Source organism: Sphaerodactylus townsendi, linkage group LG11 (genome assembly GCF_021028975.2).
Source record: "Sphaerodactylus townsendi isolate TG3544 linkage group LG11, MPM_Stown_v2.3, whole genome shotgun sequence".
Lineage (NCBI taxonomy): Eukaryota > Metazoa > Chordata > Lepidosauria > Squamata > Sphaerodactylidae > Sphaerodactylus > Sphaerodactylus townsendi.
In genome coordinates, this window is record NC_059435.1 from 581,747 (window position 1) to 707,500 (window position 125,754).

Below are 125,754 nucleotides of genomic sequence, written 5' to 3' on the forward strand. Positions count from 1 at the left end.
GTCTCTCTGTGCACATGGGACTAATCCACTCTTTACCAGCTTCATCCATGGTCAATTACACACAGCATAATTATACTGGGTTACATTTGGTATTTTAAAATCCGGGTCTATTTTATCCTGGTTTCTCCCTTTGCATGTGCACCCATTTCCATGAGGGAATCACGTTAAGACTGGGAGGAAATACTCCGATTTGTTTTGTATGAACCTGGGTTTTTTGTATTTACACAGCAAAGAGTGCGAGCCTTACCACAGTGGCAAGGACAAGGACAAGGACAAGGAGCAGCAGTGGCGTAGTGGTTAAGAGCAGGTGCACTCTGATCTGGAGGAACCGGGTTTGATTCCCCGCTCTGCCACTTGAGCTGTAGAGGCTTATCTGGGGAATTCAGATTAGCCTGTGCACTCCCACACACTCCAGCTGGGTGACCTTGGGCTAGTCACAGTTCCTCTGAGCACTCTCAGCCCCACCTACCTCACAGGGTGTTTGTTGTGAGCAGGGAAGGGCAAGGAGTTTGTAAGCCCCGTTGAGTCTCCTACAGGAGAGAAATGTAAATTCAACTCTTCTTCTACAAGCCGGCGGTAGGACTATCCTGATACCGAACAGAAAGAATCTTGACACAACTGTGCATACAATCACTTTTTTTTGCAGTGTTTATGTTCACATCTATAAAATACCATATAATATTTTATTCCGTACATATATCCCATTTGTTCTGACCTGGCAGCTCTCAGAAGTGAAGGAGCATCACCCCTGGTTAGTATTTAGATGGGAGATCAAAAAGGAAGTTCACGGTCACTACACAGAGGCAGGCAATGGCAAACCACCTCAGTTCATCTCTTACCTTGTAAACCCTACGGGGTCACCGTAAGCTGGCTGTGACTTGACCACACTTTCCACCATCCCTTCCACCCCATTTTGCGTATCCCCCCACCCCAGGCCGCAGCCCCACTCGAGAAATGCCAAAATCTGGGGAGAAATTCAGATAAGGAGAGTTTGGGAAGGAGCAGCATAATAATCAATAAAGTCAATCAATCAATGAATTTTATTGCACGTACCCTTAGGCCCTTGCAATTGACAACATTTAAAAACACATAATGATCTAAAACATGTACACAACATTCAAAAAAAATCTGATAAAATCCAAGTAATACTTAGTTTCTCAGTTTCAACCCTCTTGTAGATTCTCCATTTCCCCAGATCAGGGCATCTCGTGCTAGATGGAGTGGTGTTGCACCTGAAGGACCAAGGGCGAAATCTGGGGGTGCTCTTGGATTCTTCCCTGTCCCTGGAATGACAGGTGGCAGCAGTGGCCAGGAGTGCCTATCAGCAGCTCTGGCTCGTTCACCAGCATTGCTGGTGAAGGGACCTGGCCAAAGTACTGAATGCCCTGGTAACCTCCCATTTGGATGACTGCAATGTGCTTTCCTGGGGCTTCCCTTGAAGATGGTCTGAGAGCTGGTGCAAAATTTAGCAGCTAGGCTGTTGATGGGCCAACCTGGCCAGTTGCGTATAACGCCAGCCTTGAAAGAACTGCACTGGCTCCCTATTTGCTATCGGGCTCAATTCAAGTATTGACAATCATATTTAAAGCCCTCAGTGGCTTGGGTCCCACCTACCTAAAGAAGAGCCTTCACCCATATGAGCCAGCCCATGCACTGAGGCCAAGGGGGGAGGCCCTCCTAGTGATCCTGCTGAGGTAGGGTGGGAGGGGGCATGCAGGAGGGCTTTTCTGTGGCAGGCACCAAGCTGAGGAACAGCCTCCCAGCAGAAATTTGCCAGGCGCCGGTGCTTTAAGGATTTCAGCACCTGATGAAAACCTTCCTCTTTACCCCGGCCTTTAATGTGTGACCCCCCCCCCCCCGGTTGATGCCCCACTCCTCCATGTGAGTGGAATCCAATCTGAACTCAATTCTCCACTCCTCTAGGTGAAGCCTGGTGGGTGACCTTGGGCCAGCCACAGTTCTCTCAGAACTCTCTTAACCCCACCTGGTACATAAAGTGTCTGTTGTGGGAAGGAGAGGGGAGGGCATTTGTAAACACTTTTGAGACTGTATTGTCGAAGGCTTTCACAGCCGGAATCACTGGGGTGCTGTGTGGTTTCCGGGCTGTCTGGCCGTGTTCTAGCAGCATTCTCTCCTGACGTTTCACCTGCATCTGCGGCTGGCATCTTCAAAGGATCTTTTGAGACTCCTTGCAAGGAGGGACAGGTGGAGTATGAATCCAAACTCTTCTCTGTTCCGCAGAAAGGTGTCCTCCTGGGCTGTTCAATTCTACTGATTTTTTGGGATGATTTGAACATTCCCCCCCCCCCCGCACACACACACGCCTGGGTTGCACCTGCCTTGTCAGTGTCTGGGCTCTCCCCCACCCGGGGAGCCCGGTATTACTCCCAGCCCCACCCTCAGGGATGAGGGACCGCAGGGCTCTTCTTCCCCCCGGCTGCTGCTGGCCACTCGAGCTCTGGCTGCACTTTGGCTGTGCGCAGGACCAGCCATCCCCACCCATTCCCCAGTGTCAGCCATGCCATGATGGGCCTGCCAGAGCGCACGTCTCCAGACCAGCAACATCTGGGCATACCATCTCCCATCTCCCTCTTTCCTTTGTTTGCATGTAAATAGTTCAATAGAGCTTACCGAGTACTTCTTATCTTTCTTTCACAGGGAGTGACTCGCCTTTCCCAAAACAATGAATTTGTAGTACTGTCTTTCTCTGTCTTTCTCATGCTGATATGGGGGGGAATGCAAAGGTGGGGGCTTTATGGATTGAACCAAACTGTAACCTTAAGGCAGTGATGGTGAACCTTTTTGAGACCGAGTTCCCAAATTGCAACCCAAAACCCACTTATTTATCTCAAAGTGCCAACCCAGCAATTTAACCTGAATGCTGAGGTTTTAGTTTAGAAAAGACCGGTTGACTCCCTCTTCCTCTGCCCCACCCGCTCGAGCAGAGGCCAGCCTGCTCTAGCCTCCAGCAAGTTCTGCGCAGACCGCTCAATGCCCCTCTAGCATCTCTGCCTCCTCTGCGCCCCCCTCCCTCGGGCAGCAGCCACCTGGAGCACAGGCACCAGGCCCATCATCCTCAGTGGCCCAGGCCAGCCTAGATGTGTGTGTGTGTGTGTGGGTGATTTTCCGCCCCCCACATGACGAACTCTGTGTGCGCGTGCCCACAGAGAGGGCTCCGAGTGCCACCTCTGGCACCCGTGCCATAGGTTTGCTATCACTGCCTTAAGGTATATACTGTGGCCAGGGAGTTTGAATCTCAGATTCAGCTACCTGGCTGTTGGGCTGACACAGTTCTGATTAAAGCTCTTGAACCTTTCCTGAGTCTTGTCATTGACTGGAGTACCAGACCCTTAAACCCGGCCACCCAGGCCAAGGGGAGTGGCTCTGATGGTCCCACAGCCAGAGGTGCCGTTGCTGTAAGTCCTGTTGCCGGCAGAGGCTTCAAGGCCTGCTTTGGGCTGCTGGGGAGGGGCCAGGTAAGTTTCCCTGGCTCGGTGCTGGCTTGCCCGGGTGGTGCGGCCATGCCCACCCCTAGACACCCCACGGGCCTTCATGGGGGGCAAGGCAGAAAACCCAGATTTTACCCCGGGCTCCATTTTTCCTAGCTATGTCTCTGCTCCATGCCATTTGCAGGAGGTTTCCCAGGGCATTTGCTCTGCAGGCTCCACTGCTAGGCACCTTTCCAGCCCAAAAGTACTCAGCTTGTCTTGCCAATTCCAGTAATATATAGTCCCCCCCCTCTTTTAAATTATCAATGAGCTGTCTTCAAAGATATGCAGACACAATTTCAGAGCCCCAGCTGATTTCCATATCAAGTCTGCATGTCTTTTTTAAAAAGACGTTTCCCAGGACATCTTATTTGTGCTGTGCAGAAAGGGCCCTTAAGAGATCAGATGTAGGTCTATAATTAATGTTGATAAATCAACCAAATAATGTAATCCCCATAAAAATATATCTTTGAGTGAGTCCATCGCAGTGGTCTTCAGGCAATGGACTGGGTTGCAGAAATGAGACACTGACCTTTAAAGAGCCATCATCATAATTCTCCTGCAGTTCTCTGGAAGGACAGGCTGCCAGCACACGTGCAGAGCTAGAGCAGGCATGCATCCCAGTTTAGCTCTTTTATTAATTTCACTTGTACCCTGCCTTTCTCCCCAGAACTTCACACATTGTTCCCCTCTCCTGTGTTTTATCCCCACAACAACCCTTTGAGGTAGGTTAGGCTAAAACTGTATAACTGACCCAAAGTCAACTAGTGAGCTTCCATGGCAAAACAGGGTTTTGAACCAGGGCTTTCCAGGTTCTAGTCCAGTGTTCTACCCACTATACCACACTGGCTGCCTCCCAGAGTAGCAGCAGGATCGTGAAAGTAGGTCCCATTAGTGGTTGAGTTCTCTGTGCCTACTGCTCACAACCCTGATCTTGACAGTTTTGAGATTGTAACTCTAGATTCACCTCTTCGTGTCACATGACTTCCTGTCTTATTCTTGCAGCCTCTTGGATTCCACGCTGCTTGGAGACAGAGGTTGAAGTCTTCTTATCTGTGACTTTCCTAGGGTTGTCGGATCCATTTTGGGGTGCAGCCTGAGGAGGCTTGGGTTTGAAGAGGGGCTTCCCTGGGGTATAATGCCACAGACGTCACCTTCCAAGCTGGCCACATTCTCCAGGTGAACTGATCTGGAGACCAAGCCCTACAAAGAAAGGCTGAGAGACTTGGGAATGTTTAGTCTGGAGAAGAGGAGATTGAGGGAAAACATGGTTGCTGACCTGAGGTATTTGAAGGGCTGTCACTTAGAGGAGGGCCGGGAGCTGTTCCTGTTGGCAGCAAAGGGTGGGACTCACAATCTTCTTCTTCTTCTTGGGCTATATTCCCCTTGAGGGTGGGACTCACAATGATGGTTGTTGTGGGTTTCCCAGGCTGTGTGGCCGTGGTCTGGTAAATCTTGTTCCTAAAGTTTCACCTGCACCTGTGGCTTGCATTTTCAGAGGTGTATCGCAGAGAGGAGTCTGTTATAATTTAAACCCATCAAAATGATGGCTTTAAATTATGGGCAGAAAGGTTCCAACTGGATATTAGGAAAATAATTTTACACAGAGTTCAGATTTCAGATACCTTTAATAGGCATTAGAAAAAAAATCTTGACACAGAGTTGTGCAACAGAGGAATCAGCTGCCTGAGGAGGAGGTGCGCTCTGCCTCACTGGCAGCCTTTAAGCAGCAGCTGGGGAAAAACAGATGTCAGGGATGCTCTAGGCTGATTCTGCAATGAACAGCAGGTTGGGCTAGATGGCCCTTCCAACTCTATGATTCTATCTCTGGTTGCCTGGAAAGTTCTAAAAGCAGGAGCTATCCAGTCACCACCTTGAGGTTGCTCACCCTTGATATGCTAAAAGTAGGGATTATTGGGAAATATGTTTGTGGGGTGAGGGGTGAGAGATTTGTCTATTCCATTCAAAAAGGGATTCCAATAACTCCCCCACCCCCTATCAGGCACTCTTTTGAAAATGGAACCCCCACCTCCATTTCTTATGCACATGCCCTATCGTACCTCCTCTCAAGCTGCCAGAAATAACAGAGGATTTAGGATACTCTGGCATAAACCCATCTGCTCTCGAACATTCGGAATAATTAAGAGAACCGCACTCGCTTCATCTTCTTCTGTGAAGGAGGTGCAGAAATTGATCCAGCTGAACTACCGCAGTGTTAACAGGGGGTGGTGGTGATGGTATTTATTTATATTTATTGGGGAAGAATGCAACTGCCAAAGGCTCCCACATTTATTGCTTTGATAGCAATGCAAATTCTGAAGCTCCTTTCTGCTTATATGGTCCTGACATTTACCCAACAGAATCCTGTTATTTGACCTCCCACTGTAAACATTGACTCTGCACTCCCAGTTATAATAGATTTCTGTCTGTTTCACTGCGGATAAATATTTCCACTGGGAATATTATTATGTATTATGGCTGGAAATTCACCCACACCAGCTGTGAGGCTGAACATTAAAAACCCACCAACAAAATTCTCCTGATCTCTTAGCAGAGTTTGGCTGCCTGATTGCTGTGAAGCCCCATTTGTATGGAGACAGCCAGAAAAGAACTTCCATCCAGACAGTTTCTGCTTACCAAGGAAAAGACCCAGAAATCTTCATTCTTTCCATGAAGTCATGAGCCCTCCAGAGGTTCAGATGGCTGATGAGATCAGGCATTCAGAACTCATTTCTTGAGGTCCCCCTGGTTTGAGGGGTGGGACTGCACCTTGATGGCACAGTGGCTGTTTGGCATGCAGATTGAAGGTCCCAAGATCAGCCTTCTGGCATCTCTACGTAAGAGGATCAAGTAGCAGGTGATGTGAAAAGACCTCTACCTGAATCCCAGGACAACCTTGGCTAGTCTGAGCAGAAAACGCTGACTTTGGTGGATTGGTACAAGCTGTAAAGGTTTCAATGGTGTTGATGGTAAGAGCAGCCGCCTAACCTTGAGTACATTCCACAGCCCGGGCGATGGGCCAGCTTCATCGGCAGAGACTTTATCTCTGCGCGGGAGATGAGGTCTCCGTTCCCATGGGAAGCCGGGAGGGGGATGGGATGAATAGAGTTATAACCTGTGCTTCTGGCGGGAAGTGTCATTCCTGCCACTGCGTGTACTTGAGCTTTCTAAGATGTCTGAATAAACGGTCTTTTTTTCACCAAAGAGCCTTTTATTTCTGCTTCTATGGAATTCCTTACACAAGCAGCCTTTGGTGGATTGGTACAAGCAGCTCCTTGGCGAGAAGATGAAGATGAAACAGCTTACCTGAAAGTCAGTTTGCAACATACTTCCCTCTGCAGAGAGAGTCACATGAGAGGGCTGGGCAGATTTTCTGCAGCCTGGGTCTCACCGAGACAGCAACCCCAATCATATTTATTTATTTATCAGATTTTATACCGCCCTATCCCGACAGGGCTCAGGGCGGTGCACAACAGAAACTTCCCCACAAACAACCGAACCCAACCCCAACCCCCAACAGGTAAGCAAATGGCTATACAAGTAAATAAATAACCCACAGATGATAAATGCACAGCTCCATTTGCTACAAGCTAAAATCCATTAAAACTACAATTAATACAGTAGAACATTAAAACAACAGAACAGCGTCCAGCAAATACCGAATTTAAACCCTCCCCAAGATGAAAGAGCGGCAGATCCCATTGATGGTAAGGGACCCCCTGATGGTAAAATGAGCACGGTAATGACCAAGCACTTCTCCAAACAAAACTCCCCACATAAAGAAAGCTAGAATGCCAGGGAGGGTAGGACAGGACACCATCCCCTGAGAAACTAGCTTTCTGTGTGAAGAGAGAGTTTTGTATGGATGAGATCACATCTGCAGCCTGAAGTGGCATACCCCAGACACAGATTTACCACCTGAGCAGGCACACAGACATTCATTTGCACACGGTTGTCCTGTCTGTCTATGAATTGTCTGAAAATGCTCCCTAAATTGCACTCAAGAATCATCGGCAACAACCAAGTATTCCTTGACAGTCCAACTTCCACTTGGTAATTTCTTTTGTATGCAGGATCTGAAACTCAGTCTCATACAATAGCATTGTTGTTAAAAAATTCCCAATGTTGTGCTCTAACTATATATTGCTATAGGCTCTATATTGATTTTGTCCCTTTCCCCCTCTTATCTTCTCTAGAGGAATGCTTGCTGTATCTCTACTGCATGCAGAATATGTAAAATCAATGCTCCATGCACCATGCACAGTGAGCAATCAGCCACCCATCACTCTCTCATCATTTTGGAGTCCCAAATCTGAGCAGAGGCACCATTTCTCTTTGAAATAGGGCACAGAGGAGCAGCCAAGAATCTTAGTGAATCTTGTGAGGGTTCCACTGAGGAAAACAGACATTCCAAATTAGTCTGTACACTCCCACACATGCCAGCTGGGTGACCTTGGGCTAGTCACAGTTCTTCTGAGCTCTCTCAGCCCCACCTACCTCACAGGGTGTTTGTTGTGAGGGGGGGAAGGGAAAGAAGTTTGTAAGCCCCTTTGAGTCTCCTATAGGAGAGAAAGGGGGAGATATAAATCCAACTGTTCTTCTTCTTGTGGTCCCTGCTTAATAACTTCATAATTTTCTAGAACAATGCACACATCAGTAATCCTATTCTCCCCCCCCCCTTTTTTATGCAAAGTGGTTTTGTAACATTGACATGGACAGCTTAACAAGGTGTTTATTAGCATGGAAGACCTGTTCCTTGGCCAGAAATAGAAGAGCTATCACAATTTATGGTCTGAAGTCTGAGAAACAATGAGCCACACCATTAACCTCTCCTTAATGGCACCCTTGATCTCTCCTTAATGGCACCCCAGAATCTAAGACCTTACTGCACACTATATAAGCAATGGGATTAATAGCATGCTGCTAATTAGCTGCTTTGCATCACCAACAATGAACACCTGTGAACATATGAAGCCGCCTCCTACCGAAACAGACCCTTGGTCCATCAAGGCCAGTATTCTCTACTCAGACTGGCAGCTGCTCTCCAGGGTATCCAGCAGGAGGTCTTTCACACAACCTACTACCTCATCCTTTCCATTGGAATCATAGAATCACAGAGTTGGAAGAGACCCCAAGGGCCATCAAGTCCAACCCCCTGCAATGCAGGAACTCCTAATCAAAGCACTCCTGTCAGATGGCCATCCAGCCTCTTTAAAAACCTCCAAAGAAGGAGACTCCACCACACTCCAAGGCAGTGAATTCCACTGTCGAATAGCCCTGACGGTCAGGAGGTTTTTCCTGATGTTTAGGTGGAATCTCTTTTCCTTCACCTTGAACCCATTATTCCTGGTGCTACTCCTCTCCACTGCTTCCACAGAGATTTAACATTCAAATTTAAAAAGCAGAAATTATGGGATGTTACTTCTTTGGTCCTGCTCCCACACTGTTTGCTCGCTGGCCTTTTTTTTTCATATAAACAATATGGCTCCTTTTTGCAGTGGAAAGTTTTTGAAGACCCTGACTGATTTTCACTATGAGTATCAGAGGTGCTTTGATGTCACTTTCCTCTGCAGAGCAGGAAACAAATCCAGTTCACCTGATCAGACTCCACCTCTCATATGGAGGAGTGGGGAATCAAACCCCGTTCTTCAGATCAGAATCCTCCTGCTCTTAACCGCTGCACCACTCTTGCAAGAATCAGTTCCCCCCAATAATTTAACTCAGTGGTGAAGGGAGGGGAAACTGCGCCTAGGACATGAACTGCCCGCATGCCCCCTCCCACCCCTCACCGCCTTACCCCACCCCACCCTCAAAATGCCCCAACATGCCCCACCCCACCCTGTCCTGCCCTGCCCTGCCCCATGACTGCAATGGCGGCGCCTGGGGCAAGCCGCCCCAAATGTCCCCATTGCAGCTCCGCCTCTGGCTTAACTCCTCATGGGACAGGCAGGAAGAGTTTTGCTGCTCTTAAACTATGGAGTTTTACCTCTTCAGTAAGTTCTGTTCATAAAATGGCAACCCTGTGGCTTATTGTAGCTGTTGCTGAGCATCCTTCAACCTCCAGGAGCACAAATTGGGGGAGGGGCTCATTAGGCTGGAATCAGATGGGCAGGGCCAGAGCAAGGGGGAATGGGGCCCGGGGTATGTATGCACCTTGCACCCCTGCCATGTCCAAGCCATACCACTGCCTCCCCGCCGCCATGCCCCGGAACATCTCTGCCATGCCCCTGCCATGCCCCCGCCATACCCCTGCACCCCCCCCATCCGCTTGGCACTATGCCACTACAGAGGGGAATGTGGCGAAGTCCTACTGCTGGCTTCAGTCTGTAAAATTTAAGATTGGACAAATATCAAACAATCCTGATATTTTGCATTTGTTCCTAACTTAGAACAATCCTCTCTCTGGTGTCTTCGCCTTTCTGCTTGAAGAAACACTGTGAAGGAGATATTACTGGTTTGTATCCAAAAAATTTAAGGGACCTTTTTGTCCACCCTGATATGTTATATATTGTCTGTTGAATGCTAATCTTCTGATGAAGATTCCAAATCGGGTCGTCATCTGGAAAACTCATCCTAGCTTATCAGAATCTGTGGGTGCGAGACCATGGCGAGACATCCAGTAACCTTGTACTTCAAACGTCAAAAGTTACACTGAGAAATTGAGAACTCGCATAATGTAGCGAACTAGTAAAGTCCAGGCAAAAGTAACTGTTCTCAGTTCTTTATTGTACTGGCAGTCATAGTCGAATATAGGCGATGCGAGTTCTGAGAGACTCAGAACTGCGATAATAGTTTTAACACAGTAGCAAGCCTCCTTCCCGCCACAAGAAATTAAACAAATTAAACAAATAGGCATAGGCTCATTCCGCACACGCAGAATAATGCACTTTCAAACTGCTTTCAGTGCTCTTTGAAGCTGTGCGGAATGGCAAAATCCACTTGCAAACAGTTGTGAAAGTGGTTTGAAAACGCATTATTTTGCGTGTGCGGAAGGGGCCATAGTTTCACACAGGCAAGCTGAGATAACGTGGAACTGAAATTCCCCAACTTAGGCAGACAGCCAGGGCTGACAGGCGGGAAAGACTCAAGGACGGCACACGGTAACAGCACCCAGTAACAGCAGCTCACAACAAAAATATAGTATAAGTAATTTACTCTCTCCCAACTCCATCCTCTGTCTCTGACCATGGAGAAGAAAGATCAGTTATTGTAAGACAGTCCCTTGAATTTCATTGCCAGAGTGGCAGTGGGACAATAGGCCATTGACCATGTTGGCTGCTGCTGAAAGATATAACAGTAGCAGCAGCACCACTCTGCCTCGATCCAGCTATTGATGGAGATCGACCATAAGGATGACCAGTACGGTCTCTGGAGCTGTTCAGCCATTGAACTGAATGGACCAAAGGCCTAATTCAATGCACGGCAGCTTGGTGTGACTCTCTATCACGGACAAGGGTTGAGAAGTTTGGGCTCTCTCTGGTCGAGAGGAACAGTCGGAACTTTGAGGTCTGACTCTGTGACCAAACGTGGGTGGAAAGTTTCTGGATCATCCAGGCCTTCTATAAATATTGGGAATTTGGCATTCTGCCCTTGCCCAGCCCAAACAGCAGCAACCGCTGTTTCTTTCAGCTGATCCCAGGGACCAATGTTCTGTGATGAACTTTTTTTTTCAAATAGAGGAGGGTTAGGCATCCAGACAACATCTCTAGCTTCTGCCAAACGTTAGGATATCCAGTCTTTTTGGAGGTTGCTCAGCAAGAAAGCAGTCAGAAGAATTTTGAAAGGTTTTGTGCAAAGGTTTTTATCATCCCAAATTTTTACTTTAATTAGTAAAAATTAGTAAAACTTGGGGAAATTCACTAAGTTGGGGAATTTCACTAGTAAAACTTGGGGAAAATGGAATTACAAAATGAACGTTTTAACATTGTCATCTTAGAAGAACTGAGTATTGCCCCTCCCCCCCACACACACCCTTGCCTGCCACCTCCCAGTATTGGCTGCAAGGGGAAGAACTCCTGGAACATAAGGATTACAGTGCGCTTTATCATTAATGCGGCTGAACACTCGTGCCCTGGGTGCATTTGTATTGATTTGATAAAGCATCTCTTTTCTGCTATCTACTTTTATGCCTTTCTCTCCTGCTCTAAAGACATTTTACTGGCACACCCTAAACCTCTGAATGCAAACAAACACACACTCAATGCTGTAAAATAATGTCTCAATATATAACATTAACTGCGTTGTTTTTAAATATCATGCATGTTGGGGTTGGGTTTGGAGTTGCCAGCTGAACTTTTCCCCTTGCCCCAAGATGTGCCTGGCTGTACCATTGGGCCAACTAATCTTCTCTGTGACACCTTGAGGTGATTCAATCAGTGCTCTGAGCAGATCATTACTTACCTTATCTCACCCATCCCTGCAATCAATCAGTATTCAAGAAAATAATCCAGGCGTTTTTGTGGGTTATCAAACCACTCCAATTTTTTTTGTGGTGGGGGGGGGACCCCAGAACGGCAATCAATTCTTTGTCTCTGGATTTCCTGCCATCTTACCTCATTCCAACTCAGGACCCATTCTGGGGTGTCAATATTGGTCCATTGGCTCTTCATTTTGCTCCTGGAAATGATGGTTATTTTCCTTTCAGGTGGCTTTCCCTGGGTCTGGTAGAAGAAGAAGAAGAAGAAGAAGAAGAAGAAGAAGAAGAAGAAGAAGAAGAAGAAGAAGAAGAAGAAGAAGAAGAAGAAGAAGAAGAAGAAGAGGAGGAGGAGGAGGAGGAGGAGGAGGAGGAGGAGTTTGGATTTAGGCGGCCCCTTTCCCTCCTGCAGGAGACTCAAAGGGGCTGACAATCTCCTTGCCCTTCCCCCCTCACAACAAACACCCTGTGAGGTAGGTGGGGCTGAGAGAGCTCCGAGAAGCTGTGACTAGCCCAAGGTCACCCAGCTGGCGTGTGTGGGAGTGTACAGGTAATCATCCATCCATGAAACCTCATCCAAGTTCCTTCTTTTCCTCTAAAGTCAGCTCTTTTCTGCTTCTTGTGTTCATTGCTTGAAACATAATTCGTGATCTACTATTTTTATTCTTAATAGCACCAATTTTAATTGTACAACTGCCTGCTCATTTGAGAGTTTTCACCCGTTCTGGCATACAGGGGCTATCCATTCCAGTCCCCCCCCCCCCACTCTTGCTCTCTCCAGCTAATTCCCCCAATTAAAGTGGAGACGGCCTACTTAGCGTAACAGTGTCCCTTAGTGTGATTTTATCTGATACTGAAAGTTAACCAGGTTTGCCCCATTTGTTTGTTTGGACATTTAGGGTTGCCAGCTCCAGGTTGGGAAATACCTGGAGATTTTTGGGGTGGGGCCCGAGGAGGATGGGGTTGGAAGGGGGAAGATTAACTTTAGCATGCCATAATGCCATGCAGTCCACTCTCCAGAGATGCCATTTTCTCCAGGTTAACTGATATCTGCGACCTAGAGATCCCAGAGCTGACCTAGCCACCACCTGGAGGTTGGCAACTCTATTTTATCTTGCTTTTCTCCTCTTTGAATGGACGCTAAGCAGCTGACAGTATCAAAAACAAACAAACAGGCCATTCATACATAAATATGTGCAGACAAAAATACAACAAATCTTTATGGCAACAACAAACTATTCTACAAGGGAGGGACAGGGGACAGGAGAGGGGGTGATGCTCTGCTCCTGATGGCGGCAATCTCTCCCGAAGTGCTACTAGCACAGGAGACTACCAAGGAAGTCTGGGGGTGCTACGAAGAGGTAGGCAATGGCCAACCACCTCTGAATGGCCCTTTCTGCATGGGCCATTTATGGCGTCCTGGGGACGGCAAAAACGCCATTCCTTAGGGAGCTGCTTATACAGTACATGGTATACAAAACGCAGCAAAGGCCACCTTGGCTCCCCTCCACCACCCCCAGGGGGGCGTCAAGCTGCCTCCAAAAACCTTCCTCCTGGAGGGAGGTTTTTGGAAAACAGCACATTCCCGGCGGTGTGGTGTCCCTCTCCTACTCACCTCGTTGCCTTTGTCGCTCTACAGGACTGCTGAGACCCTTCCTCGCTGTCCTCCGACACCTGGAGGTCGGAGGGCAGCGTGGGCGGGTCTTAGGAGTCCGGCAGGGCGACGAAGGCGATGAGGTGAGTGGGAGAGGGACGGGGAAGAGGCAGCTCCCCCTCACCAGGGGCCGCTCACACACTGCTGTGCGAACGGCCCCCACCCCTCCACTGGCAGAATTCCTGCCGGTGCAGGGGCGCCCTTTCCGCTGTGCGGAAAGGGCCAATGTCTCTTTCCTTGAAGACTCTTTCCTTGAAGACTCTTTTCCACTGCCAATATCATGACTTCAGGGCGGGGAGCACGGTTCAAGAGGACATCTATGGGCCCCTGGGGTTTTTACTGCATAAGGTGTGGGAAAACTCTGAATAATATACACCAAGAATCCCAATCATTTAAAATAATCAATATTTGTTTCAAAAACTGGAAAATCCAGACAAATCCGGAGCAGGTGTTGGGTTCTGACTATGTCCCCTTTTTTTGCCATTTTCTAAAACCCACCAAAGGAGGAAAGAACGATGTTGGTGCTTTAGCAGTTACTTCTCTGCAAATGACAGTCATTATTTTGCCAGCAGAGAAACTGTCAGTTTCCCTCCCAGCATCACTTATTTTTAAAACATTCCCCATTAATGCTGTTTTATCTCAGCTGTCACCACGAGTGGGCCTTTGAGTATTTATGGTGTTCTTCTGAAGTCATGCTTATTACAACAGTGGGGGCAAGATGTAATTAGAAGCTGGCAGAATCTACACTCTCCAAGCGGTGCATCTCCGCCAATCAAGAGCCATGACTCTGAATGATTGACATCAAACCAATAATTTGTGCAGTTATAATATAACAGGGAAAAATCATATGATTTTCTCCAAATAAGCATTTCTGTCAACTCCCTGGACCACTTCACTCTAATCATGAACAGCAAGGGTCTCTCCGTGTTCAAACAGGGCTTGAAGTGTTCACCCGTGATGGTTTTCACTCGTGCTGAAAATTGACTCCTGTTTGGGGGTTTGAGTTGGCAGTTGGCTGAATCATCCAGCCGCCTTCCTCTCCAGTCAGAGTTCCAGCACAGCCGACATTCTCCCCATGTATGTAATCTGGAGGAACCGGGTTTGATTCTCCGCTCTGCCGCCTGAGCTGTGGAGGCTTCTCTGGGGAATTCAGATTAGCCTGTACACTCCCACACCTGCTAGCTGGGTGACCTTGGGCTAGTCACAGCTTCTCGGAGCTCTCTCAGCCCCACCCACTTCACAGGGTGTGTGTTGTGAGGGGGGAAGGGCAAGGAGATTGTAAGCCCCTTTGAGTCTCCTGCAGGAGAGAAAGGGGAGATATAAATCCAAACTACTCTTCTTCTAGAATCCCGGAAAAGCAAGTTCAAATCCCCACTCTGCCAAGGAAGCTTGCTGGGTGACCTTGGGACAGCCAAATACTCTCAGTCCAGCTTACTTTCAGTCCAGGGCTGTTGTAAAATAAAGCCAAGGAGAAATATGAAAGTCCACATTGGGGAGAAAAGTGGGATATAGGTGATTGAAATAAATAAATAAAGTGGTAGAAGGATTAGTTCCATCCACTTCAGCATGTTCTGTGTGGGGGGGGGGGGAGGAATGTCAGTGGCACTGCTTACGTGGACCTATCTTTCTTTTCTTCTTTCTCTGCTGGGAATGAAAAAGAACATAATGAAACTATACTGAAGTGAGGATGGTAATGGCAACCTGACAGCCTGGCATGTCTGGAGAATCGCCTTGTCCATTTGCACCATTGCAACAGAAGGCTTCCCAGGTCTCAGGCCTCAATCCCCTGAAGCCTCCCAAGGATGAGGAGGGCACAGATGCATGGCCAAAGCTCAGCTTGCTGTCTGCCATCAAAGGGAAAGCAGGCATTCCCCCGCACTGCTTCATCTGAAGAAGAAGAAGAAGAAGAAGAAGAAGAAGAAGAAGAAGAAGAAGAAGAAGAAGAAGAAGAAGAAGAAGAAGAAGAAGAAGAAGAAGAAGAAGAAGAAGAAGAAGAAGAAGAAGAAGAAGAAGAAGAAGAAGAAGAAGAAGAAGAAGAAGAAGAAGAAGAAGAGTTGGTTTTTATACTACGCTTTCCCCTACCCTAAGGTGACCAGATGGTCACCTTTGTAATCCGGGATGGGGAGGCAACCGCGTGCATGTGTGCACAAGTGCGCGCGGCCGCAGAAGCGCACGGGCTTTTGGGGCTTACCGTCTGTGACAGGGCGGCAAATGGCGAGCCCCAGAAGCCTGTGCGCTCCTGCGGCCGGACGCACGGGAGGCTGCCGCACTGCCTCGCGCCCCCAAGGCAGTGCAGCAGCCTCCCCACAATCGGGACAATTTGTAGAACCCGCGGGACGCGGGACAAATTGTCCAAAGGCGGGCCGGTCCCGCCCAAAGCGGGACGGCTAGTCAGCCTACCCTACCCAAATGAGTCTCAAAGTGACTTACAAAGACGTGTTTGGATTTATACTCTGCCTTTCTCTCCTGTAAGGAGACAACCGCCTTCCCTTCCTCTCCCCAAACAGGCCCCTTGTGAGGAAGGTTGGGCTGAGAGAATTCTAACTGTGGCAGCCCAAGCAAACTTCAAAAGGAGCAGAGAAACAAATCCAGCTCATCACATAAGAATCCTCCACTCATGCGGAGGAATGGGGAATCAAACCTGGCTCTCCAGATCAGAGCTCACCTGCTACCCCATGCTGGCTCTCTGGGGCTTAGGCTAGCAAGAGGGTCCCCAGAGAGGGTGAGTGTTCCTTGTCTGGGGTGACCAAATACCTTCAATGGACCCTATTAAAGCCCTGTTCACATGTTCCATTAAATGCATGTACAGCCTGCCTGTATGTTGGGGTGAGTTAACCATAACACTGTTGGGGTAGGTGCATTATAATAGAACCAATGCCACTCTGTACCAAATGCATAAAGATCTATCAAACCTTTTAATGCTTTCATGCTGTGGCGTAGGAGGTTAAGAGCTCGTGTATCTAATCTGGAGGAACCGGGTTTGATTCCCAGCTCTGCCGCCTGAGCTGTGGAGGCTTATCTGGGGAATTCAGATTAGCCTGTACACTCCCACACACGCCAGCTGGGTGTGACCTTGACTAGTCACAATAGCTTCTCGGAGCTCTCTCTCTAGCCCCACCCCACCTCACATAGGGTGTTTGTTGTGAGGGGGGAAGGGCAAGGGAGAGATTGTCAGCCCCTTTGAGTCTCCCTGTAGGAGAGAAAGGGGGATATAAATCCAAATCCCTCCTCCTCCTCCCTCCTCCTCCTCCTCCTCCTCCTCCTCTTCTTCTTCTTCTTCTTCTTCTTCTTCTTCTTCTTCTTCTTCTTCTTCTTCTTCTTCTTCTTCTATAATAGCTTAAAACACTCTTTTGTTCTTTTTCAAGTACCAATAAACTATTTGGCAGCTCACGAGACTGTATCTCAATGTACTTAAATAATATTTACAGGAAAAAAACTCTTTGGTTGTGTATTTTTTTCAACAATACTATCAGAGACCAAATAGGAACCTCTTACAAACTCTGGGCATGAAATGAAATAATATGGGTCATAAAGAACAGGTTATTTTGCCCTATTCCTTATGACCCATATTATTTCACTTCATGCTTACTGAGATTTTCTGTGTGCATTGTTTGTAAGAAGCTTCGATTTGGTCCATGACCTGGATTGATGAGGGGTTTATATCACATATTCACTTATGCACGTATTGACTGTGACATGAAAATTACTCAGTGCCTATACAAAGAACAATCAAGTGTGCACTGTACACAAATTATACATGCATTCATTGTAACTTGTGAACAGGGCTTATAATTTGCTTCGTTGGCTGCTGTCACTGACTGATGTGGACAAAGCATTCTTTTAAAAAACAACAACTAGGGTTTATTCTATGAACAGTTCTCTTTTTCCAAAAGGGTGTTTTTCAGCACATAAGTAAAAAATCTGGCAAATCAGGATTTTCTCCTCCTCAGAGAGCTCCCAGTTTGCTTGTCATTCATCATTTTTCAATATACTTCGATGGTGCTTAAGCCTGCCAGGATCCAATCCTTGAAAGCAGGGACAGTTCAGGTTAGTGATAATTCCAAGTCAATTGTGCAGACAGTTCTCTCAGAGACAAACAACATTACATCTCAATGACCAAAACATGCTGTTTGTTAATGACACCGGAAGTTATTTCTGGATTTAATTGGACAGGCTTGATTTCTGAAAAGGCCATCAAAATGGAACCCTCTTGCATGGTCCATTATAGTTTTACTGATAATTTAACTATTAAAGGCTGTTCTGCCTGGAATTTGCACCTCAAAGCAAGCATTTACAGTTCTGCTCTGAACTTTGAAGATACTTTTTCCTTCCAATTAACAACCTCCAGGTACCTCCTGATGCTGCCCATGAGATTAGTGAGTGCGTGTGTTTGTTTTGCTGAGAACATCAGGGCCTCAGGGAGTCTGGCTGCAGTTTTCCAACAGGTTTGCAACAAAATCAACAGTCTCAATTGTCACTCATGAACCCTCCGTGGCTCTTAGAATCCTTTGACTGCTGGTTCAGCCACATGCTTGGAGTTGGCAGAGAACCTGGTGTTTAAAACACCCACTTCCCTGGGAATAAGGTATTGGAATCTCTTCTTGGTATGAGCTGTCACCAGCAAATATGAATTCTGTTGTTTGCATTTGCAAGCCAGCCAACCTGTGGGATTTTACAACTCAGAAGCACTGTGGGCTGATGTAGCCCAATTCCACGCTGTCAGCTGCAAGAACTAGACGCAGACGCTGGAGATAACATCTCCATGGAGATCGCTAGCAGCTGAGACCTGAGGTCCGTGGTTCTCCTAGCTAATCTCCGGCCCGCCGGGTTCCTGGCACCTTTTATTGTTATCCTATTGGGGGCGTGTAGGAGGGAGGACCGGGGGGAGTTCCGGGAGAGCGGGAGGTCGGGAGATCATCATGTGATGCATGATCTCATCTGGCTACGTATGGAGAGGGAGCGTACGCTGCCTGGAGTCTAATCCTCACCTGGGGGCAAGACCATTGTCCACCGGTGATTGAGTCAGACAGTCTGGCGACCCGCGACTCCGCGGGGGATGAGGAGTGGGGGTGCGGGCGCGACCGGGTAAGGTCACCGCAGGTCCGCATGCCCCAACGCTCTACTCACGGGCGCTAGGTTGGGTCGGCAGTGCACTACTACACTTCCCTCCTTTACATTTAGAAAACTAAATAAACGCTTAAGGGCGCATTTAAAGGACGCTTGTCTCCTCCGCCGCTTATCAAGTTGACCAAGCTGCTTGTGTAACATTAGAACTTGGTTGCGGGGTAAGGGAAATTGAGGTTTCTACACACGCTACAGGCTATATTAGAAACGCATTGAACGAAACAAGATCCCATAATAAGGCACACAATTAAACCAATGCAGAGCTGTACAATAGCACTCAACCATCTCCTCCGCAGCCAAAGCCCAGAGGGCTGACCACCAATGGGGCAAAACATCATACTCAGATTAGATACAACTTGGTAGCTCAATGACTTTCATGTGAATCAACTGGGAATTACTCTCAGAAAGATTAAAACAAACACATATTATGTACATTCCTTCACAACCTTGGTGGTGTAACAACAACAAGTAATCAATAGCTGCACGATTGTCTAGGGTCGCTGATTTGTTCCTGCTGCCTGAGGCCAGGGCATCCAGAGCGTGTGGAGGTAGAGTTGATGGATCCCCAGAAGGGCACAGGCCAGCCGCCAATAGTCTTAGTATTTCTCAGGAAGCGAGTCCGTGGGACTCCCACTAGGGAAGTTGGGCGTAGGGGAGATCTAACCGCTTCGAGAGGCGACTGCCAAGCCCCTATTGCGGAGGGGTCGAAAGGCAGAGCGGAGCGGCGGGCGGGCAAGGGCCCGGCTCCCGGGTGGAGCCTGGGGTAGGGACAATGGTGAGGCGACTGAGGCAGCAAAGAGTTCCGCAGGAGTCGGGCGGAATGTAGTTAACGCCCCTCCTCGCAGGTCCAGAACCAGCCCCTGGGGAGCAGGGATGTTCTCCAACACGGGGAATGTCCCATGTGTGTGCAGTTCCAACTGGCCGAAGCCGACGAATGGCCCGGTCGGTTCCTTCGTCATTGCGCCGTGATGCGGGCTAGGTGTTAGATTCTGGTTAGCCGGCTAGTCTTGCGACAAGGGAGAGCCAGCCGGAGGGTTTGGACGACGGGTCCCCATGGGCGCCATAGAGTATCTGATGGATGAGGCATTCATGAAGGCTGGGCTCAGCCCAGACTCCTGAAGTCTCCGGTGCTTTGCAGACGGGGAGCAGGCAGGAGCTTAGCAGGCTCCCCACTCCTAGGTACCGCCCAGGGCAGAAAGATGAGACGCTGGCAGCGGCAGCAAACTGCTCCCAGATGTTGGTCTGTGAAAGCTCGCTAGGTGGGCCGACGCCATCGGCCGGAGGCAGCAGAGCAGGCAAAGGCGATGGTGGTCGCTGAGTTGGTGGTGATGATCGCAGCAGAAATGCACAGAGGTTCGGGTGTCTCGGGTGGTTCCAGCAGCAGCGCTTAGGGCCTGGCTGGTGGTCACTTTGACGCCTCCCCCAGGTCATCTCGGGTCTTTGGGCATTGGCTACTTCCATGCTCCTGTTGAGATCGGCTAAGGATCCTCTAGAGAGATGCTCCATCTCTCCGGATGGGGTTGAGCCTCCTGGCTTATTCCATGGGCTGGGCTTGTCGTGGCTAATCGGAGTCCACGGGAACCTGTAGGAAGAGGGACTGAGAAACACACACCCCTTCCCAGGTTACCGGTCGGTCCCGCCCAGGCTCAGTTCCTAGAGCGGATGGCGGAGATTGGGATCGAAGTTAGTGTTTAGATTTAATATGGGAAGGAAGAAGGCTGTTTTGCAGCCTGTGAAGGTTGCTTTTAATGCAACTCCTCCTGGGGCCGCCACTCTCTCTTTAGTTGCCTGACAGGGGAGGGCAGGAGGTAGGCGCACCTGGTGGGAATTGGCTTCAGAGCCATCAGGGTGCTGCCAAGGTGAGGGTCCGGAAGCCCCGAGGGGGGGAGAGGGAACAGGCGGTCCTGGGGGGGATTGTGGGTATGCATGCTTAATCAGCAACACAAGGGGCTTTGAAGCACCTTTAGATGGGTGATCCGGGGAATGAAGCAATCCGCAATTAGAGGCAAATTCTCGCACACAATAAAGGAAAAAGGAAGGGGGGGGTTTCTTTGCAAGGGAGTTGCACTTACCGCGGACCTGGTGGCTAATGCAGGAAGCGGGATGGTGCTGAATTTTGTGATCGAGCCATTCCCTGTTACGCCGGCATCTTCCTTAAGGGGCTGGGCTAAGCTGCCGAAGGCAAACACCACCCACCCAAATCAAGAGAGGGATCTGTGTTTCTGCAGCAACCCCTTGTGGGTATTAGGGCATAATGGCTGCCAGCCCTTTAAACTGGGGCCTGTCCTGACAGTGCTAATGGTATCAGGACGGGTCTGATTTTAATCCAGGGAGGGCTAACAGCTACCCGTCTCTCCCCGGCCTTTACTGGTCGTAAAACAGAAGGAAAAGAGAGGGGAGAGGGAAACAGATTTCCGCGGAAATTAGAAGGCCACTTCGAGGGCAAGATTGGGATCAACGACCTGTGACGGCTCTACCCGGCCCCAAACCAGAGTCGCTTGGACCTGACCGCGAGGTCCCTTCCCCAGAGATTGACATGGATGTCCAAATGATGGGCGGACTGTGAGCTGTCAGCCGGTGTCCCGCGGGCTGTTGACCGTGAGCTGGCGGGATGCTCCGCCTCGCGGGTTTGTCTTCCCCACTCCCCCAGATGCTGGCAAGCCTCGGTCGGGCCACTGGTCGGGCCACTCGCTGCTCTGGATGACAGTAACATCAGCCGGTGTCTACAGGCTCCCCTTGAACTTACATCCTTCTATGCATGCAGCTCCAGATATGGACGGGAGTCTCCGATAGCGCCTCCACCGCGACGGTGGTGTAGGCTGCCATGTTGGCTGCTGGGGCTCAGAAATGGCTGGGTCGGGCAGCTGGCAGCACATGGGGCAAGAGAATCAGCCGAGCCAGCTGGCCCGGGCGGGCAGCTCCTGTGGGATGTTTGTCCAGACCTGGAGGTGGATGGGTCCTGCGCGCGGAGTCGATCACCTGGGACGGCGAACAGTCCCTGTTCAGCGGCAGAGGCCTTGGCAGCACTAGCCCAATTGTCCCGGTAGGGATGGGCCTGCCATACTGGGTTGGGGCGCACAAGAACCTCGGGGAACTTAAAGGAGATGGGCTGGGTGCATACGGTGATGCCACGAGTGGGGTGGCTTTGGCAGGGGCCTGGTGTTTGGGTCTCGCCTCTAGTACCTCCTCCTTGTCCTGGCTGCAGACGCCCGCTGAGCTCACCACGGGCAGTCGCTTCTCCAATGGAAGCCTCCCTTCTGGCAACGTGGCACCGGTTTTAGGTGGCCTTCCCTGGGAGGACCCTCCTCCATCGGGCTGCAGGCCCCCCACTGGCTGCCTACACCCCTCTCGGAAGTCCGGGTCTGCCGCAGTTAAAAGCAGCTGACCCAGACTGTCTCCCGCCGTGGAGAGTGCTGGCAAGCAGGAGGCTAGCTTGGTGGGCTGGAGGACCGATGTCCTGGCAAGCCTTGGGCATGTCGGCCAGTTCAGGATTTTGCCCAGGCCTGATTGCTCTGGGCGGCACTCCTGGAAGCCGCTCTCTCATGCAGGCATGAGGAGCTTGCTTTGGCCTCCTCGCCATCTACCTGCCTCTTGGAGCGCCTCCTGGAGCCTGTCTACAAATTCAGCATAGGCTCTTGGGTTTTGCCGGATGGAGGAGAAACTCTGGGCTGGCTTGGGTCGGGCATTGGGACTTTGACAAATGCCTTATAGCTAATTCTCAGAGCGTAACGTAAGGGTGGCCTCAGGCAGGACAATCTGATCGCTGGGATTGGCAAAGCATCGAAACCGTGAAAGCTGGGAGCGGCGGTAGTGGCCGCCAGAGGTGGCTGCTCTGTTGAAGCACTGCTGGCGAACTCACTTTCCCAGACCACAAATTGCAGGGCTCAGGAGCATGCTAAAGGTGGTCTTCCAGTCATCTGGGGAACTACTAGGTGGTTCCGCGCACGCCTCCAGCATGCCTCCAATGTAGGGGCTAGTGACTCCTACGCCCCGCATTGCTTTGCGGAGCTCGATAAGGATGTTATAGCTTAGGGGCTGTACTCGCCAACCTCAATGGATGACGCATCCTCCCTCAGTATCTGTGAAGTGGATCGGGCAATAAATGCAAGAATATCGGCATCGTTCTCTCCGCCAGGGTTTTCTTCTGGTGATCGCGGGCTAATAATGCTCTATGAAAGCTTGAAACCCGCTTAATACGGGCGCTGGACGGAGGTGCAGGTTTCCGGAAACGAAGGCGAGCGCCACGGTTCGGAAATGGGTGAAGGAGCCAGGGGGGCAGAAGGAGGACAGTAAGGCCCACCAGTGGATGAGAAAATCGGGCTGAAATTGAAGGTGAAAGATCGAAGGAGGGCGTCACAGCAAGGGTTTCATAGGGTCTGCAGGCTGATGGCACAAAACATTGCCCCACGCCAGCAGCTACATCGGGCGCACATGGCGGCTCTGTAAGAGTGCTACCATGTTTTCCCAGTCCCAGATCAGCGCCCCTCTGGGTACCATGGACACTGAGCTTCAATCTCCTCGAACCAATTTTGGCGCAGCTCCCTTCTTTACGGGACCCTGCCGCATTTCGTTAACGCCAGTTCGTCATCGTGTTTGGTAAGCCTGCTTTTGTGCAAGCTCCCATACTCACCCGCGTTCCGGCCGACGAGAGAGTGTCCTAGACGCTGGCAGTCTCTGGATGCGCCGACCAGAGGACAGGCGATACTGAACGGTGGTCCTGGATGCGCCGATCCATGACTGCATCGCCGCCCTTCCCCAGGCGACGTGAGCAGGGTGGAGGTTCGAGACTCGGGTTTCGCAATTCAGCTTGTAGTCGCACTCCACGCCGTCAGCTGTAAGAACGGTAGACGACGCCGAGATAACATCTGGTGGAGACGCTAGCAGCGGAGACCGAGGTCCGTGTTCCTAGCTTAATCTCCGCCTGTCAGTTCCTGGCACCTTTATTGTTATCCCATTAAAGGTAGGAGGGAGGACCGGGGAGTTCCGGGGAGAGCTGGAGGTCGGGAGATCATCACGTGATGCATGATCTCATCTGCCTACGCATGGAGAGGGAGCCAGACGCTGTTTGAGCTTCAATCCTCACCTGGGGGCAAGACCATTGTCCCACCGGTGATTGAGCCGCATGTCTCATGACCCGGGTGACTCATGGGGATGAGGAGGGTGCTGGCGACTGCAAGGTCAAGTAGGTCCGCTGGCGCCCTAACGCTCTACCACGGGCGCGCCTGCTGGGTCGGCAGTGCACTACTACAGGCTGACTTGCCCCCCTTTTCCCTCTCAGTCAGTTCTGCCTATTGCAGCACCGAGCTCTAGTCAATGTAATTGAGCTGCTGGACAATACATTAAACTGCTCATATACTCTTGTATTGTTCTTGCCACACAGAACTCAGGAGTCTCTACATTGAACCTCACATTAATTCATGTTTTGCCACTTCTGACCAAGACAAGCTACATCTGCTTTTGAATGACTGCTGCACCAAAAGAACTGCAGACATAGCAAAGTTTTGGGCAACAGCTTTATGATTCCTGTTGATCACCTAATAACCTTTTATTGTTGTTATTGTTAGTCTGATTGTTGTTTTATCCTAAGCCTAATAAAGGGAATGAATGAATGAATGAATGAATGAATGAATGAATGAATGAATGAATGAATGAATGAATGAATGAATGAATGAATGAATGAATGAATGAATGAATGAATGAATGAATGAATGAATGAATGAATGAATGACATGGAACTCCAATCCAGGCCAGCTGGTATATAGATTTTGATTTAATGAGTTCCCTTCGTAATCCAGTCACAATACAGGGATGGAGACTTTGGCTACCCTCCAAGCCTGCTTTTGGCCATTTACCACAGGTGATTTCCTCACTGGCGATTAATCCTGGGATAGTCACCCGAAATAACCAGGTTCCCTCGAGATCTCCTCACAGCTGAACTATGGAACACAGATCAGTCCCGTTTCTGGTGCTCCTCCCACCCCCTATCACGGGATTTTCCTGGACATGCTTGTATATGCACCTTTTTGAAAAAACACTCCAATGGAAGCTAATAGGAGATGGGGGCTACACATTTGAGGGTCCAAAACCTAGGAGGGTCAGGAGAGTCTCCTACTGATACCATCCAGTTTTTGTGAAGTTTAGTCCAGGGGATCCAAATCTATGGACTCCCAAAGGGGGTGCCCTATCCCCCATTGTTTCCAATGGGAGCTAATAGGAGATGGGGGCTACACATTTGAGGGTCCATAACTTTGGCCCCCATGAACCAAACTTCACAAGACCTGGGTGGTATCATCAGGAGAGTCTCCTAAAGATGCTCTGAAATGTTGGTGCTACTAGCTTAACAATTGCACCCCTGACAGCAGGCACCCCCCCCCCCAAGGAGCAGGGCTAGATGTCTTCACTAGAAACAGTGAAGTGCAATGAGGATGTTGGAACCTGGATGAAAAGGTGCCTATTCTTTTGAAACTTGGTTGCATGTGTTAAATTTCAGTGGGAATTTGGCTACAGAAGCCTGGAACACCTGGAACACCAAAGGGTTAAACAGTGGCAATGTCTCACATCTCTTTGATGCCATAACCAAATGGTGGTATTTCTTCCATGTAGCTTTCATCTTTAATTGCTGCCATTCCCACAGATAAGCCTGGGTTATTCCAGGAGAACATTTATCATTTCATAACAATGATGACTTCACACAAGAGAGCAAATATATTTCTCATATCCAGATGCAGGAAAAATGTTCTATGGGAAACAACCCGAAGGTCATACAGAAATAACTGATCAATGGAAAATGTTCACATAGAATGGGAAGATGGAATGGAGGGGGAGATGAAGACAAGCTTGAAATATTCAGCTATATCAAATATCAAAGATAAACCATGTAAGGAAGCATTACATACAGGTTTTATTCAGCCTGTATGTAAAGTTCCTAGCCCAAATGGGAGACTGGTGATAGGTCGCTTTGTCTGCTCCCAGTTACTGGTGCCTTCTGGTACTGTGCAGCGCAATCCTCTTCTGCGTCCTGGCTGCTGTCCCTTCTAGACTCCCTATTTAGGAGCTCTGTGTGTGCCAGGGTGCTGATGCCTTGTGACACCAGCTAGGTATATACAAACTTGAGTGGTTTTATTTACAGATGTCATTGTGATTGCTGAAGTCAAACTTAGTGGCACGTTTTATTGCAGCTATTGGCTGTTGGTAGCCCTGGAACCACTTGGCTAAGCAAGGTTTCAGGGGAGAGTACCAACCATTTTCAACATTTTTTTTTCCAAATAAGGAACAATGTATTCTGGGAGGGAGTTGGGATTAACTGTGGTCTTTTCCATTTTGTAAGCAGCACATCTGCCATCCCTGTGGGTGGGATTCCACTGAGAACTTGTGGGATTCTGGTATCGGAACACAAAGGTTGGCTTCAAGACACAGCACACCTAGTGAAGTTGGCTTCAGGGATACACTACATTCAGCGAGGTTGGCTTCAGTGACACTCACATCTAGTGATGGTGGTTTCACAGATATACCACATCCCACAACAGCCAGGAAGAAGCTCACAAATCCTTGGTCTTCCTCCCTCAGAACTTCTCCCAGTGTCCTTCATGACTTTACAACCCTTAGCAAATTTACTTCTGTCTGATGGCTAGACCAGCTGGCTTTCCTCTGGAGAGACTCCTGCGGCTACTTTGCGGGGTGGTCCATTGTAGCAACCACCCATCTCAGGAAGCTGCTGAGGCCTGCACCATCCGTCTATTTATGCAATATCTCATCTCCTTTGTCCCCCTCCCATCTGAAGGTGGCCTTGTCCCATCGACATGCTGGAAAAGACGTGACACATATCAGGCTTTAGAAATCCCCAGATGCAAACTAATGGAAATCAGAGCCAGCCAGCCAGACATTTTCCAGGAGGCCTTCGTGTGCACACCAAGTGCCAGCTCCCTGAAATAATGTGCAGAAGATTAGTTCCATGGTGATTCTATTTGATAAGAATGGGTATTAATGCTACTTCAGTGAGTCTTTTTGTTCCTGGCCTGACTTATGGGCGATTTCCATAAAGATCACTGAACTGTGAATGATAAACTAGCAGGGGGAAGGAGGTATTTTCCTGATACCAGCTGTGTCTAAATTCTGGATCTAAACATGCTCAGTGGGCTTAATTCATTTCTCCATTACATGGAGGGGCCAGGCCTTGGGATTGTGCTATTGCTGTCTTCTAATCATGCTAAGTACTGCACCTGAATGCTAATGGCCTCCACGGTTCAGCTGTAGGCGCACCCAGGACAAGGAGGAGAAGGAGATTGCAAGTCTCCTATAACAATAATTATTAGTCTTGTCCAGGGGTCTTCAAACTATGGCCCTCCAGATGTTCATAGACTACAATTCCCATGAGCCCTACCACTTGGCCATGCTGGCAGGGGCTGATGGGAATTGTCATCCATGAACATCTGGAGGGCCATAGTTTGAAGACCCCTGGTCTTGCCAATGGCAAAAATGTGCACACTGTCAGAAATGCTGAACACGCTGGCCAAGAGCTCAAATGATGCTTGTACTTCAGCTTGGGTTGCCAGCTTCCAGGGGGTGGCTGGAGATCTCTCACCATTACAACTGATCAACAGGCAACAGAGATCAGATCACGCAAAGAATTAATGTGGTTAAGAGCAGTGGACTCTGGAGAATTGGGGTTGGTTCCCTATCCCTGCACATGAGGCCTACTGGATGACTTTGAGCCATTCACAGTTCTCTAAAAAGTCTTTCAGCCCCACCTACCTCACAAAGTGTATGTTGTGGTGAGAAGAAGGGAAAGAGTTTGTAAGCTGCTTTGAGACTTCTGAAAAGAAGTAACTGAAAGTGTCCTTCAATGAGGATCCTGAGAAGTTACCATATTTCCTGGTGCAATTAGGCTCGTATATGAGGAGAAGGATGGGGGAACCCTCGACTTGACAGATGAAGCCTCATTGGGAGAAGCATCCGAAGGTGAAATTAGCGACAAACCAATGATGCTTGTACTACCAATGGCAGGCATTTTTAAAGAGGGGCAGGAATATGGGTCCTGCTATTTTATCTTTGGTTTTAGCTGGGGATATTTTAATAATTATTGCAAGCCATTTTGAAGAAAGAAATGGCAGTCTAGCACAGTCCTCTGTCTTTGGTAGCCCTTTTTATCGACCTCGCCTTAGCCGGAGCGTGGCTTTCCTCCACCTGCTGGAGCAGGTCGATCAGGCTACCTTGAGGGCTACTCACCGAACCGTGTCGACAGGTTGTTTCGCCTTGCATCGGGAATACGTCGATGCCGGTGGCAGCACAGCCATGGATCATGCCCCTGTGGAGACGCATATTACAATGCGTCGCCACATGGATTACAAACCGGTCATGAAAGTCGTGACTAAAGAGATCGGATTGTCTACCATCCACGGCAGTATACAGGAATCGATGGAACGTGTATATACAAATGTGCTGATTTTTCACATGGTTTCCTTCTTGCCTTTGTCCCTTTTAAAGTTTAATGATAAGCCCCCTCAATGTTGAATTTATTAGTTGCCCAATGTTTAGGATTATACTTTAGTTAATTTAAGGTTTTGTTACTGTTAATTTAGGATACTCTTGCTTATAGGTATATGTGTTTGTACTGTATTGGAGGTTTCCTCTAATGTTTAAGTTTAGAAATGTTATTTTAAATATCTGTATCTATGGGTAAAAGCAATAGCTTGCAACAGCTGATATTAAGAGCCAAGGAAGCTAGCCTTGGAATTCATTTTGGGCCAACTGGCAGATCTCTTTAGCGGAAACAAAGACCCCTTTGGATTTACACATTGAATCTGATAACGGCACCCCAGATATCTCAGCTGTTGAAGAACATGCCGAGATCACCATTGGACCATTTGAACTTTCTTTTGTTGCGGGACTGAGGCGCGGGAGCCTCAGGTCATAACTCAAGGAAGCAGCCCATCTGATAACCAGATTCCTAGGTGCGTTAAACAGGCCCACCCAGTTTTATGAATGGACTCTCTCCGCTATCCATTTCAGCACTGGCGTAAAGTCTCGCGGGAAGACACCTGACAGCAAGATTTCATGGTCCCATTCACAAAGTTGTAATTGTATCTTTTCTTTTATGTGTTGATGTTTCTGTATTGTTGTATGGTAAGGGACTTGCCCCCTTACCTGCCCTCTTACCTGCCCCCTTGCCCATTTTGATGTATGTGTATAAAAGTTCTAGCGCTTGGCAATGAAAGCGCGATTCCCCTGCCTAAATAAAATACTTTACTTTTGAAGAACACCGGCTTCCTACGCCTCACTACGTTGCCTGAGCTGAAATCACTTAATGTTACCCGAGCAGCAGCGGTAACAATGGCCCTTGTGGTCTCTTCCAACTCTCCACAGCATAATGGCTTGCAATTGTTATAAAGGAACCTGTTTTCCTTTTTCCCATTTACATGTGTGTCCTTCAACTGTTCAGGAAGTGATTGGAGCCTGAAGTTGCTTTCGCACCTCTGCATGGAGACGTCTGTCTGTCTGTCTGTCTGTCTGTCTGTCTGTCTGTCTGTCTGTCTGTCTGTCTGTCTGTCTGTCTGTCTGTCTGTCTGTCTGTCTGTGTGTCTGGAACACATGCAGCCATGCTGATTGTCTCACAATACAATTGGCTGCACTTGTGTAATTGCACACATGCAACATGCAAAAGAAAAAGAAACCTCCCTGAAACCTCAGGGCAATAATGATCCCATCTCTAGCTCTGGACCATACCCCCCCAGTAAAGACAAAGGATGTGTTAATGTGATTAGCTGCCCAGTGTTAAACTAACTAATGTTTCCTTCTCTAACACCTTCAATGATCACCTAACTTTGCATTGTCATTGTTTCACAGCTGTAATTTCATCAGTTAACTTCCCCCTTGGAGACAACCAGTGGTGGGATTCAGCCTATTCGCACCTATTCGGTAGAACCGGTAGCTAATTTTTCGTCTAGTTCAGAGAATGGTTGTAAACCCACCACTGAGTCCTTTTGGAACCGGTTGTTAAATTATTTGAATCCTACCATTGGAGACAACCCTGAGCCTGGAAACATCAGCCTGATATCTCAACCCATTAGATCAACGACCCAACCATCAAGGTTGATGTAAGTCCCTTGTCCTTCCCAGGAAGGGCAAGAACAAACTTTGCCTAGGGAGATTAAAGATCACTCTGCATAACCCTGAGGTGTTTCCCTAGAACAGGGGTAGGGAACATGCAGCTCGAGAGCCGCATGCGGCTCTTCTGCCCTTGCACTGCGGCTCCATGAGCCGAGCCGCCAGCCCCATCCTTGCCTGCCTTGCAGGCAGCAGGGCAAGCACATCAATTGCCCGCAGCCGGCTGGGTTGTGCCACGGGCTTCCCCTCTCGCCCGCCCTGTTCGAGTGGGGCAGGTGCTTTCCCGGCAGCCGGTGAGGCCGAGCCACCGGCTACATCCTTGCCCACCATGCAGGCAGCAGGGCGGGCACACCAATTGCCCGCAGCTGGCTGGGCCACACCGCGGGCTTCCCCTCTCGCCAGCCCCGTTCGAGCGGGGCAGGTGCTTTCCCGGCGGCCGGCAAGGCCGAGCCGCTGGCTTCATCCTTGCCCGCCCTGCAGGCAGCAGGGCGGACGCATCCATGCGCTTCTCAGAATGAGCGGAGTAAAAGGTTAAAAACCCCAATATATACAGTGTTATCTTTATTTTAAATGTCAATAATTATTTGCGGCTCCAAGTGTTTTCTTTTCCCGTGGAAAACTGGTCCAAATGGCTCTTTGAGTGTTAAAGGTTCCCTACCCCTGCCCTAGAAGAAGCCTACTCTCCCAATAGGCAGTGTTCAGGATCTCTGGACAACTCTCGGTCTGTGATACTGTTCCATGGTGTTGTTTCTCCCAGAGCTAAATGTGGGTCCTCAATTCTGTTCATCAGACCATTCTGCTCCAAGACCAGGTCACTATAACTTTTATTGTCCCTCCTCATAATATTCCTTATCTATTCCACACCTACCCCCTCACAATTGTATGTATCCTAGGACTGTGTGTGTGTTCTGTTGTTTCTATTGTATGATTGTGCACTCCTATTATCCCTAAATAAAATTTGTTAAACTTTATTCACTCTCCTGCAAGTTTCTTCTGCGAAATGCTGACTCTCCTGTGCACAGGCCATCGAGGTTTGGTGTTGCGCAGCCTTTTGCAAAGCCCAGGGTCTGCTCCTGCTAAAAGAGAGAGACTTCCCACCACTTTGAGTGACACAGCTGTCTCCATGCCACCCGCTGTGCACAATTCTATGGAAAGGTCTTCCTATTCAATAAAGTCAATAGCAAGAAATGATATACAGAGAGAATGCTTCTGGGTTGGTTTTCCAGGCAAGAGAGGTGCAGAAGTAGTTTGTCATTTCCTACCTCTGCATAGTGACCCAAGGCTTCCTTGGTCACCTCCCATCCAGGTATTAGCAAAGACTTAATTTCCAAGGTCTGATGAGATCAGGAGATAGATATTTCCTGAAGGGAATTTTGGTTCCTTTGCTCGAGTAGCCTCTGGTGCTTCTTATAATCTATTTGGGTTTCTCCATCATAGCCTGCAGCAATTTCATTTTGTTCCCCTTCCTGTTTAGTTTGTTTTGTCTGAAGATTTGCTCTGTTGGTCTGGGGACCTTGAACATTTGCTTGTTGCCAGATATTGCATTTTGCATGATGCATGTTCCATGATGTGCATGTTCTGTGAGTGTTGTTTGATCAGCAATGACAGATTCACTTACATGAAGTTACCAGTAGACGCTGCAAACATTGAGCTCAGAACATTCATTTGGGAAATAGCCATGCACTGATATGCACGCAGGGAAATTGATTTTGCAAAACATTTGGAACCTCCTGCAGACATTTGGAACCTCCCTTTTGTTAGCTCTGTTTCTTCTTAGTTAACCCCAGTGATTATTATACAGCCCTGCTTTGAATAATGGATCTTTGAAATGCAGGTGGGCTTTGTTTGTGGGATTTAAAGCTTTTGATATGATTCTGGTCTGGGAATTGATACAAGGCTGTGAGCAGATTATAAGGTTTAATTCTTATTTTAAAGCCCCAGGTTATGGAAGATTTAAAAAAAATATCTGAGAAAGGATTCATATTTCTTTCAACACTGTAGAAGTATAAAAATGTATCCAGGGTAACATTGTTGTATTGCAATTAATGCTACTTCTCAATCAAAAATGGTATCTGAAACATAAGTAATCAAATCCAAAATATTTGTTTGTTAAACTTGGAAGTGAAACGAAGAAGAATGAAATTATCTGTAATTCTTGAGTTGAAAATGTCTGAGCCATTTTCCTCTTTGGTCCTTAGCTGGATGGTCTAGGCCAGTGGTGGCAAACCTTTTTGAGACCGAGTGCCCAAACTGCAACCCCAAACCCACTTATTTATCGCAAAGTGCCAACATGGCAAATAAACCTGAATTTTAGGTTTTAGGTTTTAGTTTAGAAAAAACAGTTGGCTCTGAGGCGCATGTTACTCGGGAGTAAGCTTGGTGAAGCAACTGTGCAACGCTTCGAATGGATGAATCACGACCCTAGGAGGGTTTACTCAGAAGCAAGCCCCATTGCCAGCAATCGAGCTTACTCCCAGGTAAAGGATCATGCCCAGGCCAGCCTAGGGGTGTTTTTTTTTGGGGGGGGGGTGATTCCCCGCCCCATGATGAACTCTGTGCACGCTTGCCCACAGAAAGGGCTCTGAGTGCCACCTCTGGCACCCGTGCCATAGGTTTGCCACCACTGGTCTAGGGCTAGGCTAGCCTGATTTTGTCAGATCTGGGAATCTGACCAGGGTCAGCCCTGGGAGACTGCCAAAGAGGTCCAGGTTGCAATGCAGAGGGATGCCTCTGAATGTTCCTTGCCTTGGAAACCCCAGAGGGTCACTGCAGATTGATGGTGCTTTTCACGACCACCACAGTTTCTGATGCCGCATTCCGTTGCCAAATTCTATTCCTTCCTATCATCTGGCATTTTTGTTCCTCTAGGTCAGTGTTTCCCAACCTTTTCGAGGTCAGGGTACCCTTGACCTCACTCTTCATATCTCATGGTACCCCTGCCACCACCCCCCACCTTCCCCTCCCATTGCCCCTGCTTGCCACACACCCCACCTTCCCCTCCCAGGGTGAAGGGAAGCACTGGGGGGGTGGGGGGTGGTTGCCGACCTTGCGGCAGGCCCTGCCCCATAGGCCAGCACCATGTCCTTGCTGGTGCCGGTGGGAGACACCACAAAAATGAGGGGGGCGGTAGTGTTGCCACGGTACCCCTGGGACATGCTCACGGCACCCCAGGGTACCACGGAACCCTGGTTGAGAATGGCTGCTCTAGGTCAACAAATGGTAAGGAAGAAGCAGCGAGGGGAGTGATAGCCAATAGGTGCTTGACAACCACGGTGTCCAGTCAGAAATCTTAGCTTATGTTCATATCACATGGCATCATACTTGACTGGTATTTGTGTGCTTAACATTTTATCCCTAACCAGCTGTCTCACTGGCTTGGGGAGGGTTGTTCTTCTGCATAAGCAAGCACACTCCATATCCAAGATATTCCAACTAGTAAATGTTAGGCTGATTGAAGAAAAACACAAATATTGTACACTGGCTTCCAGTGGAATTCCAGATCGTTTTCAAGGTGTGAGCGTTGACCTTTAAGGCCCTTCGAGGCCTGGGGCCCTCATACCTACGAGTCTGCCTTACTCCACATGTCCCGATCCAGCCTCTCCGTTCAGCAGAGGCAAATTTACTGGTGGTCCCCTACCCCTCTATGATGAGGCTGGCTTTTACGGACCTGGCCCCTGCCTGGTGGAACGCTCTTTCTCCAGTTGTTAGGGCCCTGCGGGACCTTGGTGAGTTCCACAAGGCCTGCAAAACTGAGCTGTTCTACCAGGCTTTGGGGATTAGAGCATCTGCCCCCCTTGATACCTGTGTAACATCTGTTTCTATCTCCAGCAAATTGCTGGTCCCCTCCTGGGAGTGACCAGACGTCATCTAACAAAATATGGGTGGGTTATATTGTTGCTACTGATTTTATTGTATTTTATTGTATTTTAAATGTATTGTTCGATTAGTCTTTCTCTGCACCTTTTGCTTTTTATTGTTTGTTTTTGTTGGTCTGTATACCGCTCAGAGCCCTTCGGGGGGGGGGGGGGGAAGAGCAGTTTATCAAATCAAATCAAATCAAATCAAATCAAATCATTATCATCATCATCATCATCATCATCATCATCATCATCATTATCATTATTATTATCATTATTATTTAATTGTTAAAATATGTATACCCCACCTTTCTTTTTGGCTTAAGGCAGCTGTACCTAAAGCAGAGGGAGGGAAAGAGTTCTCCTTCCAAGCCCACCTCTTTGTACTTTTGTGGGAAGAACAAAGACTTTGCTAATTTGCTCCTTTCTCTCCCCCCCCTTACAACAGACAGCCATACCAGTTCCCATTCCATAAAAAGATAGCCAGAGGTTGCCATCTGTAAAGGACAGACTCACAAGATCTTCTTTGTTCCTCAGTTTACACCTTCAGAGGTTGGGAGACCTCTGCGCCCCCCTCCCCTCATCTCTACTTGGTGATACTCCACTTCTCCTCACCAGTGGTGTAGCACCAACGAGGCTGAATGGGGCACAATGCCCCGAGCAGAGCAGCGGAGGGGGCATGACCGGGCCGCAGAGGAGGTGTGTTGGGGCACTCTGGGGGCGCTCTGGGACAGGGGTGGACAGGGCGTGCGTGTGCCCCGGGCGCAGTTCCCTCTCGCTTTGCTTCTGCTCCTCACTCTCCTGGGATGCCCATTATAGCCTGAGTAACCCCCAACCAGCTCCTCAGATGGTGAGTTTCTCTGCTACCCCTCCCCAGGACTGCGTTCAGATAACATGAATGAGGGGCTGGGGTGTTTTGCAGAGCTCTGACTTAGTGCATTTAAAATATAAGGAAGTTTAATAAAATAAAGCTGATGTTCCAAACAAATAATTTGGACTTAGCAAGGAAACAAATAAAAGGTGAAAAGATGCAGTCTTTGAACCCGATTTTACGCATTTCCTAAATGATATTGAATTTTGGGATGGGCAAGCTTCACTTGAAGTGGCTGTAAAGAATAGTTCCTCCTTAATTCTCCAAATTGGGACTCTCCTCCATTGCCCCCCACCTTGCCTTGTGGACTGAGAGGAGCCACAATAAGTGACCACATGAAGCTGCTTCATACTGGCTCAGGCTGCCAGTCCCTCAAAGTCAGTATTGTCTGCTCAGACCGGCAGCCGTTTCCCAGGGTCCCAAGTAAAGGAGGATCTCTCTCATCCTCTGGAGATGTGGGGGACTGAAGCCCAACAGCTGCTCCACCACCGAACACAGGCCCTTCCCTAAGCACTGGGGGCTCTCCGTTGCATGGCCATGGGGTAGAAAATGTTGACAGAGAGAATTTTTTCTCTCTTTCTCACAATACTAGAACCAGGGGGCATCCATTGAAAATGCTGGGGGGAAGAATTAGGACTAATAAAAGGAAACACTTCTTCACGCAACGTGTGATTGGTGTTTGGAATATGCTGCCACAGAAGATGGTGATGGCCACTAACCTGGATAGCTTTAAAGGGGGCTTGGGCAGATTTATGGAGAAGTCGATTTATGGCTACCAATCTTGATCCTCCTTGATCTCAGATTGCAAATGCCTTAGCAGACCAGGTGCTCGGGAGCAGCAGCCGCTGCAGAAGGCCATTGCTTTCACATCCTGCGTGTGAGCTCCCAAAGGCACCTGGTGGACCACTGCGAGTAGCAGAGAGCTGGACTAGATGGACTCTGGTCTGATCCAGCTGGCTTGTTCTTATGTTCTTAACTGAAAGCAGAAAATTAATATTTCCTTTTTTGAAACTGGTCCTTATTTTGGTCCTGCTTTTCAGAGGTGGCTTTTGCCATTTTGAAAAATGAAAAGTTCTTAGTTTTTCAATGAATTTCTAAAAAGTATTTTTTTAAAAAACAAAGCAAATATTTTAAATATGCACACACACACACCCAGTTGAAGTCATTCTATGGTCAATTCTGGGTTTACTATCGTAAGGACAGACAGAATCCAGCGGGGAGTCCTTTGGGTTGAGTGGAACGCAGCCCTGTTCTCAGTGGGGGATCATGCAGGCGAGTGTGGAGGAGAACCGGGGTCTGTGAATAGAGCTTTGGGCACTAATTAACACCTTGCCAGGCTCATATCAGCTCTGCTGACAAATGGGAAGAAAGAGCCTCCTTTCCTGAGAGCAAACAGTCCTGGCGGTGCCTGATAGGTGAGAAATGAGACAGACCTTTCTGCTATCTGTGCCGATGCCTTCCAGACACACATAATGGGAGCCATGTCAGGAGTGATAAAAGGAGCAAATCCCTCGAGGTCAAGATGGAGCTAGCTGTGCTTTCCAACTGCACAATAAAAATACTTGCATTCATCCCAGGCTTAACATGAGAGGCATGCTTCACTATACATGGGAATATATAAACATTTCTCAGCCCACTCCAGAAAGAATGGGAAGATATCTTTTTTGCTCAGTTACTATTTTTTGTGGGGCCGTCTCTCACGGAAGCTTAGCAGCAACTGGGAATCCTTGTGCATCCTTACATTTATCCTGGGACAGCTGCACTGCCAGTATATTGGCAGGGGGCACCTGGGTTGCAGATTTAGGTTGGCAAAAGGATGCCTCAAAAGGAGCCCCCCTGACTTGGGCAGCTCAGGCTACCCGGTTTCATCAGATTTCAGAAACTAAGCAGGGTTGGCTCTGGTTAGAACTTGGGTGGTTGACCACCCAGGAAGTGCAGGGTCACCAAGCAGAGACAGGCAGGCGACAACAACGTTTCTTCACTGGAGAAAACTATTGGCTGGCTGCAAGTTGGTTGCACATTGATGGCCCTTTCCACCCCCACCCCCCTAGAAGTAGCATAACAGATGTTTGTGAAATGATGTGGTGTAAAGAAAGATAACCCAACACATTCTCTCTCCCACCCCCTCACAATACTAGTATTCAAGCTCATTTGACAAAACAGTCGTTTTAGGACAGTTGAATTCTGGGGGGTCCTTTCAAATTTAGAGTTGTTTTCTTCCATCTCTCTATCTTCAGCAGAATTCCTTCTTTCTGCCATAGGAAAACCTCTCCAGTAGAATGGATCCTTGCCGTCTCCCTATTTATTCACACAACCGGAAAAGTGTATGGTATTTACACTATTACCTCTGCCACTACTTCATAATGTGGGGTGACAATGGGCTTGCTGAGCTTGAAGGGGTATTAGAAAAGTCATCAAGACCCTCACCCCCCACAAACCCCTGGGAAATTACCCTTGTTTCTAGAGTTTCAAGGGAAATTGGCCAGGTACTGTTAGAAAATCAGGGTGGAGGGACCCCTTTGCCAGATCCAGCAAGGCACTTACATTTTTATCTCAGGCAAGTGAAGTTTTTGGATGGGGTGATGGGGTTGACACAAGCACAGATGCTCACTGAATAAGGCCTAAAATGAAATTCAAAGTTGAATTTGGAAATTCCTCCTAAGACAAAATAGCAGCGAAATGTAGCCCTGCTGCTATGGATAAAATGACCATTGCTGTGCAGATTTGAGACAGTTTGGGTCAATATTTCTGCTCTCCATTTGCACCCCTTCACATCTGATATGCACAGAGGTCTCTCCCCCTGCCACACCACTGCTGTGTTGTCGTGCCTAGGAATAGTGTTATTCCGCTGTCTTTTCATTTTCTCCCCTCCAGAAGGTTCCTGCCTCGAACCAGACTACTTGTTGCTGTTTGGCTGCTGGACTTCCATCCTTCCTCTTCTTTTTTCATGAGCTGTCACCTGGGAAAGGAATAGAACACCCAGCGACTTTCTTCCTCTTCTGGCAGCTGATGGTTGGGGAAACCGATATAAAAGCAAAACAGAAAATACCCAGGTTACAATAAGTAACTAGTACAAGTGCAAAGTGCTATATATTCTAGAGCTTCAAGAGGTCCCAGGCCTTACGCGGCCTGGGACCTTCGTACCTTCGGGACCGTCTTACCCCATACGTCCCTACACGGCCTCTACGTTCGTCAGAGGCCAATTTGCTGGTGGTCCCTAGCCCCCCCTCGGGATGATGCGCGCTGGTTTCTACCCGGGCCAGGGCTTCTTGGTTACAGCCCTGGCTCCCTGCCTGGTGGAACACCTACCACCTGTGCCTATTCTACACCTGCGGGACCTTTTGGGAGAGTTCCCAAGCAGGGCCTGTGTAAGACCGAATTGTTCCAACTGGGCGCTTGGGGAGGCTGGTCACGCTGAGGTGCTCAGCCTCTTCCCTCCCTCTTCCCTTTACTTCCTGGGTTCTTTCACTTCTCTGTTTTGTTTTTCCAGGGTGGATTTATGAAGTCTGTGTTTATGTTGGACGCCACTGCAATGCATTGTTATTAATCTGTTTTAATGGGGGTATTGTAATTATTGTTTTTATCATGTTGTTCACCGCCCAGAGCCCTTCGGGGGAAGGGCGGTATACAAGACTAATTATAAATAAATAAATAAATAAATAAATAAATAAATAAATAAATAAATAAATAAATAAATAAATAAATAAATAAAATATCTTTAATCTGTGCACATGTTTACAAGAAACGCAGTAACAGCAATATCACAAAGACACCTGACTCGAGAATCATCCAAAGTGCACTAATCATACAAGCATGTATTAAACAGTCCTCACATGGCATCCCCAAACTGAGGCAGAGTGTAAGGTTGCTTCGGTTTCTTGACAAGCCCGAAGTTAACCTTGAGTCTACATTCCTTCTTCCGGGCGTTGTGCCCAGGTCAGTCTTTATCTCTGTCTCAACATTGCTGCGTGCTTGCCATCTTTGGCTTCTGTTCTGTGTGAATCTCTATCTTGGTGGGAACAGTGGGGTGGGAAAGCTGGGTTGTTTTGGATTGGGATTTTCACGGGAAAGGTTTCTCACTCGTGAAAAGCGGCAAGGTAAGGGGTAGTTTGGTCAGATTTCGCATTGTCTGTAGAAGATCATGATTGCCTACCAATAAATGAACTGTTACGGTTACTGTTGGTCTGGACTGTACTGATTCCTTACACACAATGTCCAACAGTCCACAATTCAAACAATTCAGATGAGTTTCCCAGAAGGGATCTTCAGAGTGCAATTATTCTCAGTTTTTTTCTTATTCAAAAGGAGAATATATTTTATAGGGGGCTTTTCAGCGTTCCCTCAAAGTTCCCAGTTTTTTAAATTGGAAAATGTATAAAAGTCCTCAGGTTTTTTAATGCTAAACATTCTGGTGTGGGAAACGGTGGCTAGGAAGCTTTTTACTTATCCTGAAAAAGAAAATATTTCATTAGAAGTTTATTTTCCAGTGCTCCCCCAAAGGGACACATTTTTCTGTTTGAGTTTTTTTCTCTTGCTAAGTGCTCAAGAATTTTTTTTTCTTTGCCAGTCTGGACATTTTCTGGAATTACAGCTGATCTCCAACCCCTGGTTTTCCATAATTGAAGAAAAAATGGCCTCTATTGGACTGTCAGTGGATTCACTTTGCCCTTTGTCCTATTCAGAAGCTTATAGGAAATTAAAAGGTCAACTATTGGATAGAGAGTTCTCTACCCTAATCACCACAGCCAAGAAAACGTGCTCCCCCCTGCATTTTTCTCTCCCATTTGAACAGGGCCACTTGGCACACTACCTGTATCGCTTAATAAACCCTGTTCAAAGGAGAGCCATAATGCTCACCAGGTTTAATGTTATGCCTTCTGCCTTGTTACATGGCAGATTTAATAAGCAAGAAAAGGCTAAAAGATTGTGCCCATGTAACGAAGCGCTCAGTTGGAATCTCTGGCCCACCGATTACTTCACTGTCTCAGATTCAAGGAAATCAGATCCAAGTATGTGAATCTCACTCCTTTACATTTACCCCATCTCCCCGACTTAATTAGATTACACTACTTGTTGGACAACCCTGATTCTTCTCTCTGTATGATAGTGGCAGACTTTCTCCTGGAAATTACTAAACGCCAGTAGATTTCCTTCGACCTGTATTGTATATGCTTTTTAATCCGTTTTTATTATTGTTGTACTGCTGTCTATGCCAATAAAGGCTTGCTTCAGCTGATCTCCAGATAACACAGACCAGTTGCCCTGGAGAAAATGTCTGCTTTAGAGGGTGGGCTGTAGCATGATGTCTTCCCTTCCCTTCCCTTCTCCTCTCCACCCTCCCCTTCCTCAAGCTCCACCCTCAAATCTATAGGAATTTCCCAACCCTGACTTGGCACACCTACATCGAACCAACAGTATTGATTTGTATCTTCTAAAGCAGAGGGCAGACTTTGTACCCCACATGCAAAGCGTGACTTCAAAGAACGGTCAGGTACATACATAGAACATGTCAGGGGAATAGTATCTCTGTGATTGAGATGCATTCCTACCTCAATATAACTGCTTGAAACAGTTAAATTGCTGCTGAAAGATGTTATCTCACCAGCCTGCTGTATGTAACTGCTGCCTTTTGGGGCATTCTTTCCTTGAGCTTTCCTTTACAGCTTCATACACTTTGTAGATAACTAGGCTTTCCCTGGTACCATGAGAAAAAGTGTTGCATCCATTATGTTGTGGGGCAGGAAGCCAGGTGGCTCTCTATTGCAACCTTTGGGCGCCTTCACTCCAAAGATTGTTTTTCACAACTTCTTGGGAAAATGGGAGGGGGGCTCACTTGGAGGACAGAGGGGACTGTGAATGCCGGCTTCGGCAGAACTGGCTTTTCTAGTGTGGTGCTTTGATGCCTGCTCAATAAACACTACTGATCAGTACCTCAGAGTTCGTTTGTTGGCTTAAGACTCCAAGACTTAACAGGTAGCCTGTACAAGCTACAGAGACCTGAGTACGTAATGTGTGTGTGTAAATAAAACGTGTGTGACAGACCTCAGAAGCCCTTGAACCAAGAGGAAAGGAACACTATACATGTTTTATTTAATGAATAATAGCTGGAGCTCTGAGGCTCTGCTGTCCACCAGGCATTCTGGAGCATTTTGAAAAAATGTCAACATATCCCAAGATGTGCAAAGTTATATTGTGGGAGGTTCAGTCCAGAAAAAGGCAGAAAAGACACCGACAAACCTGTCATTCACCAAGGACAGTTATCCAAAGAGTTTTATTTTTTTATGAAAAAATATAAAATTCTGTATCTTTACACTACAAAAAACATGTTCACAAGCAAAATACACAAGATGCATCAGAGGAAATAAATACAGCAATGCTAAATGTGTTGTGGGTTCCAGTCCTGACATGGGAAGCAGATTTTGGGTGCTAAATGGATCTCACAGAAGCCAAGGACAAGAATTACCCATCCTAGCCTGGCAGCCGAAGATAACATGAACCTCCAGATTAAAGGATGGGAATGAAGCATGATCCTCAGACTAGAAATGATAAATCTCACACACAGAAAGGGAACTAGAGCAGTCAATGTATTCAGACTTTTCTCAACCTTAAGAGCTTTTACAGGTTATGCTCAGCATAGGATATATACTAGTGTCCGGGGGGGGGGGGGGCGTTGTTAACAACAATATGAAGGAAGAATAAATAAGATTCCATTTTTAAATTATCCCTTAAACTCATTCTGTAGCAGAGAAGGATCTCTTTGGGGGTGGGGGAAGGATCAAAAACTCAGTTCTTTTCATGGATTTCCCTTCACCAGATTTTTTTAAACCTGGGCAAAACCCATCAAACAACAGGAAACCTATGAGATGCAGCGCGCTCACACAGCACCCCACTGGAAATTACTTGGAAAGTCATTCAGGGAAGCAACTGCACTGCAGATGGAAGGGGACCCAGTTGGGGGCTTCCCTGATCCCAATCTTTTTTTTTTGAGGCCACTGAGTAAGTATTTCATTCTGATCGGCAAACGTCGCTATGTAAATCTAATTGTCAAACCAGCTCACAGCAAAGACGTACTCTCATAGGGGTTAAATCCTTATTCCCATGGCTTTGAGAGGATCCAGCTTTGCAACAAGTGTTGAACATGACCTCCACAGCAGGATCCTACAGCCCTCAGTCACAGCTGGAAGCAGCAGCAACTCTGGGACCAACTAAGATGGAGCATCAGCTGGCTGATGCTTCTTGTCCACCTCTCTGTTGCTGCTCTGCTGCCTGACCCCCAGGCCCACAGCTCCGGGGCCCAATCACCCCAAGGCAAGCGACCCCACAAAAGTGTGACCTTGGATCTGTCATGACCAACAGGGTGGCCATCACTGAAGTGAACTCTGCAAAACTTGAAGCCCAATCCCATCCATGCTTACACAAAGCAAGTGAGTGAGAGCGTTGCATTTAATTGGTTTCACCTCAAGTGAGAATGCAGAGGATCGAAGAAGAAGAAGAAGAAGAAGAGCTTGGATTTATATCCCCCTTTTCTCTCCTGCAGGAGACTCAAAGGAGCTTACAATCTCCTTGCCCCTCCCCCCTCACAACAAACACCCTGTGAGGTGGGTGGGGCTGAGAGAGCTCCGAGAAGCTGTGACTAGCTCAAGGTCACCCAGCTGGCATGTGTGGGAGTGTACAGGCTAATCTGAATTCCCCAGATAAGCCTCCACAGTTCAGGTGGTAGAGCTGGGAATCAAACCCGGTTCCTCCAGATTAGATACATGAGCTCTTAACCCCCTACGCCACTGCTGCTCCATGGTCCTTATTTCATGGTCCTTATTTCATTCCATGAAGATATATTATTTAATCCATCAAGTCACACACATACAAACACATCAGGGCAGTCTTCCAATTGTGGGTGTAAAAACATGGAGGCGATTCTGGATCTTAGATAGCCTTAAAATCACTTAGCCTGCCCTGAGGATAAAATCCCAGATCTCTCCCACAAACCCTTTAAAAAGTAGCAAACAGGAATCAAGCCTGACAATTAAGGAGCTGGTTGGTGGCCATCAGACACTGAATGTCTGCTTGAGACTGACATATACTGAATGTCTCCTTGAGATTGACATTTACCTCCTAATTTGTTACTTGTGGCTTGAGAGTTGGGTACAGGAGATAATACTGCATGTCTCGTGAGTGCTATTGGATTAGATCTTGGGAATCGCTGACCATGGGAACAAACCCCATGAAGAACAGTAGATGAAGGATACGGTCATGAAAGATAAGCACTCCAGGTTCCATTTTTTCCCCATTGTGACTATTAAGTATGCGCTCAAATCACTCTCATCAATATCAGTGGGGTTTTTAAAAATTGGTTGGCTTTGCCTAACTCGTACCCACTATCTGTTACTATAATGAAATGTTGCAGGGCCGAAAATTGAATTAAAGAAGGTTTGGGTTTTGTTTTTAACTTAGGAAGACCGGTTCAACTTATCAACAAATACAACATCTTTTAGTGGCATTCCTTCTTTACTAGCTATCCACTGAAAGGTAGTGAAAGTTGGTACGAAGCACTACATACTTATGCAAGTGGCAAGAAAACTACTAGCACACTTCAGTGGGATAAATCATAACCACGTGTTATTGGGCACAGGAGGATATTCTTGAGAGGAAATAAAAGATTTGTACTGAGATTCATTGCTGTCCAGCAGTAAACTGCAGATTTAAGAGATCAGAGAGAAAGTGCCCAGGATAATCTACTAATAAAATCATCTCCAAATTTGAATGGTTTGGAGCAGCAAGAGAAGACAGCAGAATTTTTCCAGAGGAAGCCGGCTGTCGGTTCCACTTCCCTATGGATTATTTTACAATCAACTGTAGGCAGGAAAGTGCAAATAGTCCTAAAATGGGTCTCTTGGCAGTTTTTAATAATGACATTTATTACTTGAGGAATCAGCTTTGTGCTGAAATTGTTTTGTCTTATTTTTTCCCCCTTTTCTTTCCCTGGCAGATAACAAAATTATACTTGAAAGACTGAAATCGCATTGCCAGACTGTGTCCAGCTTTTCCTGGCAACTGGTTTGCTGCTGTTTGGATGAAAGTCGACCACCCAGGGGGTGCCTCGCGCTCCTCCCTCCCAGGCTTGACAGTGACGGATGAGCTTGGCACTTTGCCAAAGGATGACAGATCCAGGGAAGAAGAACGGGCTAGAGAAGGCATTTGATCAATCCTCCTTTTCACCAGTGCCTGATCTATGGTCAAGGCCTCCTATTTTCCAGTTCGTGACAATCTATGCATCCCATGGAGAAGTAACTGGCAATTCTTGAAGGAAAATGGCTCAGAATGGACCCTTCGGGGAGAGAGAGATTTCTCAGACTTTGAAAGGAACAGGGAAATGTGCAATACATTAACAGTAAAGTGTATTAACACATTTTATTCAGACCCAAGAGCTCTCTTTTGTGTCCAGCATCTTGATTTCAGGAATGTTGTAAGCTGTGAAACATGGGTAGGCAGACAGGAAATTCCTGCCCTCGGATCTGTTCTGAATTAATCTACAGTCTGACGAGGGTTCAGAAAAGGATCCCCATCAACTTTGATCCCTGCTACTGGATTCCCAGTCGCTTGGTGCCCACCCACCACTAAGCTGGATAAAATGTGAGTAGGTGGAAGAAGGCAGCACTGCCAACTCAGGCCCTTCGGCTCTGGCATATAGTGATGATGCCTTTATCTCACAATAGTGTTTGGGGTCCCAATTCATTCAGACTCACTCCAAAATCTGAATCATTGTTAAAATTAATAATTAATAATAATCTGAATCAACTATTTAGATGGCTTCAAAATAACTCCCATTATGCTGATTAAATATTGGAGGATTGTTGTGGGACTGCCCATCTCTGCTGCTCTTTAAACCCTGACCACAAATTTTAGAGAAAAATTACAGTTTACAGGGAGGGAGTTGGTTTAAGGAATATGACTAAGTTTTGCTGTTCTGGCCTAGTAGATGTTCTAGGCTCAGGGTCTTTGGTCTGATCTAGATGTTCATGTTTGTGACCTAGAATGGAATGCCATGGCCAAAGGGATCTCTCAAGCCAGTTTTTGCCTTTGTCATCTTCAGGACAGCAACCCCGGAAAGTATTACTGACCTCTGTCTCGTGCTCATGATTCCAATTCTAATTGTGACTTCAGCTACTTGATCTATGTTGGCACCCAAGGAAATGGTTATCTAAAGGCAGTGAAATGAACTATATCACCTCAAACATGGGCCCCTTCCGCACACACAAAATAATGTGTTTTCAAACCACTTTCACAACTGTTTGCAAGTGGATTTTGCTATTCCGCACAGCTTCAAAGAGCACTGAAAGCAGTTTGAATGTGCATTATTCTGCATGTGCGGAATGAGCTATGGAGTGGCTGGATTTAAAAAAGCTCTTTGAGTGGATGGGTTAAAAGCTTTCTCAAGAGTGTTCAAAAATGGTTGCTGAAAGTGCTATTTCATCCTTCCTCATGTCAGGATTCTACCACTACCTCATTCTGGTCCTGCTGCACGAAACCGCTCCATCCTTCTACTCTGTTTCCATCTTTTAAAAGATTTCAAATATTTAAATCACTTTAGACTGTATTTGATGATGTTTTTTTGTGTAAACTGCTTTAGTGGCAAAAAGGTCAATGTTGAGTAAGTAAATCCTCCTGCTGCTCTGCAGGGCCAGGAATCGCTGCTCCCGCTGGCAGGAGGATCCTCAGCACAGGCGCAGTGGGTGGACAGGGAAGGCCCAGAGGGTGGTTCTGGTGTGGAAAGGGATGGAGCATTCCCAGTAGCAACAAACACTTCCTTTCATGTAACCTAGACATGACTGGGTGCTTTTGCAAAAGATATTTCCAAGGCACAAAGAGCAGATGGGGCCGTCCTTGGCAAGTCTAAGCAGCGTCCTACTCAGGACTAGTCAGTGGGGCTGAGTCCCAAGAAAGTGTTCTTAGGAGTTCAGCATAACTTCATTTTGACGCTTGGCTGATCAGAAAGGGACAAGTTTTTCATTACACCCAAACATTGAACCAGCTGGCCTAGGATATGTCTGATCTAAATACTAGAGGTGTGGGGAGTAGTTAGGGTTGGGGTCAGAGAAAATATTCTGGGCACATTTGATTCAGTTTGGAAACCATTTACTCACAAGAATGGTTCCAGTCACTGTGCTGCAACATTTCCTACTCTGGGGCTCGCCATGCTTTGGGGGTGGCTTGTGGCTAAAGAATGGGGTGACATTACCTTCCCTGGGCACTTTCTGTGTGGGTCAGGAGCAGAACCAAGAGAAACCCTCCTGGGGCCGTCCATTGACACCTGATCATGGACCAGAGTGCTCATGTGTTGTCAGCCTCATCTCTCTGGAACAGTAGGATTGGAGGCCCCTTTTCCTTGAGTCTAGCTCCTGCATCATTCAGCCTGGCCGCAGTGGTTAGCTAGTCCTGGATGCTGCAGGGAGTGGTGAGACCCGACACCTGCCCTCCCGCCCCCCCCTTCACCCCCCTTCTTACACAGAGAAGTTTAGGTTAAGGAGGGAAGAAGAGAGTCAGGACAGGCATCAGCCATCTGCAAGCCCACTAAAAACTAGTAAAAGTCAGGGTTTTATGTACCCACAGGGTTTTATGTACCCACAAATAAAACAGGGTTTTATGTACCCACACTTCTTCAGATCCAAAGTTATTACAGGTTGCTGTTGTTGGACTTCCGAAGGACTGTGTGCTTTAAAAAGTGAAAACTCTGTGCGACACAAAGTCTAATTCTGCAGCTTGTATAAAGGAGATCCGTTTGCATAACAACATCCAGTTGGGGGAGGAGAAAGGAGCTGCAGCGGGAACTGACCCCTCCCCCAGCCACTGGAATTTGGAGGTAGCAACTCCTTCGGCTCCTGAGATTTCACCAGCAGCTGTGGGCACACTTTCAAGCTTATCTCCACGACTGTAAGTGCTAGAAAGTTGTGGGTTTTTTTTCCTCAGAGAGTTGAATTCAGATTTCTGTACCTATTACCCTGTTTTGTGCTGTTGTGGAATGCACACAGTTCTGGTTATGACAGAACACCTGCAAAACACATGTGCAGATAGGCAGCATGAAAAGGAAATTATCCTGCCTCTAGCTGTCTAGTAAACTGTACATTATAAACATTATATTAACCAGGTTAAAAAAACCAGCATAAGGAAAGAAAAAAAGCACACACCCTGTATTGCATTGAACATTGATCAATAAGTGTTTGTACCAGTCTTGAGAGCTTCACTGAGCTAACAGCATTCTTTACAATTTACAAAACAAGTCATCTCTGTCAAGAAACAGTCTTAATATTGCTCATCAGTATTCTTTCATTGATGCTAAAGATGCAGAGTAAACTTAAGCTGCAGCTCTCCTAAGCCCACAAATGGCTTGAAAAACATTTCCTTCCAAGTAAGTCCTTGTAAGTATAATGTAAGTGGCCATTTTCAGACTTTATAAAAGGTGTGTGTGTATGTACCTGCACACACACACACACACGCACACACACTATTCCAGCACAGTCAAGGTACTTAGGAATGCGTCTTTGTTGTTGGCGAAGAGGAAAATGGTAAACCTTACATAAAACAGGTTCCTTCTTACTTTTGATGCAGAGAGAATGAAGTCACCTCAAGGCAGGTTCTAACAGTCATTACAGATCACGTGACTGAGGCCAATGTTTTTCCAATGCCTTAAAGAAATTGTTGAATTTCTCTCTGTCTCTCACTCTCTCTCTCTTCTATAAAATAAATGTTAGGGCTAAGTTTCCAAAGTGCAGAGTTGATCACCTGAAGAAGTGGCATTAAAAACATGGGCACCAAGTTACAAAGGCACCATCCCATTCACCAACTGGACCTTAATTTCTTGCAGGCTGTTCATTATCTTCTTCTGGTGCCCAACAAGTGTAACTCCAAGCCGCCTCAAATCCCTGCATGAAGAAAGCACACATTGGTTCCACATGGTTGACTTATCAGGAAGATGGTTGTACTCAAGTGACTAAAAAAATTCCATTTCTTTCCAGTCAAATTCCTTAAAGTTCTTCATAATTATTGAAAGCGCTGCTGGAAGTGAAAATCTCCCACCCACCCCCAACAGACCAGTTTGCTATTGAAGATTGCAAGCAGCATCCCATAATAAACCTTCTTCCCGGGCTGCAGACGGTGGTGCTTTTGTCTGAATGCTTCCTCGTGAAAGAAACTATATTGTTTAGTTCAGAGGTGCCTGACCTTTCTGAGATTGTGGGCACCTTTGGAATTCAAACACAGTAAAATGGCTGCTGCAGGACGTGAGGCCAGACACAAAATGGATGCTGTGGCTTGCCTTCTGCCACACAATAGAGATCCTTGTGTTGTGATGGCAGCTGCTGCCAAAAATCTGCACAGCCAAGCACATCTTCAATGGCCATTCAGAAATCCTGCTGGGCAAAAGCCCCACCTGGCCCCCTCCTTTTTTTGTAAATGTATTCAGCAGACAGCAGGACAGGTGTCAGTAAATGCCACGGCACCCACGAGCACCACGCTGGGGGCCCCAGGATTCCTGTGGTCTTTGCCTTCCCCCTTCACTTTATCCTTCAGACTTTATCAGGTAGATCTATAATGAGCAGTGTCCATTCATGGATAAGGGGGGGGGGAGGATTTAACCCTTCAACTCCTGCATGGTTTTCCGAGTTGAAACTAGTCTTTCTGCTCTGTTGATGCTCAAACAGAAAGTGAGTTGGAGCGGGGAGCCTGATATAGAGTAGCAAAACTGAGTTGGAGCTGAAGAATTCAATCTGCCCATTTACACGGTCCCACTCTAAACTAGGGCTGTGTGCACTTTTTGCTATTTACAGAGGCCAGACATTTGTGATCTTCTTCAATCTGTACCTCTAGTCTCCCATTACAGCCATTATGCATGGAAGGTTTACCTTGGGGCTCTTCACTGTGCAACGGGCTTGCAGTGGGGTCTCCTCACATTTCTGTGCTTACATCCAAGTAGGCAGCCCACAGCCTGCAGTGTAGTTTGTGTGTTGAACTCTGCCAGCTCTCAGTTCCTGTTTTTTACATTCCACCCATCAAATCAGCCTTAAAGGCACAGACTTCTCCCCCTCCTCCCTCCCTCCCTCTCTTCCTGCTGTTGCTGCCATGACAGAAAATAGAGAGACTTGTTTTGTTTTGTAAAAAAAAAAAGGTTGGTTTGAAAGACAATTTTTAAAAGCTATCTTGATCATCAGGGAGGGCAGAAATAGAGTGGGGCCCTGCTTTTCCTTGGAAAAGCCCTGTCTGTTATTATTGTATCAAAATGCAGGGGCGTACCTAGGCAAACTGTAGCCCGGGGACAAAATTTGAGTTTGGTGCCCCCCCGCCATATGGGCAGCCACCCTCCCCCACCACGACCAAACAATGATTTTTTGCACCAGGTCATTTCTAAATCACCATCACATTATAACTAACATCACATGTAACCCATTAAGCCTCTATTAAAGGGACAGGATTTTTTTCTCCAAGAAGTTGGTCAACCTAGCCAAGTGCCCCTCCACTAGTTTTCTATCATGTCAGAGTTTTCTTCCACATAGGTGTGGCACACTAGATGCTTACGAAAAACCCATATAAAGCATCACCTTTACATCTGCAAAAAAAAGATTCCGCTTTATCTTCCAACCTTTCCAGTATTTTTCTGATTGGCCCAAAATCCATGCCTGTCATTTTGTATTAGTGCTCTACCTTTCTCATATCTCCAAATCTGCCAGGGTGGGGGAGCAATGGGCCATCAGGGAATTGATACTCCAATCGATCGGTGATGCGGTCAGCTGGCCCATCTCTTCCCCTCCCCCCAGCCAACAACAACAAACGCTTTCCTATGCAGTGGCATAGTAGTTAAGAGCAAGTGCATTCGAATCTGGAGGGAATCCAGGTTCGATCTCCCCGCTTCTTGCTGTGGAGGCTTTCATCTGGGGAATTCAAATTAGCCTGTGCACTCCCACACACACCAGCTGGGGTGTGGACCTTGAATTTAGTCACAGTTCTTTCTTAGCTCTCTCAGTCCCACCCACCTCACCAGAGTGTTTGTTGTGAGGGGGGAAGGGCAAGAAGATTGTAAGTCCCCTTCTGAGGAGTCTCCTACAGGAGAGAAAGGGGATATAAATCCAAACTCTTCTTCTTCTCTCACTGGAGTAACCTTGGGCAAGAGAAATGCAGATGAGGGAGAACCACAGTCAGCTCTTTTAGAGGAAGGACTTTGGATTACAAATGTGTGATAGGTAGAAAATATTCTATGGGATTCATTGCCACAAGATGTTTTAGGGATGGCTTCTTGCTAATATCTAGTCCAGGGTGCTCAGGAGCAGCAGGAGCAAGAGAGGCCATTGCTTTCATATCCTGCATGTGAGCTCCCAAAGGCACCTGGTGGGCCACTGGGCTAGTAGCAGAGAATGCTGGACTAGATGGACTCTGGATCTGATCTAGCGAGGGTTCTGTTCTTATGTTTTATGCTCTATAAAAGGAAGTAAACATGAATGCTGCAGCAACTGCTATTAGGGCAGAATAATGGAGAAACAAACCCTCTATGTTCATGAAGAATTATTCTTCTGATTAAACACAATAACTTGGTATAAACAGAATAGCTCATTGCTATAAAGCGTTCTTATTGATACTGAGCTATCCAACAGTATCTGGCCACTGGAGGCAGAGGACTGAAGCTCATCTGATCCAGCAAAAAAAAATTCCTCACAGTCCTAACCAAACAGAGGACTCTACAATTAACTGTTACCAGAATTAGTGTTTAAAAAGCCCAGGATGACAACTCAGTATTGTCTTTATGTGTAAAAGAGCACAGATAATAAGCAGAAGGATGAGCAGCAGGGTGGGAAGAGAGTCATTTTATTCCCAAATCCAGATGAGTACAGGAGGTGGCACTCTTTGGTTGGAAGTGACGGGAGGGGAAAAATCTGTCTTTGGAAAACAGAGCACCACTGCTCATGTTAGTCTCTGCTTTAACCTCCCAAGACAAAAAAAAATGGTTTCTTCTCTTCAGAATGACAGAGGATGTGCCCGCTGGCCCATCACTCCCCCCCCACCTCCACAGCCAGCAAGGTCAACAAACCCTTCCCTCCTTCAGCTGGAGCTCTCACTGGCCCTTGGAAGCAGGAAGGCTTTGAGGGGGGAGAAGTGATGGGCTGGCTGGTGCACTCTTCTTTCATTAACAGAGCATCACATCACTACCTTTACCAGGCAGACTCTGTTAACCGGGTGGTTTTCCCAGATTGCCCTTCCTGGATGCAGCAGGTAAGTGAACATAGGGTGATAGCCTGGAAAGAATGCACCCTAGATATTTATAAACCACCAAAGACTCTGTGATAAATGTCTACTTATATAACTTCACTCAACACCACAGTCAATCCTGGAAGTGGATCCCCACTGGACGCCTTGGTTGCCGGGATCTGGGAATGACTGTTGTCTGGGAAGGTAAAGGAAGCGGCTCCATTGCACCATTTCCATGCCTCTTGCACACATGGAGAATGATGCACTTTCAATCCACTTTTCAGTGCACTTTGCAGCTGGATTTTTGCACAATTGCAGAACATCACACCAAATTCACTTGCGAAACAATTGTGAAAGGGACTGAAAGTGCATTATTCTGCATGTGCAGAAGGGATCTTGGGATTTGACTGAGGAGTCTTGATTAGGCTCTCCCCATAAGGTGCCCCTAGATGCCTGCTTTCTTTGACTATTCGACTTTGATGCAACAGACTAACAGGGTCCCTCCCCAAAAAAACTGATTGTGAAAAAAGTTGGGAGCTGAGCCAGCGAGGTGCGTCTCTGGCTTCAGATCCAAAGGAAGGGGGCATTTTGTCCCCCCCTGATGCCGTCGGGCAAAAGCAATGCCAGGAAACATAACTTGGAAATTAGAAAAGTAAATCATCAAAGCCGAGATCCTTTTGGGGGGGCACACAATTAGGCGGGTGAAAGGGAGGTTCCCACAAACAATAAAAGGCACCCTGGATTTGGAAATCCCAGCACCGTTGCTGAGTGACAATCTGCAGATGTGCTGCGGGGGGTGGGGGGAGAGAGAGAGAGAGAGAGAGAAGGGAGGCTGGGGAGGGATTCACTCATTTGGGCTTGGGAGGGATTCACTTCCTCTCGACCTCCAACTCATGAGAAACCTGAGCCCACCTCTCCAAGGACTTTGCGCCCACCCCACCCCCTGGAGCTTGTCCTTTGTCTTTCTCCTCTCCTTCGGAGCCACTTATGCCAACGGAGAAGCCCGGCTCTATGCCAGCAGCACTCTGACTGGTCATGATTCTGCACATGCCCAGAGCTGCTCTGCCCCTTCTTTTATTAGAGGGCCATTTCCAGGGCAGAGTCCTGGCAAGGTGAAAGGGAGTTTGGGGCTTCTGCCTGCCTCTGCCTTTGGTAACGCCTGGAGCCTTGTGCTTTCGGGGATCCCCAGCTGGGAAGGAGGGCACTCTGCAGCCAGGTGCTTCCATCTGATGCTTGGAAGCCAGTTGCCTGGAGCAGAGAGTAACGCACACTTTGGAATGAGCTGCTTTTCTCCTTGCTTGGAATGTATTGTTGTCGGATTTCTCTAATCCTGCAAAACACTGTGGCCAGGCGCTGTATTTTGCACTATTTCCAGAGTCAGAATCAACAGGCTGTTGTGGGTTTCCCCGGGCATTGGAGGGCATCTTCAGTCCAATGGCGTAAATGCGGGCTTTGGGAAAGGCTAGTGCAGTAAAACTGGCATGACCAGGCGGGGCCAAACTGCCTGGAAAAAAACCCACAACAGCCAAAAATAGTTGGACCTCTTAATGCCCTGCCCTCCACCCCACAATACAATAATATTTCCTTTAAGCTCATCTGGACCCAATCCAGCCAAAGTGGTTTCTAATAAGAGGTCCCAAAATCCAACTTCTTTCTCAGCCTGTTGGGCTGGGCGGGGAGGGAGGGAGGGAGGGAGGGGGGAACAAATGGAGGGACAAAAACAAACCTTTCTCGAGGCTGTGACGAAGGCAGCTGCTGCGCAGGGCTTCCCTCCTGGGCCTGCTCACCTTTCTTTCCCTTCTGTGCTGGTGGCCACTGGCCAGTCAGCAGCAGGGGAGGAGGTTTGTCTGTGCAACCACATCCTGACCCTGGCAGAAGGCAGATCCACACTGGGTCAAAGGGAGGTGGAGCTTGCTAATGAACTGAGAGCTGGAACTGACCCAGTGAGCCACCGTACAGAGTGGGCAGGGCTAAGACAGCCCGAGCCGACTTCTGTGTACAGCAGCTTGCCAGCTCCATGATGAATGGTGGCAGTCTGTTATTGATGATGATGGGGCTGTTTTGGCTCGGCGCCCCAATGCGACTCCCCCCCCCCCCATCGCACTTAAATTACGCCCGGGGACAAGGGGTACCCCTTGTCCCCTAGGTAGGTCCGCCAGTGTCAAAATGTCAATATTTAGATATAAACATTTAGAGAAGTAGGAAGGAACTGGCAACATGAGAGGGGGGCAAGGGGGAAAGCATGGATGGCAGGGTGAAACCAGGTAGGCTGGCCATGGGCAGAGGGAAGATGTCCGGGGCAAAGTTATGATCACTGGCAAAGCTGTCCTGTTCTGGTGGCAAAGTAAATTAAAGTCTTGCTAGAAGTGGCACTGCTTGCCATGGAGAGAATGAACAGTGAAAGCGGAGCTCCAGGAAATAGCTCCGTTCAAGAAACCCTGCTGCGATGGACATTTGCCCCCATTGTGCAGCAGACGCCTTGCATATAATCGGCCGCTGGACTAGTCCATAAGTACTATTAGATTAGCTTCAGTTGTACTCCAGAAGGAAAGAACAGCACGGAAATCCTAGCCGCCTGACTGCTGCTGGGGGATATGGCTTGTGTTACATAAAGCCTTTCCTTCTTTCAAGTTCCTCTGAACAAATACAGAGCAGGAAACACAGGGCCTTTATTCCATTAAGGAAAATATACTTGACCACTGCTAATGTCATGCTTGGATCTCTGTCTACCAAGAGATGGGGACTATATTAAGTGTAACATAACATGGTATATAACACCTTCAGACTCCTGCAAGCACTCTCATCTCAAACTTGGACTTCCTAGCCAAACCACACTGTTGGCCTTCTGGAACGGGTTTTCCAGTACTGACAAACCTACTGGCTGGGTTCAGTCATCCCCATCTCATGTCCAGAAATGGCATTTCAGAAATCAATGCAGAGAGAGGGGCAAGGACATAGGTGTGTGTGTGTGTGTGGGGGGGGGGTCTTGAGTTCAAACCCCCCATTACATGTCCGAAGCTCTGCCCCCCCCCCCCGTTTGTGATTTTTTTTGGTATTTTAAGTGTTTTTTTCAGTTTTTGGCCTGCAGGGGGCGCAGTGTTTAGGCTAGCAGCACCAAAGTTTCAGGGTATCTTTAGGAGACTCTCCTGATGATACCTCCCAAGTTTAGTGAGATTTAGTTCAGGGGTCCAAAGGTATGGACTCCCAAAGAGGGTGCCCCCATCCCCCATTGTTTCCAATGGGAGCTAATAGAAGATAACTTTGGACCCTCTGAACCAAACTTCACCAAACCTGGGTGGTATCATCAGGAGAGTCTCCTAAAGATACCCTGAAACTTTGGTGCTGCTAGCTTAACAATTGCACCCCTGACTGCAGGCACCCCCCAAGTTTCCCCAGATTCTCCTTTTAAATCCACCCCCTTCAGCATGGATTTAAAGGGAGAATGTGAGGTCCCCAGTTAAAAGAACATTAAAAGTGATGCTGTTCCAGGGTGGGGGATAAACCACCCCAAAACAGCATCACTTTCAATGTTGTTTTAACTGGGGACCCCAGATTCTCCCTTTAAGGTGGATTTAAAAGGAGAATCTGGGCTCCCTAGTTTAACCCCCATTGAAAATTTGGGGGTGGATTTGGGGGTGGATTCAAGCACCGCAGCAGCTGCCCATGGGGGGGGGGGCAAAACTCAGATTTTGCACCAGGCTCCATTTTCCCTAGCTACACCTCTGCACAGAGGGCAGGGCAGAAGGGACTGCTGGCTGCTGGCTGGGAGCCCAGCTGGTGTGGGGAGGGCAGGGGAGTCTGCCATTTCTGGCCTCGGAGAGCTACTTTTATAAGTACTGAGGCTGGAGGCAGGGCTTGGGGAGGCGTGGCCATGCCCCCAGAGGTGGGTGGGGGCATGGCCACATACCCCGAACCCCCCCCCCCCATTAAAATCTATACCTACATCACTGGCAAGAGGGGTCATGGAATCCCTGAAGCTGTTTCATGACTTGTGCCGGCTCAACTTTTACTGCAGCATCTAATTGTGGTGTGTTCAGTAACCACTTTTCTCCTTCCTCTACTCAACAGTGTGCTTGCAAAGCCAAGACTTGGGAGATTTTGAACTGGCCTGGTGTTCTGGCACAGCCAAGATGCTCTCCCTGGAAAGGAACCACAAGGGCCAGCACAGTTGCTCTGCACAGGTAGCAGCCCAGCTTCCAGGAATGCAAAATACTATAGGGGAGTATTGTTGAAGGTTTTCACGGCTGGAATCACAAGGATGTTGTGGGTTTTCTGGGTTGTATGGCCATGTTCCAGTAGTATTTTCTCCTGATGTTTCGCCTGCATTTGTGGCTGACATTTTCAAAGGATGTCTGAAGATGCTAGCCGCAGATGCAGGTGAAACATCAGGAGAAAATACTACTGGAACATGGCCATACAATCCAGAAAACCTACAACATACTTTAGGGGATTCTGCCTTTCGAATCAGGCCCAACAGGTTGTTCGGTCAACAGCTTAGAGGGAAAAAAATGCTCTGTCCCTTTAAGTGGTTGGGTGGGATGTTATTTTTCCCAGAGCTGTTTATTGACCTCCATTCCATGAAAAACTGCACATTTCTACACATTCAATCTTGAGAGCCAGTGTGGTGTACTGGTTAAAAGCAGGTGCACTCTAATCTGCCACTTGAGCTGTGGAGGCTTATCTGGTGAACCAAATTAGCTTGTGCACTCCAGCACATGCCAGCTGGATGACCTTGGGCTAGTCACAGTTCTTCAGAGCTCTCTCAGCCCCACCCACCTCACAGGGTATTTGTTGTGAGGGGAGGGAAAGGAGATCGTAAGCCCCTTTGAGTCTCCTTACAGGAGAGAAAGGGGGGATATAAATCCAAACTCTTCTTCTTCTGTTTAAGGGACTGGACCTTTTCCCTCTAGGCCTGTGGTGGCCAAAGGTTCACCACCACTGCTCTAGGCTGTTGGCAACTCTACCAGCAGGGCATGAGTACAAAAAAGTATGTAAGCTCTGATGTAAGTCCGGAGCTGTTTTGGAACACAGCAACAGGCTGGTTTCCTCATTTCTTAAAATGCTTAGGAAATGTTAGCCAGTGTGCCTCTGGAGGGATACTGGTAACTCTGCAGCTGCCCCCAGTAATTCTGGTCTGTTGGCACCTTCTGAACTTCTCAGCTATCTAAACATGTCTTGTTTCCTCGGACAGATGGGAGGGACTCAGCTAGATGTTTGTCAGTGTTTCAACAGGTGCACCAAGGAATACAAGCCACAAACCCAACAAGATAATATGAAGCAAGATAACATTTATAGTTTTATGTTCAAAGATTACATAGTGGAAGCCACCCCTCAGCTTCCAAAGGAGAAGAAGAAAAAGAGTTTGGATTTATATCCTACCTTTTTCTCTTGTAAGGAAACTCAAGGTGGCTGATAAGCTCCTTTCCCTTCCTCTCCCCACAACAGACACCTGGTGAGGTAGGTGGGGCTGAGAGAGTTCCAAAGAACTGTGACTGGTCCAAGATCACCCCGTAGGAATGCAGGAGTGCGTAAACACACCTGGATCACCAGATAAGCCTCTACCAGTCAGGTGGAGGAGTGGGGAATCAAACCTGGTTCTCCAGATTAGATTCAACTTGCTCTTAACCACTACACCATGCTGGCTCTCCAGGGAAAGGCAGCATACAAATTCAAATCAATAAATAAATATTAGGTTGCTTATGTGTTGGGAGTGCCTAACTACAGAGGTATTCTAAAATAGTGTTAGTGATTCTTCAGTACTCGTCTTTGCTCAGACCTGTGTGTGCATGCCAAGAAAACCTAAACTCTCAAGCGTAACAAGAGTGCGATGGGAAGGAAGGGAAGCCAGGAGAAGGGGCTTGGAGGACTGTCGAAACTATTAGCTGTTGCGGGGGTACATGGCCCGACACGAGGCACTGAAGCCCTACTCTCTGGAAACTTACAAGCAGCAGACGGCAGCTGCGCCCTTTGATTTTAAAAGATGACAAATCAGCAACAGTCCTTCTCTCTGACATGCTGATTTAACCTTTTCAAATGGTAAAATATTCAGTCACAGCAGCCCTCGCCTGCAGCTGGAAGTACTAGAGGCCAGGCATGGATTTACCACTGGATCTCCTTTTGACCTTGGCCTAGATGGCCCAGGCTAGCCCATTTCAACAGAGGTTGGAAGTTAAGGAGGGACGACTCTGGTTGGTTTTTGCTTTGAAGACCACCAAGGAAGTTCAAAGTTGCCATGCAGGGAAATCCTATGGGGTTGCTGTAAATTGGCTACCACTTGATGGTGCATTCTGCCACCAGCCCTTACTAAGCATCTCGTTTCTGAGATTTCTGCAGGTACCCTCCACCTATTTTCAAGCATATATTTGCAACCATGGGGGCCAGAAAGATGTTTTGTTTCTTAAAATGAGGAAAACTGAGATTCTCAGCAAGGTTATTTGCTCTTTTCTAAGCTGCCACTCTATTTCCCGACAGGAACTTTTTTTTCCAGGAAATCACCCAGCCTGCTTGTGGTGTGAAGGTCAGTTTTACCATCAGAGGCTCTGCAGTTACCAGTGACGTTTGCATAAAATGTCCATTTTCTCTTGTCACTCATCCCCTTCCCAACATCAGGATGACAGTGGTATTCTTCTGGAAATAATTATTGTGTCAGAGGCCGTTTCCCCACTTTGAAAAGAAAAGCGAGGCTTACCAGGCTTCGTTAACCACGGGTGTTTCTGAGTGCGCAGTCATGCTCCCCACTGCCCACGCTCTGCGCGGGGTTTTGCAAAAGGCGCCATTCTGAACAGGGGGAGAAATGATGCGCGCTGAGGGAGGTTGCGGAGGGCTGGCAGAATGGCGGCTATGTTGTTAAGCAGCGCTTCCAGTAGTGGGGAAGTGTCATTGGACCCCGGGCTGCTACTTTGGAAGCCGTAGTAGCGCGCAACAAAAGGCGAGTGGGGAAACGGCCACAGAAGGAGATGCGAGGAATAAAAACACCCCCCTCCAGAGCTGGTGAACTCCTGATTCCCTCCCCCCATTGAGCAAGGGATGGTTTTTTAAAATATAAATTAACATTTATTTTAAAAGAAAAAAAGTTACAACATAACACAACAGACACATATTATTTACAAATATTCAGAGCCATCCACTGCATGACAAGCCACAAGGTGTCCTGAAATTCAAGGTGCAGTGAGCCTTATTCAAAAGCGAGATGTGAAGTCCACCTTTTGTTGTGAGTCATTAAAGTCCGGCTCAGAATTCGACTAAAGAGGCCATCTCATGAGCTAGCTATTCTTGAGGGTTGTTCTGGCAAAGTTATCCTTGCTGGATAAGGGAAAAACTCCAGACACTCAAAAAATCACCAGAGATTGTCCACAAGTTTAGAAAAGAGGCATTTTTCTCACCCTCTTGTGGCAGCAGCCTGATACTCCGGATGAAAGAGTAGGATGGAAAAAAGGGCATCCATTTCCTTGGCTAGAATTAGACCTATAATGGTGGAAGACATGGCTGGGCAGGCCTCAGCTGCTGCAGGCCAAAGAGAGCTCAGGACTTGGCCACATCTGGACAGAGGCATGACTGAGGGTGCCAACAGAGTCCCACATCTGGACAGAGGCATGACTGAGGGTGCACAGGCTGGATTTGGATAAAATGAAGAGAAATCACCAAAATGTTCAAATTGCATGAGGTGATGCAGGTTGTGAGTGAACAGTGCAAGACCACTTCAAAGTCTCTGATTTCTAAATAGCAAGACACAGAACTGGAAGAGTCTTGAATTAGGCACTCGTGTTCAGAGGCACTGAAAACCATCAGACATATTTAAAAACCTTGGCGTGGGTTGATTCTTACAGGGACTGTTCTCTCCAACTCTCAGAATGGTCCCGTCCCAACCTATGGCTTAAAAGCAGGCTGGAATCCCAGGATGTGAGAATATTTTGGGAATAAGGGAGAACCTTTTCATCTACCCGCTTCGCTCTGCAGTGTGGAGGATGTCTGAGATTTTCTGATTTCTGAGTAAGCTCATAAACCCCAGCTTTGGACAGAAGAAAGACATCCTGACTGAAAATATCGTAACATATTTAGCTGAAAAAGGAGTTGGATTGAACCAGCTGTTCTGCTGCTGGAAAAGGAAGGGGGGGCAGGGACGTAGGTAAAGGGGGTGGGTTTCTTGGGTTCAAACCCCTCCCATTACAAGTCCGGCTTGCTTGAAACAATGCATGGAATGGAACAGCCGGAATGAAATGGCCCTCCGTCACCAAACCCACCCCACTAAAAATCTATACCTACGTCACTGGTGGGGGGTTCCTCTTTTCCAATCCAAAGAGGCTATGAGAATTATAGGAACTGCACACACAAACTTGGTTCCTACCATCTCTCTCTCTGTCTCTCTCTCTCTCTCTCTCTCATTTGCCTATTTCAGTCTTTAAGATCAACCCACAGAATGGAGCTCTACATCATCATGTGAACAAGAAGGAGACTGTGCACTGGGCAGGATCTGAGATTACACAATAAAACTGATATGACTAAAAAGCAGAATTCATGAGCAAAACAGATCCAGTTATTTTTGACAGTGGTTTCATGTTTCTATTGGACTCTATTTCGGGTCCTTGTTTTTCATTCAAGAGATTTCACGCACACCTGGCCAGTCCCTTCAGTAATGCCTCTGACTGGCTTTGCTGGAATCCAGAACAAAGAATTCATAGTTCAGCCTTTATTATCCAGCCCTGGAAATGGAATCTGCTCATCTGCCCTTGAACTCACCCCAGTTGTTTGGAAAATAATTTGTATGGGCTCTATTTTGCTTGCAGAGTCACTGCTTAGTTTTTGTTTTTTTCTGGAACATTTTCAGGAACATTTTCTCAAAAAATGCCATATTTTATATCACTGTAACTTTGTGAGGAACCTTGTCCCATGAACCTTGGTCAAAGAGTACGAAACCTTGGTCCCACAAGCCTACAACCCAAAATTGCAGTGCTGATCCTGCATTCACAACGCAAAGGCCATTTTAATATCAACAAGAGTGGTCACCACAATTTCAGCTGTCACCTGGGTGTGTTATCTTCTATTTATGAAATACACAATGAGGGGAATTCGTAGGAATCAAATTCAAAATGTTCAAAAATTAAATGTTTCCAATTCTCCCCTACCTTGCCTCTAAAACTGGCTTCCAACCGATAGGAAATTGATGAGGAAAACTACTCACTCCAAATTCACCTGAGCCACAGCGTCCATGGAACTGTATCCATTTTCCATAAAAATGTCTGTGTACCGTCCCATTTTGATGGCTTCCAGCCATTCACCTACAGATCTGTAGACACCATTTCCCAGGGGGCTGTGTTCACCTAATAAGTTTGACACTCTGAGAGAGAGAGAGAGAGAGAGAGAGAGAGAGAGAGAGAGAGAGAGAGAGAGCACAAGGTATGAATTATTTTTAAATCATGAAATGTCAACTGGCTATTGTGGTCTGCAGTCTGGTACTTTTTGCTCCTAATATTCCACCCACATTTATGGCTGGCATCTTCAGAGGTGTGTCCGAGAAACACATCTCACGGTGAAAACCCACAACAGCCAATTGATTCCAGTTGTGAAAGCCTTCAACAAGGCATTCATGTCAGGTAAAAGGTTGTTTTGCAGAAAGTCATTGTGGTACAGAAAGAACCATCCAGCTTTATGTTTTGTTGGAATGCTCAGAATGGGCTTCTGCCAGTGGTGGGATTCAAGTAATTTAACAACTGACTGTTTACAAGCACCATTTTAACAACCGGTTCTGCTGAAGTGGTGCGAACCTGCTGAACCCGACCACTGCTCCTGCCCCTATTGATCAGTAGGACAGATTTGCAATGGAATCTGGCTCCTCTCCGATGGCCTTGTTGAAATCTGACTTATGGAAAACCTGATGAGCAGTTCAAGAGCAGTTTACACTTTGGGGATGTTTTATGTTTTCACTATTTCCTTGTTGACCACCTAGGCCAGTGATGGTGAACCTTTGGCACTCCAGATGTTATGGACTACAATTGCCATCAGCCCCTGCCAGCAGGGGCCAATTGGCCCACCTGCAACCACTGGGCAGTAATGAACATGTTGCTGAACATCAATCATATTCACGGTCACAGGGATAAAACATGCTTGGGGGACTTTGTACATTGTTGGACACTCACAGAACCTGCCCACAATGTGCTGGGCAACCTGCACAAAATGGTGGGCAGTGACAAACCTCGGATCTGGAAATCCAGGAAACTGTAGATTTGTTCTAAAGCCTTTAATTCAGAGCGTGGGTAACACCGTAAAAGAGGAATCTGGCGATTCCCAGGCAAACCCCTTACCTCTCTCCCGTTGCCCCCTCCCACCGAGCCAAATGGCTCCTACTCCCCTCTACAAACTGCAAAGCATTCACTGCAAAGCATTGCGAGCCTGGGAACAGTTCACACCTTCCTTTGCTAAGATCCAGGATACCCTGGGGGGCCGAGGGGAAGACGCCGGGCTTTCACCACACATCAGAGGATGGTACACCGCCTCCCCCTGCCCTATTGCCATTTGGCTCTGACAGGCTCAGTCCTGACATTCCTCCCTCTTTAAGACCTCCCCCCCTCTCCCTGGACGGTCAGGGTAAGCCCAATGGAAAGCTTTCACTACGCGTGGGCTTGCACATGTCCTGAGTCCACCCATTCGTTGTGTCCGGCTGGGAAATGGGTCCAGGCAATCAGGTACTGCAGGCAGTTGCGATGCACTTTAGAGTACAGGATTGCTTCCACTTTGTGGTGAGCCTCCCCCCGCACTCAGAGCGGAGTGAGCACCTCCACCCAGAGATGCCAGTCGTCTGGGGGAGGGGTGCCTTCTTGAGGAGGCTGCAATGAAAAACAGGGTGTATGGATCTCAGATTCTTAGGCAGCTGTAGCTCAGCAGTCACATTGTTAATCACCCTAAGCACAGGAAAAGGTCCAATGTATTTCTGCCCCAGTTTCCTACACCTCTGCAATCCCCTCAAGTTCCTGGTAGACAAATACATCCAATCCCCCACTGCGAGAGTAATGGGGTGCTATTTCTTATCGGCTTGCTGCTTGTGCCTCTGTTTAGCCTTCTCCAGCACCTTTTGCATGGGACCCCATACTTGCCGATAGACTGCACCCATTCCTGGAGCTCCACTGGCCTAGGAACGGAAAGGGTTTAGCCGACTAGCCTGAAACGACCTCGAAGGGTTTTTTTCCTGTGCACCTATGCACTGTGTTGTTGTATGCAAACTCGGTGAAGGGGAGCAAGTCCACCCAATTGTCTTGGTGGTGATTGATATAACACCGCAGATATTGTTCCAGGGTAGTGTTCACTTTGCCCATCTGTTGCTGCGTGGTATGCTGAGGAAAGGGCTTGCTCCGTGCCTAGCAGCTTGAGGAAATGGCGCCAGAACTGCGAGATGGACAGGCTGCCTCAGTCTGAAATTATTTTGTCGGGGGCAGCGTGGAGCCTATAAATGTGAGTCACAAACATTTGGGCCAGTTTGCTCGCTGTCGGGAGCGAGGTGGATGGGATAAAATGAGCCTGTTTCGAAAACAAGACCACAACCATCCAAATCACAGACTTCCCTTTGCTGGGTGGGAGGTTAGAGATGAAATCCATGGAGATCACTTTCCAGGGAGCAGAAGGCACCGGGAGGGGTTGGAGGAGGCCAGGCACCTTCCCCTGCACCCGCTTGGCAGTCACACATGTGGGGCACCCCTTGACATATGCCTCCCCATCCCCCCTCAAAGTCCACCACCAGAATTGCCTGCGGGCCAAAAACAAATTTCACAAACCCTAAGTGCCCCATTGATTTAACGTCATGGGTCCCCTGCAACATGAGGAGGCGTGCGCTTGGGGGCACATAGAGCCAATCCTCCTTCCACCAGAACTTGCCCCATTTATCTAGCTGGTCGCTGCCCTCCTCGGGGGGTACCAGGAGGCCTCCCTCAAGGCACCCTCCAGGGATGCAGGCACGACAGAGGGATCGATGCAGGGCGACGCCCAACAGCGGGTAGTCACTGCCAAGCCCAGTTGGCAAGGGGAGAACAGAGTCCCGAATGGAACAGGAGCCACGGGGGAGGGGTCGGCCAAGCAAGACAGGGCATTAGTCAAACAATTGGACTTCCCCGGGAACAAATGCAGCGAGAAGTTGAAATGGGGAAAAAAAATCAGCCTAGCAGAGCTGCTTGGAGGAGAGCTTCCCCAGCGTGCCGAGCACCGCTAGATTCCTGTGGTCCATCCACACCTCAATGGGGAGGGCAGCGCCCTCCAACCAATGGCACCAGTCCGTCAAGGTACACTTAATTGCCCGTCTCCTTGTCCCCAACAGTCCAATGCAGCTCTGCCCCCGAGAATTTGCAGGAGAGGTAGGTGCAGGGGTGCAACCTCCAATCATCCCCCCGCTGCAGAAGGGCCGCGCCCATCGCTTTGTCCAAGGCATCGACATGCACAACAAAGGGTTTGGAGGAGTCACCATGGTGCAAGATGGGCTTGGACGTGAAGGCCTGTTTAAGTGCCTGAAAGGCCCCCTGACACTCTGGAGACCACAGGAGTGGGGCCACTGGCTTTGCCGCTGCCCCGCCCCTTTATCATTGGTGTGTAACAGGTGTGCAACAGGTCGGTGAGAAAGAGGGCCAGCTGGGCAAAGTCACAATAAAAGTTGGCAAAGCCGAGGAACTATTGTAATTGCCTTCGCTTGCGGGGTTCCTGTCACTGGCAGCACTCAGAGCCCTCTCGGTGGACACATGTGCCATCATCTCCCCCTCCCCCTCTTGCCCAGCCAGAGGTGGCTGCCAGCAAACACATTGGGAGTCACGCTGCACAGGCTGGCTGTGCACAAGGCGCTCTGCCGGCTGGGGCTGAGCTTCAGGAAGGTCCTCTTGAGTCGACCTGATTTGCTGTAAGTACCATCTACCACCCCACAAGTACCCACACACACACTCAAAGCTTGGGAGACTGGAGGCTGGCATGCTTTTCTTGGCGTGTAACTTTTGGGACCAAGCTAAAACTTTGGGGGTAGGATTGGGAGGAGTGTTTGTACCAAGAGCAGGGCACGTGCAGTGGTGGGATTCAGGCGCTTGCCCCGATTGGAGTGAACTGTTTGTTTAAGGCCCCCCTCAGCTGGGAGAGAGAGTGATGGGGCTTTTAGTGCCTGGGAATCCAGGGCAGGGAGGAGAGAGCTAGCAAGGTCCCTAGGCTCCCAACGCCAATCCCGTTCCCACAGGATCAAAGCAAAAGTACAAAAGACAAAAGGCATTTCACACCGATAAAGAATTGAGCTAAACCAGGCCCTGACCAACTGGCAGGAAAGGGAGAGGAGCATCCCTTACTGCCCTGAGCATCCCTTCCCCACCTCCCCTTGTCAGAATTAGGGCCATTCTGACAGAGGCAAATGTGGGACAGAGATGTCCATTTCGAAATATTCTCCATGCTTTTATTTTTCTGTTCCTGTTGCATTTTTGTGGGAAGTCAAATGGGATTGCTTGTGAAGGAAAAACTGCAGATCAGATGGCTGCTCCACCAATTTAGCTTTCCTGAAGTTATTCCACCCCTTGCACAGCATTCTTGCTTAGGGTTGCCTTCCTTGACTGCCTTTTTACTTCTATTTTGTGGTGGTGGGGTTATTGGGTTTCAGAAAGTGAAAGTTTTACTTCCCTCTCCCCCCGCACCCCTCCCCCTGCCAGGCCCCCAGTTTGATAATAGTGTAATTATTTCAGGGAAATTATTAGCATTAAACTTCAGACCTAAGACTTTGGGGAAGCTTGATAGCAGGTAACCCTGTTAAGTACTGTTAAACCCCACCAATTTTCATGTGAAGAACTAAAGCGCGATCTGGGAGTAAGCTCGGTTGCTGGCAATGGGGCTTGCTTCTGAGTAAACCTAGGGTCGTGATTCACCCATTCTAAGTGTTGCACTTCAAAGCAAAGCCACCAACTACCACCAAGCTTACTCCCGAGTTACGCGCACCTTAGAGCCAACAGTTTTTTCTAAACTAAAACCTCAGTATTCAAGTTAAATTGCCGTGTTGGCACTTTGCGATAAATAAGTGAGTTTTGGGTTGCAGTTTGGGCACTCGGTCTCGAAAAGGTTCGCCATCACTGTTCTAAAGCCTTTAATTCAGAGCATAGGTAACATAGTCAAAAGAGGAATCTGGCGATTCCTGCTCAAACCCCTTACCTCTATTTTGTTGCCCACTCCCACCTAGCCAAATGGCTCCTACTCTCCTCTACAAACTACAAAGAATTCACTACAAAGCATTGCCAGCCTGGGAACAGTTCACACCTTCCTTTGACAAGAACTGTGTCCGGGATACCCTGGGGCGCCGAGGGGAAGACGCCAGGCTTTTGCCCCACATCAGAGGATGGTACATCGCCTCCTTCTGCCCTACCTGCCATTTGGCTCTGACAGGCTCAGTCCTGACAGGCAGGCGGATTCTCCCAATAGTGGAAGTCATGAAGCATAAAACGAACAGGTTGAAGGGAGGGGGAATAAAGCATCTCCTGCCTGTTGTGTCCGCAGAGGTCCTCCAACTTGGGGTTGTGCAAAATGATCATTTATTTAGCGATTTTCAAAAATCCTGGGTTGAGGGAAATAAAATGGGCCCTGTGTGAAGTCTCCCCACCAAACTACTTATATAATGTCCTACACCCATCAGGTATAAGTATGTTTAGAGCATAAGCAATTAACTTCTCTCTTCCTTATTACGCCACCTTACTTTAATATTTTATTGCTATACTACAATATATTAACCTTGGAATTTAGCATGTCTCTGTAGCAGCTCTGAAATGTTTATCTGCGGTATTAATTTTAGATTTAATATGTGTCATAATTTCTGTCTCTTGCTAATAGTAATCATAACAAACAAGGCTAGTATGATGCAGACAGAATTTGCTTGTTGTTGGGTGGTTCGGGCCCAGTGGAATGTGAATTGGTGGCCTTCTTTTTGTTGAAGATGGGTGACATGATAGCTATGTTTAAATATTTGAAGGAATGCCATGTCGAAGAGGGAGCAAGCTTGTTTTCTGCTGCCTCAGAGACTAGGACATGGAATAATGGATTCAAGGGCAGGAAAAGAGATTCCACATAAACATTAGGAAGAACTTCCTAACCGTCAGGGCTGTTCAACAATGTAATTCACTGCCTCGGAGAGTTATGAAGTCTTCTCCTTTGGAGGTTTTTAAACAGAGGCTGGATGAACGTCTGTCAGGAGTGCTTTGATTGTGTGTTCCTGCATGGCAGGCAGTTGGACTGGCTGGCCCTGCTGGTCTCTTCCAACTCCATGATTCTATGATTCAATGTACCAATGAATTAAAATGTGATTTTAAAAAATATTCAGGGGGGATGTTGTGGCCCATCTTGCAGCCCCTCCAAGGGAGTTGCAGCTCTTTTCAGTTTAAACCCATCTCCAAGGCCACACATGCAGAATAATGCACTTTCACAATTGTTTGCAAGTGGCTTTTGCTATTCCACACAGTAAAATCCAGCTTCAAAGTGCATTGAAAGTGGATTGAAAGTGCATTATTCTACATGTGTGGAAGGGGCCCAAGAGAAGGGACCTTGCGACCTTGCTGAGAACCTAGCCCCTCATTCTCAAAAACTGGTTTCCCTGATAGCTGAGCCAATGACCCAGTTCTAAGCCTGGGCAAACTGCTTTCCCTTGTCATGGGCAGCTGCATCTTATTTCTTTCTCGTCTATCTGGGCAGAGTGGTTCTTTGGGGGGCTCTTCTTGCTTACTCACATGCCCCCGCCAGCCTATGCATCCCTCCTTGGCCCACTCACAAGCTCTCCCGTTCTGCACTTACAGTTGTCCACACTGCCTGCATGCCCCTCTCTCTCTGTGCTGGTGCTGGATGGCAGGTGCAGCAGGGCTGTGGCCAGCAGGAACACGGGTGTGGTGAGCGCCACCCACATAAGTGCTTCCAGCAGCAGCAGGCAGCACATGCAGCTGGAAGCACACATGGCAAAGCACTCCCATGCAGGCAGTGGAAGGTTGTCAGTGCAGACATCAGAGGAGATGTGGGACTGGGTCCCACTGGATTCATGAGCCCCGGCAGCGGCCCCACTTTGGGGCTAGCCCTGCAGCTGCGTTCAAAATCAGAAGGAAAAATATCATAACAAAACTATTTGGCAACAATAGAACAGCAGCATTTCCTCAGATCAGATAATCTCGGCAACATTAAAGGATGGGGAGGAAAACACAAGGAACTGCCAGACGCGGGGGATGGGCCACGTACCTCGTCGATGCATTCACCAGCATCTTCAGGCTGCTGGGGTTCCGGATGAGCTTGTCCAGCATGCAGACGATCTCATCAAACTTGGGCCTGCTGTTCCGATCCTTCTGCCAGCAATCCAGCATGAGTTGGTAGAGAGCAGCCGGGCAGTCCATCGGGCTGGGCAAACGATACCCTTCTTCAACAGCTTTAATCACCTGCGGAATGACAGATCAGATGCTGCGCTTTTGTCTCTCAAGGCAAACTGTTTTTACTCAGGCGCTTCAAGCAGCCCAGCAAAACAGCCTCAGAAAAATCAACAGGCAGATTTGCCTGTATGAAATATTCACTCAAGACACCTCTGCTGGTAGCTTCAGTTCTATGCACATCAAAGTCTGTGATAATCACAAATTCTTATATTCATACTAGCGGGACCCGGCCATACGTTGCTGTGGCAATTGTCCTTCTCATCACAGTCCACAACCCACACAGATGTCCATGCAGGTCCAATGATCCCCAGCATAGCCTTTTGAGGTGGTCAAATGGAATCCCTCTGTCCCTTTTCAATTCACATCGTTATATGGTGCTGTCTTGGTTTTTAGTATAAGGTAACCCTTTCCATTGCACAGTGGAACTGTCCAGAGTGCGAATTCTGCTGTCCATGAGGCTGGTTGACACGCACTGTCCTGGCTTGGGTAAGACAGAACTGGGGCAAGGAGGCTATCCCAGTCAGGCAGCAGAGGCAGGGTGGTGAGGCGCTCAGATTGAGGCCAGCCCTCTGGGTTCTTAAATGTAAGGAATTCCATAGAAGCAGAAATAAAAGGCTTTTTGGTGTAAAAGACCGTTTATTCAGACATCCTAGAAAGCTCACGTACACGCAGTGGCAGGAATAGAGTCTCCCGCCAGAAACACAGGTTATAACTCTGTCCATCCCATCCCCCCTCCCGGATTCCCATGGGAAAGGAGTTCTCATCTCTCTCGCAGAGATAAGGTCAGAGTCTCCGCCGCAGGTGCTGGCCCATCGCCTGGGTTATGGAATCCAGTCAAGGCCAGGCGGCTGTCCTGAACATCAACACCATTGAATCCTTTACACTCTGCCTCCCTTAAGAAAAACTTCTCCCCCCCAGGTTTGTTCGGAAAGGTGCGGTGAAAAGCAGAAATGAGGGCAGGGGCGTCAATATTTTCGGAATAGACCCATTGATTATACCCGGAGGAATATCCCACCCAAGAGGCCTTAAATATTTAGCGTTTCGCGATTAAAACGCAGTCCAGGATGGCGTCAATTTAAGTAATGCTTGTGGCCATCAATTATAGTCGTGGGGTCTCTGCGTGGTCGTTGCCGAGCATTGGAAGCGAGGGCCTCACTTGAGCAAACTGGAATGAAAAGACAGGATGGATATTACTTAAGAGAATTAGGCAAAGTCCAATCGGGCGGTGACATCATTAATCACTTTAGTAATCCTAAAAGGATACGCGAATCTTTTGCCCAGTTTTGAAAATTTATATGCGATCTCTGATTTTTTGGTAGACAAACCACGCAGAAGCCCACACGTTAAGGAAAATCCGAGCGGTGCTTATCCGCTTGAAGTTTTGGGGAGTCTTTAGCCTGCTGTAAGGCGGTCTGGGCCGTTTTCCACCCTACGACCCGAAGCGAAATCCACTGTTGGAACTTTCCGGAGGATTCGCGCTTTCGCGAGCGGATTCGCGACGACGGAGGGAAGGATCGACCAGGCTGCGATTTCGAAGGGGTTTTTTTTTGTCCTGCTCTGAGCCTCATTGTTATACGCGTATTCTGCCAACCGAATTAACTTCGCGCAGCAGATAGCTTGGTGATAGTTGGTGTAACAAGCGTAAATATTGCTCCAGGGTTCTCTTCGTTCTCTCTCGACTCACCGTCACTTTGAAGGCATTGGTAGGGGGAGGCAATTACCGGGGCGGCATTTTAACAAGCCCAGGAAAGCTTTCAAGAACTTTGAAAGGAATTAGGGCCCGCAGTGGGAGAACCACCTTAACGGGGCCAGTGAGTGTAGGCGATAAATATGCTGAATGATTAGGCGCGCTAACTTAGGAGCGGAGGAGTTGGGAAAACATGGGGCTAATGGGCTTGTTTAGAAAATAAGTCCACCACCACCCACAAAGACCGTGTTGCCTTGACTTTCTGGCAGATCCGTGTAAAATCCATGGAGATGACTTCCCAGGGGAGTGAGGCCACCGGGAGAGGCTTCAACAGACCATGGGGTTTTCGAGGAACGGATTTGGCTTCCGCACAAACAGAGCAACCCTTGATATATGTCTCAATGTCTTTGCGCATCGCGCGCCACCAAAATTGACGGCGGGCCAAATGCAGAGTCTTAAGGAAGCCAAAATGTCCAGCCGAGCGGGCATCATGACAGGCACCGAGAACAACTGCTTACGGAGGGGGGGAGGCACGTACCAACAATCCCCTTGCCGCCAAACACCATTCTCCAGAAGTAAGTGGGAGTCACCTTCCTCCGCTGGTGGCTTTCAGCGCCAGCCCCGCCTCCTCGAGTTCTCGTGGGAAAGGAGAGACCGAGCTACGAGAATGGGTGGAGAAGGAGGAGTGGATGTCTGAAGATCGAGTGACAGCCAGCCCTAATTGGGAGGGGGAGAGAACAGTGCGAGGATATCACGTAAGGAACGCTCCACCCCCCTCCCCGGACAGGCGTGAGAGCGCATCAGCCAGTTTATTGGTTTTTCCGAGGAAAAAAATGGACAGTGAAATGAAACGAGAAAAGAAATCGGCCCAACGGAGTTCGTTTTCGCGGACATCTTGAGGGGGGTGGAAAGAGCTGCGACCAAAGTTCTAGCGTGATCCGACCAAACTTGAAAGGGGTGTTTAGCCCCCTCCAGCCGAATGGCGCCAAAGTGGAAGATGCTTACTTTGATGGCCGCAGTCTCTTTATCCCCTACAGTCCAGTTGAGCTCAGCACCCGAGAATTTCTAACATTAAATAAGGCACGGAACCAGCCTATCATCTTTATTTCTCTGCAACAGGGCTGCACCAAAGCGCTTTGTCCGAGGCATCCACGTGAACCACAAAAGGAAGATCTGGGTCAGAGATGTTTTAGGATAGGATACGGTAGTAAAAGCTGATTTTTAAATGTTGAAAAGGCTGTCTGACATTCTTTAGACCAGGAAAGGGGGGCCCCGGGCTTGGCAGCCTGTGGGTCTTTACCGCGCCAGATAGCGTAGGAATGCTGTGAAGTGGGAGAGTCCAGTTCAGCGGTGGGGTATAAAGTCCGCGATAGAAATTAGCAAACCCTAGGAAAGATTGGAGTTCCTTCCGATTGGTAGGGGCAGCGAGGCCATTGGAGGACTGCTTCAATCTTAACAGGATCCATTTTTAGCCTTTCGGAAGAGATCCATTAACCCAGAAAGTCGATAGAGGTTTGGTGGAGATTAGGCTGTAGAAAGTTTGGCAAAGAGGGAGTTGTTGAGCAAGCGTTTTGTACTTCCCGAACCAAGGCTTCATGCTCCTCTATGGTTTATTGAATAAATTAAAACATCATCTAAATTACACCGCACTACTCCCTTGTATAATAAATCATGGAGAACTTCGTTGATAAGAGCCACTCGCTCCGGGGGCCGCACTTAACCCGAATAATTATTAAGTATTCATACTGTCCAAATTTTGTGTCAGAAATGCAGTCAAATGTTCATAGCCTTCCGCAATCCTGACCCTGTAGTTAGCTTCTCTTAAGTCCAACAAGTAAAAATGCGTCCACTTGCCCAATGCATCTAAAAGGTCCTTGATTAATGGCAAAGGGAATTTATTGGACAGGGAAACCGCATTGAAAGTCCTCTCATTAATCCGTGCAGAGCCTTAAAGCATCCGTCCTTTTTTTTTACAAATAATACAGGAGCAGCATGTGTTGATGTTTGGTAGCTTCGTCGTATGAACCCGCGAAAGCAAGGTTCTTGTCTAAGAAGGCACGAAGTTCCTTCTCCCTCATTAGCTCATGCGGTAGATTCTGCTCCTTGGTGTAGTTGGAGCCCCTGGCTGTAATAACGGTATTTTGCAGTCAGTGTCTCTATGGGGTGGCAATTGATCGCGATTCCTTGCTCCTGAAATACTCTGGCTAAATCTTGTGTTAGCGGGTGGAATGCCCGGTAGATTCGAGCAATTAGAGCGTGCACCTTGCCTAGGACGAAGCCAGGGGGGTATGTCACTAGGAGGTGAGTTTTTCCCCCAATTCATGTGTTCCTCCGCGAGGGAGGGGTCAGTGAATTCTAAGATCGCTTTCTTTCCAAAATGAATTTTTTGGTTCATGTAACAACGCTTTCACCATGGCAAGTACGCCCAGGACTATGGAGTGCTCTTAACGGCGCCAGAATAAAACTAATTTTCTCCCAATGGTCAGCGCCAGCTTAAGGAGGACCGGTTAGCGCTTTTGAACTGGGTCGGTCCTTCGGCCCCGGTATGGGCTGCCGTCCATTTGGGTGAAATCCGGTATGGGCTTAGCCAGGGAATTGGGTCCTAGTCAAGAAGTTCACTCCTCGCTTCACCTGGGGTCAAAAGCATTAAACAATGGGAGCACCCAGAATCTACATAAGGAGCTGAGGCTATAATAAGTGTGCTTAGCGAAGGGTTGGCCAGAATCGCTTGAATCGCATGGGGCTGCCTTCACTCTCACCGTGAGATCTGGAGTCGAACCCATATCCATGGGGGGGGGGGGCTGAAAGAAGAAAGGCAAACAGCTGCTTCCCCCTCCTCTGGGTCGCCTTCGGTAACCGCCTTTAGATGAGCCCGTTGGGGGCGGCCCGGATTTGCGTGGTGGCTTGGCAGATGGGGAGTGCGTGCGGCCGGAGCGGTTATTTCTGTTTTTTTTTCGGGCAGTTGGCGGCTAGATGACCCGGTCCTCCGCGAGTAAAGACACAATCCCAGACGGCGACGGCGCTCGGAGGTGGTTTTTCGTTGGAAGGCTGCTGGGCTTGGCTTGCGAAGTCGAAATGGTGGTCGTGAGCGGCGGGTTTTGGGCGTGGGCGGCCCTCGGCACGAAGCGTAATCCAAACGAGACGCCGCTTGAGATCCTAATTCGATCCAATCAGCAATAGATGCGGGAGAACTGGAATAAGTCGAACACCGTTTCCCGCAGTTTGCCGTCGACGGCATCTCGAGAAGTATTCACATTTCATGGCGCTCAGGCCAACTCAGGAGGAAGTCGAAGCAGCCGCCGCGACGAAATTCGCGGGGCAAATTCGGCAAAGGAGCGGTTGCCTTTGCTGAATAGATTTGATGGTGCGGATGGCTTCATTTTCCAGCACCGGATCTTGGAAGCGCAGCCCTTAAAGGCTTGGAGGAACGCAGGTTCAGTGCGAGTATCCTCCCCGCGGATCAAAAAAAGAGTCATTAAACCAGTCGGGCGTACGCTTCCATCCAAGAGCGGAACCGATGTCCCAGATTTTTTTTTTTTTTTTTTTCGGCGTTCAGACCGGTACAGATCAGTCATAGTCACTCCATGTGGGCATCGAGTTGTAGGATGAAGTAGGGGAGTTTGGAAGCCGGTCCCCATCGAAACAGTGGCGAGGCCGATTGGAGGGTCTGTAGCGTATCCTTCTCTCCACGGGTTCTTTGCGAAAAGCCGCTACGTAAGCGGTTCTAAAGAGTTGAGGCAGCGGGCGCAGGGGAGGGCCGGAATCGGTCGAGGTGGGGGCACCAACGCCCGGTGCCACTGGTGCTCTGGTGGGAGTACAGGTCTTTGGAAGGTGGCAGAATCTTGCGCGAGTAGCAGGACCCAGCAGCATCGCCGCCTCTGGCGTTGGCACATTGTACCAGTGACAGCGCCGAGACTTTCAACTTCTGGGGCATCTTGTCCTGCTGCTTCTTCAGCTCCCTTTTCCAAGGCGGCTAAGTCTCTCTCCTTGCGGGTCAAGGCATCCTGGTGCGCATATGCAAAGCTGCTTTCTCTCGTTCCAGTTTGGCCAGTTCGATCTTCGTTGAATAGCTGCAGTTAGTTCACTTTATGCGTACGCCTTGGCCTTAACGCTTTCGCGTTGACAGCTCTAAGTCCAGTTTGAGTGTTCCAGGACCTTATCATGGACTGATAGATTCTGCATATATTGCCGTTGCAGCGCGTCTCTGGCACGGTCCAATTCGAAGCTTAGATTTCTTTGCGCTTCGCTTGTTCCCGGTCTTTTTGCAGGTTTTCACGCTCTTGCTGCAGCTGCTCTCGTTCCTCTTCCCATAGCTTGGCGTTCCACGGCCCCATGCTTCCTGGGTCATCTGCGCCACGTCGGCTCCACTTCCTCATATCCCAGCTCTCTTTTTGACGGAGGGGGAATAGATCCGGATGGGAAGGCAGAGCTTTCTTCGGATTCCTTCTTCATCAGAATGCAGCACCTACGTGTTCACCGGCGGCTCCACGGGACCTCAGGTTCAGCTGCTAAGCGATCCGGGATCTTGGGGTCCGATCGGGAAGCTTTGAAATGCGGATACCCCTCCCAACTCTCCGATATAGTCCTGGTTTCCAACGGTGGTCTTAGGACGGGCCCCAGTGCTATGCCACGGTGGGATTCTTGGGAGCATCACCAAAAATCTACGAGTCCAGGAATCGTTCAATGGACTCCCCTGTGTTGTCACGCATGAAAGCGTGGTCAGGCCCGTCTCCCTCCGCGACAGGTTGCATCTGAGGTTTGTAATCCACACCGGAAACTTGGGGCAGATATCCGATCCACAGGCTTCGATCCATAGACAGCGCCCCCAACCACTCATGCTGAAGTCCACATGATGCGTCTCCTGCGTCCCTCGTCCCAATGGAGTAAGGGGAGACTTCGCGTTGATCACGAGGATTCGGGAAAGCAGTCACCCAGCTGAGACCCGCTCTCCCGCGCCGTTCCTCCAAATCCATAAGGGAAAGCTCGGAGCCCTCTCCGGGGGCTACCGCTTTTTTACCTTCCACAGATTCAGGAATATTCAACCTCCATGCCGAGACACCAGAGGTCCACTGCGCACTGGGGAGATAGGATGAACTAAGATTCCTGCCACAATGTAAGGAATTCCATAGAAGCAGAAATAAAAAGGCTTTTGGTGTAAAAGACCGTTTATTCAGACATCCTAGAAAGCTCACGTACACGACGTGGCAGGAATAGAGTCTCCCGCCAGAAACACAGGTTATAACTCTGTCCATCCCATCCCCCCTCCCGGATTCCCATGGGAACGGAGTTCTCATCTCTCTCGCAGAGATAAGGTCAGAGTCTCCGCCGCAGGTGCTGGCCCATCGCCCGGGTTATGGAATCCAGTCAAGGCCAGGCGGCTGTCCTGAACATCAACACCATTGAATCCTTTACATTAAAGGGCCATGTGCCAGTAGTGTTGGTTTGCCCCCACCCTGCGGATTTTCTTAGAAGAAAAAGGCAAACTCCAGCTCGCTTTTAGTAAAAGAGAGCTGTGGCGAATATGGGTGAGGAAGTGGGTAAGGGGTGGTTGGATGTGAGGGAGGGCAGAGTGAGGTGTGTGAGGATGAGCTGGATGTGTGTTGTGTGGTAGTAGTGGGTGAGGCACAGAGAGTGAAAGTTACCTGCATGTGTGGGGGGGGGACCCCACCTGATGTCTCACATGGCAAAGTGTGTATGTGTTTCACTTCCAATCATATTACCTAACAGTATTACCTATTTACTATTTTCAATGCTTATCTGTGGTCATCTGCGCAAACATTGTAAGGGCATACCAACACCTCAGGCTGTCAGGATGGGCTCCCTGGCGGGCTCATCCCCCCTCCCCTTCCTGGCTTCCAGAAAACAAAAGTTAAAATGCAGCCACAGCCACAGCTCTCCAAGGTGTGACCAGCCCCCTGTTTTTTGTAATGTTAACTCTGTATTTGAATGGTGGGATTCTTCCCTTTGTTATATTACTGTAACTGCGGCTCTTGGGCCCGGCAAGGGGCAGGCCAAGGTCAACAGGGGTTTAAGGTTTAATTCTTTCTATATTCCTCAGAAATCGTCTATCTCTCGCATGCTTCAGTTCTCAATAAAGTCTTACGTTTTTAAAAGAAAAACTACAGCTTGCTTTATTTTGGGACTGCGGTCTTACACTTAAGACAATTTCTCCCTAAACTCGACCTGAGTCCCATACGCGCCGTGGACGGGGCTTCAGGCGAGAAGACTACCAATGGTCAAGGGACAGCCACTGTGAAGGACGTCGTTGGCCCCAAAGAGGCTGCAGCAGATGCAACAGTGGGAGAAATGCCGGCTCCCGGAGCTGATGGCAGGGTGATCCCCCGCCTACTACCCGATACCGGACGCGGAGTCAGAGGCACCCACGACTCACCCTGGACAAACCCACTCACACACGTGGCCAAGTGTGGTACCAGCAGACGGGGAGGAGAGAGTCGGACTGGTTCCTACGCAAATTGGAGGAAGAAGACGAGGTGCCCCAAGATGACTACAGGCGAGCACCTCGGCGTGCGGAGGAGGCCTGGCACGAGGAACGAGAGGAGATGTGCTGGCAGATTGAGAGGCTATCTCGGGACATGGAGCTGCTGCGGGCCAGGGATGTGGCCCGGGCGGAGGAGGAGCTAACCCTCCACCAGGAGATAGAGCACTTGCAGGCGCAACGACGGACAGTGACGGACTCGGGGAACCCTAGGCAGGGGGCAGACTCCACGTCTACACAGCCGCCGCTGCTTGTGGGAACCCCCCAACAGGCCGTGTGGCCAATGGACCGGCCACCACAATGCAGGGACCTGAAGGCCCGGGTCAACGGCAAAGTCGAATCCCTCCCCTACTTACTGGTACAAGTGGAGGTGCACATGCAATGCTACGGCGAGTCCTACGAGGATGACACCGACCAGATCCACGAGGTCAGGGCCTGCTTGGAAGGAGACACAGTGGCCTGGTACACGGGACTTCATGAACTTTCGTCATTCCCTCGCTTCATGTCGGCCCTACGCCAGAGATTCGAGGATCCCTTTCAAGAGGAAAGGATGAAGCAGAAGCCGCAGAACCTCCAACAGGGCACACGCTCGGTGGTGGACTTCACGTCAGAGTTCTGCCAGCTGGCCGGGCAGATCCGGGACTGGCCCGAGCAAGTCCTGATCCACTTCTATAAGGAGGCGCTGGATCCAGAGATCGTGCAGTGGGGTATGATGGGCGGTGGCCCCCCAACCCTAGCGGGATAGTACCAGTGAGCAGGAGAAACCAAAATTCGCCTGATCAAGGCACAGAGCTACTGCCGCCGGTCCAGCCCTAGGAGACGCTCCCCACCCACACCGACCAGTGGCACCCCAGCCAAACCCCGTTCCCTCACGAGGAGCGAATTGGGGCCCGAAGAGTCACAGTATGCACGACGCAGACGGCTGGGACTTTGCCTGTCCTGAGGGGGCGAGGGCCATCTTGCTGCTATTTGCCCTGGGAACCGGGGAGGTTCAGGAGGACTCCCAAAGCAGGGGGGCTAAGCAAGGAGGTAGGCCAGCTCCTAAGTCCTCTCCCAAACAGAGTAAGGCCGAGAGGGGTATGTGTATGCGTCTGGAGGAGTTCGGCCCAGAGTAGTCAGGCGACTCAGATGCCAGCACAGGGTCAGAGGGAACCAACAGCGACCTGGCCTAAAGGGCATCTCACAGTCGGCTAGTGGCTCTCACTGCCCCGTCCTAGTGCCCCTTACCCTAAGCAATCACAGGAGTAGAGTTACGGTAAACTCGCAAGCACTAGTAGATTCGGGGTGTACCCATTGCCTGATGCACCCCTCCCTGGTGGCCCAGTTAGGCTTGAAGCAGATACCTACATCGCCCCATCAAGTTCGAACAGATGGATGGGAGGGTGTTAGGGAGAGCCCCCGCAACCCATAACACAGAGCCGGTGTTGTTGCAATGCGGGGAGTACTTGGAGAAATGTTCCTTCGTGATCGTGCCCATGGCAAAATACACAAGTGTACTGGACATCCTGTGGCTATGAGATCTTGAGCTGCAAATTGACTGGGGGGCGGGGGGCATAACGTTTCGTGACCCCCCGTGTGGGGCCCACATGGCAGGGGCACCGCCACAAGATCTGGGCCCCTCCCAGGAAATGGCTGGGTCAGCGGAGGCAGCGGAACTGATCCCCCCAGAGTACCGAGACTTGGCTAGGGTTTTCGAGGAGGGGGAGTGCGATCGGCTTCCCCCACACCAGAGCACAGACTGTAAAATCGAACTGAAACCGGGAGCCCAGCTGCCTAAAAGTCACCTCTACCCAATGAGTCCTCCCTGGGATGAAAAAAAACCCCAGACTAAAGTGATGCAGCAATGTGAATATTCAAAAACCTGCCCACATTGGAAAGGCACGTTGAGTGAAAATTTGAAAGCAATCCGTCCAGTGGTTTCGGAGTTAGAGCACGACTCACAAACGGTCGGTTTGCTTTTTATATATATAGATTGCAACCATGGCAAATGCTTGACAGCCAGCTCTTTCTACTCAAGCAAGTTTCCATCTGCTGAAAGTCCATGTCGCTCAAGTGGCAGTGGTTCCATGGTGTTCCTCAGGTGGAGGGGGTGTTTTGGTGGACAGTTGGCAAACTTCTTCACATGATCGGGGTGGGTGTTCTGTGTTCAACTTCTTTTTGATTTGTGCACAGCATAAACAAACTGCAGACACCTGACAAAGGGAACTGTGACTCTTAAAAGCTTCTACCCCTAAAATCTTATTGGTCCCTAAGAGGCTTCTGGACTCAAATCCAACTGCAGACATCTCTGCAAACCCCAGAATGCAAATTTCCTCCTCTGTTTGCAAGAGAGGGGGTGGATCTGATGCTCCAATAATACTGGGGAGAGCTGACCTAAAAGTGGCTGAAGTTCTTATATTTTAAGAGATTTGCAAATGCAGCTATAATTTTGTTTCTCGAATTTTGTTTCTCTATAATTTTGTTTCTCGAAATAACCAGAGGCTAAGGTGTGGTGAGGAATAATGCAAGGCAGGGGGCACTCTTGAGAAGCAGGGTGGGCAGAAATTCATTCAGCATAACTGCTAAATCTAGGCCTGTGCTGATAGTTTCAAATGAAGATTATAACTGTAACCTCCCTTTCTAGGGTATAGCGGAAAAAGTGATGGTGGAAGCAGTGGGGCTCCGTGCTGTTATCTGTATCTAATCTCCCTGCAACGGGGCACACAAAAGGGTAACTGGAGCATGTTAAAGAGTATCTAATCCCCATTTAGAAATGGTGCGTACATTTCCCTAAGACTCATTCAGAATCCAGGCTGCCCAAACAATCTGGCAGACCACACAGCCTCCTCTCCTTTCCCAGAGGAATCTGCTCTGGAGATTAAGCCGTGTCAGTCTGTCAGTGGGTCTGAATTGAGTAATAAAAAGCATTCATCCCGTGACAGCCATTCAGCCTCAAAAATAATACTGATGGATGCTGTATTAAGTCCCATTCATGGGACAACAATGTTCCTGCCAAGGGAATCTGTCTCAGTTCTGTTGTTTCACTTTGTTGAAAAGCATGTTTACGCTGGTGAAATGAAAGAGCTGGCAACAAAAGGGGATGGAAGGAGGAAGTGAGGCCCATAATTCTCTGGGGTTCTGCAATGCAGATGCAGCATTCAAGCCAACAGCAGTGGGCCGGGGCAGAATGGTGCGTGCGTGCGTGCGTGCGTCTCTGTGTGTGTGTGTGTGCAACCCCAAAGTATCCTGTTTGTTTCCTCAGTCTGCTGGTTGGCTGCTGTGTGACAGAGAGTTTGCTGCACCGGATGGACCTCGGGTCTGATCCAGCAGGGCTCTTCTGTTGTCCTTATCTAAATGGTGAAAAATCAGATGCCCACTCTTGTCAGGATCAGCATCCAGGGAGCTGCACCCAGTGCAGCAGCTCAGTTTGCAACTTGGTCTGAATGGGACTGCAAGTGCTTTTTATTCTGTCACACCCTCTTCCGCACATGAAGAATAATGCACTTTCAATCCACTTTCAATGCACTTTGAAGTCATGCAGAATAGTAAAATCCACCTGCAGACCATTGTGAAAGTCAATTGAAAATGCATTATCCTGCATGTGCGGAAAGGGCCAATATAATGCAGGCATAACACAGACTGAAACGCAGCTGTGCTTCACGTGTGCAGAAGCCAAGTTTGCTTACACATCCAGCTGCCACTTTATTCTCAAAAAGTGCCACAATATTTTCACTTCTACCAGTTCAGGACACTGATTTTCACATCAGGAATGAAAAGATACCAGCCCCACTTCACTACCCCTGACAGTGCTGTCATTTTGTTCGATGAATATATATTTTTTCACATGGAAGGCAACCAGATTCCTTACATCTTGATTCGTCATCTCCCAGTAAGGTCTTTCTCCGTAGGACACCACTTCCCACATCACAATCCCGTAGCTCCAGATGTCACTGGCAGAGGTGAATTTCCGGAAGGCGATGGCTTCTGGCGCGGTCCATCGGATTGGAATTTTACCTCCCTGGGATGAAAAAAAGCCCAGACTAGAGTGATGCACGTTTATCTCGCAGACCCCACAGCCCACGCTTCTGGTTGGGAATGAGGCAGGGGAGAAGTGAAGGTGTAGAGGCACAAAAACCCTTTCTGGTGTCCTCTTGATGGGACTGCAGGTTGGCTGCTCCTGGCTTGTGCTGAAGGCTCGTGCTGCCCAGGTCTCGCTCAGAATCATGTCTTGGTTGGGTCATGACAGCAGACAAACGAAGCCTTCGGCACAGAGCCCCCGACGGCCCCCGCAGTGGGGGCTTTGGGCGCCTGGAGGCTTCGTTCAAAACTTATTTTTGGACCTGGCAAGTGCATACTGAAGGTGGAGGCATTTTGAACCTGCCCACAAATCACATACCTGCCCCCTCCCTAACCCTCCTCCCCAGGGTGGGTGGGCCATGACCAGATGAGGGGACCCTTCCCCTTTCTCCCTAGAATGGGTAGGCCTCGACAAGATGATGGACCTCCTCCCCCCTCCCTCCCCTTCCCCCTTGGTAAGTGGGCGTCAAACAGATGGTGGGTGGGACACGACCAGATGAAAGCCCCCTCCCCACCAGGGAGACATAGAAGAGGAGGTGGCTCGGGGGAAGCTCATGACAACCCGTCTTCCTGTTCACAGTCCCACTGGGGCAGCATTGCTCATTCTTTGCTCAGTAGCTTGAGTTCTGCTATGGACTGCAAAAGAAGACAAGGAAGGGCTAATTTATTGGCTTAAGTTTGACCTCACTTGTTCTCAGTAGGACCATTGTGGAGCAAAACCGCTCGGTTTGTGACCAGGAGCACTTTAGAGGCTGGCAGGAGTTTTGGGGTACACATTTTCAAGAGCCAAAGCTCCCTCTGCTTTTGACTCTCAAAAGCTCACCCCCCCCCCCCCACAAATCTTGTCAGTCTCTACGGTGCTCCTGGACTAGAATCTTGCTGTCCTACTGCAAACCAACATGGCTACTCTTGGAAAACGTAGCAAAGCCTGACTTATCATTGACTGAACTACCTGGACTGAAATCTGATTGTGTCACTCCATCAGATGATTTTTATGAGATTGCTGGCTGGGATCTGAGGAGGGGCAGCAGTTGGGTGGGGAAATGGAACTGAAGAATGGTGGGGGGGGGCAGGGCAAGAAGAGAAGAGAACTGGAAATGGGAGTGAATGTTCGTGCACACAACCACCACCACCCTCTTCTTTCTGGAATGCCTACCAGGTGTTCATATTTTCTTGTCTAGCCCTGCAGTCCATTTATCACGGGTGTTGGCTGAGAAACTTACTCTGGTTGTATAGGCAGCTTCAGGATCGTCTTCCAGAACTCTGGACAAGCCAAAGTCAGATACTTTACACACTAAGTTGCTGTTGATTAGGATGTTTCTTGCAGCCAAATCTCTGTGTACGTAGCCCATGTCAGAAAGGTACTTCATCCCAGATGCAATCCCTCGGAGCATTCCCACCAGTTGAATGATTGTGAACTGCCCGTCGTTCTTCTGAAAAAAATAACACAGCATGTTGAGTGATCAGCAGGTAAGGGAAACTTTTGATCCAGCAGCAGAAGCTGTGTTGGTGTCCCACATGAGGAGGGTGACAAAATGGGTCAGGACTCGGCAGAGGTGCAGTCACAAAGGTACGCAGCAAGATTTTTTTTTTTGAAGATCCAAATTGTTGTGCTGTGTGAAGGATTTGGAGGCTGTGCAAAAGCAAAGGGAGGCTTTGTATACCTGGCCCCTTCACATTGGATCTTTGGGAAGCAGCTGCAGATGGTTTGATTTACGACTGCATCTGGTTCAGTTTACTAACAGTAAATGTTCCCAGTAAGTTGCGCTGGCGTACAGACACCACGCTGGTGCCACGCAGGTTGTGTGGCCACCCAGCAGGGGAAGCTCTTGCAGGCAGCAGAGTTCTGTTCAATCGTAGGGAACTTCCGTGCAGAGGGAGAGAACAGGTAGAGGAACTATTGCTAGCAGTTCTAAGTTATGGTTTTAAATTTTGGTGTTCTCTTTATCTATGTTTGTAAACCACCTGGAGCTTCATAAGGGGGGAAAGCAGTTACTAAAAGTTTTTTTAATTAAGTAAATTAATTCATTAATTATAGGCCGAAATGAATCTGAGAATTAAATGAGTCCAGGTGTTCATAGCCCAGCTAACAGTGCAGGAAAATGCCAAAAACAAAGAGGGATTGTCAAGATTTGTTCAAAAAAGGAAAAGCAGACCATGGAAGAGAGGGGGGTGGTAATAAATACTTTGGGCAGTTGCAGCCTCAATAACCAGGAATGAGAAACCAACAGGAGGAAAGCTGTCAGGTGACCTAACCTATTGAAGACACTCCAGATTCAAGTCTGCTTTCTGGAGACACTAAGAAAGCACACCAAGTCACTGGAAAAACCAAGTAAGAGCCCTTCTCTACCACTCATGTTTAGAATCAATGGTAAAAGGGTATGCCATTGACAAAACAGGCATAGATAATAAGAAAAGTAAATTTTTGGGAGTGGGATATATTTCTTTCAGTATATCGCCATGTTCTTCAGTGTTGGCTACTGATGCCTAATAAAAGACTACTTTGTCTGTTCTCCCTGTGGAATCATCACTTGGTAGACCCTGAACACTCTCTAGAAGCTGAAATGACAGAACAGAGATTATTGTACTTTGTACACGGTTTTTGCCTTTGGACATCGGTGTCTGCTTTTTAAAACATTTCTTACCTTTAAGAAAGTGTCCAAAGATCCATTTTCCATGTATTCAGTCACAATCATGACAGGTTTACCTGGATTTAAAAAGAAAATCCCAAGTTTATCAACCTGAACTCTTGAAATTGTGAACAGCAAATCATTTGATTCTGGTGGGTTTTCCGGGCTGTGTGGCCGTGGTCTGGTGGCTCTTGTTCCTAACGCTTTGCCTGCATCTGTGGCTGGCATCTTCCCTCTGTGATACACCTCTGAAGATGCCAGCCACAGATGCAGGCGAAACATTAGGAACAAGATCCACCAGACCACGGCCACACAGCCCGGGAAACTTACCAGAACCAATTGAATCCGGCCATGAAAGCCTTCAACAATACAGGAAATCATTTGCTTTCCCATACAATCCCAGTCACTCTTAACTGTCAGAGTCAATCCACATATTGCATTACTGAAATGTAGACCTTGGATATTCTAAGCATATACTTTAAAGTGGAAACTATGAGTGAATGCAGTAGTCATGTAGTTGAAAACTTGAGTATAATTGAGGGATATTCATCATGGAGCCTCAACATATATCTCCATTTACTGTGCTAAAAGGAAACCCGATATCATTGTCCTTGTCTGAAAGTTTCTAATCCATGTTCCAAAGAATTAAAAAGTAGTGATGAACAGGTAATAATTATTTTGCCCTGAAATGCTTGATCACAGCCTGTTTTTACAATATTTTAAAACAGTAAACAGAAATCAGTATGCGAAAGCACAGTTAGTCGTGGAAAGTTTTGTCAAGCCATAGCCAAATTATGGCCATTCCACAGGGCTTTCAAGGCAAGAGATGTTCAAAAAATCACAGCTAAAACCCTCGTAAGACAGCCACGTTTGCTTTGGAGCTCCAAGAAGTACTGGTAAGCCACAAGCAGGGCATTTCTTCAGCTCTGGCCCCATCCTGGTGGGCTGCTCTGTCGAAGGAGACTTGGACCCTGTGGGACCTGCCACAGCTCTGCGGGCCTGCAAGACGGAGCTATTTTGCCAGGCCTGTGGTTGAGGGCAGCAGTGGCTTTCCCACAGAGCTGACTTTTGTCTTCATCCGTTTCTGTCTCTCTACTTCTCCCTCTTCTTTTAGAACTAATTAAGGCACCGCTGGTGTATGTTATGTTGGGAAATTCTGATTCTGACTGTTGATTTCATGAATTTTGTTATAAATGTGCTGTCAGCGGCCCTCAGCATATTTATGATGAATAAATAATTAATCTATACAAAGGACGGTTCTCAACAATTATGTCAGTCAGAAGCAGAACTCAGGATGTGCCGAGCAGAGCACTAAGGCTTGGGAGGCTCAAGCAAGGCACATGTTGAAGCTTCATCTCACAGCATCTCTAAGCGTTCAACATACTGTCTATGGCTTTGATGGATGAATTGACTTATTCAGAGTAAGGCAACGTGATGTACACGTGTACTCCCCCCCCCCTACAAGCTCCACATCTACAAAACCTCTGCAACACAACCATTGCAAATAGAGTTTATTTATCAAGTTGTGGCTACTCCAGAGGTGCCACATATATAAAAGAACAATGGCTTCAAGACAAACCAGCACATGGACTTGACCCACAGTTTAACAAGGAGAGGTATGCTCGCATTAATCCCAGATATCACTTTGAACCAAGTTGCTTATTGTTATAGGACATATAGTATACATTAAATTGATGGAAATAACTTAAAACACAATTTAAGTAATAGCCTTTGGTTTACATTTTTAAATCATCTATTTTTTGTATTGTCGAAGGCTTTCATGGCCGGAATCACTGGAGTGCTATGTGGTTTCCGGGCTGTATGGCCGAGTTCTAGCAGCATTCTCTCCTGACGTTTCATCTGTATCTGTGGCTGGCATCTTCAGAGGATCTGATAGTTGGAAAGGAAAGCAAGTGGCTACCTGTGAGTAAAGGTCAATAGGTGAGGGCATCTGAATAGGAGTGGCCTGGCAAGTGAGTAGCAATGAAGTGTAGCGTGTGAGTAACAATGGAGATAGCAAGGTCAATAGGTGAGGCATCTAAATAGAAGTAGTCTGGCCTTTGTACCCTTTGATTATCTGTAGTCATCCTGTGCCTGTGTGGAGCTGATTAGTCACTGTCTTGACTCTAGTGTTTTTCAAAACTGGCAGCCAAATTCTGTTAATTTTCATGGTTTCTTCCTTTCTGTTGAAATTGTCCATGTGCTTGTGGATTTCAATGGCTTCTCTGTGTAGTCTGACGTAGTGGTTATCAGAGTGGTCCAGAATTTCTGTGTTTTCAAATAATATTCTGTGTCCAGGTTGGTTTATTATGTGTTTTGCTATTGCTGATTTTTCTGGCTGAAATAGTCTGCAGTGCCTTTCATGTTCTTTGATTCAGTGCAGTCTTGGTCCTTCAAGGGAACCACTGACCACATAGGAAAACTGATGAAGAAGCACAACCTACAAACAATCTGCAGACCCACTAAGAAAAGTCAACAAATGCTACATTCAGCAAAGGATAAGAGGGATCCTCTAGCTACTGCAGAAGTCTACCGCATGCCATGTAGCTGTGGACAAGTCTACATAGGAACCACCAAGCGCAGCGCTCAGACATGATTTGGTATTGAGATCCAGCCATTTTGGTATTTGCTCAAGTTAAAAGTGTCAAATATCTGGGTATTACCTACCAGTGTAATCTCAGTTGGTCCACACTTTGGCCCTTTCCGCTTGGGCCAGGGAAGCGGCTGTACACCGTTATAAATGATACCAGTGGAGTCCCAGGACTGTTTGCACATTTCCACTCGGGCAGCTGCAGAGCTGCTGCGGTCCATGGAGGCGTGTCCTTTCCCCCCAAACTTACCTTCTCTTCCCTGCATGGCTCTGCAGGGATAAGGGGACAGGTCCCCCTGGCCTTGGGGGTTGGAGGGCAGGAGGCATGTCTCCTTGTCCCTGTAAAGCTGTGCAGGGAGGAGAAGTTTTTTTGGGGAAAGGACGCGCCTAAAAGCAATGCCTCCCACCCGGTGCCGTTCACTTGACACCGGGTGCAAAACACTGTTTTTTTAAAAACTTGCTTGTTGAGCAAGTTTCCAAAACAGCATTTCCCTGCTGGTTATGGGGGGAAAGCACGGTGCTGCCTCATTTCAGAGATGACAGCTGTGCGAAGAGCTCCCCCAGAACAGTGTTTTTACTGTTCCTGGGGCGCTGTCTTTGGCCTGTGCGGAGTGGGCCATAGAGTCGGAATTGTAAATTTGGCCAAACGCTGTTCTGCATCAATTAAATAATTCTTTTTTCTTAAAGGGAATCAATATGTTCTGGCTGCTATTAAAAGTTTGAGGTCAAAACTGCTATAGGCATTTGCAATTGCTTTATGGTGTACCCATTTAGATAAAAGTATTTAAGAAAAAATGAAATGTACAAATACACAAGTCCCTTCCAAGAATAAAACATGGGTAGCACCTGGCTTGACAATGGTACATGTGAAAGGGATATGGGAGTCTTAGTAGACCACAAACTGAACATGAGTCAGCAGTGTGATGTGGCAGCCAAGAAAGCCAATGCAATTCTGAGCTGCATCAATGGGAGTATCTAGACTGTATCTAGATTGAGGGACTCCATTGTATTGGTCAGATCTCACCTGGAATATTGTGTCTAGTTCTGGATACCACAGTTCAAGAAGGATAGTGAGTGCATGGCAATTGGTTGCAGGTGAGTCTTCACCACGCATTATGTCATAGGATGGTGCCCTTTTTTCCTTTTTATGGCGCCCCCTTTCCCCTTAGTGCCCTAAGCATGTGCTTATTATGGTCAATCCAGGGCTGCTGTAATGCTGAATATAAGTATCACTTACATTTACATCACAGGAGTACTCTGGAAATCAAAAAGGAAAAAGAAAAGGGGAAAAAAGAAAAAGTTCAATTGAGAAAAAAGGACATGATTTGCCATTTGCCATCCTTTTGTTGATAGGAACATTTCCCCCCAACTCCATGACTAATTCCTTTAAGTGACGTTTAGGTATAATTTCTGCTCAGTTTTACATTTAATTTCTTACTGGTTCGGCAGGATGACACAGCAATGATGAACACGGCTTGCTCCTGCCCTTCTAAATCCAATGACATTCTAACGGCCCACGTTCAGCTTTAAATCAGTTCTCATTAGCTAGCACAAAGTGCGGAGAAAAAGAAAGGGCCGATTGGTTTAAAACAGATTTGAAGTGAAACTCTCTGCTTGTCACATTCAGAGCTCAGGGCAGCAAACATCTCTCCCCGCTCCCTGTCCCATTTTGTCTTCACAATAATTCTGGAAAGTATGTTAGTTGGAGAGTGACTGACCCACGGTCTGAAGGGAGCGTCAGGGCCAGTGGCACGCACAAGGAGTGCATGGGTATCACATGGGTGTTCCTTGGAATGGACATATCCATGATCATTGTCCCTAAATACACAAGTCCCTTCCAAGGCTCCCAAACAAGTGCACACAACAGTTGAAAGAAGTATGTATATGTATGTATTGTGTTTCCCATACATATACTGCACCTTTCCTTTAGCTGGCATAACATTTGTGTTTCCCACAGCATGTTTTGAGCAGGGATTTCAAGCCGAATTTCCCCCCGTCCAAGACCCACATATCATAAGCAGAGAGTTTCTGCTTCTGCTCGGAATAGCTAAAGCAATATCTATCAGGGGAACGTAGCCACCAGGGGCGTATCTACAGAAAATGATGCCTAGCTCGCAAGCTGCCCCCCCCCCCAATGTTTTGTGACCTGCATGTTATGCCCCTATTGATAGACCCAAAGTTCATATCTGCCTTTTTTGTCACTGCATCATATTGACTGCTCATATTGTTACCGCCAGGAAAATAAACAAAATATTTTCCTGAAGTCAGGTTGCCTGGCTACCCTGGCTCCATGCCCAGATGCAGAGACTTGTGTGGTTCAGAAGCCTCCATAAGGTTCACAGAGAACGCATATGTATGTTTGTGCCAATGCTATACGTTTTCCCTCTTGTTTATGCCTTTCTAGGATGTAATAAAAGCCCCTTTTAAATTGAATTTATGATGTGCCTGCAGTTTAGGATGTTAGTTTAGTTAGGTTCTTCAGTTAGCTTAAGGTTTTGTTCTTGTTAGATTTAAGAAAGCCATGCCAATAAGTATTTGTGAAGTCTTGTCTATAAGTATAAGCACATGTGTTATCCTTTAAGGTTTCCCTAATGTTTAAGTTAGAAATGTTATTTTTGAAATTTGTGTCTGTTAGTAAAAGCAATACCCAGTTAAGGTCTGATATTAAGAGACAAGGAAGTTGGCTCTGGAATGCAGCTTAGACCAACGCCCAGCCAACCCTTTGATAAGGACAACGACCCTGTTTGGATTTACAAATCGAATCTGCTGCCAGCACCCAAAGGTCTCCCAGCCATTGGAAGATGTGCAGGAACCACCACTGGACAGTTTGAGCTTTTCTTTGTTACAGCAGAGGGAGGCGGGAGCCTGAGGGCATCACTGAAGGAAACAGCCAGCTGATAATAAGACCAGCTGAGTGCGATAGCAAGCCCACCTGGAATGGACTGCTATCGGCTCACCTTCAGCACCATTGCGAGATCTCGCGGGAAGACGCCTGACAGCGGGATTTGGGAATCCCATTCATAAAAATGTAATTGTATCCTGTATGTAAACTGTCTTGTTTTACGATTGGTGTTTTGGGTGAGGGACTTGCCCCCTCACCTCCCCTTTGCCCCCTTTGAAGTTTGGGAATAAAAGTTCTTGCACTGCGTTGCAAGAGCGCGATTCTCTCCTGACCGAGCTGTGACCACCATCTGCAATAAAATCCTTTTGCTTTGAAGAACGCCTGCTTCCTGCGCCTCGTTAAGTTGCTGAGCTGAAATCACTTATTGTTACCTGGCAAACAGCGGTGACAATATTTAACTTACTTTCCACCCATACCTCAGGATCTTGTTATTATACATTACTACTCAGTAGTGTACAAGGACCTAAGTAAGGGAGGGTTTCCTGGGTTTAACCCCCCATTACATGTCTGAAGCTCCGCCCCCCTGTTTGTGGGGTTTTTTTGTAATTTTTAAGTGTTTTTTTCAGTTTTTGGTCGGCAGGGGGCTAGCAGCACCAAATTTCAGGGATGTTTTGGGAGACTCTCCTGATGATATCTCCTAAGTTTGGTGAAGCCCTAGTTCTGTGCCCAGTGCCAGGTATGATTTAAGGGGGTGCCCCCATCCCCCATTGTTTCCAATGGGAGCTAATAGGAGATGGGTGCTATTTATTATTATTATTATTATTATTATTATTATTATTATTATTATTATTATTATTATTATTATTATTATTATTATTATTATTATTATTATTATTATTATCTATTAAATTTAATAGAACACCCTACCCCCAAAGGGCTACATCTTTGAGGGTCCATAACTTTGGACCCCCTGAACCAAACTTTGCCAAACCTGGGTGGGATCATCAGGATAGTCTCCTAAAGATTCCCTGAAAGTTTGGTGCTGCTAGCTTACCAATTGCACCCCTGACAGCAGGCACCCCCAAAATTTCCCCAGATCCTCCTTTTAAATCCCCCCTCTTCGACATGGATTTAAAGGGAGAATCTGAGGTCCCCAGTTTAAACATAGAAAGGAATGCTGTTTCAGGGTGGGGGAGAATCCATCCCAAAACAGCATCACTTTCAATGTTGTTTTAACTGGGGACCCCAGATTCTCCCTTTAAGGTGGATTTAAAAGAAGAATCTGGGCTCCCTAGTTTAAACACCAATGAAAATGATGCTGTTTGGGGGTGGATTCCAGCATCACAGTGGCCACCCATGGTAGGGTATGTGTGCAAAACTCAGATTTTGCACTGGGGTCCATTTTTCCTAGCTATGCCTCTGCCCAGAGGGGAGGGCAGAAGGGGTTGCCGTCTGCCATCTGGGAGCCTAGCTGGTGTGGGGCGGGGGATGGCGGGGCAGGGGAGTCTGCCATCCCTGGCCTTGGAGAGCTGCTACTGAGCTACTAAGCTCAACTACTGAGGCCGAGGCGGGAATTGGGGAGGCATGGCCATGACCCCAGGGATGAACCCACCCCATAAAGAATCTATACCTACGTCTCTGGTGGTGTATCCTCCATCTAGAGAGAAACAGGGGGGGGAGAAGGTGGGAGAGAGAGAAAGGGGGACACCCTCGCTGCTACCACACAAAAAAAAGCCTCTGGTTGCATTAAAATTGATATTAACTTTCTTTCAGCAAGTGGCACTACAGCTGGGAGCAGAGCCAAGGCCATTGAGCGTGCTCTTTCCCTGGCCTATTTCTGCCCCATCTCCTCCTGGCTGCATCACCACTTGCCTGAAAGACAGTTAATCTTACATTTAAAGCAACCAGAGGATTTTCAGGGCAGGGGCAGAGGGACATAGAGAAGGAGAGTTTGATTGACACATACGGTGGGGGGGGAGGGGGAATGGAAGCATCCAAAGAGCTTTTCTGCAGCGGAGCGAGCATGCTTCTCCAAAGGTGTGCTCAGGCATCACAGACTAGCAATTTAAGGTAAGAGCTTTGATCTGCTCGTCATTTATCATAAAATCTCTGAAGAATGCAGCAGCATTTATGACACACCCCATTTTAATAGGACATCATAGCTGAGTGGCTTAGCGTGGGTCCCTTCTCTCAGGCTCTTAAAGGCAGCGCTACAATACGCACGCACGCACGGTGCCTCTTCATGACATCCCCTCCTAGGAGTCCCATTTCTGGCTTCCTCCCTCCATTTCAATCACAAGGAAATCATCTCTCTTTGCCCTTCTGCTTCATAATCAGCATGCTGCAGGTGGAGTATAACTGCTGAATAAATTAGCATGTCATTAGAGAACATGAAACTAAGAGTGAGCTGCAACAAGGAAAACCAACAGCAAGCATCCGCTTTTCCGAACTAGTGACCTTGGCATCATTATAGAAGGCTGGAGGAGAAACTGACATGTTGTGGCTGCTGTGTGCTGTGATGCACAAAATGGGTCACATAAAGGGGGGAAAATCCTGCTACTGAACATAGAAAGTCCATGTGGAATTCACCCCCCCCCCCCATTTAGCAAAATGTGGTACAACTTATCTTCCGTCTTGTAGTAGCCAAGCTGTACACAACCCTCCTTTTCCCTGCATGGTGGGTTGCTGATGGTGGGGGCGGGGGAGGCAATGAAATGCTTGGTATAATTATGCTGAGAACATCAATACCAATGCAGCTCCCAGTCAAACTCCTCATTTACAAATAGTTGAGACCCTCTGGGGACGGCCCAGACTTTTTTGGCTCTGAGTTTCACTTGAATTCTGAGAGCAACTCTAGTGACCCAGAACTAGGGGTGGGCATAATGAAAAAAATCATTCTGCTTTTACATCCAGAGTTTGGAGGAGGGATATTTTTCCTGTAGTTGCTGACATTCCTGAGGTCCGTTGCTGGTTCAGGATTTAGATTAAGGTGCTTCAGAACATAAGAACATAAGAACATAAGAACAAGCCAGCTGGATCAGACCAAAGTCCATCTAGTCCAGCTCTCTGCTACTCGCAGTGGCCCACCAGGTGCCTTTGGGAGCTCACATGTAGGATGTGAACGCAATGGCCTTCTCGCGGGTCGTACTGCTCCCGATCACCCTGGTCTGTTAAGGCATTTGCAATCTCCAGATCAAGGAGGATCAAGATTGGTAGCCATAAATCGACTTCTCCTCCATAAATCTGTCCAAGCCCCTTTTAAAGCTATCCAGGTTAGTGGCCATCACCACCTCCTGTTGATCACCACGTTGCGTGAAGAAGTGTTTCCTTTTATTAGTCCTAATTCTTCCCCCCAGCATTTTCAATGAATGCCCCCTGGTTCTAGTATTGTGAGAAAGAGAGAAAAATTTCTCTCTGTCAACATTTTCTACCCCATGCATAATTTTGTAGACTTCAATCATATCCCCCCTCAGCCACCTCCTCTCCAAACTAAAGAGTCCCAAACGCTGCAGCCTCTCCTCATAAGTGAAGTAAGGTGCTCCAGTCCCTCAATCATCCTTGTTGCCCTTCTCTGACACTTTTTCTATCTCCTCAATATCCTTTTTTTGAGATGCGACAACCAGAACTGAACACAAGGACTCCAGAGTGCGGTCACACAACTACACTGCTTTATATAAGGGAGCAATGACAATTCTTTGCAGTTTTATTATCAGTTCCAGTTGTAATGAGCCCCAGCATCGTGTTTCCCTTGTTCACAGCTGCCATGCTTTGAGTTGACATTCCCATGGAACTATCAACTAAGACGCCTAAATCCCCTCTTCCTGGTCTGTGACTGATAGCACTGGACCCCTGTATGCGTGTATGTGAAGTTTGGATTTTTTGCCCCTATGTGCATCACTTTACATTTTGCTACATTGAACTGCATTTGCCATTTCTGAGCCCACTCACCTAATTTATCAAGGTCCGCTTGGAGCTCTTCGCAATCCTTTGTGGTTCTCACCACCCTACATAATTTGGTATCATCTGCAAACTTGGCCACCACGTTACCCACCCCTACTTCCAGGTCATTTATGAATAGGTTAAAGAGCACTGGTCCCAAAACGGATCCTTGGGGGACACCACTCCCGACATCTCTCCATTGTGAGAACTTCCCATTTACACCCACTCTTTGCTTCCTGTTTCTCAACCAGTTTTTAATCCATAGGAGGACTTCCCCTCTTATTCCTTCATTGCTGAGTTTTCTCAACAGTCTCTGGTGAGGAACTTTGTCAAAAGCTTTGTCAGAACCATCACTTTTAGCAGAGAATCCATCGGAGGGTCTGGGGCAGATGTTTATGGCATCAAATTTGCCAAGCACATCGTCCGCCTTCTAATCTGAACACCCCCAAATTTCAAGTGAATTGGACGACAGGGTTTGATTTTACAAGAGTCCTGAAGCAGGTCTCTCTCAGCACAGACACGGTCCTCTCCACTGATTCCTATCAGAGGAAAATGGCAACAGCCATCAGCATTTCTTTTTTTAAAAACAACCGCATTTATTTCATTTCCTACTCTTATAGTGACTGAATGACAATGATTATTTTTCCACATTTCCCACTGAAATGTCTGCATTCTGAATTTGTTCCTTCTTGTGATCTGTTTGTTCACAAAACAAGGAAGGAGGGTCCTGGGGTGGGGAGGAGGGCTGGAGTGGCTCTTTTTCTATCAAATGACACCAAAATTGCTCTGGAGGGCATCCTGTCTGTCCACGATAGAACCCCAAGTTACAAGTGAATTGGACAAAGGGGCCTAATTTTGTAGGCTCCCAAACAAGAGGCCCTCAGCTATCCTGCTTAGAAAGGAAAAGAAAGGACTCCCGCCCCACAAAGATGGGATGGAAAAAGAAGCAAGCAAGAACCTCAGCTTCGCCATTATTCCCTCTACAGGACTTTGGGGGTGGATGGGCAGGAGCCATTTGTCAACTGAATGACTGCCTTCTGTTTTCAAGTGAATGGGACCAAGGGATACAATTCTACAGGCCCCTTAATTCCCATCCACCTTGCAAAGATAAAAAGTGCTCTGTCCCCACAAAGGAAGAAGCAAAAGAGAACAGCAGTTCTCTGCAACTTATCTTCAAAGCCCCCTGGGCTTCATCCTGGCAAGAAGGGAGAAATGCCACTGCGTGGGAAATCAGAAGACTCAAAGAGAAACACAAGCACCTGCTGCAGTGCTGATAAGCACCCAAACTCGGGAGGGGGGAGTATTGTTTGGGGTAAGAGGACTGTAATTACCAAGAATTCTGGAGGTGATTTCCCAATCTGGAAATGACAATTTAAACCTGTGTATATCTCTGGCTGATGAATTTCTCATGCACGCCTCTATCCAGCACAGCTGATCACCTGTGCTTGAAAGCCACAATCAGGTTTTGCCTTGGTGTATAGTTGGAAAATATATTTGAAACTGATTGTTTGTAGTTTGTAACAACAGGTTTTTCTGGGCAGTTAGTGGACTAATCTTGATAACTAAAGAAGAATGTGCAGATCCCTAAGGGTCATGATTTGATCACAAAAGCTATTGTGATAAGCACAGAATAATTACATTCTGCACAGAATAATCACAATCTACTTTGTACTAATGTGGTTCGATAAATTGTACAAATAACACAAAGTGGATAAATTATCTGGGTTTATGCTTGTTACACTGTCAGATACTTTGGTCATGTGATGCGATCAAATTTGATAGAAAAAATCTATGACGACTTGTCAGTGGCAGGAGAAGTGTAAGGAATTCCATAGACGCAGAAATAAAAGGCTTTGGGAGTAAAAGTCCATTTATTAAGACATCTTAGAAAGCTCAAGTACACGCAGTGGCAGGAATGACACTTCCCGCCAGAAGCACAGGTTATAATACCAGTCACCCCATCCCCCCTTCCTGCTTCCCATGGGAACAGAGGCTTCATCTCCCGCGCAGAGATAAAGTCTCCGCCGATGCATCTGGCCCATCGCCCGGGCTGTGGAATGCACTCAAGGTTACTTCACCATCAACACTATTGAATCCTTTACAAGAAGACATGGACGCCAAAGAATATGATGGCTGGATACCACAAAAGCTGATACAGGCATGAACATCAACCAGCTGAAGGAAGCAGTACTTAATCGAAAAATGTGGAAAGAGCTTGCATATCGGGTCATGAAGGGTCGAGAACGACTGAATGGATAACATCATCGCACTGTCAGAACAGAAGGAGGGACCATTGATAAAGGGGCTGCTGTTTTGAGGGGCAACCCTATCTCTAGATGTCAAACATGATGCTTACTTTTTTAAAGTGAGAGATGAGCTTGCCCAAATTGTACCTGGAAAGATCTATGGATCACAGCATCACTGCCTATGGGAACGTAACAGTATGAAGAAATCTGTCAATTAGTTCTAGCCGTGGCCCAAGAAAACATTTTTTTCACTTTGATATTCTATTTTCTCACACTAATAATGCCACGGAACACACTTGAGGGGTGAATGAAAAGGACTTGATAACCATGGTACCAACAGATCCCCAATAAGGAACTATTTGAGATACCAGCTACTAGTATTTATTTCAGGTTTCAAAACATCTCTAATTAAAGCATCCATCAGCAGCAAATACCTACTCTTTGTAACAACGCCTTCCAAGTGAATTATGTTGGGGTGGTCAAACTGCCCCATTATACTGGCTTCTCCCAGAAAATCTCGCCTTTGCTTCTCAGTGTAGCCCACCTTCAGGGTTTTAATAGCCACCGGCAGCTCTTTCTTCCCAGGCACTTTCAAACGCCCGCTACACACCTCACCAAATTCACCTATGATGAAAGAAAGGAATACCAGAGTTGACATCTTCTGCTAGTGACTGTTTGGAGTCTACAGTTAATGAGAAAGATGTTAATGAATCTTTATGTAGTCAAAGAGCAGAAACACTTTGGCCCTTTCCCCACTTACCAAGGGTCCAAGGGTTGCTGCACGCAATTCCCAGCACGCGCAATTCCTGGCGCGCGTCCCGGCTTCCCCACGACCCCGCGTTCTGCGCGGGGTCATCAAAAGGCGCCATTTGAAAAGGCGCCAGGAATTACACGCGCTGAGGGGGCGCGAGAGAGGCAGCGTCGGGGCGGCTGCATTCTCGCCGCCCCTGAAGTGGGGAGTGCAGCTGGACCCCGCGCTACTTTAGGAGAGTAGCGCGGGGCTTAAGGTAAGTGGGGAAAGGGCCAATGACTAACCAAAATGCATGCTCAGTCTAGAGCCAGGGTTTAAATTTTTCCAGGACACACCAAGAATGGAATCCATTGACATGCAAGCGCAGCAGAGAAAAGTGATGGGATATCAGAATCATTTGATTAAAAGAGGGATCATCAGAATTATGACCCATGACCTCCCTGAAACAAATTCGGGATGATAAGCAGCAGACCAAACCACCTGGCGTCAGGAAACAACAGCCACAACCTGCACCTCTAATCTAGAGAACTGGGATTGATTCCCCACTCCTCCACATGAGCAGCATGAAGAAGAAACTGGATTTCTTAACCCACTCCTACGCATGAAGCCTGCTGGGTGACCTGGGGCCAGTCCCAGTTCTCTCAGAAGTCTTTCAGCCCCACTTACCTCACAAGGCGGGGAAGGGAAGGAGTTTGCAAGCCACTTCGAGATTCCTTACAGTCAAGAAAAGTGGAGTATAAATCCAAACTTCTCTTCTTCAGTCCAGGGATGCTAATTGCCTGCTTGGTCTCACAGACGATGTGTGCCCTGTCAGAGCATAACAGCGTGGCTTGCAAAACCTGCCTTCCGCCCTTCTATCTTTTAAATGATTGCTAACATCCCCCCCCCCCGCCCCACAATGAGGAGTTGTGAGCTTAAAGGCTGCCCAAAAGATTTTTATTCTTTTAAATATTTCATTCTTGTTTATCAATCGCCCGTTTTCTCAGAAATAGGATCCCCAATGATCCTTTCCCAGTTCAGTAACTTGACATTTCTTTGCATCTGAATTTTCATTAAGTACGTGCCACCATCACCACAGTACAAAGGACAAAGAAAAAGATGGATGTATCATTTTACCAGCTCCAATCACTCTTTCAATGGATATACACAATTCTTCAATTTCCTTGGCAAATTCATGGACAGCTTGATTGGGGTCCTCGTAAGTATGTGGGTCAATATATGTCCTGATTCCAGGCAATTTAACTGTGAATAAAATTATAGTTCCTGGTATTACAAGTAGCGATGGATAAAGATAACAGAGCCAGCACTTGAGCTCTCAGGAAGAGAATTGCAGAGGGACGTTTACCTTGTTCATTATGAAAAGGAGCATTACATTCCCCTCTGGCAAATACTTGAGTATTATATTAACTCATTTATTGTAAGACACAAGCACTTGCACGCACATACTAAGACACGTGCACAGGCTGAAGGCTGAAGTTCTGTCTGAAAGTCATATAAAAATAAGATAACACTAAAATCCCATGAGAACCACTTAGAAGGAATAAATTCCAAAATAAGCATCACTTCCAGCCTGTTCAGAATGCCAAGAAAACCAGATTTTGGCCACATTATTGTAAACTGGGCCACAGTTTCTATTCGAAACGTATGTGCAACACTGTGACCAGCATTTGAGGTGGGGGTCAGTCCTTCCCTCCCTCATGGCAATCCACGTGGCTTTGGGAACGGGGCTTGCTATTTTCAAACAGCTCCCAGGTCTGTTTCAGAAACATGGAAGGGGGCAACCTAACCCTAACCCAGAAGGGCTCAAGGCATTGTGAATCTGGAGAGGTGCCCCCCCCCGAACCAGTGGTGGTCATATGGTTGCCAACCTCTAGGTGAGGCCTGGAGCTCTTCCAGAATTACAACTGATCTCCAGACTGCAGAGATCCATTCCCCTGGGGAAAGTGCAGGCTGTTGAGGATGGACAGTTTGGTATCCAACCCTGCCAAGCGCCATCTCCTCCCCATTGCCAGGATCCACCCTCACAGCTCCAGGAATTTCCTGACCCAGAGTTGGTAAGCCTAGGTGGCCAAGATGGTGGGTGTGGAGAAAGGGGAGTCTGTGGTGCAGGGGAGACGGAAGGCAGGAAAAGGGAGGTTCCTTGTTTGCAAGAGGAGAAAGAGAGTCTGGGTGAGCAGGCATTAGATCCCTGAGGTGGAGAAGGGAACAAGATTTTCCCTCTCCTGTGTGGGATCTGACCTGTGGTGGCCAGCCCCAGGCTGGAAATTGGCAGGACATTTGGGGTGGGGGGCACTCCCTGGGACCCTTTTAGCCTATCAGTAAGATGATGATGTTGCACAGCATTTTCCCCCTCTGGCTCAGCGAGGCTGCAGTGGGCCAAACCAGCACAAGGCAGGAGGTCTGCCCCTCCCCACTATATATTATTTTGAATACAGAAACAAGGCCAGGCAGCTTTACATTGGAATATCTCAAGCATATTACACTGGACTTTACTCACTGTGGCCATTATGAAAATGCATCTTTTCTTCTTCTGGGTCTTGCTTAGCTTTGCTGTAACCACATCGCCTAGGATGAGACAAGAGTTAAGGCATAATAAGAGAACCTCTCATTAATTCCATCGCAAATAAAGAACACAGACATTGTCAGATCTTGTTTGCCCTCTCGTTTTCCTTCTGGCTATAATCAGGGACTCAGCCTTCCATTCCCACCCCAGAGCAATGCTGAAATCAAGGAGCCAACATCCATATTCCTTCTCAATCTGGCTCTGTTTCCGGCCTGGTGGAACTCTCTATCAAATGAGATCCCAGCCATGTGGACCTGACTCAATTAAAAAAAATATATTAAATTTTCCATCAAGTTTACAATTATCCCAAACAAATAAACAAAAACAAAACCTAAGGGTGGGTGGGTGGGGTGGGAATCAAATTTGGCTCAATTCTGCAGGGTCTGCAAGAATAAAATGCTGTGCCACGCCCACAGTTGAGGACAGCGAAAGTTCTACTCAAGCTGGTCTCTTGGTTCCTTCTCCTTTCATTTTTCCTCTGCTCCTTCTCTTTCACATTCCTTTCTCTCCCTTGTCTTGTTCCTTTGTTCTTCCATTATTAGCAGGGGTGTGCTTGGAATTTTTACAGTACTATTGGAAATTATTTTAGATTTGAATTTCTGCTGTTGAATTTATTTATTTATTTAAATTGTATTTTATTGGTTGTTATTTAGCTACCTTGAGCCCAACCTTAGCTGGGAAAAGGTGGGGTAGAAACCAAAAAAATCAAACAAATGAATAAAGAGACTGGGTTCAGGCAGCTTCTGGCAATGCAGCTACCAGAACTGTTTGGGCAGGAGAATAGGCCTAAAAATTGTATTTGATATTAAAGAATAAGGGATTTATATAACCAAAGATTCAAGAGAGTCTTCTCTTTAGGCTAACTGGTCACTAGCTAGATGCAGGCAAAAAATCTTATCACTAAGGAATGTGGAACATGAATAAACACAGAAATGAAGAGATTAAAAGTTAGAATAGAGATGAATCTGATCAGATAATTGAAAATGTTTTTCTATATTTTAATGAACACTGAAATGATAAACATGTGTGTGTGTGTGTGTGTGTGTGTGTGTGTGTGTGTGTGTGTGTGTGTGTGTGTGTGTGTGTGTGTATATATATATATATATATATATATATATAACATGTATTCTACTAGAATCACATATTATAATTGTCATAATTATTTTTAACTTTTTAAAGTGAATAAGTTGTATGGGAAATCTTTCTACCCTGGAGATGTCTCTCCCTGGGCAATAACCCCTCCCTTAGGAATGTTGGGAACTTTTTATCTTGATAGAAAACCAGAAATACTAAGTTTAGTTTATTGCCCCCTTGCTTATGGGAGAGGACATGTAGCCTAGAGCAGAGAAGGACTGAACTTTCCAGCTTTTGTGTAAGAACCAGACTAGCCAATTTGATTTTTAGAAATGAAGGTATATCTGGGAGAAATATGATCATATGGGGTATGTATGTATATGGGTATGATTATGAATTATGACACATGTATTCTTTGTATCTATAAAGGATGAAGGTCTTTGTCTGGTTGGGTGTGACTCTCTTTTAGAGAGACCACCCTGTGCTCTACACAGTAAAAATATATATCTTTTCTCTTAAAGCCTGATTTTTGGTATTCTTTTTCTCTACCAATCTTTCAAAAACAAAACTGTGCAGGGCTAGATAGGGGTTCAAGTGCAACAACTGAGAGATCTTCAAGGGCTGGACTGTGAATACCAAAAAATCTGTCACCCTGCTCATTGAATACTCCCTGCATAGTGAAAAAGGTGGAGCTACGGGGAATGGTGACCCACTTGTGTTGTCCTGGAAAATGTCTGACTTAACCATCTGACACAGCTGACCTCAATATTGCACTGGGCTACATATTACTTGTTATACCCTGACCTGGAGTGCTCAGGCAAGTCCATTCTAATCAGAAGCTAAGCAGAGCCAGCCCTGGATACTACTTAGATGGGGAACCACCAAGAAAATCCACGGTTGCTTCACACTGGCAGGCAATGGCAAACCACCTCTGTTTGTCTCTTGCCTTGAAAACTCAACAAGGTCATCATAAGCCAGTCACTGTAAGTCTGAGTGCCACCACAAACAAGGTTCTCTCCTTGTTAATAACCAGGGTTACCTCTACAGATGGTGATATACACAGAAGGGCCATGCATGAAAATCTTACCTGAAAGTAGGTTTATTGAGGGAGATGTACCTATTTAGATACCCAAGCCCCAAGTTGTTTACAGCACTCAACATGAATAACAGCACTTTGACTAAACTGGACCCCAGTGAAGATCACTAGAAGATGGGACCATTAACAATCTGGCAGCTGAATTTGTACCAACTTCAGTTTCAGAACCCATGTAAAAGGCAGCCTGTTGGATCTTGGAACCGTAAGCCAATAAATGAACTTTGAAATAATAATCATCAGCGTTTATTGATGAGGTATTCAAGCACCATGCTTGGCAAAGCCAGTTCTAACAAAGCTGGCATTTGAGGTCCATGTATTCCTCAAAGTTGCCCCTCCCAACTTCCCAGAGGCAGCCTCTGGAACTGACAGTGCCCCAAGGTCAGCGACAGATAGCAGAGGAGCCACCTGGTCTCCTGCCCACAACAAGACAACAGTCGTAACTCTTTTCTCATGGGACAGGTGATTCAGGGGAGGCCTAGTTCACTACAAAGCATGCAAAGCCATAAAGCACAGGTCAAGGAAAGAATGCACAGGTGGCAGTGGTTGCATATAGCAGGCTGGTTACATATATCAATAGAGACATTGAATGGTTACATATAGTGGGTCACATGAACTCAGGAATGCAACCCTTTCACTCAGATAAGCATCCTCCTGACACAGCTCCCATTGCCTTATGCACCCCAGTGTAGTAGAAGGGTTGGGGCTAAAGATGATTCCTTTGCGGCAGACTATCCAATTCACTCAGATGGACGGTGGCCCTATGATGGAGTCGCCAGCAGCTTTTAAAACAGAAAAGGTCTTGATTCAATGCACAACACTGGGAGTGCCAAAGTTTTATTGTGGCCCATACCTCCAAATATCTTGTCGTACTTGGGATGCCTTGGTTGGTGGACCGTAACCCAACTATACAATGGGCTGAATGCATTATTCATTTTACTGATCCCCCATCCGGCAGCCACATTCGGGAATTCAGACCCCCCTGAGCCAGATACCAGAGCCCCTAGAGGATGGGGCGGTATAAAAATTTAAAAAATAAATAAATAAAAATAAATAAATACCATGAAGTGCTTGCATAATACAAACATTTCCAGAATCCCCGGGCCTTATCAGGATTTAAGTAGTGTGTTTGAGGAAAAGGGGCAGTGGCTGATATCGGCCAGCAATGATATGCTGATGTGTTTACAAGTATGATGCTTTTCATGACATGATTTAATTTCAGTTCTGTCCTAGATGTGTGAGTTTACTATATGTACATAGCAAGATTTGTCCCCTCTCAAATGGAAACTCATTTGACTCATGAAAGTTTATACCCTGAAAATCTTGTCAGTTTCTGAGGTACAACTGGGTTCCAATCTACCTCTTTTACTGCAGACCAACATGGCTGTCCTTTGAAACTATCTATGTGTGAAGAGGGTTTGGTTTTTACACAGGAAACATTCAAAATATGTCTCTCTAACCTGTAGCTAATGTAGCTAAATAGTAACTGCTTTCAATCTTATTTATTTAAAATGTATATCCTTCCCTTCACTGCAAAAGAGCTTGGGTAGCTCATGACACAATAAAATAAAAAGGCAATAAGTATCAAACCATCACACTAAAAATAACTAGAGAACAGTTACCACAAGTCATATTATTTGCATATAAACAAAATAGCCAAATATAATTGAAGCAGAATAGCAAAGAAGGAAAGCAACTCAACAAAGTAACATATGAATTAACGGCCCAAACCAGGATAGCAGTAAAACATCCGATAAAACAACCACATTTCCCCTTCTCATTCCAAGACTACCAGAGGTACAACTTGGCATGAGATCCATCCAGTGTTGCTTTATCTATTCCAATCTGCAGAAATTCTACGCAGGAAACAGACATGAGGCTTTAAGATCAGGGCCTGAAAAATCTATCTCATTCCCACCTTCTACAAGAACCCAGCCCAACAGTTCTGCACAACTCAAAAGCTTGTGCGATGCCTTGCTATATTTTGGTTGTGTTTAGATTTTGTGTTTAGATCTTGGAATGCCACAGACGGCCAGAGTCAAACGTGAACACAAAGAAAGCTGAAAGTTCAGTGGAAGCTCAGATGCCGCCACTCATAAGCCACCATATCAACAAATCTTTTCATGATGTGTTGTGTGTGACAACTCAGGGCACGGCCCACGTCTGAGGCGATCGTTGGTCCCAAACTTCCAAGCCACCCTTATGTCACCAATGTTAACAAAAGCACAAACAGGGGCAAAGGAGAAGGAGAGAAAAAGGAATTCCCCTTTCCCTGACACCTATTTCAAAGTGCCAAGCCCCAGGGAGATATTCCCTCAGGAAACAGGTTCCTCTCTAGCTGGAGGGATCTCCCCTAATAAAAACAAAAAATAATATGAAAGTTCGCTGCCACCAAAAATATAATCTGTTTTGTAGCCCATAACCTGATAAATGGACACCACTCTTTCTAGGAACCCACACAGACAAAATAGACTGGACCGGTTGTAACTTAAACAAAACTCTTGAAAAGTTTATTACTGGCTTTAAATGGCAAGTGGGATTCTCCAGGCAACCTGAGAGGTTTTAAAGCTTGTTGGTTTCCAAAAAAGCTTATTGGTTTCTAAGAGCTTAATGGTTTCCAGAGATGTTGTTGGCACTTCCAGTTTTCAAACATTCACAGACCTGCACCGCAGGTGTCACTTAAGAAAAGATTTTACTTCAGAAAAAGATTTGACTCTTAGAGTATCACACTCCCTCTTCTGTCCAGACGCTAGTCTTTCTGTACCTAACCACACTAAACCAACACACCCCAGTCTATGCCCTGTGGGATTCTGGCACACAAGCCTCCCTCTCCCACCATCCGAACTGGCCACACTGCCACTGGACTGGGCCTCCTAAGACTGGGGTTGTACTGGTTAGGACAGACTCTAATCTGGACAGAGGTTTTCCGGGTCACCCTCCACCAAACTCAGGGCTTCCTGATGTCTCTGATAAGCTTCCTCAGCTTACAGAGTACCCTGTCTGACTCCTGCCAGACCAACAGCAGTGACAGATCTCTGCTTGATCTGCTCACTCTGCCAAAATGCACCAAAAGGCACAAAGAACCAAAAGAAAAAACCTTCAGCACTCTGGCTAACTCCTTTTATATTCTTGCCATTTCCCTCTAGCCAATCAGGGCTGGCCAGGGCTTAACCTCTTTAGGGCAGACTCTCACCCTGGAAACTGAATGCCTTAGAAGGGCATTCATCACATTGTGCTACTTGGGAAAGTTTGTAATAAATTTCAGACAGCCGATGAAAATTGTTTCTGTCATACCACATACAGTTAAAGAAAGCAGACTTCCTGCTTTCCCCCATCTTCCTCCCTATTAAATCATATATCATCCTGGATTTGATCTCAGACAGTGAACATGCATTGACAGGGGTAACAGTGGAAAATGGCAGCATTTTAGACTATGAGAAGCTCTGTTTTAAAAAGAAACTAATCTCTACCTTGCAAGAACGGGACATTTCAGCAGCCTTGCTAAATTGCTTCTCTGACCTGGATGGGCCAGGCTGGGCTCTTCAGATCTCAGAAGCTAAATAAGGCCACCCGGGATAGTACTTGGATGGGAGACCACCAAAGAAACAGGTAGTGGCTAAGCAGAGGCAGGCAATGGCAAAACCACCCCAGAGCATCAGTTGCCTTGGAATTTTACAGGGTTACCATAAGTTGTCTGTGACTTGATGGCCCTTTCCACCACCATCAAATCTCCTGTCACAACCTCATCTGTGAATTTGACAATTACCGGTACATGAATTTTCCATGATATGAAGTTCTCCCTTCTGTAAACCAATTTTTTTTTTGCTCAATGGTCTGACCCAGCATACAGTAACTTTATTTTTCAATGTAGATCAAGAGCATTATTCCTAGGTCCCAGCATGCAGTCTGAGTTTGAGAAGTCAGTGGCTTTGCCTAAGGCCTTCTGGTATGATTTGTGGCTGAGGTGAGATCTGAATTGGCAGTTTGTCCCATCTCACGCTTAGACACCACTCAGCATCTGTTGGCAAGGTTATGACCTGCTGAGTCGGCAGCCTTTATTTCATCCTCTTCTACATATCTTAAAGCCCCAGCAGGAAAACGGGAAATAGTTCTTTGCATAAGATGCTGCATCACCCAACTTCACATACTGAGCTCTAGCATGAACCTTATCTGCGGACTTGATCCTGGAAAGCTAACATGGTGGTGTATATCTGAGACAGGAGTTGCCTTCATTTGCCCCCCTGGAGCCACCTGTGCAAAAAAGTTGCTGGCGAGAGACGGCTCCTGGTGCACTGCAAATTATGACTTGTTTCATGAAAACGGTTAACTTGTTAAAACACTGTCTCCTATAATAAGAAGGGCACACTATTTCAAGCTTCTTTGGCGCAGGCAGCCCAAACAGATTTTGAGGCAGAAGGTCTCATTCCAATTCCCCCCTTTCATTCTGTGAATTGCTAATTAATATTACCTCCGTTACACACATTTCATAATTTATTCCATTCAGAAATTGTCCAAACATTTATACAAATTCTACACCCCCCCCCCCCTTGGACTAATGAAACAATGAATATGTTTGTCACTAACATAAATTGCCGGTTGCTCTCTGGATTGAGATAGGTGGCAACTGACAGGCTGAGATTCATATTTATGCATCTGAATTTAAAGCCCTCAGCTACTTAAAGTTGAAGTCATTAACATCAGCTGAAGAGAACATCACCATTTAACTTCACTTGCCCTCATGGTGGCTTTTTGGGGCAATATCATTATTAATGTCCGGGGCCCTGCAGGACCTTGGTGAGTTCCGCGGGGCCCGTAAGACGGAGCTATTCTACCGGGCTTTTGGAGGGGCCGGCCGTGGTCCTACTGCCCCCCACCAAATCTGAGGCTGCCTGTCTCCATCTTTTTATTTTGGTTGGGTCTGATCCACTGATAACATCACGGGCCGTACCTATCGCCTCCCTTCCTTGGCCTTGGTTCGGGCGCCTGTTTTAAACAATTTTGTTTTAAAATACTGCTGTTTTAATTTATTGCTGTATGGGTTTTAAGGGATTTAAGTTTTATGTTGTTGATTTGCTGTTCGTTAGAACAGCCATGTTGTGAGCCGCCTCGAGCCCTTCGGGGATGAGACGGCCTATAAGTTTAATAAATAAATAAAATAAATAAATAAATAAATTTTAGATATGACTAAAATCATGATTTTCACAAGGTAGAAAAAGTAAAACCATAATGGAATGGGATCTGGGTGTTCAACTAATTTCAGAATGGGAGGTGCCAGAACTCATAATCTGCAACATAAAAAGTTCTTTCTCAAATCCTAGATGTGCATGGCCTAGCTTCAGCTGCTAAACAGGAAGTTTTTAATTCAGTAGCTGTCTGTAATAGGAAGTTAGATTGAAACATTCTAGTGATCTATCAAGATCTTAATTCCGAAGAGAGGATGATGAAAGCAATTTGGGACAAACAAGGAAAAAAAGCCAATTTTGACTGATTTATCTTCAATAACCTTAAAGAAGAAGATAAATTAAAGTTCTGGACTAGGCTGAAGGAGAAATATCCCATTTAATGTACTGAAGAGGATTTTTTTTGACTAATCACTGTGCCACAATTATTCCAATTATCTGGTTGCTCACCTGTATATTTTTCTAGTAAGGTATAACATGTCTCTGGCCCTTTCCACTCGGGCCAATAAACCCATGTTGATGGGGAAATTTGCACAGATCCTGCTCCTAACACGGGTCCGCTCCGCATTCCCCCCCCAACCCAGATTTTCAAGAATCACATTATCTGCAATTCTTTAGTTGTAATGCAGATTGCAGGTGCTCGGGAGCAAAGCTTCCTGGTTTTTAAAGGTCCTCCCTGCGCAGCTACGCAGGATGGGAGGTGAGTGTTTTTCTAAAAGCCACACCTCCATGCAAATGCACAATGGCAGCCTGCATTGCTTCCGCGGGCTCTGTTTGCTGCCTGCACGGAGGCATGCGAATGGGCCAGCACGAGAGCGGGCTACTTTATCCCGCCTGCGGAAGGGGCCATGTCATACCCTATCATACCACGTTTATTTGAGGGGGAGACAAGTTGCAAATCTAGTGTGTCTAGACCTAATGATTTGGTCTTGCCATGAATCTCCAGAGAGAAGTGAAAGATGCAGCATATGGGGGAAGATCTGCCTGCCTCATTTCCTTTTAACTGTGTACCTGTCTTTGCTTTGCTATGCTCCTTGCTCATGTTGCTGCGAGCTTTGGGAAACAGGAACTCTCACAGACTTCAAATAACTCTTATCGGAAATGTATTGGGGGGTGGAGAAAGGCTGCGAAGAACTGAGAGGCTGGGAAGAGCTATTGCTTGCTGATGTGGGAAGGAGGAGTAATTGATGTGTTTTTACAGGGGATGTTTCGTGCCTAAACTTCAGATTTGACAAAGTTTTTTCCAGAGGTGTCACTTGTTTGATATTGTAATCAATAAATGGAATTTGTTATTAACAGAGTCAGTTTCATTGAGAGATCAAGAGAACACGACAAGTATTCTGAAATAGCCTGCTGAAAAAGAGAAAAATAATGTGGTTTTTGAATTCATAAACATTAGAAAAAAAAATTTCTGTAGTTTTTACTACAATACAACTGTGTAGCTATTTATATTAAGGCTTCCTCTCATTTCTGAATGTATAATGAATCATGTGAGCTTAAGGACAGCTATGGTCATGTTTCTTACAAGACAGTTGTTAATATTTAATAAACACCAACCAGGATTCCCTGAAACTTTCTTTCTAGAATTAGTTAATTTTCTGGGATGGGGGGTTGGGATTTAAATGGGACTATTTACCGTCAGTTGGATAAAGTTTCTCGCTCTAAAAAGAAATCCAATCTCATTGCTTTCAAAAGGGAATTGATTTACTGCCCTTAACAGATATGTGGCATTGTTACAATCCACAGGAAAGAAAATGTCCATTCTTCACATCCCCACAAGATACATTCAAGGACTGACTTTTTCACTATATTCTCCAAAATTGTTATATCAATTAGTTATCAGGGTCTCTCAGATTACGGTTATATCACCATTTTGATTCAAATTCTCCCTCCATTGTTAAAATTCTCCCTCCATTGTTAAACACACACTTGTAGAGACTGAACACTCTCTTCTTGAACAATCAGTAAATCATTAGTGAAGTTGACCACACCCATTCTGGGTGGCCCTGGCTCTTCCCTGCCCCACCTGATCTGCAAAAAGCAGGCGAATGCTCTGTCTGGCGTTTCCTTGCTTGCAAGCAAGGAAATGCCAGAGCAGCCAAGGGCTGGGGCTGCTGTGGGGATCCGGGAGGTGGTGGGGGGAGCGATCCGGTGGGGAGCAGGCACCCCGGCTCTTCCCTGCCCCCACCCGCTTTGGTGTAACCACCCTAGGCTTATTCACGAGTCCTAGGCTTATACACGAGTCAGTACGTTTTCCCAGTTTTTGGTGGTAAAATTAGGCGCCCTGGCTTATACATGGGTCGGCTTATACATGAGTATATACAGTAATTGTGCTATAATAAGAATATGAGCTTTGTGCTTATTGCTACTTCACACTTCAGAAGGCAAGGATTCATCCCCACGTTCACCTAGGCTTCTGGGGAGGGGATCCCTGATAGTGTAGGGAATCCCACTGAGGCAACCCTTATCCTCCTTCCTTTGTGAAACCGCCCTCACTTTCATTCAGCCGCTTTCAAGGGGGGAACTGTCAGCATGGCCTTCATCCCCTGCCTTATGAAATATTGGATTTTCATATTATTTCTCACACTGTGTGCTACAAAATGCCAGTTTCCATGTTTGTATGGGTGGATAGCAGAGTGTCCAAGCTGAAAGCAAGCCTAAGGCCAAACAATCTGTTTGCAGAGATTAGATCTATGAGTTACTCCAGTGATATAGTCTGGACGCCTCGTAACAAGGACATGCATCTTTGATTATCCCACCCTGCCAGAATACTCCATTAACATAATATAATCTGTAGAACTCCTGAACACCACACCTCGCTAAGCTATTTTTTGGAAGCCCCTGATACTGTGCTCTTGAGAAAACATTTCTCCAAACAATTGCCTCTTCCCTGCATTTCCCCCACCTCTCAGATATGATCTCCCTAACAACAAGATCCCTTCCTGATTCACTCAAGCCTCAGCCAAATTTGAATACTTAAGGCAGCGACTTTAGGAAGCACCTCTGCATAAAACATTCAAGGTTTCACTGATATACTCTAGGGCCAATAGGCCCCATTGTCTTGGGAAGTAGAGATAATAGATAGAGCTGTTAATTAGCTCAATCCTGCAAGTCCAGCAAGGAAACCCCAAGCAGTTGCAAAGAAACGAAATCTAAGTTTGAATTCCCCCCTTACCTGCGCAAAGGGGTATAAAAATACTGCACACTAGAGCCTCAGTGCTCATTTCTAACCTGAACCTCCCTTGGTCAAGTTGGTGTGAGACACGATATATCGTCCTTCGCTTGGGTCCCTATGCTGGTATAGAGATCCTTGCCTTCTTCTGGAACTTCTCTGCAGACTTTAGGTAACGTATAAGTCCCCCGCTTCCCCAACTCCCATTCTATCCTCCAACCTATCTTTTCCTCCCTATCTATATACTTAGGAACTGTGTGTATGTGCCTTAACGTCTCACTGTATGATTGCTTGCAAACAAAATTTATATAAACATATTTAAACTACAATTTGGTCTCTTGTGAGTTCTCTGCGGATAAGTTTCAAGCCGTTTCTAGTATAGTTGTCTAAAACGATCCCCTCCCAGTCTACCTCTTGCATTGCCAAGCCGTACTCCCCATTTCTATATAAAAATAAGTTCGTATACTGTTAAGCTGGGTAACAAGAGGTTTAGGGAGCTGGGGATGTTTAGTCTGGAGAAGCGTAGGTTAAGGGGTGACATGATAACCATGTTTAAATATTTGAAGGGATGTCATATTGAAGAGGGAGCAAACTTGTTTTCTGCTGCCTCAGAGACTAGGACACACAGTAATGGATTCAAGGTGAAGGAAAAGAGATTCCACTTAAACATTAGGAAGAATTTCCTGACCGTCAGGGCTGTTTGACAGTGGAATTCACTGCCTCAGAAAGTGATGGGGTCTCCTTCTTTGGAGGTTTTTAAACAAAGGCTGGGTCAGCATATTCGGGAGTGCTTTGAATGTGTATTCCTGCATTGCAGGGGGTTGGACTTGATGGCCCTTGTGGTCTCTTCCAACTCTATGATTCTATCTATATCTATAAACGCGAAATACCACTGACTGACTGACTGACTGACTGACTCATCAAAAGAACTCAAAAACCACTGAAACTACAAAGTTGAAATTTGGTACACCGGTTCGTTATGTACTTCAGGTGCTCGCTAAGAAAGGATTTTCCAAAATATTCACTTCCACTCGACTTATTAGATATTTACTGTTCAACTCTGGCCATGTGCACAAACATTCTAAGGGTGACAGTTCAACACCACGAGTTTCATGTCCTTCAACATGGCACTTTCAATGGTTTTTGAGTTCTTTTGATGAGTCAGTCAGTCATCACAAGTCATAAACTGATGAGTCAGTTTATACAGTTATACAGTGGAACCTCGTTTCATTGCCTTCGGTTTTCATCAGTTTAGGTTTTCATCTTTTTTTCAGTGAAAAATTGGTCACGGTTTTCATCGATTTGCCTCGGTTTTCATCAATTTGCAATAAAGTGTAGGGGTTTGTGGAGAAAAATCACCCAGACAAAGCTGTTGCAGGCCGTGTCTGCAACTTGTTTAATGGCAATGTCTTGCCCCATTTCAGACAAATCTTAAAGAGGCCTCAGAAACAAATCTCTTTGGACAGCTTTCTGGTGCGACATTGGTCCACTGGCTCTGAAGCTGGTCCTAGTGTTATTGTTTTATACTGTTTTCAACATTAAACACTTTATTCACAAAAAATGTGTTTTTGGTATGTTTTTTGGAGTGCCTAGAATGGATTAATTGGATTTACATTGATTCCTATGGAAAAGTTTGCCTCAGTTTTCATCGGTTTCGGTTTTCATTGATTCTTTTCGGACGGATTACCAATGAAAACCGAGGTTCCACTGTAGCTTCGTTTCACAGGACATTTTAATGAAGGGCACTTTGAAGCTCTAATTCCATTTGTCACATCGACAAGTTCTGCTAATGCCCACCAAACAACAAGCATGATTGATCCAATGATGCACCAACTGCATTCTAACACCACCCTCCTCAATGCATATGAACCTGTTCCTTCTGCTGAAACTGCTGAAGGGAGAAGAGGAGTTAAATGCAGAAAGCGATTTACACATTGCATTAGAAAAAGACAACTACAGGAAGCTGCTGGAAAATATGCAAAAACCAACCCGTAAGTCCACAGACAGGCTGTGAAGAAATATGTTGCATGTCACCCCAAAGTTCACAAACAGGCTGTAAAGAAGTATGCTGAATGTCACCCCAAAATTCATAGAGAGGCTATGATGAAGCATGCGTAGTGAAGCACGGGTATCCTGCTAGTGATTCTATGATTCTATGACCCAGCAAGGTCTCTATATAACGTAGAGATCAGCTGTCATTCAGTAGTCTAGAGACATATAGGCCCAGACATAGAAATTGGTAACCAATTCATGCTTTTTGAACGTTGTGTGATCCACCTTCAGTGAGAAAGATGGGCTACAAATCTAGTAGATAAACTGACTGAAGTTACCTCAGACAGCTTGGTTACCTCAGACAGAACCTCTTTAGGGAAAGAGGGTACAGGCAGCAGGCAGGCAGAAGATTGGCCAGGCTTGATAAAAACAGTCAAAATCTGTGCTTCTGCCCTGCCTGAACAATGGAGGAGCAGCCTCGGCTCCCTCTCTTCAGGCTTCACTCAGAAATTAACTTCCCGTATTCTAGGGCTGAATTTGACCAAGACTATTGGTGGCCCCAGCCTAGTCCGGTCATCAGGCTTTCTGTAGTATTATTCCTCCATGAACATCCAAAGTTGACTTTTTCTGAATCACAGCCAAGAAAAAAAATCCATCCAAAAATCAGTCTTGTGTACAAATGACAAAGGTAACAACTCTCAAAAGATCCAACATCATTTCTGAATGTGATGAAAAAAATGCTTTCCAAGGATATAAAACCACAGTAAGAACTTTTCTGGATGTTTTCTGGATGTTTTCTGCAGGATTTTAGAGGGAAAAGAATACCACAGCATCCACTACTATTGAGCACAAAATATATGTGTGAATGAGATAAACAAATGTGTCATACAATTACACACTCACACAATATTGTTTATGACCCCCCCTCTGAGTCCTAATGTATACTTTCTGGCAAACATGACTTAGGCTGGATTGAGCGCTTGAGGCTTTGTTCTTGCAAAAGTGTAAACTTACTTTGCACTTCTGCAATTAACTTTTAAAAATGCCTGGATTGAATAACTTTTAAAAGGTTATTTGTATATAGATACTTGTTTTTGAGATGATGCCCTTTTTTGCCCACAAACCACACCTGATTTACAAGTGACCCCTGGTGGGGTTTTCAAGGCAAGAGACATTCAAAGGTGGTTTGCCATTGTCATGATCCTGGCATTTCCTTGGGGGTCTCTTATAGAAGTTTTAACTTGGCTGGTCCTGGTACAAAACACAGCAGCCACAGTGATAGAACAGACTGTGTGAAACAGAATGCATTGGCATTGCCCTTGGGATGGACAGTGTCAGGAGACCTGTTACTATGGGGATTTTGCTATTGCTGCTTTCTGTATGCTGGGGTGGTGGTGGAATGGGTTAATTGCATTTCTAACTGACTTTCAACTGTCTGCTGAATGATGTTATACTGTACCAGGTGCTGCTCAAGGTCAGTGCCTGACCACCACTACTGTTATCTCTTTCACAGTTCCTTTTGGGCGCGCTTTCCCAGGATGGGGGGTGCAAGCTGCTTTAACTGCTGGGTTTTGCGCAGGCAAACCTCAGTTCTGGCATGACCAGAGAAGATCCTCAATACTCAATAAACTACTGTTCTTATACATGAGTTTGTTTCAGTTTTTGGGATTCTGACAGACAGCTACATCTCTGGAGAGCAAAGGTTTGGGGGCACTTTTTCTTGGATGAGCTTTCCCATCAACAAACATATCCACGCGCACTGAAGTTTAATAGATAAAAGCGCTTCCAGGTTTCCCTAATTATAAAGAAACGTGCTTCTAAGACAGTTGGCCAGATCAAAGTGACAGGGGGAGAGAAAAAGAGCGAGAGAACAGAAATATATCGGAGATGCAGCTTTCCCCTCTTACCTTCCGCTGAGAAGGAAACCAATAACCATAGCCAAGAGAATCACTCCCACGGTAACAGACACAGCAATTATTGGAATCTGGCTCTGGTCACTGGAGGCAGCTACTGCTGACAGAAGAAACAAAAAGGGAGTTTAAGATTAAAATTGCCGCCCTTTCTCACAGCTGCCTTCAGCTCAAGTCTGCGAGAAAGAAATGGAGGCTCACTGACTGAAATGTTTTGGTGTTCGATTTCGAATACCTTTAATGGCATATGAATAGTTTAAGATTAACTTAGCAAGATAATAACAGCCTTTACAACTTTATAACTTCTGACAAGTTCAAATAACACCATTTAAAAATTTAGCCACCGCTTCCAACAGCTCGTAGTTGTGGCTGTTTAAAAGATATATAACCTTCTGTTTATCTGTAATGCCTTCACTTCCATGCAGGAAGGGGATTATGTGCTTCTTCCTATCTATCTCATAAAAAGGACAATCCAACAGCATATGAGGTACTGTTTCCACAGAACCCATGCCACAGGGGCATTTCCTTTCTTTATGTGGGATTCCAAGGTGGCGTCCAAGGCTAAAGGAAGAAGGCAGGGCATTACACCTAGCTAAGGTGATTGCTCTACGCCACCGGGCCTCAACCAGGAGATAAAGGTACCGGGCTACAATTAATCTATCCACAAGTATTCCCAGAGAGATCGGGGAAAAATGTTTTGGTTTTTTTTAAAGGAAAGTACGATGTGCAGCTTTTAGGTAAACCATCAAGATTTTGCACAAATGGTGCAAAATGTTGAGAAGTACAAGGAATCATCACTCTCCCCCCCCCACTAAGAAACATTACTATGTAAATATTAAATTCACAGCATGACAATTTCTAAAGAGAACTGGTATAAGATGTTCTACAGATGGTACATAACTCCAGATCACACTAGCAAAATCAATTAAAAATATAATGGCACATGTTGGAAATGTCATGAAAAAATTGATCATTTTTCCATATGTGGTGGAATTGCAAAAAAGCAGAAAAGTTTTGGATAATGATCCACACAGAAATGCAAAGCACATTAAAAAATTAAATTTCCAAAAATTGTGTTGCTAGGCATTTTCCCAGAAAACTTATTAAACCACAGCAATAATTGTTTTTGTATTTATTAACAGCAGCCAGAATCGCTGTTGTGTCTAGCTGGAAAATGGACAGATGCCGAGACCAAGAAAAGTGAGAATATTTTGACACAGCTAAACTGATTATCCTTCTGAACAGAAAGCCGGGACATGAATTTAAAGAGAAATGGGAGTCTTATCTTAAATACTATATGATGTAACATCTTATCCCTACGGATAAGCCCTACGGATAAGCCCTACGGGGATGGGGCGGTATAATAAATTGAAAAATAAATAAAAAAATAAATAAAAAAAATCCAGATATAAATGTCGTAATCAGGATATTATAGTTTAAGTCATAGTTAAAACCAATTTTTTTCTTTAGTATAATATTGCAGATCCATACATCTATTACTTTTTTTCTATTTCAAATTCTTATTTCATTTTTGTAATTCTTTGTGGAAAAAATAGAATAGAAACAGAAAAAGATGTTAGTGTGCACAGTTGAGAAAACTGTCTGCTTCCAAATTGGAATATTGTCCTGAATGAGACTTATCATTCATTTTTAAGCACTGCCCCGGTCCAAACCATGATCTTGTGCATTATTGAACATGGTACTTTGATACAAGAGCATTTATAGTTCTAAGTAAATGTCCCAATATATTTTTACTTTCAAACTTTCAAATGGGTGGGGCAAGGGAAGGAGAGAGCAGGACTAGGTAGTTACTGGGACCCACGAGGACCCAGGCGGAACATTCTACAAGAAAGTTGAGTTCTGTGGTGGAGGGATATGCCACCCTACTAATATCTTTTTCTGAGACAGACTATAGGTAAAATGAAATCCTTTTTCTTTCTCAGATTTTCTTTCCTTAGATGTGCCCCCCCCCCACCCATCCAGGTGACCACAGCCCATTTCTCAATCTAGAAACTAGGGACCTTAGAACGTTCTTTTAAAATATATATTTCATTTTGAGAGACCCCTTAAAATCTACTAGTGCTCAATGAGGGCAATGCTCATGTTGACACCCAGCATTACCTTTTTGAAATCAACTATGAAAGAGGTTTATTTCAGGACTGTGCCTGGCTGTTTCTTTGTTTTCCTCTTCTCCAGCCTTCTCAGTATTACAGTAGCAAAGATACGGAAGAGTTGGAGCCTGAGAAAGTTTAAGGGCTAAAACGCGCTTGCTATTTGACTGAATCAAACCTGTCATAGGGATAAGAAAGGTAATTAACCTTTCACTATTTCTGACACGAATAGCACCCAACCCTACTTATGTTCAAAATGCTTAAAAGTCTATAATGTTTGCCCTGCCTAACTGGGGATCCTCCTAACCCTTCTCCCACTGAAATCCAACAACAACTAAGTCAGTTGGCCAGCTGCAAACTGCATTTCCCCACCCTGGAGATTTCGGGGAGGAGACAGTGGAGGGACTTCAGCAGGGTCTGCCCTTCAAAGCAGCCGTTTTCTCCAGGGGAACTGATCTCTTGGAGATCAACCAAACTTCCAATAGGACCCTGGGAATTATGGAGGTTGGGAACCCTAAAACACCACCGGCTGGCTTAATTGATCAGTGAGAGTCAGAGGCGTAGCTGGGCCAAACTGCGCCTGGGGCGGACTCTGTGTTTTCCGCCCCCGTCCCCCCTCCGAGGTCCCCCGCCACTTACTTTAGTTCAGCATGAAAAAGTTCAGGCTGAAACCAGCCTATTCAGTTCAGGCTGCAAAAAGCACTCTGGTGGGAACTTGGCCTCACAAGGTCTTCTGGGTAGTGTAGTTCCCACCATGGCGCCTTTTGCAACCTGAATTGAACAGGCTGGTTTCTCAGCCTGAACTTTTTCAGGTGGGGGGGGGGGGTTGGGGCGATTTTCCGCCCCCAGGTGTGCACCTGGTGTAACGCACACACCCCCGCCTCCTTGTAGCTTCACCACTGGTGAGAGCTTTTCCCTTTGACCTTTAGTTTGGGCCAGACAGTCTGAAGTTATCTTTTGAACGAAAATGTTCCAGAGGACTCACTTTGCTTCTCCACCCTTATCAGCTCATGAGACACCTGCTGTTGCAGCTCTCTCAGTAGTGTGGAATGGAGGCTGTTTTGACCCTGGGGGGTGGCGGGTGGGAAGGCAGTTTCTTCTTCTTTGGAGTGTGGGACTGGAGGGGTGCCCCCCCCTTGGGAACTGGTTGGCCAGGGTGGGGTGACGTGATGTGGGGGTGACATGGGGTATAATGGTGCTTGCAATAATGGTTATGCTTAGTTGTGGCAAATCAAGTCAGAATACTTATTCCTGATGCTGTTTCATAATAAAGAAATCAACTGAACAATGCAGGGGCACAACACTAAGCAGGCAGAAGTAAAAACCTTTGCCGGGGGAAAGAGGAAGGGGTCCAGGTCCCCCCACCCAAAAAAACACAATAACCTGCCCAGCAGGAGAGTAAGAGAGCAATGTCTGTTCCCTTTACAGCAAAGAGTTGCAAATGCAGAGAGACACAGGGCATTTCCCCACTTACCTTAAGCCCCACGCTACTTGAGGAGAGTAGCGCGGGGTCCCCCAGCACTCCCCACTAACAGGGCTGCTGGAAAGCTCCTAGAGCAGGCCGCCCCGGACAAGCATGTCCCCAGCTGTTCTGGCAGCCATACCTCAGCACGCGGCATCCCAGGTGCTCTTCTTAAGGGCGCCTTTTGATGACCCCGCGCAGAGTGCGGGGTCGTGGGGACGCCCAGGCGCGCGCCTAGGATGCCGCACGCTGAGAGCAGCGCACGGCATAGGGGGGTGGGGGTGGAAAAGAGTGGGGAAAGGCCCACAGGTGTATAAAAAGATCGAATCCGCTTTTACTGTGTGAGAGAAGTACTGAATCAAGATAAGCCACCCCAGAAATGAAAAGTCAGGAAACAGAAATCAAAGTGTAGCCACAAACTTCCCAGCACCATTGAAAATAATGCGTCAGTATGGGCGACTTGAATTCTTTCCAAGTGTCGAAGGTACTTTCATTCAGGCTAGTTATTCTTCCAAAGGTAAATAAAAAGACATCTCTCTAGCCTTTTCCACAAATGCCATTTAAAATATTTTTAGGCAGGAAATAAAGCGTTTCCTCCACAGAGTTCCACATCGTTTTCCCCTCTTTGGTGCCGAAAAAGTTTCCAAGCAGCTTTTCTCCATTTTTTTTTTATCAACAACCCCTTTTAAAACTATTATTTTGTCCGAAGTGTTTCCAAGCTGGTCTCCCTCTCAGTGCAGTAATATTTACAGTGTTTTGTCTATCTTGTTTTCCTCACCTCTGTGTCCAACTTCCCCCTCAACGCCATTTATAAGCAAGAGTAAAAAGATCTATCTGTGATGGGATACCCATCAGATACCTTCAGAACCCCTCAGTGACTCTAGTAAATATAGGTTGATTCCGCACTTGCGTTATCGACCTAAGTTCGAGCTGCGTTCGACTTCAGTGCTCCGCACAACCACTGGGATTGACATGGTTTTGTACCAGCTTCGCCCCATGTAACGGCCAAATTTCCGACTCCAGTTGGGAACTACTACTTTTTCAGGGAACCACGCTCGAACTCAGCTCGAATCCAGTAAAGTGCGGAATCTCTGGTGCCAGGAGTCCCCCATTCAGCCAATGGGATCATGGGGGTTTATGGGGCGAGGCATCTCAATGGAGTACAATGCCAGAGTCATTTTCCATAGCAGCCATTTTCTGCAGGAGAACTGATCTCTGCGATCTGGAGATCAGCTGTTCCAAGGGATCTCCAAGTTCCAGGGGGAAAGAATTCACCACTCCGTATCAAGAAATGGTTTTGGGGGATCAATTGTAATCTCTGGAGATCCAGGCCTCACCTAGAGGGTGGCAACTCCATGTTTGATGCAATGCCCCATTTCAGGAGCAAACCTCTGAAACTGGACAGATTCTGGCTGGGCAGGAAAAAGACAGCAACTCTGTAACATCATTTAGTTCCTGCTCCAGCACATTGGCAAAAGCTGATTCATGATTAACTAACAAATACTTGGAGACATATGTCATTAAAACGGCTTCCCTCTCAACATTGCAGCCAGAGCTTCATCCCAGGCTTTTAAACATAGTTATTAGGGGTATTTTTGTGCATGTGTTTAAGGTCAGAATGGCAACAGACCAATTGTGCTGAAATGCCAGCAGGTTATTTCTAAATACCGTGAAACATGATTACTGAACTTCTCCCAATACGAAGTTTTCCTATTGCATGCAGAAGTCATCCAAGAGATTTATTTGGCAGCATAATAAGGTTTTGTTTCTACTTATAGGACATGATTAATGCTTAATGCAATATGAGATACATTAAATAGATAATTTTATTACATTAATGTTTGCATCACTAAGCTGTTTTCCCTATAATTAACTTGCTCGCTGACTCCATGGCCGTGTCTACCCATATATAATGATTCCTTTAAAATCTGTTTCTTTTTTTAAAAGGTAAGAGGCACTGAAAATTGGAAAACTGACAGCTTTTTGTTAAAAAGGAAAGAAGGTGGATGATGAGAGCTTACGGCAAACAATAATCAAAGACTGATGAATTTAAATTCAGAGGATAAATATGGAGAATGAGTTTCTATTCAACAGGGAAATGAAGGGAATTTTTTCCATTATGAAACATTTCCTGGACAAAATGAAAATATAATAAATATGTCATTCATGCAAATTGAAACTGAAATTGGTTTACACACGTGGATTTAATAGTGGGTTAAACTTGCCCACAAGAAGACCACCCAAAAAAAAGCCCCACGCCTGATTACGGAGGACAGGGCCGTGCTTTTCCTGTTAGCATCTATTGGAATGTTAGCATAGATGGGAAAAAGTGTAGCCTTCAAATACGGGACACATGTCTAGGTTGATATGATCTCTTATGATGATGTTTCTTTATAGGACTGGATAGGTTGCCAGGTCCTCCTGGACACCGAAGGAACTTACTGGTAGCAGAAGGAGGCCTCATCTGGCAAGGTAGTGACATCACTAGTGACGTGGCAATGTCACACAGCAATGCCACTTGAAGCGTGCACTGGAAATGGCATCATCACATTGCCAGTGCAGTGGGATGCTCTGTTTTTTGGCCAAAAATAGAAACCATTTTTACCATAGAATTTTTGAGCAAATATCAGAGTATCAGGAGGCCTGTTAGATCGGGGATTTGCTTATGCTGCTTTCTGTAAGATGCGGGTGGGTGGTGGAATGGGTTAAATGCATTACTGTCTGCCTTTTGACTGTTTCTTGTATGTGATTTCACTTGCCAGGTGCTGGCCAAGGACAGTGGCTGGGCATCTTCACTGTTATCTTTCCTACAGTTACGTTTAGGCGCACTTTCCCAGGATGGGGGGTGCAAGCCGTTTTAATTATTGGATTTTGCGTGGGCAAAGTCAGTTCTGGCTTTGTCCAGAGAAGATCCACAATTCTGAATAGACTGCTGGTCTTACACATGAGTTTGTCTCAGTTTTTGGGATTCTGACACCTGTGTTGCCAGAGATGCCATCATATCACTTCCAGTACATGCTGGAAGTGAGGTCATGGTGTTGTCAGTGACGTGGCTGCCATGCTGGAGTAGGATTCCTCCCATTACCAGTTAGTCTCCTTGTCAGCCAATTGATCTGGGAGAGCGTGGAAGCGCTACTGGACATGAAAAACCAACTGAGGTAAGACTTTTAGTTCTATCCTGGTAATTGTAAAAGGACTACCTAGGAGGGCACTATATCTTACCACTATGGATTCCCCTCATTTCCTCTATAACATACAGCACAACTTATCTTGGAGAAGAGGGATATACCCAGTAGTGGTATCAGGAGGCAGGATGGGTTGTGCTAGACTGGAGGAAAGCAGCCTTTTTTCTAATCTGGAGGAACCGGGTTTGATTCCCCGCTGTGCCGCTTGAGCTGTGGAGGCTTCTCTGGGGGATTCAGATTAGCCTGTGCACTCCCACACTCGCCAGCTGGGTGACCTTGGGCTAGTCACAGCTTCTAGGAGCTCTCTCAGCCCCACCCACCTACCTCACAGGGTGTTTGTTGTGAGGGGGGAAGGGCAAAGAGATTGTAAGCCCCTTTGAGTCTCCTATAGGAAAGAAAGGGGGGATATAAATCCAAACTCTTCTTCTCGTCTTTTTTTTTGTCCATGTTCCAAAAAAGCATCAACATTTATTGTTGATCTGGCAGCAAACCACGGGCGGGGGGGATACTTGAGGGGACTTGGCCAGACACCCTAGGAACAAGTGCTGCCTTGGTCCCTAAAGTACAGAATGAGACCCAAGTCAGGGATTGATGACCCACATTCCAGATGTTAGAGGAGGAAAGAGGAACGACACAGGGTTGCCTGTATAGCCGTGGTGGCGAACCTTTGGCACTCCAGATGTTATGGACTACAATTCCCATCAGCCCCTGCCAGCGTGGCCAATTGACCAATTGGCCACACTGGCAGGGGCTGATGGGAATTGTAGTCCATAACATCTGGAGTGCCAAAGGTTCCCCACCACTGCTGTATAGTTTTGTACTCCCCACCAGCAACAATGCAATATATTTATTTCTAACCACTCATTTTTTAAAAAATGCCCCAAAGATACACTAATAAGTTGAAGAAATGGAAAATATATCTAGAACTCTTAAGCCATGGATTGCTAATTTACACACCTGAAGACAGAAAATAGTGTGTATAAAAATAAACAAAACTAAGTACACTGAATCAGTCGATGCATGAATCTCTACCCTAGTTCTATTGATTCTAACTGCTAGTAGCTCTCCTCCGGTCTAGTAGAGAACAGTCATATGGCTGGCCACTAAAAATCAACAAATAAATACTGGGCACCAGAAGCAGATCACTTGCAACAAGGAACAGATATTTACAGTTTAAATACCTCCTTATATTCTGTTCCTCAACTGGTTGAATGAGAAGAAGCAAAACTGGGAAAGATAAGTTAAAGTGCTGCGCCATGACAGGTCAAGAATGCCTTACAGAACGCCTTACTGCGAGGGAAGCTGGAGAATCCCCTGCAAAGATATTGACCTGCTGACCCCCTTTAGCGCAGCCATTACACAGACATGGGCAGGCAGTAATTAAGATGACTTACACACTGGGCTGGTTTCAAACTCAAATCTTCGGCTGAAGCCACCATATCCTGCTGCAGTGCGTGCTCGAATCTGGAAGACATACGATGAAGCTGGTTTCAAGCCATCGGCAGTAACTGTGGTTTCCTTGGATCTGATGATGGTATAGCTGGTTTCTTGATCCTTTTACAGCACATCCCCACAGATGTAAACATAGAGAAAGGTAAAAAACTTAAATAATTATCACAAACTTGGTGGCAGCTCTTTCACATACTCTGTATGGCTGTGGCAGCTGGGCAACGAAGGAAAGAAGTTGATTCCTTTGGAATGTGGTGCTGGAGGAGAGTTTTATGAATAGGCTGAACTGTCAAAAAGACCAATCAGTTGGGTCTAGATCAACTCAAGTTCAAGTTCAACCTTTATTAGGCATAAATATCACAACAATTGGCAGAACAATGTCACATTTGACCAAAGCATCTTAAAATTCTCTGGATGAGAGCACCTGCAATAAATAATGTGCTGTATTCCCTAAAATCTCAACATCATTACTATTTAGTAATTTTATTATGCAACCTTTAGAACATAAGAATGAGCCTGCTGGATCAGACCAGAGTCCAGTGGCCCACCAGGTGCCTTTGAGAGCTCACATGCAGGATGTGAAAGCAATGGCCTTCTGCTGCTGCTGCTGCTCCCGAGCACCTGGTCTGCTAAGGCATTTGCAATCTCAGATCAAGGTGGATCAAGATTGTGAAAGCTTCTCTGAATGGGTTTCATGAATATCCCAATGTAAAATACTAAATTGAGAGCTGGCGGTTTCTATCATTAACCCTGATGCAGACCCCACAGTTGTTCACATTAAGAACGGGAAGGTTTGTGTATGTAGAGGGAGCAGGCAAATGACAGAGAGAGGGTCATGGAATCCTATTTGGGCAGAATTTGCAACTGACTCTTGGTGGTCCTTTTTTAGACTGGTCTTCAGAAGGAAACCTGATGTACAAAAAATCCAATAAGTATCTTAAGATGACCTCACATTATTGTTTTTATTTATTCCCAGTTGTGTTCTAGGGTCTGTGATGACTGTGGATACTGGGGAAAATACAATCTCACAACTATACACTTCTGTGTATATAGATTCCAGGAAAACAACACTTGCATGTGCAATAAAAACATAACAAACATAAGAGGTTTGGACAGGAGAAATAAAGCATTTCCTGCCTGCTTGCATTTGCTCAGGAGGCAGGAGTTGTCTTCAATCTGGGTTGCGGGGGGAAAGATCACTAGTTTAGCAATATTTGAAAAACCCGGGTTGACAGAAATATAATGGGCTGAACTCATTTTGGGGAAGAGAGATGTGGAATTCTTCCCGAAAACACTTTTTATAATATCTTAAAGAAGTTATATTTGTGCTGAGTGGAATCCACGTGAGAGAACCGGTGTTGAGGGACAAACCTGAAGGACCATATATATAAACCAATGAGGGGACCATATATACAAACCAATATATACAAGGACCATATATATAAACCAATGAGGGAACCATATATATAAACCAATATATATAAGGACCATATATAAAAACCAATATATATAAGGACCATATATATAAACCAATGAGGGAACCATATATATAAACCAATATATATAAGGACCATATATAAAAACCAATATATATAAGGACCATATATATAAACCAATGAGGGAACCATATATATAAACCAATATATATAAGGACCATATATAAAAACCAATATATATAAGGAACATATATATAAACCAATGAGGGAACCATATATATAAACCAATATATATAAGGACCATATATATAAACCAATATATATAAGGACCATATATATAAACCAATGAGGGGGGAAATTCCTGGATATTAGTTAATTTGTGGTACTAGGTTTTGCTTAATTTTCCTCCAGAGAGAGTGTTTTTGTTTAGTTTTGAGGTTTCTGAGGTGGATTTCGCACAGGCCCCTACAGCGGCATCCCACTGGCATATATAATGCCGGTGGAGCCCCGGGGTCATTCGCATGCTGAGGTGCGAGTGGCCCCAGAGCGGCCCCAGAGCACCTCCACATGGAGCACCTCCATTTTCTTTCCCCACACTTACTTTCTCTCCTTAGATCTTCTCATGGGTTCTCACTTTTGCTAAAAGTTTAAAGGGCCATTGTTCCTTACAAAAAATTAATTTTTAGACAATTAACGAATTAATAAATTCTCTCCCCTGCAGGGAGAGAAGGTAAGTGGGGGGGGGGATGTGATTCCCATGGCGCTGGCAGGGAAATGTTGGTAGTTTCCCCCACTTACCTGGGTGAGTGGTTGCTGCGCGCTACTCCCAGTGCGCGTCATTTCTGACGCGCGCCTGGGCTTCCCCACGACCCCATGCTCTGTGCGGGGTCACCAAAAGGCACCGTTTCAAAAGGTGCCAGGAATGTCGCACGCTGAGGGGGCGCAACAGCGGCAGCGTCGGGGCGGCTGCGTTGTCGCCGCCCCTGTAATGGGGAGAGCTGGGGGACCCCGAGCTACTTGGGGAGAGTAGCGCGCAGGAGCAGGTAAGTGGGGAAACGCTCATTGTTTCCCAAAAGCCTCACTCACTCAGCGAGGCAGGGAAACGGCATTTCTGCCCGGGTGGGAGCGGGAAAGCATGGCACTGCCTCATTGGGGAGGTGGCGGTCGTGCAAACAGTGCTCCTGGAACAGTGTTTTTACCATTCCAGGGGAGCTATTTTTGGCCCGTGCAGACGCCACCTGAGTGAGGTTTGTGAGGGTACTTGAAATAGTACCAGACTGAGTTAGACCCTGAATGGGCTAGCCATTAGTCAATACCATCTGAAATTTAAGAACCTGTATTATCTAGGAACTTCTAAGAAATATACATAACATCTAAGCTAACTGAAACTGAAATATATTAAGTGTGTGCCAGTGAACAACCAAATACTGATTATTCTCTGCCAAAGCTTTTTTGAATGTATGGATGGATGTATTTATGTATCACACATACATATTTCTCCTGCCTGCCTCCATTTCTTCTCTTCAAGTTGTTTATCTCCCTCTCCCATCTCCTCTCTGTTAATAAACCTTTCATTCTGTTTAAGTTTAAAATCTACCTCAGTATTTATTTATAAGGGGGATTGCCTAGAAGGGTTTAAAACAGTAGGCATCCTTCAACTTCTGGGATAATTACAGGGCTGATGGAAAGTGTTTTTATTACCCTTTTTATTACCACGACCATTTCTTAAGCACCTCAATCCCTGAAGGGGAAAATGCAGAAAAAATATCTCACAGGACCGTCAGTGGGTGGTTTCCTTGCCTGGAGAAGTGAAGAAGGTGTTGGGGGTCCATTTCTGATGCACTCAACTCAAAATGTAGTGTAAAAATTAATGTAAAAATATATAGTATTATATAATTTTCATCCATACTCTACCTATATAAAACCTAATTTCCAGGATAAGTTTATTGTTCAAATGTGAATAATTTCAGCAACAATATGCAGTAATATGCTTGATGACCTGAGCCTTTTTGGGTTAGGGCGATATAAAAATCAAATGAATGAATGAATGAATGAATGAATGAATGAATGAATGAATGAATGAATGAATGAATGAATGAATGAATGAATGAATGAATGACAGGCTCAGTTCACACCTACTGCAAAAGTTTAATCAAGTTTAACAATGGTTAGCTTATGAAACTAGGATTTGCCTCACATATAAACAGTGAAATCCTAGTTTGCTTCAAAAATACTGACTTTGACTCCTTAGTTCTTTCCCTTGCCTCTCCCATATGAATCTAGTCAGTATCCAGGTTTGCATTATGGTGCAGACAGCATCAGGGAAGAAGCCACTGTGGCTAAGTGGAAGAACATCTGCTTGGCATCAGGGGTGTAACGAGGCAAACTGGAGCCCTGGGCAAAACCTGAGTTGGATGCCCCCCCCCCCATAGGCGGCCACCCCACCACGACCAAAAAAATTTTTTTTTTGCACCAGGTCATTGGTGCCTGCAGCAGGGGGTGCATTTTTTGACATATCAGCACCAAAATTTCAGCGTATCATCAGGAGACTGTCACCCCCAAGTTTGGTGCAGTTTGGTTCGGGGGGGACAAAGTTATGGACCCTCAAATGGGTAGCCCCCATCTCCTTGGCTCCCATTGGAAAGAATGGGGGAACCCCCTTTGAGGGTCCATAGTTTTGGCCCCCCTGAACCAAACTGCACCAAACCTAACATCAGGGCAGTCTCCTGATGAGACCCTGAACATTTTGAGACTGTGCCTTCAGAAATGTGCCCCCCCAGCCTGCACCCCCCGCCCCCATTGACAGCAATGCAGAAAACTCACTGCAGAACAAAGATTCTTGGACAAATTTCTGGATGTGCCTGCAGGGAGCGTATTTTTGGACGTATCGGCACCAAAAAAATTCAGGGTATCATCTGGAGACTGTCCTGATGACACTCCCCATGTTTGGTGCATTTTGGCTCAGGGGGGGAAAGATTATGGATCCTCAAATGGGTAGCCCCCATCTCCTTAGCTCCCATTGGAAAGAATGGGGAATGGGGCACCCCCTTTGAGGACCCATAACTTTGCCCCCCCTGAACCAAACTGCACCAAACCTGGGGGTATCATCAGGGCCGTTTCCTGTTAAGACCCTGAATGTTTTGAGACTGTGCCTTCAGAAATGTGCCCCCCGAGCCTGCACTCCCCATTGACAGCAATGCAGAAAACTCACTGCAGAACAAAGATTCTTGGGCAAATTTCTGGGATGTGCCTGCAGGGAGCACATTTTTGGATGTATTGGCACCAAAATTTCAGGATATTATCTGGAGATGGTCCTGATGAAACCCGCTAAGTTTGGTGCAGTTTGGTTCAGGGGTGCCAAAGCTATGGAGCCTCAAAGGGGCAGCCCCCATCTCCTTAGCTCCCATTGGAAAAAATCGCTCGGATCGTTCACATGCCCCCATGTGACTCAAAATTTTAATGCCCTGGGCAATGGCCCAAACTGCCAGATGGATGTTCCGCCAGTGCTTGGCATGCAGAAGTTCCCAGGTTCAATCCCTCGCATCTTCAGTTGAACCAACCAGACATTAGGTGATGTGAAATACCTCCACCTGAGACGCTGGTGTGCCGCTGCCAATCCAAGATCACACTGACCTGATGGCATGATTCAGTATAAGACAGTTTTGTATGTGGGTTCATGTACTTTATTATTATTATTATTATTATTATTATTATTATTATTATTATTATTATTATTATTATTATTATTATTTATTAAACTTGCTATACCGCCCTATCCCCGGAGGGCTCAGTACTTGTACATCATACAAAACACAAAACTAACTGTGTTTAATAAACCAACTTCAAATCATGGTTTCAAGATTCTGCTTTGGCAGGCTCCACAAACCAGGTGCTTGAAACCATTATTTGAAGCTGGTTTATTTACCACAGTTAGTTTTGTGTTTTGTGTGATGTATAGCTTTAAGGCTAGACAATCACCCTTTTCACCATTTAGTTAATCCATAGTTTCTCAAGATGTCTTAAGAGAGCCCATGTACAATGAGATTCTCCATGTACACAGAACATGTTGTAAGCAGGGTCCAAACTAGATATTACATGTATCACTAACCCCAACCCTATCCCAGCTCACCGTTATACCAAAGTTTATCTTAAAAACTCTCTATTTGGCTCTGAAGTGCTGAGAAGGCAAAAACTGTTTGGGCAGGGAAAATGGCGGTGGGGGGGGGACAGACACCCCACTTTTCACCTTGCAGCACTTTGGAGTGATTTGAAGGTAAACTGCCCACTTGTTCGATGTGACGGACAACTGAGACGTCTGTCCTCATGCCACACAAGGTGTCTGGTCTGAACCTCTGTTTTTAGCCTGAGTCAGACACTAGTTGCAATCCTGGAAGTGCTGAGGAAGTGCTCCATCGTCTCATTCACAAAAATGATGCCCTCTAAAGCCTCTTCGGGAAATGTATCTTGCATAAGACAAATATTTTCATACTAAGGCTTTGGGGAGTAATTTGGTGGGGGCGGGGGGGGGAGGGAATGGCTGTGTAATGTAAAGAAAAGTGTAATGTAAAGAAAAGCTAGGGAACTGACTGTGAAAATGACAGGCCTCCAAAGAAACCACTGGCTGTGCAGGGTTGAGAAGCTTCTCAGAGCTTGGCCAGGCAATCTTATAGATTCGATTTGCCACCTGCCTTCCCAAAGGACTGCCAGTGTAAAAAGTCCCTCCATAGTAGTTTTAGAATTAGCATCTGGTACTTTAACATTGTAA

At 46.7% G+C, this 125,754-nt stretch overlaps 1 protein-coding gene across 2 annotated transcripts; it reads right to left on the reverse strand.

The window, feature by feature from the left end:
* Window positions 1-43,477: 43,477 nt before the first annotated feature.
* EPHA5 (EPH receptor A5) lies at window positions 43,478-119,630 on the reverse strand. 2 transcript variants are annotated; one of them, XM_048510401.1, is made up of 11 exons: window positions 119,499-119,630; window positions 111,344-111,449; window positions 96,860-96,927; window positions 95,479-95,604; window positions 94,050-94,235; window positions 82,010-82,071; window positions 80,588-80,797; window positions 79,156-79,305; window positions 66,941-67,134; window positions 59,927-60,071; window positions 43,478-47,427 (listed from the first exon to the last, which is right to left on the reverse strand). In XM_048510401.1, the coding sequence occupies exons 2-11, from the start codon at window positions 111,370-111,372 to the stop codon at window positions 47,356-47,358; spliced, it is 1,242 nt and encodes a 413-aa protein (XP_048366358.1). In that variant the 5' UTR covers window positions 111,373-111,449; window positions 119,499-119,630; the 3' UTR covers window positions 43,478-47,355. The 2 variants fall into 2 exon arrangements, 1 of the variants encoding a protein (XP_048366358.1); XR_007245721.1 differs by lacking the exon at window positions 43,478-47,427 and adding an exon at window positions 57,768-58,291 and having other exon boundaries at window positions 58,335-60,071.
* Between the last annotated feature and the right edge of the window lie 6,124 nt (window positions 119,631-125,754).

Excerpts from the sequence above, each read along its gene's own strand:
- EPHA5 (XM_048510401.1), bottom strand. The coding sequence starts at position 111,372 with ATGGTTATTGGTTTCCTTCTCAGCGGAAG. Across the intron at positions 96,928-111,343 it reads GGTTTCCTTCTCAGCGGAAG|GCGATGTGGTTACAGCAAAG; the intron begins GTAAGAGGGGAA and ends GTCTCATCCTAG. Across the intron at positions 47,428-59,926 it reads CCATGGACGCTGTGGCTCAG|GGATTTGAGGCGGCTTGGAG; the intron begins GTGAATTTGGAG and ends TTCTTCATGCAG.